Source organism: Callorhinus ursinus, unplaced genomic scaffold (assembly GCF_003265705.2).
Source record: "Callorhinus ursinus isolate GAN/ISIS: 27379988/994484 unplaced genomic scaffold, GSC_fseal_2.0 scaffold1, whole genome shotgun sequence".
Classification (NCBI taxonomy): domain Eukaryota; kingdom Metazoa; phylum Chordata; class Mammalia; order Carnivora; family Otariidae; genus Callorhinus; species Callorhinus ursinus.
Window position 1 is genome coordinate 137,194,507 of NW_027397063.1, and position 127,800 is coordinate 137,322,306.

Below are 127,800 nucleotides of genomic sequence, written 5' to 3' on the forward strand. Positions count from 1 at the left end.
GCTCATGGAACTTGACGGCCTGGGAGCTCGGGGCATTCCTGTGCTGAGTCCACCCATGTGTGTTTTCTAGCAGGCTTCCGCTGCTGCCCCTGCAGCCCATCATGGATGGGCTGCAGTGCAGCCAGAAGGACCTGGACGCAGCAGTGTAAGCCACACAAAGTGAGAAGCTGTCGCTGAGAAAGCAGGCGTGAGGCGCTCCACGTGAAAAACCTGGAGAAGGGAAGACCATAGGTTTAGGGGGATCCCGTATCAGATGATGGAAGAGGCTCAGAAATAGAAGAAACTTGAAAGAAAAGGACCAACTGACTGCAAACCTGAACACCACCTCTTCAAACGGTTTGAGAAATAGAAGTGATTGAAGAGTATCACCCAAATGAAGAATCGCTGAAGGAGAGTGTTGAGAATTACATGGTAAGACTTGAAAAGGAAGGCCAGAGGTACCAAACATTGAAGGCCAATGCAGAAGAGAAGTGAAAGCTGGCAAATGAAATTGCCCAGGCCTGGAGCAGAGCCCAGGCAGAGGCCTTGGTCTCCTAGGTGAGCCCAAGAAAGGAACATTGTGCATCTACTCGCTGGAGAAGACTATTGAGCAAAAGACCAAGAGAAATGATGAACTGACTGAATCTGTGAGGACCTCATTTTCAAGATGGAGAAGATAGGACTCTGAGGCCCCTGCCAAAGCCCATTCTGCCTCCTGTCTTTGTCTGTCTGGCTCTGTCTGTGGAAGCTTTCTCTTAACCTCAACTTGTTTTTAAACTAGATTGATTTAAAAGGAAGACTAAGGTTTGCCTTAAGTTGAAAGAAAGAAAGAAAGAAAGAAAGAAAGAAAGAAAGAAAGAAAGAAAGAAAGAAAGAAAGAAAGAAAGAAAGAGGAAGATGGCAGAGTAGCTGGATCCTGAGCTCACCTTGTCCCATAAACACACCAATATAACAGCCTCATCAGTGCAACTAACCCAGAAAACAACCTGAACACTGACAGAATAGACCTTCCACAGTTAATCATAGAGAGGAGGTCACATCAAGAAGGGTAGGAGAGGCAGAGCCGCAATTGGAAACCAAAACCCCAGGAGACTAACGGGGGGGGGGGGCACCACAAGCACGGAGAAACAGGAGGATCAGACCCCAATACTAGGCATTCCAGGCACAGGGTGGGGGTTGGGGGGGCACTGGGAAGATGAGTCCGCCTAACATTGGGCTTGGAGAAACAGTGAGGCTTAACTTCAGGAGCTTTTAAAATCAGAAGGACTTAATTCTGGGTACTTTAAACGTCAGTGGGTTTAACTCTGGGAAAGCTGAGGGCCATAGGAAACAGTCCCTGCCTTTAAGGAGCCACCATAATAAAAGACCTAAATGTGAGACCTGTAATCATAAAACTCCTAAAAGAAAACAGAGGCAGTAATCTTTCAGACAATGCCCTTTGCAAGATATTTATGGATATGTCTCCTCAGACAAGGGAAACAAAAACAAAAATAAACTATAGGGACTACAACAAAATGAAAAGCTTTTTTACAGCAAAGGAAACTCAACAAAATAAAAAGGCAAACTATTGAATGGGAGAAGATATTTGCAAATGACATATCAGATAAGAGATTAATATCCAAAATATATAAAGAATTATACAACTCAATACCAAAAAATCCAATTAAAAGTGGGGAGAGGACATAAAAAAGGATGAAATTTTGCCATTTGCTACAACATGGATGGAGCCAGAAAGTATAATGTTGTTTTTTAAAGATTTATTTATTTGTTTTGGGGGGGTGGGGCAGAGGGAGAGGGAGAAGGAGAAAGAAACTTTAGCAGACTCCTCACTGAGCATGAAGCCTGATGCAGGGCTTGATTTCATGACCCTGAGATCAGGACCTGAGGCTGAAACCAAGAATCAGTCACTTAACCAACTGTGCCACCCAGGCGCCCCTTGCTGAGATTTTCTATATCCTTGCTGCTTTCTGTCTAGTTTTTCCGTCAATTGTTGAGAGAGGGATGTGGAAGTCTCCACCTATCATTGCAGATTTGTCTATTTCTACGTTTACTTCTATCAGTATTTGACTCATTTACTTTAAGGCTCTGTTATTAGGTACATTCACATTTAGAATTATTGTGTCTTGTTGGCGAATTTATCCTTTTGTCATTACATAATATCCTTTTTTATCCTTAGTAATTTCCCTTGTTTTTGATTCTACTTTATCTGAAATTAATATAGCCATTCCAGCCTTTTATTATTATCACAAACCACACTGTTTAGCCTTTGCACTCATCCACAATTATGGGAATTTCTTGGTTAAAAGTCTGCTTGTTTTTAAAAAAGATTTTATTTATCTTTTTATTTTAGAGAGAGAGAGAGAGCATGAGAGAGCAAGTGGTGGGGGTGAGGGGTGAGGGTGGCGGGGGGGAGACCAAAGGGAGAGGTAGAGGGAGGGGGAAAGGACCTTAAGCTGAGTGTGGAGCCTCACACAGTGTTTGACCTTAAGACCCTGAGATCATGACCTGAGCCAAAACCAAGAGTCATACACTTAACTGAGCCACCCAGGCACCCCAAAAGTCTGCATGTTTTTAAAGGCTTTTGACTGTATTGTCAAATTGTCCTGCATAAACTTACTAAGTTTTACTGCCTCAACACTGGGCATTATCATTTAAAATAATTACAAATGAAAGGCAAGGTTTGACCAGTTTGATAGAAATGTTTCATAATCTATAAAACACTGATGAAAGAAATTGAAGATGACACAAAGAAATGGAAAAACATTCCATGTTCATGGATTAGAAGAACAAATGTTGTTAAAACATCTATGCTACCCAAAGCAGTCTACACATTTAATGCAATCCCTATCAAAATACAACCAGCATTTTTCAGAGCTGGAACAAACAACCCTAAAATTTATATGGAGCCAGGAAAGACCCTGAATAGCCAAAGAAATGTTGAAAAAGAAAACCAAAGCTGGAGGCATCACAATTCCAGACTTCAAGCTGTATTACAAAGCTGTAATCATTGAGACAGTATGGTACTAGCACAAAAACAGACACATAGATCAAGGGAGCAAAATAGAAAACCCAGAAACAAATCCTCAACTATATGGCCAACTAATCTTCAACTAAGCAGGAAAGACTACCCAATGGAAAAAAGACAGTCTTTTCAACAAATGGTGTTGGGAAAACTGGACAGCAACATGCAAAAGAATGAAACTGGACCACTTTCTTACACCATGCACAAAAATAAATTCAAAATGGATGAAAGACCTAAATGTCAGACAGGAAGCCATCAAAATCCTAGAGGAGAACACAAGCAGTAACCTTTTTGACATCAGCCATAGCAATTTCTTTCTAGATATGTCTCCTGAGGCAAGGGAAACAAAGGCAAAAATAAACTATTGGGATTTTATAAAAATAAAAAGCTTCTGCATAGCAAAAGAAACAAGAAAACTAAAAGGCAACCTATAGAATGGGAGAAGTTAGTTGTAAATGACATATCTGATAAAGGGTTAGTATCCAAAATATGTAAAGAAGTTATAAAACTCAACACCCAAAAACCAAATAATCCAGTTAAGAAAATGGACACAAGACATGACTAGACATTTTTCTTAGGGAGACATACAGATGGCTAAAAGGCACATGAAAAGATGCTCAACATCACTCATCATCAGGGAAATAAAAATCAACACTACGATGAGATATCGCCTAACACTAGTCAGAATGGCTAAAATTAACAACACAGAAAACAACAGGTGTTGGCAAGGATGAGGAGAAAGGGGAACCCTCTTACACTGTTGGTGGGAATGCAAACTGGTGCAGCCACTCTGGAAAACAGTGTGGAGTTTCCTCAAAAAGTTAAAAATGGAACTACCCTAGGATCCAGCAAATGCACCACTAGGTATTTACCCAAAGGATAAAAAAATACTGATTCGAAGGGATGCATACACACCAATGTTTATTTATAGCAACATTATCAACAATAGCCAAATTATGGAAAGAGCTCAAATGTCCATCAACTGATGAATGGATAAAAAACATGTGAGGGGTGCCTGGGTGGCTCAGATGGTTAAGCGTCTGCTTTCGGCTCAGGTCATGATCCCAGGGTCCTGGGATCGAGTCCCGCATCGGGCTCCCTGCTCCTTGGGAGCTTGCTTCTCCCTCTGCCTCTCTCTCTCTCTCTCTCTGTCTCTCATGAATAAATAAATAAAATCTTAAAAAAAACAAAACAAAACAAAAAAAACCATGTGAGATATATATATATGTGTGTGTGTGTGTGTGTGTGTATATACACACACACACACACACACACTGGAATGTTTCTCAGCCATAACAAAGAATGAAATCTTGCCATCTGCAGTGATGTGGATGGAACTAGAAAGTATTACACTAAGCGAAATAAGTCAGTCAAAGAAACACAAATACCAAATTTTTTCACTCATATGTGGAATTTAAGGGAAAAAACAGATGAACATGGAGGAAAAAAGAGAGGCAAACCAAGAAACAGACTCTTAACTGTAAAGAATAAACTGAGGGGTACTGGAGGGGTGTGGGTGGGGAGATGGGTTAAATAGGTGATGGGTATCAAGGAGGACACTTGTGATGAGCACTGGGTATTGTATGTAAGTGATGAATCACTAAATTCTACACCTGAAACTAATATTACACTGTATGTTAATTAACTGGAATTTAAATAAAAATTTGGAGAAAGAAAAAAAGAAATGTCTCATAACTCAAGGAGGGTGCTGGTAGTCATGGTTGGTGCATATATTTAAATAAGTTAAATTCTCATCTATCCTAGTAAAAAGCCAAGAGGTCTAAAATTCATAAATCAAGAAATAGGGGCATATGTATATTTTGAGACTGGGCAGTAAATTCCAGATGTAGCAGCCATAAGAGTTGGGAATGTTTGCCCTTTTAAGAGGGTCCAAATGGGATGGGATGGGATGGGGAACTAGATAGGGCTTTTGTATTTATTTGTATCTGTAGTAATAGATATTTTTAAAAACATGTGATGTATGAATTACTTTGATTTTATAAATGACATCTGATTGTTGATTTGACTTGAATTTATATTTATTATCAGGACTCCCATAATTGTAAAAATCTAACACCAAGTAAAACTGTCCCTCTCGATGATGGACTCTGAAAAACAAACTGAGGTTTCTGGAGGGGAGGAGGGTCGGGGGATGGGTTAGCCTGGTGATGGGTATTGAGGAGGGCACATTCTGCATGGAGCACTGGGTGTTATGAACAAACAATGAATCATGGAACAGTACACCAAAACAAATTATGTAATATATGGTGATTAACATAACAATAAAAATTAAAAAAAAACTGTCCCTCTCTCGGGAAGAAACTACAACTTCCAGGATTCCGCGGGTTGAAGGGGGTGGGCTGTTCTCGGAGGCAAACTACAATTCCCAGAATCCCGCTAGCCAAGGGGGTGGTTCTGGCCTAGGGTTGGGGCAGTTGAGTCCGCGAGCGTGCGCTCGTGGAAAGGCTACCGCTCCGGGCTCGCCAGCCGGGCAGGCGCACGGCGGGCACCCGCGAGCCCGGCGGCGGCGGACGACGGCGCCGCGGCATCTGCCCTCCATGCCTGGACCTCCCGGTCTTGTAGCGGGCGCGGGAGGCGGCAGCGGCGGCTGTTTTGGCCAAAGCCGGCTCCGCGGAGGGCCCATCTGGACGCTCCAGCCCCGCGGAGCCCGGCCTGCGGGCTGCAGGTGAGACGCGCGCGTTCGGGGCTGGCGAGGACTCCGCGACACCGCTGGGCGTGGAGTTGAGGGATCGGCCCCGGACCTCCCCCAGGAGGGAGCAACGGGAGCGCCGGGCCCTGGGGTGAAGAGGAGCCCAGGGAAGTTTGCAGAACCAAGAAGCGACCGGTGATGCGGACTGACGGAGGCGCGGGATGGGGGCGGCGGTGAGGAGAGGTGGGCCCTCAGGGTCCCGGTGCCGCGGAGCCCGGGCGGCGCGCCCCAGGCGCCCCCGTTGAATCCCTTAGCTCTTGGCTGGCACTGGCAGCGGGTCCTCACGCCCTTTTGCTTGGGAGACGATTAGCACGTTTGGCGGGGAGCCAGCGAGGTGAGCGGAGGGGCCTGGGCCTCCCGAGCTCCTTTGCAAGGCAGTACCTGGGCAGGCCTGCAGCTGATCCCTGGGCTCTTTGGGGCTCGATAGGATATCTACTGTGTGCGCGGTGGTAAGAGCCTGCCACGACGTGCTTGACAGTGCCAGGATAGCCTCTGCAGGGACCCACTGGACTCCTGACCCCTTCCATGTGTGTAGACCCCGTCTCCTGGTCACTGATGAGAATCCTCTGCTAAGATCTAGGGTTCTCAGGCCAGAGCCCTGCACCTGGTGGCGGGCGGCTAGGGTCTGCTTCCTTTATAACGAAACAACTCTCAGAGCCTACTCTTGGGGGAAGCAAGGCCCAGCACAGGAAAGGTTATGGGGTGAGCTTTGATAGGACTTAATGGCCAGGAGCACAGACAGAACAGAGTTCATTCATCAAATGTTACTGTTACATGTGCTGGGCATTCAAATCCCGGCTCTCGTTTACTAGCTGTGTGCCCTTGAGCTAGTCACTTAGCCTCTCTGAGCCTCTGTTTCTTCCTCTGCCAACTGGGGATAAAAGTACCTTCATCACAGGCTTGCTGTGAAAATTACATGAGATAATGCTGTGCAAGTCCTCAGTCCGTTGTTGGTACACAGTGGATGTGCAGCAGATGTTAGCACTTGGGGTTGCTAAGATAGAAAATGTTAGAGGTGAGATTGGAACCCAGGCCCATCTCTGTACTGGAACTAGCTGCTCTCTCAGGCTCTCACGGATCTTGGAGATCTTCCAGTTCATCCTTTCACATCACAGATGAGGAATCCGAGTCCCAGTTAGTGACAGAGCCAGAAAAGAATACAGGTCCCGTTTTCCCCAGGGATGGCCAGCACATCTGTTCCTGAGCCTTGGGCCCCAGGAGGGGGAGGAGCAGTAGAGAGTGGAGATCCTCAGCAAAGGGGAGGTTGGGGTGCTGGTGACTGAGTTCCCCCAGAACGGCACTGTGGCCACATGAGCATCCTGGTGGCCTTGATTTGTCAGTGACAGAGCAGCTGCAACAGTTCTCCAGCTGTCCTTCTGGTTGGTAAGTTCTTGCTCTGAGCCAGGCTTTAGAGAATATTGAGCAATAAACAAAGGCTTCTGGTGAATACGGAGCTAACTGGAAAATTAAATTACCAAATGTTCCATTCCCCAAGGGTGTGCGGCACTCTCAGTTTGGTTGTCAGTGGATACTCTCCCCCAGGACCTGCCTAACGCCTGACAGGTTTTTTTTAATTGGATAAAATAATGAACGTGAAAGGCGTAGCCCACAGATGTCAGCATAGGCTTTGGAGTTGGACTTGGGTTTGAATCCCAGCCGCACCACTTCATAGCTGTGTGACATTGGGCAATTCACTTAACAACTCTGAGCATACTTCTTCAAATGTGGGATGAAATTGATAGCACCTATTTTAGATTGTAGGAGGGAATGAATGAGGTTGTTCATCTAAAGCATTTAGCACTTTTTCTGGTATAGAGTAAGGGCCACTGAATGGGCGGTAGAGCATTATTATGATAATAATAATACTATAAGAATAATCGTCAGGCATTGTTTTGCCTGTGAAGTAGGTATAATTGTGTTAGTTTTTCAGACCAGGAAATGGAGGCTTGCAGCGGTTAAGAATTAGCCCAGGCAGACACAGAAGGACAGATACTAGACTCATAGAAGCAGAGGGTGGAATGGTGGTTGCCAGGGATTGGGATGAGGGGGAGCGGGGAGGCATTAGTCAAAGGGTATAAAGTTTCAGGTATACAAGATGACTAGGTCCCAGAGACTTAGTGCCTGTCGTTAACATGACTGTACTATATACTTTAAAATTTATTAAGATGGTAGATCTTATGTTAAATATTTTTATCACAAAAAATAAGAGGGCGGGAGGAAACTTTTGGAGGTGATGAATAGGTTTATGGCATAGATTATGGTGATAGTTTCACAGGTGTATACCTGTCTCTGAACATCAAGTTTTACACTTAATTATGTGCAACTTTTTGTCTGTCAAAAAAAAAAAAAAAGAATTGGTCTAGGGTCATGCAACTGCTAAGTGACAGGACAGAAGCTCATTTCTGGCATTTCAGCTCCAAAACCACTTCTATTTACTTCTACGGCCGGGGGGGGGGGCGGGGGGGGGGGGGGGGGGGGGGGGGGGCGGACAGCCTCCAGCATTGCAGCAGGGGGTCTTCAAAGCGGGACCTTACAGTCTGGCTGCTTGTGCTTCCTCTCCATGCCTGAGGCTGGATGATGCTGGAGGCAGCATCCATTGGGTGAGCCTGGGGGATGAGGTGTTAGGAAGAGGCAGCCCTCTGGCCCCTCGACCACAGGGCCAGGGAAGGGTGCCATCCCCATGAGGCCTAGAGAGCTTGATTATGAGAAGAAGTGAGCTTGTTTAGGGGCTGGGAAGAGTTCTTGTCTGGGCCTGATCTCTGCCTTTGGGAGGAGGGCCACCGGGGAGCCATGAGTGTGAGGAGAAGGCACTCTGGACTGAGAACACCTGCTGTTTTAATCTTGGCTGCCCTTGAGAGCTCAGGCAGCCCCTCTCGACCTCTTTTATAAAGTAGAGAGTTGGAGCAGATCATTTCTAAGGGCTCTTTTAGCTCTAAAAATAGATGGTTTTGTCATTTTAAATTGGTGTGTTAACCCTCCCAGCACAGCAGCAGGGCAGGGGGGATAATTATCACCCCCCTGTGCTACCCAGACTTTCCTTGGGGCAAGAGAATGGTCACAGCTCCCTTGAGCGGCCTGCCGCCACTGGGTGTCTCTGCCTGGCCCGGTGGGGAGTAATTACACAAGGGAAGCCATGCGTTGCTAAGTTACAGGGGAGGACCTGTGGGTCTGCGTTTCCGCAGCCATCCGAACCTGCTCTGCCCTTGAGTGATAAAAACTCCTTGCTCTGATGTCTGCCCTTCTTCTCTGTCACTGACTGTGCTGCCGAGTCTGAAGCACCGTGAATAAGACCCCCGGAGTCAGACATGGGTTTGTATCCTGGGGCCTCCGCTTGAGCTGTAAGGCCTAGAGCAAGCTTCTTAATCTCACTAAACTGTGGGTTTTTTCATATTAAAAGAAAACGGAGCTAATCCTAGTACCTACATTGGAGGGCTTTTGTGCGGCTTACGGGGAAAAGGGGCGGGGAAAGGGGCTTAGTTAGGATGGTGCCTGGCACACAGCAGGTGCTCAATAAAGTAAGCTGGTGGTGGTGTTAACCTCCACCCCCTGCCCAGAGGCCAGCATCCTCTTTGCCTGAGCTAGCCAGGACAGCGATTGATTCTTCCATTTTTGTCCGGCTTCCCCTGGCCTCACTGCTGCCTACACAGGGCCCGGCCTCTTCTCAGAGAATCAGACCTTTCACTCTGCCACTGGTAGACTACCGTTGGTACGGTCTTAATGCCAAGAGCCTTCCAGGCTGGACACTGGGTACTCGGCCACAAGCCAAGCATCAGGGAGAGGCTAGAGCCTCTGGTCTGCCGAATCGCCACTATTACCACTATTATTGCCATTATCAGGAAGGCCCTGTGTCAGGTTGTTTTCAAAAGAAAGGGAAAACATGAAATAAACAAGAGATTTAAAAAAAAAAAAAGGCTACAAAAAGCCCTTTAGAAACTGAGGCAGGTAGAAGGGTGCTGCCAGTTTGCCCCCTAAAACTGCTTCACTCAGCAGTCATTAAATAAGTTCCATGTCATGCCTGTCCATGTCTCACCCAAGCCTATTTTTAAGAGAATGAAGGAAGGAATCTTAAGAACCTTCGTCATGAATGACTCAAGGGCACAGCTTTCCACCATGGGCCAGGTATCCAGGCCTCAGCAGATGTTTTCAGGAGGGGTTTCCTTTGGGGATCTAGTCAGAGCTTGCCTCTTTGCTGGAAGGTGGGAGCTCAGGGCAAGTACCCTGTCCGTGTGTCGCAGCCTCAAAGCCGTGTTCGATGTGAGCATGCGCATCCTCCCCTGCCTTCTCTGGCTCCTTAACTCTGCTGGAGGGCCCGCTGCACCAGACCAGGCTTCGTCTGGGGCAAAGTGACTGACAGGTAATTTGAGACATGGGTGGTCTGGTCTTGTCTTATAGACCTTCGTGCCAGGGAGTAGGTGTGCTGAAAACAGCGTGATCCAAGCTGTTGATGCCGAACCTTCAAAGTCCAATAGGGACTGCCTTTTCCATGTAACAAATTTATTCCCAAAGAACACAGGTTTATAATCAGCCTCCGGCCCCACAAGCGGAGAAGTTGCCACTGGGGTCATTTCTGTTGAGGAGTAGAATCAAGGTTTGGGTCAGCCTTTGGTTTGTCTCCTTTCCCCCCAGCCAGGATGGCTCTTCATCTGCCTCCGTGACAGGACTTCACTGGAGGAAGCAGTGGGGCCTCTGCCCTCCCTTTTCCGGCAGCCTTGTGCCTTGTGTGGAAAAGGTGTATCCCCTCAGTCAGCCGACAGGACTTAGGAGAATCTGGGGCAGAAGAACAACCTGTCTCTTCTTCTAGGAAGATAAGTTGAAAGAGAAATTTGCTAAAGTTGGGTTACTGTCTAAATTCTGCAAAGTAAAAAAAAATGAGATGTGCCCATTTTGCGTGGGCAATGGATTTTGGTTTTGCGTGGTCTTGATTATATGTCTGGAGGTCAGAGTGGGTTTATATTTGATAGTTGGCAGTCATCTGGGGATCAGTTTCAAGTGCAGGCCATACCCTCAGTAGTGTGTTGGGACAGGAGGTATACCACGGGGTGTCTGGCTGGTGATCCCGAGGTGACGGAGAAACCTCATTGTGTCCACTTAGGGCAGGAGTGAGAGGGGTCGTGGGCAGAGGCAGTTTTTCCAAGTTTTGTTTCCTCTGCTTTCTAAAGGAAAAACAAGCAAACAAGGCCCGAGGTTGTTGGGTCCCCTGTGAAGCCCGTGTCCTTCAGGAGTTGCAACATCCAACATCGTTCTCACCCACCAGCATCCACTCCCTTCTCCCCTCCTGCAAGGCCCTCCTCCCTGCCGCAGAAACCCATGGCTCTCAGCTCCCCAGCAGTGCTACCTCTGCTCCTCGTCACTGGTCCAGGACGGGGTTGGGTGGGAATTAACCGTATCAGGTGAACTTTCTGCCTGTCACTAGATACAAATCAGGGAAGCGTGTTGCTCCATTTGAGGCTGATGGCCATGTCCTGACCATGAGGGGAGGCTGCCTAAGGGGAGAAGCAGCACCCCCAGGGAGGCAGAACAGAGAAGGCGAGTGCTCTCGGATGGAGTCCTTTAGCTACCGACTCCACCAGCCCTGGAGGGGGGTGGGGGGGTTGCGGCCTCTGAGCGAGGTGGGATCCGTGGGCCCGAGGTTGGACTTGCTCTTCCCTGATTGGAGTCCTTTGAATGCCTGGAGTGTTTCCTTTTCTTCTTCACCCCTTGTTCCACTTTAATTAAAACCAGATCTTCTGTGTCTTGATGGTTTTGAGCAGTCTTCAGAGTCAGAGAACACTGGGTTGATATCTAGACTTCACACTTGCATGTCCTTGGGCAAGTCCTTGAACCTCATTGACCTCGGGTTCCTCACAGGAGAATTGGGAATAATGGTGCTTCATGGGGTTGAGGTGAGCACCAAATGGGATGCCCTACGTAGAGGCCGTGGGAACCCCTGAAGGCAAGGCAGGCTTGGAGCCGGGGCCAGGCTGGAGGCCTCCGTTAGGACATCTGTCCTATCCTTGCCCCAGCAGGAAAAGGGTTTATCTGACTCTTCTTGTTCTCTGCGTGGAACAGCCCATGTCAGACACCCTCTGTCCTCTCCAGATCCCATCCCATTGGAGGCTCTTCCCAGAGGGAGTGGTGGTTTCCTTGGCTTCTCACTGAGCACCGGACCTTCATGCCCACCCACAGATCCTAGAGAGACAGGAAGGTTTTCGGTGCGGGGGGGGGGGGCACTGGGAGGAGACAAAAGATACTGTCCTGGGTGGCCTCTGCCTCGAGGGCCACCACCTCTCCCTTGTCCAAGGAGTCTTATGACAAGCCCTCATCTTTGAGAGGCAGCCCAGGTGGAAATGTGTGGGGTCAACTCCTGGCCTGTGGACATGTGGCCCAGCCTCTGAGAGTCTTTCTGGAGAGGAACAATGGGGACAAGGTGAAGCATCCGTGCTGAGTGCTGGTGAGGAAAGAGTACGTGGGGTCGTGCATGCATGTGAGCGACCCAGCACAGCACGGGGACAGAGCAGGAACTCAGTACGCATGTGGTGCTTTCTACATCTACCTGCAGACAAGGGTGGAGGCCACCCCACTGCTCAGAAGCTGCGTCATCCAGAGAGAGAGGATTAGAGACAGCAGATGAAGGATGGGCAAATTCCAGCTCTGTTTTTGAGCTCTTGAGGTCTCAGGAGAGTAAGTACACAGGAGGATGGACTGCCTAGGAGTGGGAGGGAACTCCCCATCACTGAGAGTAAGGTACCTCTGGGATTCTGGCCCCTCCGCCTGTTTCAGCAGAGCCAGGTGACAGGGAGGGGTATGGAGGCCTTCAGTCTGGACGAGTCCTCATTCCTCGATTGCTGTCATTCCGAAGAGGCTCTTGGTGCATGGAGTGGCACTGAACAGTGGGTCAGACCTCAGGACTGGACACAGCTGTCCTGCCAGCCAGGTGGGCCGCAGTCCTGCAGAAGTCAGAAGCTTGGCTGAGTGTCTCTTCTGGTCTCCCAGGCCAAGGATGGCGACCTGACTTCTCCCTCACCGCCCCCATCTCCCTACCACTGCCCGGCTGTCACCGAGACTGGTGGCCTCTCCAGGAGCACTGAAAATTGGCCTGGAGAAAGGGGACATCATGGGGTCCATTGTCCAGTAAGCAACTTGGCCCAATTATTCTTCACCATTTTGAACTTCCTCCTAGAGTTTATTATCCAGAAACATTTGGAACGGTGACGGAGAAAGGGCTCTTTTATCTTCTTTAGTGCTAGGGGTCTGATTAAATGAGCTCTTTGCCTCCAGCCGTATCTTCTGAAAATTCTTCTGAGCATTTTGCCTGATCCTTGAGTTCTACTGGCTTATGCAGCTGCTGCTGCAGTGCATTTGGGGGGCCCGGGGAAGGGGGAGTACGGGAGGCAGACTGAAAGGACTTTATAATAACCACCGGTTGCCCAACTACCTGTTGGCTTTTTCCTACTGCACTTTGGCTACTTCACGGCAGGTGAAAATGCAAGGTGGCTTTTCATCTGTCTCCACAGTGGCAAAATACAGAAATAACTATGTTAGTTAGTGTTCTCCCAGAAGTAGATCCTGAGACAAAGGTTCAAGTAGAAGTAGATGATTTTGAACTCCATCCCAATAAACATGAATAAGGGAATGAAGAACTGAAACAAGGAAGGGAAAGGAGGGGGAATGCATCAGGCCAGTGACCACTGCGGGCAACACCTCATCCGTTAGGGAACTCTGGAGTGTAGAATATGCCTCAGAACTCTCCGACCTGGGGAAGATGGGAGTGGGGTATTCGTTTGTTCATTCATTCATTCATTCATTCACTCACTTATATTTCAAATTCCAGTATAGTGAACATGCAGTGTTATATTAGTGATTCAACCCTTCCATGGGAGGGGGGTAATTATGCACCTGTTCCCATCAGATGTTGGTGCAGGCTGCCTGGCTTGTACATGGTACAGTTAGAAACCCAGGCAATCCCTCCTCTGGGCCCCATGCTTTAATCACCACACGATTTCTAGTGGAATGTTCTGCCCACCCCCAGCAAACCTCTCTTGCCATTTTCCCCCTCGGAAGGCAACTTGAGAGCCTGAAGGGCCCTGTGCGCCAGTCTGTATTTGTCCTGTCTTCTGTCAACATCCTTCTGGCTGGCCTGGGGAGGGGGTGGTAACTTAGCATCTAACTAGAAACAGTGCTTCCCCCGCCCCCCGCCCCCAGGCTCAAAGGCTGGCCCCTGCCTGGTTGCCTAGTTGCCCCACAATGCCCCAGCCCCATGTCTCCTGGTTCCCATAGGCTTGGCCTCAGGGCCCCGAGCTTAGGGCTTGCCTGGGATTGTCCACTGCACACGCAGTCCCTCAGGTCCAGAGGAGGGGCCCAGCCTCCTTCCTTCTGTGGCCCCACCCCACACCCTCACCTACCTGCTGCCAAGCTCGCATTCCCCCACAGGGAGGCCTGGGAGAGGGGCAGATGACAGAATGCTCACCGAGAGGTGCCCACTCAGGTTAGAGGTTGGTCTTTCCTCCCTTTTCCTCATTTCCCTGCAGGTCTTGCTCTCTGACGTCCCCTGGGTGTGTCTGTCCTCGCTTTAGCTGCTGCTGGAAGCATTCCTGTCTGTCATGGGGGCAGAACACACAGCAGCTCCTGCCCTGCCTGTCTGCCTCTCATCTCTCCAGGGAGGGCTGTTTATCTTATATTGTCTAAATATTATTACTCAGCCACTCTCTCGAATTCTGTCATTTGTAAATAGGGATTTATTTGATTCTTTATTGTTAACTTTTTGACTTTTTATTATGGAAAACGTTAAACAGACCCAAAAAAGGATCATAGAAAGGCCCCCATCACCATCTTTGACAGTGATCTATTTGCTACTGTCTTGTTCCATCTGTCTCCATACTTTTTTTGCTGAAGTATCTTTATTTTATTTTATTACTTTATTTATTCATTTATTTTAAAATAGGCTCCGTGCCTAACATAACGTGGGGCTTGAACCCACAATCCTGAGATCAGGAGTCACATGCTATACTGACTGCATCAGCCAGGAGCCCCTTTGCTGGAGTATTTTAGAACAAACCACGTACATGTCATTTTACCTAAAACCACTTATGTTCTCTTCTTTCTTAAGTTTTTTTTTTCATTTTTTTAAAAGATTTGATTTATTTATTTGACAGAGAGACACAGAGAGGGAACACAGGCAGGGGGAGTGGGAGAGGGAGAAGCAGGCTTCCCTCGAAGCAGGGAGCTTGATGTGGGGCTCGATCCCAGGACCCTGGGATCATGACCTGAGCTGAAGGCAGACGCTTAACGACTGAGCCACCCAGGCGCCCTAAGTTTTTTTTAAAGATTTTATTTATTTGAGGGGCGCCTGGGTGGCTCAGTTGGTTAAGCAACTGCCTTCGGCTCAGGTCATGGTTCTGGAGTCCCGGGATCGAGTCCCACATCGGGCTCCCTGCTCAGCAGGGAGTCTGCTTCTCCCTCTGACCCTCCCCCCTCTCATGTTCTCTCTCTCTCATTCCCTCTCTCAAATAAAGAAATAAAATCTTTAAAAAAAAAGATTTTATTTATTTGAGAGAGAGCCTGAGAGAGTACAAGCAGGGTTGGGGGGGAGAAGCAGAGGGAGAGGGAGAAGCAAACTCCCCACTAAGCAGGGAGCCCCACATGGGGCTCGATCCCAGGACCCTGAGATCATGACCTGAACCGAAGGCAGACACTTAACCAACTGAGCCACCCAGGCGCCACTTACCTAATTTTTTATGACTTTTTATTTTGAAATAATTTTAGACTTATAGAAAAGTCACCAAAAATGCTCACTCAGCTTCCCCTGATGTTAAATCTTACATAACCACAGTGCAATGATCAAAACCAGGAAATTAACACAGAACCATTACCTAAACCACAGAACTTCCTCAGATTCTGCCAATTGTGCACTAATGTCCATTGCCTGGCCCAAGATCCCACGTGATGTTCAGTTGTTGTGTCTCCTTAGACTCCTTCCATCTGGGCCAGTTTCTCAGTCGTTCCTGGTCTTCTGTGACCTTAACTCTTGAAGAGTCCTGGTCAGGTATTTTGTAGAATGTCCTTCAATTTGGGTTTAATGTTTTCCCTACTGACTTACCTATACACCAGATTCAGAGCTAACAGTGGAGCTAGACCACGTTTCCTCATACGGACATACAAATTGAGGTTGTTTTTTGGGTAAGAAGATGACAGGAATGAGGTGCCCTTCTCAGTGTCAGCAATAATGGAAATAGAAGGTTATCTAATTTTTTAAACAGATTTTATTTATTTGAGAGCAAGGGGTATCAAGGGGCACATGGTGTCAGGAAATTATTACCAGTGATGTTAACGTCGATTTGTTGATTCAGGGGCTGTCTGCCAGGCTTCTGTATTGTAAAGTTTCTTCCTTCCTTTCTTTCTTTTCTTTTTCTTTTGTACCATAAAGTTCCTATTTTTGCCTTTGTAATAGTATCTCACAGGGAGATTGTTCAAGATGATGCAAATATCCTATTTCTCATCATACCTCCACCCACTAATTTTAGCATCTAGCTGTGGATCTTGCCTGAGACCATTATTACTGATGTTTGCCAAATGGTGATTTTCTGTTTCCATCATTGCTTCTACATTTATTAATTGGAGTTCTACTGTAAGAAAGATATGTTCCTTCTTGCTTATTTATTCATACCAATATTGCATGCTTATGCATGGGCTGTGTATACTTATTCTATGGGTTATAATCCATTACTGTTGCTTTTTAATTTTGTTACATTGCCCCAGGTTTAGCCACCAGGAGCTCCTTCAGGTTAGCTCCTGCGCCGCCTTGTTATGTCCTCGTCATTTTTTGAGAACTTCCTGACATTCTGGTAGTACAAGATGTTCCAAACTCACCTTGTACTTTCCCTGCCCGAGCCGTGGAAACTGATTTTTCCACAGAGCCCTGGTTCCTTAGTAGGGGATGATATTAGGAACCAAGACCTGAGTGCCAGCTGTGCTGTCCCTGCTCCCAGGCCCTCCTGTGGGTCAGAACTAGGAGCTGTATGTATGTGGGTGCACCCCCCCACTCCCCCCACCCCCACAGCTGTTCCTCCTTCTCAGATTCCTCCTGTCTTGCGGGCCTGAGTCCTTCTTCAGTTCCCTGGCCCAGGTTCAGCTGAGGCCCCAGGGTAGCCTCCCCAGCTCCCCAGTGAGACACCCTGCCCTTCTGGCCTCTCCTGACCTTAAGGATGAATGAACTCTCCCTCCCTCCCCCTGGCTTCTTTCTGTGTCTTTTTTTCCCTCCTCTCACCTCCTAGAGAGATGTCAGAACCCGCAGCTATGGTCATGTCACGCTGAGGACGCAGGTGCTCTCTTCTGAGCAGCCTTGTGCTGTCCGTACCACAGTGGTGGTAAAGATAGTTGGTGCCCTTGGCAGAACCACGGGACACTGGTCAGAACTGGTCAAGTGTCAGCAGTTTACCGTGATTCAACCTGATAGCAAAGTAGTTCTTCGCCGGTGGGGCTGGGTGGAGAATTTCATGGGGTGAGGTGTGGGGGGCACATGTTTTTGAAAAAGTATATGCAGCAATATGATTTTATGTACGCAGATATAGATAAAAAATGCCAGCTTCAGAAGATAAAAGTTGATGAAATCTTTCAGTCTTGGGGGTGGATCCTGTAAGAAGAGAATCTCTTACGAATGAAGAATGCTTGGGGAAGGGGGTACTGGACTTTACATGTCAGTATGGAGCACGAAAGAGTTTCTCTTTTTTTATCAGTGGGCCCTTGGGTTTGAAAAGACAGGGAAACACTGACGTTTAAGCACATTTCTTGGCTGTAGGGTTCTGGGCTTGCAAAGCCCTTCCCCTGGAGATTAACAGGGCTGCCTGGAGCACTGACAAAACCAAGCCAAGAAGGCAGCCGCCTGCGTCTCCTCTTGTTCTGGGGCTGGACCAGAAGGTCTCTGCTCTTGTTCCGCAAAAGCCTTGAAGACCTGCATGAAGGACATGGGGTTCCTGGGCTCTCAGGAGAGCTGTGACTTTATCTTCTTCCCTACAGACCAAGAAGGCCCAATGGGACTGAGCAAGTGGGAGTTCTGTTAAAGGACCGGCTTTTAGTTCACATGGGAATATATTTCAAATAAGTCATCTGCAGACTTCGGGACTTGAATTGCCGTAAGGAACATGATCCTTGTACCCCTTCATGCAGAGCTCCCTCCCCTCTAGGCACCCCATTCTAACTCCCGCATGAGTGGAGAGACACTGAAGCTGGGAGCTTATCGTTGGGTTTTCTACCTCTGTTCTCCCCTATCTCCAGGCTACTCTGCTCAAAGACCTTCAGGAGCTCCCCATTGCCTAGAGGGTAGAGTTCAGATTTCTTGACCTATCATCAAGCTCGTTGACATTCTGTCCTTAGCTAATTTTTCTAAGTCTCTTCTCTGCTTTTCCTCTGTGTCAACCATCTACCTAACCAGACTGGGCTGTGTGGTCTCCTCCGTCTTTGGATGCCCCCCCCGCCCCCACACCGCCTTTCTTTCTACCCTGGAGATGACATTTCTGGTTCCTCTGAAAGCTCCAAGGAATGGCCAAACCAGAAGGACTCATTTCTTCCTCAGAGGAAGCCTGCAGGGCTCACCGGAGCCCCACCTACCACCTGTTATGACACTCAAGTTACCTTAGTCCACATTCCCTACCACATGGGACCTGTGTGGAAAGTTGTAGCTCCACTTGGGCCCACAATGAATATGCTTGTTTTCTAATTGCTAATACCAGAGTTTCACGGAGGGCTTTGTTTACCCGAGTTAGAAGGGTCATGGGGAAACTGATGCCGAATAGGTCCACTAGGTTAGAACACAGCTCAGAAGCAGAAGGCAGAGGCCAGACTCCCGTGCATCTGCTTCCTGCACAACAACCTATGAAGAGGTTCTCCTCAGTTAAATTTTTCTTGGCTTGGAGAAACCAAAACCCCAGCCGAAGCTGGCTTCGATGATCCGGAAAGTTCACAGCAGGAAGTCCAGGTATAGGGCTCCAAGATGTCAGTAGGGTCCTTTGTATCTCTCCTCCATCCCGCCATCCTTGGCATCCTGGCTTCGTTCTCCCACTGGGCAGCAGATGGCAGGCAGGTCCTTCTTTCCTCCCTGGTGGGTGCAAATATGGGCTGTGACTCCTTCCCCTTTGCTCTGCTTGGTTCTACTCTGGTAGCATCCTCCAATGGGCCAGTAACTGGCTCCAGAAGCTCACTGTCCGCTGGTCAGCTCTCTGGAGGTGGGAGGTAGATCCTGGCTTTGTTTGCGCCTCGTGGGTTCCTGGGGGAAGGGCTGGCTCTCTGGCCAGACCCGGGATTTTATTAAGCAGGGGGAGGGGGCGGGGACCCTGGGTGGAAACAGTGTCTGCCCTGGTACGTATTAATACATTCGACTTGGCAGCCCAAGGAGCAGAGCAGGTGACTGACTCCAGCCCAAGGTGCCAACAGGTGACGGCATGGCTCGTCTCGGTCTCCATTTTTGGGAGGAATCCTCTGCTTAGATTTAAAATCCTTTGTTTCAAATGACTGTAATGAAAAGTGACAGTTCCCACCTGAGCGCCGGTCAGCTTTTGCTTCAAGTCACACGAAGGCAGCCAAGTGTGTCCAGAAGGTTTCAAAACGCCAGACTTCATCGTGCATCCCTGTGGCCCTTTGTTAACCATCTGATGCCCCGATTTTTTTCCTTTGCCCCTCTGCTAGACACATTAGTTTGAACCTACTTGTGTGAAATTGCTGTTTTTGTACATCAGAAGCAGTAGGCTATCAGTATTCATGAGGTACAACTAATACATGATCTGACCTTCACCACCACCCTGGGAGGTGGGGGCTGCACCCTCACCTTTGCTGTTGGGGAAGCTGACTTCAGAAAGGCCACACAGTAAAGTCATGGAACTGGGGTTTGAACCCAAGTCTTCTGGCTTCTTATCCTTAAACTTCCCTAGACAGAACACATCCTCTTCTGGGAGCCATCGACCACCAGTAATGTAGTGGGAACTTAGAGCCAGGTTGGTTTAGGGTGTGGTGTGAGAACTACTGGTGATCAGGTGTCTCCAAAAGAGCTAACCAGTCCGTCAGACTTACTGGAGTAAGATGGAGTTGGTGCCCTAAGACCAAGGCGTGCGGACTGCCTTTCTCCCTGCTCTGCGGAGGGTTAGCAGAAGGTGTGGCAAGGGGAGAACTCCACAGGAGTTTCTTTGGGCAGAGGAGGCTGCAGGGGAGGGAATGGGTCTGCCCTCCCTAGTAGAGCTGTGCCCAAGGGGGTCCAGAGGGGCTCATCCACATCACACCTGGCCTGGCCCTAGAGGGAGGTGGCGGGATGAAGAAGTGGAGAGGCTGGGCTGTGCGAAGAGCCATCTTCGGTTCACCAGACCCTGAACTCAGAAGCTGCCCGGCCAGGCCTGCCCCTGCCCTGCTGCTCTCCCCAGCCTTCAGGAGGCAGCACTCACCCACACATTAGGACACCTCCATTTTTAATCCTGGCCATGTCACAGACTTGCTGGGTGATTTGGGGCAAATTCTTCACCTCTCTAAAATGAGGACGACTTGCTTCGTGATTGTTAAGCCTGACTAATAGTGAAATTCCCTGCCAAGAACAAAGAAGCCCATTTTTTAAATAAGTTTTATGGCACTTTATGAGTTTCCTAGGGTTGCTGCAACAGATTTAACCCTGGACACGGTGGCTTAAAATGCCAGAAATCTATGCTTGCACAGTTCTGGAGGCCAGAAGTCTAAAATGAAGACATTGACAGGGCCATGCTCCCTCTGAAAACTCTAGGAGAAAAATCCTTTCTTACGTCTTAGTGTTTGGTGGTTCCTGGTAATTCTGAGTGGTCTTTGGTTTATAGCTACATCATTCAAGTCTCTTGTCTTTGTCTTCACGTGGCCACCTTTTCTGTTCCTCTCTGTCCTTTTCTGCCTCTTATAGGGACACTTTCATTAGATTTAGGGCCCAACCTAATCCATTACAATCTCATCTCAAGATCCTTAACTAATTATATGCATAAAGACCCTCTTTCCAAATAATATCACATTCTGAGGTTCTGGGTAGACATGAATTTGGGGGGGACATTATTCGACCCACTATAGTACCCCTAAATATAAGAAATTGAAGGTGCTTGGTTTTGTTTGGAGGTAAATGGAGGCCCAAGACCCTGGCCTCATGTCCCTGTGGCCTGCCACCAGCCTTGGCAGCCCCCAAAGATCAGGTCTGCAAACCACTAGGTACCCCAGGTTCCAGGAAGCCCGAGTTCACCATATCCCATGGTGATGAGACTTTGGAGTTATAATTTTGAATGATGCTGGAATGAGTTAAGGAAGACTTTAGGGGCTATTGGGACTCATGGCCTGGTTCTTTGGTTAAGAGCCTCTTCTTGGTTTTTCTCAAACGTGGCTGTACCCCAGAATCACCTGGGAGCTTGGTAAAAAAGCAGATACCAATGAGACTTTGGGTTCTGGTCAAAATGGAGTGGACACGTGTATCCCTATCCATGCACCATGCACTAATACAGCTAACAACACAGGACGTTGGGTATAAAACATGAGAAGACTGAAAGGTGGAGAGAAGAATGTGGAACAACACAGTGGTGAGTTCCTTGGGTTTTCTTTTTGCCTCCTATGTATCCTAGACTGGGTGCTAAAAAAGCCAACCCAGAAATGTCAGTGAGCATAGACCAGAAAAAGCCCCAGGGAAAGCACGCTCTCTCTCATCAAAGGACTGGAAGAAGAGCAGTCTTGCAAAACCTTTTTGACCATTAACACCCTATTCTTATAAAACAACAGGGAAAACTGCTTCTCCCTTCCCTTCCAGTTTTAGTAAAGGCTCAGTGGACAGCTTAGACATCCATCCTTGCTTTGTGGTAACCAACCAGGTACCTCCCACCTTCAGCACCTCACCCCCATCCCCCCACCATGGGGCTGGATGAGAAGCCTGGACTTTTACTACCACCCAGAGGTAAAAAGATGTCCCCTCCTGTCTTACCACCATGGTCCCCTTGAGGTGTCAGTGGAGCCTAGACTTCGACCCCCACCCAGTGATGATGAGGCACCCCTGTTGAGGCCAACTGAGGAGCCTAGATTTCACCCCTACTCAGCGGTTGTGCCGCGTCTCTCACTCTCCCTGCCAGAGTGCTGTTGGTGGAGGCCGAGCAAGGAAGTGTGGATTTCCTCCCACCCAACGATAAAGAGTCGGTGCTCTCCCTTCCCCCACCAGCATGGTTCTTGCAAAGACCTGCTAAAACGGAAGACTTAATATAAGCTCCAGGATAAGTCTCAGCAAAGAAAGAAAAGATATAAAGAACTAAATGGAGATTTGAGAACTGAAGAATGTAGTAACCAAAAAAAAAAAAAAAAAATCAGTGGTGGCCCCAGTAGAAGAATGGATCTGGCAGAAGAAAGAATCGGTGAACATGGAAACAGACAGTAGAAATTATCCAATTTGAACAGCAGAGAGAAAGTAGACTGGGAAACAAATTGAACAGAGCCTCAGACACCTATAGGACAATACTTTTTTAAAATTTAGCATTCGTGGACCTGGAGGCTGAAAAAGTATTTAGAGAAACAATGGCTGAAAATTTCCCAAATTTGGTGAGAGGTATAAATCTACAGATTCAAGAGTGAATGAAACCCTCACAGGGTAAACACAGAGAAACCCACACCAGGACACCTGATGACCAGGCTTCTGAAAAGTAGACAAAGAAACAACTCTTCAGAGCCACATGAGAGAAGGGACGTACTACGGCCAAGGGAATGGCGCTTCGCATACAGCAGATTCCTCATCAGAAACATGGCGGCCGGAAGGAGGCTGCCCTGCCTAAGCGTTAGCGTGCCGAGAGAGAGCGAGCACTGTCACCCCAAAGATCTGTCCCAGTGAAAATATCCTGTAGGAAAGAAGGTGAAATCAAGACATTTTCTTTGCCTGAAGGAAAACCAGGAGAATTTGTTCTCAGCAAACTTCCCTAAAATGATGACCAAAGGAAGTTCTCTGGAGAAATAACAGAAGAAAACCTGGAACATCAGGGATGAAGAAAGAACAGGAAGAGTAAAAATATGGGTAAATATAATAGACTCTCCTTTCCCTCTTGAGGAGATTGCACCTGACAGTTGAAACAAAAATTATAATGCTGTCTGACGTGGATTTTAATGCATGTAGAGGAAATATTGAAGATAATTATAAGGGAGGAGGGTAAAAGAACCCAGATGGAGACAAGGTCTCTGTACTTACTCCAGAGTAGACTGTGCTAAGTTGCATATACATTGTATGGTGCCTAAAGCAAACACTAGAAAATCTGCACCAAGAAATACACTCAAAAACACTATAGAGAAATAAAAATGGAATTCAGATAATCTGCAAGAAGACGGGAAAATGAAACAGAGGAACAAAAGATGCAGATGCCTGAGCCATACTCCAGACCTACTACTGAATCAGAACCTCCAGGATTAGTGCCTGTGAATATACGGTTTTAGCAAGTGCCTCTGGGGATTTCAAGAACCAGCCAGGTTTGAGAATCTGTGGTCTAGACCAGTTTTTATTTTTATTTATTTATTTATTTTAGAGCTAGTGAGCATGTGGGGGGGGGGCTGCTGGGAGGGGCAGAAGGAGAGGGAGAATCTTAAGCAGGCTCCATGCTCACCTTGCAGCCCGATGTGGGGTTTGATCTCACGACCTGTCATGACCTGAGCTGAAATCAGGAGTCAGATGCTTAACTGACTAAGCCACCCAGGTGCCCCTAGACCTTTTTTTTAAACAGCAAATTGCCAACCCTGTTAGGTTGTAAAATTAAGATGAACATGCCCCTTTTTAGAACAAACTTAAAATATTGGACTAGAAAAAGAAACACTGGAGTACATTATAGCTGGTCAGGGTAATTCTTCGTGAAATTTTGGTGGGAAAATATAACGTGTGTTTGTATGAATGTGTGCATGCTCAACCCTTAGATGAGGGTAGCTGGAAGAGATGGTGACCCCAGGAATCGCCTTCAGCTAGTGCTGGAGAGGAATCGGAAGGCAAATGGCCCGGCGTCTTCAGGGTAGTGACCTGCTCATTAATGTGCCCTGTATTGGCTTCACTCCTCCTTCCTCTTAATTCCCCACTCTCCTACAGGGATTTCTTTGGATAATTTCTCAAACTATTTTGGCTCAAACCTTTGTCTCTGATTCTGCTTCTGAGGGAATCTAGCTTAAGCCACTGTCTCTTTCTGGGCAGGATTGCGCTTTGATTTTTATGATTGCAGGGAGAGAGAAGTTACAAGACCCCAAGAGTCCAAAGCTAGCCTTGAGGGAATAAAGGGGCGGCTCCAGTCCCTCCCCAGTGCAGTGCTGGCCAGGCACCAGGGGTTACCCGGGCTGCCTCTATGAGGGCGAAGGGTGAGACCCTTCAAATCTGAGCAGTCCTGGGCTTCAGAGCAAGGATTTTACCCTTCCTGCTAGTGCAGGAAAATGGAGCACACGCCCACAGCCCAGCCAGGTGACATGTCAGTGGTGACATCCAGATACAGTTCTTTTACTGGATCAGGGAGGGGGTGAATATCCACCCATCCTTTCATGGGAATCTCAAAAACCAGCAGGCGTGATTTCCAAACAGGAGCTTTAAGCAAGAGCAGACGACCCCCCCCCAATACCCCACAGGCACATGTGCCATGTGTCCAAAGAAAGGGACACTGGGGTCCTGGTGTATGGCCTGGTCTCTGTGCCCACATAAGGAAGAGTCCTTACCTTGCAGTACTAGGAATGCCAGGCCCCTGGAGGGGATTTTCCCTGTGGCCTCTCATCACAGATCCTCCGTGGGTTAGCTTTTGCTGTAGCGGCGCTTCATACCAAACAGCCACAGGGTTTCAGTGACATACGATAAGGAGCACTCACGAGCCCAGATGTCTGTGTGGGGGTCACTCCCAATCGAGGGTTCAGCTGGGCTAGACTGGGCTTGGCAGGAGCAGCTCCGCTCCACACACCTCTGGCTCCTCCTGGGACCGGGAAGTTAGGCTGCACACATTCTCCTCGTGGCACTGTCCTAGGTACGAAGAAGGCAAAGGTCGCACAAGACGCAAGCTCTTTTCCAAGCCTCTGCTCCTTTTCCCTGCTAACATTTCACCGGCCAAAGCAAGTGATGTGGCCACGCCCACAGTCAAGGTGCAGGGATGTATGCCACCCCGATGGGAGCAGTGGGGAAGGGAGGGCGCAAATACGCGCAGACGGAGCCAACGCCTTTCCCTTTTCCTTCTCTCCTGCAGGCTCCTGCCGGCGCGCGGGGTGCCCGCCGGGATGGGTAGAGCCCGCCGGGCCTGTGGCACTGCCCAGGGGCTGTGCTCTCACTAGGGCCCCACGGCGGCGTTAGGATGCACCTGTCGGCGGTGGTCAACGCGCTCCTGGTGTCGGTGCTGGCGGCCGTCCTGTGGAAGCACGTGCGGCTGCGCGAGCATGCGGCGTCTCTGGAGGCTGAGGTGGCGGGCAGTCGCCAGGCCCCGGAGCCCGCCCCCGCGCCGCGGATCGACTACCCGAAGGCCCTGCAGATCCTGATGGAGGGGGGCACGCATATGGTGTGCACGGGCCGCACGCACACCGACCGCGTCTGCCGCTTTAAGTGGCTCTGCTACTCCAACGAGGCCGAGGAATTCATCTTCTTCCACGGCAACGCCTCGGTCATGCTGCCCAACCTGGGCTCCCGGCGCTTCCAGCCGGCCCTGCTCGACCTGTCCACCGTGGAGGACCACAACACCCAGTACTTCAACTTCGTGGAGCTGCCGGCCGCCGCCCTGCGCTTCATGCCCAAGCCCGTGTTCGTGCCCGACGTGGCGCTCCTCGCCAACCGCTTCAACCCCGACAACCTGATGCACGTCTTCCACGATGACCTGCTGCCTCTCTTCTACACCCTGCGGCAGTTCCCTGGGCTGGCGCACGAGGCCCGGCTCTTCTTCATGGAGGGCTGGAGCGAGGGCGCCCACTTTGACCTGTACAAGCTGCTCAGTCCCAAGCAGCCGCTCCTGCGGGCGCAGCTGAAGACGCTGGGCCGCCTGCTGTGCTTCTCCCATGCTTTCGTGGGCCTCTCCAAGATCACCACCTGGTACCAGTACGGCTTCGTCCAGCCCCAGGGCCCCAAGGCTAACATCCTCGTCTCAGGCAACGAGATCCGGCAGTTTGCCCGGTTCATGATGGAAAAGCTGAACGTGAGCCACGCGGGGACTCCTGCCAGCGAAGAGTACATTTTGGTCTTCAGCCGCACCCAGAACAGACTCATCCTGAATGAGGCACAGCTGCTGCTGGCGCTGGCCCAGGAGTTCCAGATGAAGACAGTGACCGTGTCCCTGGAGGACCACGCCTTTGCCGATGTCGTGCGGCTGGTCAGCAATGCCTCCATGCTGGTCAGCATGCATGGGGCCCAGCTGGTCACTGCCCTCTTCCTGCCCCGCGGGGCCACCGTGGTCGAGCTCTTCCCGTATGCTGTCAATCCGGACCACTACACCCCTTATAAGACTCTGGCCACGCTGCCTGGCATGGACCTCCAGTATGTAGCCTGGCGCAACATGATGCCAGAGAACACGGTCACGCATCCTGAGCGGCCCTGGGACCAGGGGGGCATCACTCACCTAGACCGGGCTGAGCAGGCCCGTATCCTACAGAGCCGTGAGGTCCCGCGGCATCTGTGTTGCCGGAACCCTGAGTGGCTCTTCCGGATCTACCAGGACACCAAGGTGGACATCCCATCCCTCATCCAAACCATACGGCGAGTGGTAAAGGGCCGGCCAGGGCCACGGAAGCAGAAGTGGACCGTCGGCCTCTACCCAGGCAAGGTTCGGGAGGCGCGGTGCCAGGCGTCTGTGCAGGGCGCCTCTGAGGCCCGCCTCACTGTCTCCTGGCAGATCCCCTGGAACCTCAAGTACCTGAAGGTGAGGGAGGTGAAGTACGAGGTGTGGCTCCAGGAGCAGGGGGAGAACACCTACGTGCCTTACATCCTGGCCCTGCAGAACCATACTTTCACTGAGAACATCAAGCCTTTCACTACCTACTTGGTGTGGGTCCGCTGCATCTTCAACAAGATCCTCCTGGGACCCTTTGCAGATGTGCTGGTGTGCAACACGTAGTGAGCGTGCCATGGCCAGGCCTCAGGGGGGTGTGGGGGTTGGCTCCTCCAGCTCAGCATCCCTGGGTCCACTAGCACCCTGGGGTGGCTTCTGGGAATTATTTATTTATTGAGCAGGCCTGCCCCACCCAGGCTTGTGCCTCCGTGTCTTACTGCATCTGGAGTGTGGAGTTCCCAGCATTCTTTGCACTGGTACAATGAGACCCTCCTAGCCCCCTTCTCCCGTCCTGAGCATCCATACCCAGGAGAAGGTCCTTAGTGGGAGGAGGAAGTGGAGGAGGAAGAAGGAAAGTAAAAACCTAAGGAGCCTCTGGCTGAGTGATCGTGCTGTTCCCTATGAATCTTTCTGGTTGATAACCAGATGTCTGGAAACTGTGAGTATATCATGTGGTCGCTTGGGTGGGTGGTTCATCAGCTTCCATCATCATGAAATTCACCTGTAGCACAGTGAAGGTGTGTTTGGAAAATTCATTAAATGATTGTAAACATCTTGGTCAAGTCTTTTTTTTTTTTTAAGATTTTATTTATTTATTTGACAGCGAGAGAGAGCACGAGCAGGGGGGGTGGGAGAGGGAGAAGCAGGCTCCCCACTGACCAGGGAGCCCAAGTGGGGCTGCCTGACCTGGGGCTCGATCCCAGGACCACGGGATCATGACCTGAGCCTGAGCCAAAGGCAGACCACTTAACTGACTGAGCCACCCAGGCGCCCCTTGGTCAAGTCTTTTTATTAGGTAGGTGGAAGTGGGGCTGGTAGTCAGTACCCACGTGATCTTTCATCCCAGCTGTCAGCCGAGGAGATGTGGCAATGGGCAAGCGGCGAGGACCACGAAGTGAGGCAGGCTGGTTGGATTGCATCTTGCAACTTGCCCTTTGAATATCACATTGCCACCTAAGCGGGGTCCAAGTCTGGAAGCCTAGGGCCAGGGCTGCGGTGAGGAAGAGCAGTGTCCACCAGGGGGTGCTCTTAGGCTAAAGAGGCCATCAGGCACCCAAGACCACAACAGATCACACTTAGCCTCGGGTTCCCTTAGAAGGACATAGGGGCAGGGCATTCAGCAGGACAGTGTCGAGCACTTTCTTCTGCAGGAGGAGTCCTCACACCATCCCAGGGCCCATTCTCGCCCTGTTCTGGGAGTCGCTGCTCAAGGATGACAAGGTAAGACCCCTGTCCGTAGTTGGGGCCACCGGCTTAGAAGCCCCATAGGAACCCTTGTCTTTCAGTGGGGCCCAGGGCCCCTCCAGGACATTGCACTCAGCGGAGCCTACAGCTCTGGTACCCAACCAGACATTAAGTTCACGCGTAGCCCTTCGCACAGCTCATCCAAGGTTAGTTGTCCTGTCAGTTTTGCTGAATGGCACCCCTGACATTCTGCCGTTGTCTGGCTTCCATGGAAACAGAGCTAGATCAGATTTGCCCTTGGAGAAGGGACCCTGCTCCAAGTCTGACTCCTGGGAAGGAGAGCAGGAAAGGGGGTCCAGGAGGGAGAGCCTCAGGCTGTAGCTCCAAGTGGTCTGTTAGATGAGTAGCTGGTCCTCCCTGGCTAAGGGCAGCTGGGGGAGAATGACTTCGGTGCCTGTCGGTGGTGGATTCAGAGCAGGAGATCTGAGTGGCACGTTTTCATGATCACCGGGTACCTCTATGACCTTCCTTTTACCCAGAACATCTTTGTCCCTAACTGTATCCTCCATCGGCCAACTTCTCGGACTACCACATTGATGCACACATAAAGATTCAGTTGAGCTGAAAGTCTCCGACTCTGAGGGGCGAGGGTAAAACTACTTGGAAACCACTTGGTGGTTTCTGCTAAGGCTGAACACATAGCTACCCTGTCTCAGCAATTCCACTGCTAAATATAGACCCAAGAGAAAGGAGTACTAATGGTATCAAAAAGACATGTATAAAATACAGCTCTAGATGGCCAGAAACTAAACAACCCAAATTTCCACCAACAAGTGTATTCATGCAAAGGACACAATTTTTTAAAAAGATTGTATTTATTTAGAGAGCATGAATGGGGGGAGGGAGAAAGAATCCCAAGCAGACTCCATGCTGAGCACAGAGCCCGACTCAGGGCTGTCTCACTACCCTGAGATCACGACCTGAGCCGAAATCAGGAGTTGGATGCTTAACCGGCTGAGCCATCCAGGTGCCCCAGGACACAACAATTTTTTAAAAAAAGAATGAAATATGGGTACATAACAACAGTGTCAGTCTCACAGAGTGTTGAGTATATGCTGAGTGACAGAGTACATACTGTATGATTCCATTTCCATGAAGTGCTAGAACAAGAAAACCAATCTATGGTGGGAGAAGTCAGAATGGCTCCTGGGAAGGGTCGAGCCTGGGCGGGACACGAGGGAATCGGGAGGTTGGGAATGTCTTGATCTGGCTGGTGGTTGCACAGCAACCGTTTGAGATCAGGGCACTTGATAGACCTCACTCTATACTTCAATTAAACAGAAACTAAAGCTCGGCTCAAGGGGCAACTCTTCTGGAAAACAGTGTGTGCCTCCTCCAGCTCCCTGGTCATGAGGCCCGCCGCGTCCCCTAAACCCCAGCTCTGCCGCCCTGTCGTGTTCTGGAAGGTACTCTGCTCCCGCAAGGGGTCACCCACCAGCTAGAGGCCCAGGGTGGGTGTTTATGTGTGTGGATCATGATGCCGAGGCGCTCCGTGAATGGTTCATGTGTTCCACGAAACTGGATTTCTGCCTCTGTCCAAATTGCTTTTTGCAGATTTGTCATCCTGTGAAACTTTGTCCTGGTTCTTTTTGTTTGTTTTTTCCTCTTAACATTATAATAGGAACGCTTTACCGTGTCACTGAAAGTTATTCTTTGAAAACAAGATTCTGGTTGACTGTAGAGCATTCCACTGCATGGACTCACAGAGAAATTGATACCCTTTCCCCAGACCACAGCGTTTGTTAAGGGGCAGGAGGCTGGATCCGCATGCCCAGCAGCCCAGCCCAGGCCCTTTGACAGCACTGCGTGTTTCTTCTCTTGCTGCTGCTTTTTGTTGTCATCATGTTTCTTTTATTGATGTTTAGTTCATTTCTCATGAAGTGCACCATCTTCAGTGTAGATTCCGTGGGTTTCACTCATATATACTTCTTTGTACCCCACATCCCTGCAAGGTGTAGATTATTTCCATCATCCCCGTATTTGCAGTTTTTTAAGCTTTGGAAATTTAGCAGGCAAGAATTGTTTTTTTGTTATTATAGGGGAGTTATAAGAGCTGCTTTTAACATTAAGGGTATTCACATTTGTTGATACTGTTTGTTTTAAATTTGCGTCCTAATACAGCCCCATCAAAGAATCGGGGCGGGGCCAGGAGATGAGGGCAGGAGAGCCTGGGAGCCGGGATCTGGGGTGCCCGGAGTGGGGGGGGTCCTCCGACAGAAGCCCATCCCAAGAGCAAGTGGCTCCCTCTGCGCCCCATGAGTCAGTTCTGAGGTCACCTCACTGGCCGTAGGTGGGGTGGCAGCAGGCTCGTGCGAGGCCTGGAAATGGAGCACACGTGGACCCCCCCCAGCCCAAAGCAAACCCCTCAGAGCTGTTCCTCAGCCCCTGACTGTGTAGCCTCTGTCCGCCCTGCTCGGCCGTCCCCATGTGGTCAGGCCCTCCAGGTGCCAGGCGCTGCACAATAGCATGTACCCCAGAGCTGATGAAGGGCCCCTTCTTCTGGGTCCCCACCCTCCAGCACAGAAGGGCAGTGTCAGGTCTGCAAATAGTCCTCCTCAGACATGGGGGAAGGTAGGAGGGAGGAAGTGGCATGCCACTATTCCTCTCTGCAGGGGTCTGGCCCCGTGCTCTCCCAGCCCAGTCAGTGTTGAAGATGGTGACAGCCTGGCCAGGTCCCCCTGCTCAGTGCCAGAGGCAGAGCCCAGGGCTGCATCCACATGCGGAAGGGGACTGTTGGGGTTTCCCTTCAGGAGTCATGCTGGCTCTGCGACCCCAGGGCCCTTACAAAAAGGAGTTTCATTTCTCAGAGAAAACCTCACGAAGCCACACAGCTAATTTAGAATTTGAGACGATTCTGTTCTGTTTGGGGAATAAAAAACACAAAAAGATACAGTTGCTTTCTGGGAGCTTGCATCTAGGGAAATACTCCAGTACTCTCTTTTGGAATATTGTACTATCAGACTTCCCAGGTTCAGGTAGGTCAGCCTTTTTCTAGGATTGCTAGGGTTTAGCAAACAAAATACAAAACACTCAAACCTGAATTTCATGTAACACGTATTTGGCAATCTCATGCCATATTTGGCAACAACACCTTTTTCCAACTAACGGAAAATGTGAGGCAGGGTTTGTTGTATAACCACGAGGTTAATAATCCCCCCATACTCCCATTTTCCAAGTGGAAATGCAGAGGTGCTGGTGGGAGGAACACCTCACTCCTGCCTCAGCTACAATAAGAAATAAGAATGATACCAAATGCCTGAAAAGATGCAGGGAAACTGGATCTCTCGTATGCATTGCTGAGAAGAATGTAAAAGAGTAGCCTGGAAATAGTTTGGCAGTTTCTTAAGAAATTAAACATATTACCATGAAATTGCACTCCTGGGCATTTGCCCCAGAAAAAAAAGAATATATTCTGTTCACACAAAAACAAGTACGAGAATGTTCAGAGCGGCTTTAATTGTATTAGCCGAAAACGAGAAATGACCCAGATGTCCTTCAGGGGGTGACTTGTAAACAAACTGCGGTCTCTCTGTACCATGGGATGCTAACTAATAAAAAGGAACAGTAATAAAAAAGGAACAGACTATTGGTAAAAAGAACCATTTCGCTGGAGCTCAGAGGCTTTATGCTGAGTGAAGAAAGCCACTGTCAAAAGTTTACATGCTGTGCTATTCCATTTAGATACCATTCTCAAATGACAAAAAAATGTGGAGATGGAGACCAGATGTGCGGCTGCCGGGGATGAGGGTGGGAGAGAGTGGAGGGGTGGGTGTGGCAGGAGAGGGAGCAGGAGGGGGAATCTTTGCGGTGCTGGGGCAGTTCTGTATCTCGATTGCCGTGGTGGTTAATGAATCCACGGGTGCTAAAATGACACACAGTATGCCAGTGTCAAGTCCGTGGTTTTGGAACTGTACCGTAATTACGGAAGATGCAACCACTGGGGGAAACTGGATGAAGGGTACACAGGACCTCCGAGTACTGTCTTTGCAACTACTGTGAATACGGGGACGTTGCTCACCAACAGAACGCCAGGACACACGCTCTGATGGCCAGATGACGTGTCTCCAAACATCTGGGACATGTGGCCACCAAAGCATGCCACACACATGGATTGCTTCCAAATTCTATATTCTGCGTGGAAAATCTGAATGAGTGAATGAATGAAGGTAAGAAGGAAGGATGCTATAGCAGTGGGGGCAGGGGCTCTGGAGTTAAACGGGCCTGGGTTCAAATCCCAGCTCCAGCAGTTACCTGCACTGTGACCTTGGGCAAGTGACTCAACCTCTCTGTGCCTCCGTTCCTGTTCTGTCAAATGGGAGCAGTAATGCCCACCTCCTGGAGTTATTCCGGAGGTTTGCGACGAGGAACACGGTACAGCTCTTGGCATGGTGTGGGCCATTGTCTGTATTCACTTCATGCCAGGTGACGCTCCCCAGGTTCAGGGTCAGACCCTGCCACCCCACCTGTGCGGCCTCGGGCAATGCGCTCCCTCCCCAGCCAAGGTTCTTTATCTCTAGAGTGAGGATAGTGCAGCTGGGATTGTAAGGCATTCATGAGATCACCTGTATAAAGCCCTTAGCGCCATGCCTGGTTTGTATTAAGTTATTACAGGTCTGGAATCCCATAACCAAACCCTGGAAGCCAGAAGTCATTCCGAATTCTGAATTCTTCAGATATAGAAAGGTAATATGGTACCTCTACCGGGGGTAATGCTACACTCTCAGCGGGGTCTGAGGTTACACCCAATCACCGAACACATTGGCATTTCAGCAGTGAAACGTTTGAATATTCGAGCTGAGTGGGACATGAGTTTTGGCACCGAAGGTAGGAAAAGGCTTTTGATTTTCAGAGCTTGGGGACTGTTGCAGTTGCATCTAGAGAGCTGTGAACCTCTGTTACTATCACCAGCCGCTCCCCTTTGGAAGCACCATTATTTTCTTCGCAGCAGCCCTTTTGGAATGAAGTACAAAGAAACAGGGTCAGGCCTGGGGTGAGGCGAGTCAGGCAGCATGGTGGCTGGCGCCGGTGCTGGTCTTACCAGACCCTGTGGCCGGCCGGTTTCTTAAGGACTGGCACGCAGGTGAGCAGCCCCTGCACCGCAGACCTCTCACAGCTCTTGCCCCGCCCCTGCCTCCCTAAGCCTCTTTGGGTTGATGGTAAGGTCCTGATTCACCACCCCCAGCTGTTTGCTTCATTGGGCACATCCTTCTCATTCCAGAGGCAATGGCTGGGGGAGGCAGAGGGCAAGCAGTGCACCCTGTGGCTGAGAGTGTTCTTTGAAAAGGATAGAAAGTGGCTGAAGTTTCAAGTTCATAGGAAAGACCCAGTTCAGAGACTGAGCCAATTTTCACGAGCAAAGAGCAATGGGCAGGGAGCCTGATGCATGTGACTGTGTGTGGCTGGGTCGAAGTGTGCAGATCCACACTCCAGGGAATCGGCCCTGCCTCATCATCAGCTCTGAATCCAGAGGGACTAGAGGAGGAAAAGCTGTCCGAGTGACCAAGGAGGGCAGTGGGAGCCCTTTTGTGGGGGTCCCGGGCTCAAGACATGCTCAAGACAACTCCTGCCTGGGTTTGAATTCTGACCCCTCCGCCTACGGGCTGGATACCCTTGAACAAGTTACTTAACCCCTCTGTGCCTCATCTGTACAGTGGAGATGCTAATAATCACACATACCCATCGGGGTGTGGTGAGAGTACATGCTTTGATCCATGCAAACCACTGTCACAGTGCCTGGCGCACAGTTGTCGCTCAGGAAGTGTCATTACGGCGGGTGCTCAATAAACCTATGTCATCTGCTGACCATGCAGTGGCCCGGGCCACATCTGAACCCAGAGCTCCTTCGTTCAAGTCCAGTCCTCTGAAAACCAAAGTAGACAAAATCTTAAGGGTACCTACATTTCAAAAGGCCTTCTGAGGCAGAAGGGAGGGAGGGCAGGGATACCTGTTGAGGAACAGCCCCATGAGAGGCCTGCGCCCCCTGCTGGAGCAACTTGGGGCTGAGGAGCAGCCCAGGAAGGGGGGGCGATCAACCTGGGAGTTCTGAGGACATGCGAGGAGAGCTGGGCTTGCTGGAGACTGGTCTTTGCCGAGTGGGCTGAGCAGAGCGCTGGGCTCCGTCCTCCCGTGCCCTGGGTGGTCGACGTGCACTGGGCAAGCTGGATGGGGCCACACACTGTTGATGCGTCCACATTTCTGTGCTGAGCAGACCTGTTCACATCAGGACACACAAGAGCTTGCTGGAAGCTTGGGGGCTTGCTCACTGACAAGCTTCTGGCTTGGTGTCTTCAGGGGGAAACTTCACACACACACATACGCACACACACACACACACACACACACACATCCACTCTACATAGGCATGTGGGATGCACAACTTTATAGTATCTGGAGCGGTTCATAGAACATTGTTGAATATATTTATTGGTGGAAGGGAGTAAACAGCCAGAGCTGAAAAGGCAGAAAGGAGGGTGGTTAAGATGGAAAACCCACCACCCACCACCACCTTCACTATCCCAAGAAGGTGGGACATCTGGGACATCCACGGTATCCTCTGGTTTCTTCTGGCTTTTCCCCTTTGTCTTCAAGTTGGGGGAAACCCAAGAGACTGTGGCCACCAGGATGGGTGCTCATCCAGTCAGCTGGTGCTGGGAGCGCCCCGCCAGCGAGGCAGCTCATGAGGCCTCCTCCCTGAAGAGTGTGAGGTTGTGCTTGCGGATGTGCTCCAGCAGCACCCGGCCTCGCCGCTCCAGGGTCCGGAGCACCCGCTTCAGTCCCTGTTTCCCGCCCTGACTCTCCCAGAACACGGGGTCCATCCGCAGGGACTTGAGCAGCATGTTCTGCAGACACCCTGAGGCAAGAACCTGCACGGCAGACTCGGGAAACCTGGAGGCAGGTCCCCCGGGCCCCAGGACAGAAGGGAAAAGCAAAAGTGATCTCAGAAAATGTCCGGGACGGGTGAAGCCAGATGGCCAGAAGTTGCATGGCTGGCAAGCCTGGCACAGTCGTCCTGCAGAGTGCCCGGGGCCCGCTTGCTGACTCGTTATCAGAGAACCCTCCCACCTACTCTGCTGCGGAAGCAGGCAGGGGACGGGGCTTCTGGAGGGGTCCCCCTTCCCACAGAGAAGCTGCGGGAATCAGCTTCTGCTATCTCAGGGGAAATGCCAGGAAGAGCCCTAAGAAGGCCAAGCCGCCTGCCCTGACTGAGCAGGGCAGGCAGGCTCCCCAGGCTGGCTCCTCCTCTGGGGCAAGGGAAGGGCTAGCCTTACCAGACCCTAGCAGGCTGCCAGTGTTCTGCAGGGCCAGGAGGCCCTCTGGATATTGGGGGTGCCTGCTGGCTGCATTCCCCCAGCTCCCCACCTCCTCCCGGGGCTCAGATCCAGCAGCTTTTGTCTCAGGCTGCGGACTGCTCGGGAGCATGAGTCAAGGTCGCACAGTCTACAGCAGGGCTATCGGGCCTCAGTCTCCAAACCTCCATCCAATCCCGCTGACCCTCACCCAGCGATGCCCTCCAGCAGCCGGAAGTTCAGCTTGTCCTCACGATGCTGAAGGTTGCCGGCATTATCGATGTAGACCAGATGGGATGGATCACTGCTCCGGACCTCGGGGAAGAAGATGGCCAGGGACAGGGGTGGGGAAAGTTGCAGCCTAGCTGGCACCCACGGATTCTGTCAGGGTTAAGGGACTTGGCGGCGGGGGGGGCCCTGAGCTGACAGTCCCACGATGTGGTGTGGCTGGGAATGAGAGTCCGTGTCTTCTGCTCCCTACTCCCACCCCCGTGCACCCCGTTCTTATATATTCTCCAGGATTCCATGGTATTTTCCCATAATTCTCTCCATCACCCTGGCTTAACTTATGAACTTTTGCCTCCAGGACCCTAGCTTTCCCTCTCTCTGTCTCTCCCCGCTACCCCATATCAGGGATCATCTATTTCTTTTTTTTTTTTTTAAGATTTTATTTATTTATTTATTTGAGAGAGAGAGAGAGAGAGAGAAACAGCATGAGAGGGGAAAGGGTCAGAGGGAGAAGCAGGCTCCCCGCTGAGCCGGGAGCCCGATGTGGGACTCGATCCCAGGACTCCGGGATCATGACCTGAGCCGAAGGCAGTCGCTTAACCAACTGAGCCACCCAGGCACCCAGGGATCATCTATTTCTTGATGCCTACTGACTCCTCCCTCCAAAAACTGCTGTCCTAAGGGATCTGTGAAATGGCTGCCGCCCAGGGGTGAATGATAGATATAAAAGCCTTACCTCTTCCCGGGGTGACTGCCTTTTACCAGGGAAGAGGGGAGTGGGCTCTGAGGACAGGAGATGGAGATTTCCTACCACCCAGCGGCTTCACGAGGCAGCCCTGGCCTCCAGGCCGGTGTGGCCTGCCTGACGCTCAGCCCGGGGCACCATGCTACCCTCCACAAGCAACTGGCCAGGAGAAGGCGTCGAGGACATTAGGGTCACTGGGGGAGAAGATACAGTACAGTAGCCCTTCCCGAGGGTGGCCCCTCGTCACTGTCTCTGATGTCCTCGGCTCGTCACTTCCCAGCCTGGGCTCTACTTTGCACAGCCCAGTGTCCCTCGGATCAGCACCAGCCCGTGGGCTATCCTATAGGAGGGAGCCCTGTCACTGCCACCGCCCAGCCCGGTCCAAGCCACAGTCCCCACATTGGCTGGCAGGGTGGGGGCAGCTCCCCAGACACACAGATGTCACGCCTGCATCTGGGTGCCCTCGGGGTTCCCTGTAGACCTCTCAAGGGGACAGTGGAGTGGTCCCACCTCAACCACACTGGCAAAGCCCCACCGGGGTCAGTTTTATGTATGGTGGCTTCCTGGAAACATTATCCAGCCAAAGGCTCCTGCTGCTAAAAAGAGCAGGGCTGGGAACCGCCCGTGTCCCGTGATCTCTGCAACTCCGGCAGGAGGGCCGCAGTCTGGTGACAGGTGAGGGGTGACAGCGGACGTACCAGGATGTGGACCAGCCGCAGCTCGCTGGGGTTGCGGCATTTCTCTCGGAGCCTCTCTTCCACGCAGGGGTCCGACGGCTCGGGCTCGAAGCCACAGCAGGAGCGGTCTAGGCGGTCATGCACCTGCGAGGACACCCAGGCTGTGAGGGGTGCGGCTCCAGGCCTGCCTCCCCCAGGCCCAGCACTCAGGCGGCCTGGGCCCGGGCGGGGAGAGGGGGGCTCATGCTGGGGGCAGTCCTCCGTGGCTGTGGGTGCTGGTCAGCCCGTAGTGAGGGAGTTTCTGCTCTGCTCCTCCAGCCAGCTCACCCTGCACCCCTGGAGCTGCTGGCTCACGCCTCAGGCCAGCCTGGATTTCCACCGGTACCCACGGCTTCCCCTGTGGCCCTGCCCCGAACTCTGGCCTGAGGCCACTGGGCCTCCCAGTGCTGAGCATCTGTCTACCGGTGGGGGGGGGGATCCACACTGGACTCCATGTTTTCCTAAAGCAGCCAGTGCTACAGCAAGGATTCCTCCCCTCTTGGGAACCGAACCTGCTTTAATGACCCTCTAGATAGCTCTTCCAACCCTACAGCGAGGCCAGAGGCCAGACTCGAAGTCAGGGCGGGAGGAGGGCACTCCCCTCCTGGGCTCGGTTTCCACCGGAGGGGAATTCTCAAGCATGGTGTGGGGTCAATTCCGAGGAGCTCTGCCTCCCGCCCCCTCCATACACACATGTAGCTGACATACATGACATTTTAGAGGGTCACAGGGTTCTCATAATAATATATCTCACTCACCTGCTTCCAGTAGCTTTCTTGTGAAGGAAGGAGTTGCCGCCTGCAAGTCGGGAATTAAATAGAAACATGGATCCGCCCCAGCCCTGACCTACGTGAGGGGGCAGCAAGTGCAAAGAGATCCAGAACGGAGAGGCCTAAACACAGAAGTGGCAGAGTCCTCTGGGGTGGAAGAGGGAGGGTCTTGCTGTAGGGAGACAGGCAGGAGAGAGACAGGTGAAGGGGGAGGTGGTGTGGAAAAGGTTGGGATGTGCCAGGAAGTGGAGGAGAGATCGGGTGGGGTTGGGGGCGGCCGGCAGTGCCCGTCACGGGGTGGGCGAGCTGCAGGAGATGTACCCTTTTTCCTCGTAGGAAGGAAATTTGGTTCGATACGATACCTGGAGGAGTGCTAATGACAGAAGGTGAGATCTCCAGAGGTCTGGGTGTGGGAGGACTTGCTTTGCTTGGGACAACTTGCTTTGCTTGGGACAAGAGGAAAAGTCCGTTTGTTGCTGTGGGAGGGGGAGGAGAGAGAGGAGAGGAAGAGGGGAGTGAAGCAGGGAGCAGCAGGAGGCTGAGGGGGTGAGATGGGCCCTCCGTGACCCCTCCATCCTCCAGCAGAAGCGGCCACCCTGGTGAAATGCTTGCTGGCCCCGGGGGAAGGGGCTGAGCTTTGCGTTCAGGTTTGGTGTGGGGCAAATCGAGGCATGTGAAGCAGCTGTCAGCTGCTTGGGATCTGCCCAAATCCTAGGAAGGTTTCCAGATCCTCCTGGGTTGGGGGACCCGGGGTTTGAGTCATCTTAAATCCCCAGGTGGTGTCAGGGTCACAGGAGAGGGAGGACTCAGGGACACCCCCCCCCCCCCCCAGGATGATGAATCACACAGGTGCTAACTCTCAGGATGCAAAGGTAATTCACTTCCTGAAAAAGCCCGGTGTGTGGAAGACCCAGAATGGAGACCCAGACCCCACCTTTGCAGAATGGCTAGTCCAATTTAGGAAGCCTGGGAACAGCACTGGAGAGGCAGGTGCCAGCCTGGGAATCTAGAAATCAGCTCCAGGTAACATACTGTGGTTAGGCCAACTGCCCAGGGAACAGAGGGCAGAGAGTCAGGGTGGAGGTGAGTGAGAGTCAGGGAGAGGGAAGCAGGAAGCCAGATGGCACCAAGCTGGTGATGAACCCCACAGAAAGAAAGGGTCTGCTTCCTCTCTCAGTCCTCGGGAACCTTCTGGGATTCTGCTCTACCGCACGGTTCAGCTCTGGCAGGATTTGGGGCCCCTCCCTCCCCCGTGGTGGTGGTGGTGAGGATGCAGAAAAGCCACAGGCTTACAGCAGCGATCATTTTCATCTGATTTTAAAGCAACAACTGTCTCTCAGGGATACATGATGTGGTATGATGAGAAATATATTTGGTCTCTGTGCCCTGATCCTGGCGCAGAGCTCCCCAAACCTTTGGACTTTCCTGAGTGATTCCCAATGAGCCCTTTGGACCACATCTGTGTTCTGCTAATGAGATGATGCAGGGCAGCCTAGAAAACTTCCAAATGGGGGCTGGGCACCAGAAAGACAAGGGAAGAGAGGATAGGAACTTTCAGCCCCACCTTCCAACCTCCAGGGAGGGTAGGTGAGCTGGAGATTGGGTTATAAAAACTCAAACAATGAGATATGGAGCCCTTCTGGGTTGGTGAACACATCCATGCGTCAGGAGGGTAGCGTATCCCAGCTGCACAGGGACGTAAGCTCCTGTGCTTGGGGCCCTTCTGGACCTCACCCGATATACCTCTTCACCAGGACATTCATTCGTATCCTTTATAATAAACCTGTAAATGTAAGTAAAGTGTTTTCCTGAGTTCTGTTGAGCCATTCTAGCAAATTATCCAACCTGAGGAGGGGGCTGTGAGAATTTAGCCAGTTGGTCAGAAGTGTGCGTAGCCCAGGACTTTTGACTGGTATCTGAAGTGGGACAGTGTTGTAGGACTGAGCCCCTTAACCTGTGTGGGATCTGACACTGACTCCAGGTAGACAGTGTCAGAACTGAATTGAACTGTGGGAAACCCAGTTGGTGGTGGAGAATTGGTGCCAAAACAAAACATCGCTCAGATGACCACCACCATGACCACTGCCATCCTCCCTAGCTCATTCACTCCTCACTGCAGCTATGCAAGGGAGACACTATGATCCCATTTTACACGTGGGGACACTGACCCCAGACATACCCAAGGTCATACATGTAAAAGTAATACAGCTGGGATTCGAGCCAAGATCTGTCTGGCTCGAAGGCCAGCTCTCTGTGTTATCCTGCCCTGCCTCCCCGAAGACCAGGAAAGGGGAGCCAGTTACAGAGGTCAAAGGAGGTCTCCATCATTACTCTTCATGAGATTAATTAATTTGGTTTCACCCTTGCTACTTAAGGCTAGAGAAGAGCTTTCAAAACTATGAAGGAGGAAGGGGAAGAATGAGAAGAGACAGAGCCCGTCATCCTCCAGGACAACAATGCAGCAGCGGCCGAGGTGGTGTTTGGATTTTCCGTGTCTCTCTTCTGTGGCCACTGGGGTGACCAACCAGAGCCAGCACCACCATCCTGCCTCCCTCTGCCCATTGGCACAGCCACCCTTCTCCACAAATGGGGCGAGGGGGACGATCTGTCACCTCCAGGATGCAGTACTCATTAAAGCCACCCCCCCGTCCACTCAGCCCAGCTCAGCGCTGGCCAAAGGTCTTGCTCCATTTCCATATCCCTTTGTAGGAAAACTCACATATGTTCTGAAGAAATACAAAATTGATCTCCTCCAACACAAACCAGAAAATATGCTTCAATCAACGTCACAAAACTAGACATCCAGGAATGAGAGTGTTCAACAGTCCCCCCAACTACTGGCTCAAAACACATTCTGTTTTGCAATAGTTCAACACGGAGAAGTTGCACGTCGGGCATAGACCAATCGCCCCAAACAGGCTGAGGGCAATTCTGTGAGGCCACCTTAGGCAGTATTTCCAGCGGCGGTGGGCCAAAGACACCCACAGGCACTACTGAGACCAATGCACAAAGCCCAGAGGACCGGTCCAACTTGGCCAGGGTGGCAAAAAACCATCACCCCGTGCATGAAGTGAGCCCATTAACAAGACCCCTGACGTGGACCATCACTGCTTTGGCTGCCTAGGCTTTGGATAACAACAGTCACAAGTAACAGAAAAACCTGATTGAAAACGGCTTCAACCATAAGGAAAATTAAGATCCTCTGTGGCAGCAAGTCCCAAGATAGGGCAGGCCGGAGATTTAGCAGCTCCTTATTGTCATGGTAAGGACTCGGGTTTCTTTCTGCTCTCCACTCACCACTCACGATGTTAATATCCCAGAGTTGTCTCCAGAAGCCTGCAGGTGGCCGCTGTGGGTATGTTCAGGTCCAGAGAGAAGGAGAGGACTAATGAGAGAAATAGAGACAGAGAGACAGACAGAGGGGAAAGGAGTCTCTCCTCTAAGCACCTTCCCTTTAGCCTGACTGGACCAGTCAGGTCATACACATCCCTGGACCGGGAGTGGCCAGTGGAGGATGGCGGTGCGCTGATCCCTGGACCCAGGAATGGGCAGAAGGAGAATCAAATCAGGGCTCTGTGTGAAAGTCTACTTTAGCTGCAATGTCCTCACGCAGGCTACTAATAATAGCATTGGCCAGGGCAGGGCTGAGGACAGAGACCTGCAGCTTGCCTCCAGAGACCTCCCAGTCTTCCAACTGGTCTTACACCCACTTGGGCTTGTATCATGCCCCCCTCCGCTATGTCCCAACTATACGACCTGAGGAAGTTATTTAACCTCTATACCCCTCAGTTTTCTCATCAACAAAGTGGGGCAGCGATACTCCCCGCCCATGGGACTGCCCCGAGGCCCACATAGGGTAATGATACCTGTGAAGCAGGGAGTGGTTGTTGCAGAAGAGCCTTCTGTGGTGTCGGCCCTGGAAGCGACAGGCCCAAAGACCTCCAGGAATCTCAGGGGTTCCCCTACCCCCACACACACCAGGAAGCCCCAGCCTCACCCAGTGCTACAGGCCAGAGAACCAGAGTCTGAAATATGGGAAGTGTTACAACAGGGTAGCCACGCTCTTCTTGTGGGTACACCCAGTTTCTGGACAGATACGTGCAACAGACACCACCTGCTGGGTTCTCTTTGGCCGGGAGAGTAAATGCCAGGGCAGTTCCGGCAAGACTGACACAGCAACTGCTCTGGATTTCATGTTATGCCTGACACCCAGCCAGCCATGCCCCCTTCCTCCTGCCAAACCCTTCCCGACCCCCCGTCTCCCGGCCATTCTGTGCAGATCTCAATTTGTAGCAGCATCTATTTCCAGAGGAAGCCACAAGGAATACTGGCCCATCCAATATTCCTGGCTTCTCAGACTCTATACCCATTTGAATGTTTAACAGGAAGGGTCTGGCCAGGCCCGGTGGCCAGTTTGATTATTTTGCCACACCGTCTGGTTATTTTTCTTCCACCGAAGAGAAATTCAATTTCAACAGCAGCAGGCTAGCAGCCAAACAAGACCAAGATTAAGTTTCATTCCCACATTCCTTCAGGATTTGATTTTCCCCCCGCTTTTTGAAAAAATGAGCAGTTACCAAGAAAAAATGATAGACCTTTGCAGTTTTGCTTTTCTGACCCACCCAGCAACGTTGCATGCTCATGATGTGGACTGAGGTTTTTGTTCACTTTTACTTAAGCCATTGTAAAGCCCACTTGGTGTTTCACACACAACAACCCGTTTACTCCCTCCCAGTAGCCAAGAGGTAAATACCATTATTATCCCCACTTCAAAGATGTGGAAACTGAGTCCCAGGGGCTTCCTTCCCGTATGCTGAAGATCCCACGGCAAGGAAGCAGTGGTGCCAAGACTCAAAGCCGAACAGTCCGGCTCTGACCGGTAAGTGGGACGGTGTGGCCGGCACGTGCTGTGTGGCACCAGAGCTTCCAAGTTCCCTGCTGGCAAAGATGCAGACATGGTTCGGTCTGGTCCCCAGCACCCTGCACTTGCTTAGCACAACCAGAGACTGAGTTGAGGTTTTTCTGAGTGAAAGAATGAGTGAATCGAGTGCGTGGCTGGCTGATAGCACGGGGACTGTGATCATTTAACCCTACCTCCCTGCCCAAGATGCCAACACCGGAAGTATCCAGGAGGAGGCCTGGCTTTGGGGCCCCCACACAGGACATCTGGATGAGATAAGACACTGCAGTCTGCCAAGGAGGGACAGCAGGTCCAGCTGTGGGAGAGGGGAGGTCTGGGGGGAGCCAGCACAGGGTAGGAAGGGTGGCCAGAGTCCCCTCTGACCCATCAGGCTCCTGGGCCAAGACAGGTTCCTCAGCCAGTGCCTGATCTGGGTCTGGTGGATTCCAGGAGGGCCGCTTGCTGTCCCTGGTGGCCCATACCCCCTGTTCAGGGACCTTCTCCCAAGCTGGGAGCAATCACAAGCCTGGGTCTTTCTGGGTGTTAAAGGGTGGCTCTTGGCAGGGCCGACTCCCTGCCTGGTGATCAGACTGCCACAGGGTGGCAGCATCTCTCTCCATAGAGGGCAAGGGTCTGGTCCCACCCTGACCCAACTGGCGGTTAAAGAATTCTCGAGGCTTCTTTGGGGAGGTCAGAGTTGGGGGGAAGTGGGTTAACGGGCACTGCTCCCACTTTCTTCTGAGGACTCACCTTGGAGTGTTCCCCATGGGTCCTGATAAAGGGCGATCTTCCTGGAGGCTTTGGGGAGGAACATCTGGACGCTGCATCTGCCCCAAGCCTGGGCCCAGAAGCTGTGGCGCCAGCTTAGGATGCGGCTGAGTAGACTGGCTAATGGGCTTTGAGGAGATGCACTGAGAAGAACTAGATCTTATCTAAAAACACATCTGTAGATCGGTCTAAAATTTTAACATCAACACAAAAACCACAGCCATGAAAAGATAAATTCACCACAGCAAAAACGTTTCCAACCGAGAAAGCTAGGCTGAGTCACCGTTAGAACACCTTCCACAAGAGTCCCCACATACTACATTAGAGGGGAAATACTGCGACTTCTTCCGTGGATACTTGAAAGGAATTTGATAAAATTTGGCATCCATTCCTGACGATAGAAATTCTTAATACAGCAAGAATAATGAATAGTTCCTCATTATATCTTCCGTCAAAAACTAGTATGACATTTAATTGTGAAGCAGCAGAAACTGTCCCAAATCTGTAGCAACAACTCGTGTCCCTCAGCGCATTAATATTTCCCATTGCCTTGGAGCAGTCAGCAAATGTAATGAGGTGAGAAGCAATGAGAAGACCAAGTGCATTCATTACAGATGAAATGCTGGTATACTTGGAAAACCCAGAGGATAAACTGAGCAACTGTTAGAAGCAATACAAAGTTATTGTGTGGCCAGTAACCACATTAATACACAGAAATAATAGCCTTCATGCAGACGGGGGGCTACTGGACAGAACATATATTGGAAGAAAAGATCCCATTTTCAATGGCCACAGGAATATGAGCTGGACCCGGGCACTTGGAGGCCTCTTGCCCCCTCCCTGATCCTTGGAATGTGGGTTCCGCTTGCCTTTCCCGCTCCCAGAGGCTGTTCCGAGGACACAGCCCGGAGATGGGGATGTGGTGTTGAGAACATCTGCACAGTATACATGACTGAACCCAGTTAAGGCCTCTATATAAACTTCTAAGTTTGGAAGGTGGGTGCAGAGGCCCACTGTCCTGCGGCTGCCCAAGACAAGCCTCGTGTATAAGTTCTCTTTGTTTATTAAACCTGCCTCCTGCCCACCTGGAGTGGTCTGCCTCTTTCTGTGGTCTCTCACGGCTCTCCCCTTATGGGGGCCAGTTTCAGATTACACCTGGGGAGATCCAGAGTGGGTTGTGAACCAACAACATCCGATGCTTGGCTAGAATGACTTCATATTTTAGGATGTACATTCTCTCTAGAGTCCACACAAATTTAATCTGATCCCAATTAAAATCCCAAAAGGACTTGGGAAGGAGGAGGAGTGACAAGCTGACTCTAAATTTCTTATGAGAATAGTATGCAAGACTATCAGGAAAATTCTAAGAAAGAGCAACGAGGAAGACCCAGCCCTACTGGTTATCAACATAAAATATAAAGCACAGCAATTAAAACTGTGATTCTGGCATATAAATAGGCAAAACCTTTACTGGGACAGAAAAGAGTCCAGAAATAGACCTACATACATATGGAAACTGGCTATATGGTAAAGGCAACATTTCAGATTGGGGAAAAGGTTGATTATTCAACAAATGTGGTGAGACATGTGGGTTGCCATCTGAAAAAAAAAAATCGTTGTTTTGCATCTTATCTCTTGCTCCAAAACACCTTCCAGATGGATCAAAGATAGATGAAAACATATGGGAGATTTTTAAAAATAACCTTGAAGTGAGGATTGCCTTTTAAAACGTATACTAACCTAGAAGTCATAAAAGAAAAGCTTGATTATTTTAACAACGTAACATTTTTTAAATTTCTGCATAGCAGAAAAACTATAAACAAAGTTTAATGACAACCAAACATGAAATATTACAATACAGTCAAACGAAAAACTAATTGCCTTCACCTATAAAAAGCTCTTGAAATCATTAAGAAAAAGACCAACAACCTAAAAGAAAATGAGCAAAGACTATGGACAAAGAATAAACAAGTTTAAAAAATCTGAACCAGAGACAGGACTAGGGTGGTGCTGAAGAAACAGGGAGGTGCTCACTGTCCAAGTCATGCAGGACAGGCGCTACACCTCCTTAAAATGTCTGCACCTTGGGCTCATAAATTTGTTTTCTATTGCTGCATTGCAAACGACCAGTGGCTTAGTGGCTTCAAAGAACCCACCTATTATGTCACAGTTTCTGTGGGTCAGGAGTCCATCATATTTTCCCCGGTTCTCCACTCAGGGTCTCACCAGGTTGAACTCCAGGTGTTGGCCAGGGGCCACGTCTCATTGTAAGTCAGGGTCATCCCCTAAGCTCCTGCAGGTTGTTGGCAGAAACCATTCCTTGTGGTTGTATGACTAGGTCCCGGGGGATCTCAGGGTCCTCCTAGAGACCTCCCCTTTCACCAGGTAGTTCATAGCATGGCTGTTTGCTTTCTGAAGCCAGCAGGAAATTCTTTAGATACTTCATTTCTTTTGAAAGACTCTCCTGATTAGGTCAGACCCATCCAGGATAATCTTCCCTTTGATCACCTCAAAGTTAAATGATTGGTAACCTACTCCCTGGAGTACTAGCCCATCATATTCGCAGGTCTCACTCATACTCAAGGGCAGGGGTTAATTCCAGCAGGGTGGGAACTGTGGGGATCATCTTAGAAGTCTGTTCCTCATACCTCACCCTGATCAAGGTCCTGCTTTAACATATGTGTAAAGATACTCAATGTCACCCTTTAATCACCCTTGTCCGGGCATGTGTTTCATCCTCCATAGTTAGCTGCACCATCTGTGAAATGGGGAGGAACACAGCTCCCATCTCGTAGGCCTGTTGTAGGACTTAAATGAGTTCGTGTGTGTGTCTTGGGTCAGACGTTGCCGGACAGGTGTAGGCACTTCATAACTGTCTCTGGTTGGAAGCCTGAAAGGTCGGCAGTGATGACAGATCTGAGATCCTCTCTAACTGACAGAACACCTGATGTCCCAGGAAGACTAACCCAGAGGAGATACACCTGAATTGAAGCCATATATTTGGACTCAAAACAAGGAACGTATGCAGGATCACAAATAACTGAGAACAGGCTTCTTGCGAAGGAAATGGGCCAGTCCCACCCACAAGAGACTCAATAAATACTTTTTCTAGGGCCAGTTAAGTACAGCAAAGAGGGCAAGAGCATGCGCTCTGTGGCCAGACTGCACTGGATGAAACAAGGCTGTGACTGTGGGCAAGTTCCTTAGCTCTTTTTAAACCTCAGTTTCCCCACCTGTAGAATGAAGCTAAGAATATTTTCTTCCTCCAAGGGCTGTTAGGCATTAACATTTGCAAAGTGCTGAAACAGCGGTCAAGGACATTGTCATCTGTCCTGGAAGTGTAAGTTAATTGACAGCCAGAATGCAGGAGCAGGGCAAATGTTTTCTACCTCTATGATTCTATTCTGGACCCTATAAGAAAGGCCTATAGAAAGCCTTGGGATTCTTTTCAGTTGAGAGGAAGAAGTGGTGGTCGAGAAAGCAAAACACAGCAACATCTGGACAGGATATCATACAGAGACCCTGGAAGTTCATTCATTGCTCATACGTTCATTCATTCATTCAACAAGTGCTTATCTAGGACTGAACCAAGAGCTTGGCTCTGTGCTAGGTGCTGAGCATGTGGTGATGAACAAAACAGAGACGTACGATAAATACATAATAAAATATCATAGACTGTGCTGGGAATCAGAAAGGGACTAAACAGGATGCCATGAAAGAGAAAGAGAATAACAATGAGGGGTGGTCAGGAGAGCTAAAGCCTGGGGAGGAGGAGTCAGAAGCAAGTCCAAGCAAGAGGCCCTGCACTGGAAGCAGCCGGGTGTGTTTAGAAACTGACCAAGGCCAGGTGCCAAGAGATGGGGCTAGGGACAGATCCTTGAAGGTCTTAGAAGAACATGGGCCCTTAAAAAAAAAAAAAAAAAAAAGGAACATGGGCCCTTGAAGAACCTGATATTGAGGGCACTGGGAAGGCCTTACCTTATTTTAATGGGGAAGTGTGACATGATCTGATTTATGATCATAGAAGTATGCACTCTGTGTCTGAACAGTTCTGTATGACCTTCGGAGCTCACCCTCCAACTTCCAGTTGCTATATGGCTTTGTCTAGGGGCTTTCCAAATTCCAGGGGATCCATTCCTCCAGGAGCAGCCCTCAACCAAAGATTGATGGGATATTTGGCTACAAAATAGGCTAATTCTGAGCATGTATTTAATACCTTTTCTCAGAAATTTTCCTATGGAACTAAGCCCCAGTCAGCCACGTGGTGACCTGCCTTGATATCATGCCCTTTATTGGCTGCCTGCCCCCCATCTCACTTCCCACCTCCCTCCAGCTGTCTCCTGAGATCGTCCCCCAGATAAACAACCTCGCCGGAATCCTGGACTCAGGGTCTGCCTGGGGAAGTCTTCCGTAAGGAGACTGGATTGGAGGGGACAAAAGTGGAGGCAGGGAGACACATCAGGAGGCTGTTGTGTTAGTCCAGGTAAGAAAAGATGATGACCTGGACCAAGATGGTGGCAGGTGAGGCTTCCTGGGATCTCGACTCTTAGGGATGTGAAGGCCCTTCACAAGCAGAAGTTGCAGAAAGACTTTCATGAGCCAACATTACCAGCTCCCAGTCCGTCTGAATTCTCCACATCTCACCCACCATCTAGCCAGTCACACACCCTCTAAGAGGAAGCACAGTATGAGAAAAGAGGCCCCTTTAAAAGAGAAAAAAGAGCAACGTGCCCAACCCCTAGCACTTCCTGCCCTCACTCTGGCGTCTGGGTCGAAGGCCCCTTTGGGTCCCAGGCACAACTCCTCTCAGGTTGGATTTGGCTTACAGTGAATGTGATGGTCATTAGCTCTTCCTGACCATGGCTTGGCTGTGCCATCATCACCGTCCCAAGAGGAGAGGGACTTTCTACCTTTTACCAGAGTGAATGCAACTCTGGTTGCAGGTGGCCGCCGACATTGAGCAGAGTGTTGTGAGCCCCGCTCAACAAACACACATACACACTCACCTACCCATTTTGTCCACCTGAGTAGAACCAGCCTCTCACTGATCTATTCAGAAGTGGTGGGCCCTCTCTTGGTCCTACTTCTTCCTATGACGCAGCCTGGATTGGGTGGGATGGTACCTACTCACAATTAGTACTTTATCTTTTCGTAGAGAAACCAGTTTATTAACCGAGAGCACCATCCTGGTCCTACTGGCTCTTGACTTAATTCATTAGGAGTTGCAGATGCCGTTAGTATCCCACCCCTACTCCCTTGGCACCCACTATTCCTGTACATACCAATGGCTTTCCACAGCAAGTGCTGCAGGTCTCTGCCTTAGCCCCGCTCTGGCTGAAGGATCTGGTTCGGCTGGCCAGCCCACAGGCCAGGCTACAAGTGCCACGAGGTCAATGCTCTCACGAGCAGTCTCAGCCACTGACAGCTGGGAGCTAGTGGGCAAATAACCCAGCTTTGGTCCTCAGGTGAGACAACTCTGGTCTATGGTCTACACACTCCCTCAATGATCTCAGCAGGATTGAGCTCCTGCTTGCCCACAGCAGTGTTGGGGCATCATTTGGAGTCCGTGAGGGTGTAGGGTTCAGGGGCATGGTGTGCGTGTGTGGGTGGCTATGGCGCATGCGGGCACAGAAGGCTCACATGTAAGTGTGCAATGTGTGTGTTTGGGGGTATGTAAATGATTTTCACTATTGTCCAGCATATATATGCTCCTCTCCAGCCCTTCCAGTCTGAGCAGACTCTACTTCCCTTCCCTGACATTAACTTGCTTTAGTCAGTGGAATACAAGCAGAAGTGACATTGGTAGAGGCCTTAAATGTGCTTTAGCAGTTTGGTTGAGTTTTGGGGGCTTCTCCATTTCCCATGAGAAGAGTTTGCCCAGGTACTGCTGCCCCTTCAGCCTGAGTTCCAGAATGAGAAACCAAGCAGACCTAAACCCAAACCACAGCTTGGAGCTAAGCTCAGTTGAGTCCAACTGACCCCTAGACCCTGGAGCAAGAAATAACGAGTTGGCATTTTAAACCATTGAGTTTTGGAGAGGTTTGTTAACATTTCAGCAATCACTAACTAATACAAGGTGTTAGATGGGATTTGCAAAGCATAGGGTATGCTTTGTGGGGAGTACAAGGAATGTGTACGTGTGCGGTGCTTGTGTATTTTGTGTTGGGGAAATGATATTTGTGATACACAAACACGAAAAAGCAAGGGTTTCTATTGGATAATACAAAACAAACGAGCAAGCACACCACAGAGTGGGCTGTAGATGGAGTGTGTACTCAGTTCCCAGTCAGAAGGCACCTCGGGCTCCTATGCGGGGAAACCCACATCCTGAAACCTCGTCTCTCTCTGACTTGCTAGCAGCTTCTAGGAAGGCAGCATCAGCCAGACAGGGGTGTTTGACTTGACTGGTGTTCAGCAAACCAAGGAAGAGGTGGCACAAGGCCATGCCAAGTAGCATCTGACCACACACCCAACCTGTGTGTGCCTTGGCTGCTGCAGCTTCCGTCCCCACAACAGGGCTTGGTGTCCGAGGAAGGGTCCACACAGCAGCTCTGGGAGATGGACAGAGGGGCTCTGTGTAGAGCAGAAAACTGCTGTGTGCACATCAGCTGGACTGGGGCTTTGCAAGGAGGTGCCTCCAATCTCAAGGCTCCAAGGCATCCCTGCAAGAGTCCCCTTTTCCTGACTCAGTCATGACCAGCTGAATAGGAACTCTGTGATTAAGAGGGTGAGCTCTGGAGTCAGACCGTACAGGCTCTGTCTCCGGTCCAGCAGCCATGACCTTGGGCAAGTAATTTAACCTCTCTGGACTTTAATTTCTCAACTTTAAAATAAGGATAAATACATCATCTCACTTGTGAGGTTGCTATGAGGATTGGATGAGTTAATTCCTATAAAGTTTGAGGGACTGTGCCTGCTTATTATTGCACACGTGCTACTCTCCGGGCACTGTATGACACGAACAGTCTTGCATGCGGAAACCACACAAGGTCAGTGTTATCATCTGACATAGGCCAGGCTCCCCCAGAGACAGACCTTGAGACAAGGATTCAAGCAAAAGCAGTTTGTGTGTGTGTATGTGTGTGAGAGAGAGAGAGAGAGAGAGAGAGCGAGAGCTAATCCAAAAACACAAGCAGGAAGCAGAGATGTGAGGCGCAGAGGGTGAACAATGACCACTGTGAGTAATCAGGGCTCAGTCCTGGTAAGGGACTCTGCGAGACACGTAGAACACACAGAGCTACCCTAGCCAGGGTGCCGGGGCTTTTATACCCTGGCTCCCATCAGTCACTGGAGGCTGCTCCTGGAAGTAGATAAGCAGCCGTCCCTGTTTGCCCAGGACTATAGGTTCTGTGGTCTGAGAAACTCCTCCTTCCCAACCTGGATGGTTGGTCACACTTCCTGGATTAGTGTTAGCTCCCCAGCATCCAGCCTGTCACATGTCACCCAGAGCAAGCCCACAGATGCTGGTGCTGGCAATTAGAAGCTACCACACATTATAATGGTCAGACCCAAGGGGGTGAGGTCAGGATGTCCAGCCCCATTTTATTTTATTTTAAAGATTTTATTTATTTATTTGACAGAGAGAGACACAGCGAGAGAGGGAACACAGGCAGGGGAGTGGGAGAGGGAGAAGCAGGCTTCCCACCAAGCAGGGAGCCCGATGCGGGGCTCGATCCCAGGACCCTGAGATCACGACCTGAGCCAAAGGCAGCCACTTAACGACTGAGCCACCCAGGCGCCCCTGTCCAGCGCCATTTTAGATGAAAGAAAAGCGAATCTCCGAGAGGCAAAGTAATCTGCTCAGTGTCACCCTGCAGGAAGGGGTCTGGGAGTGGGGGGTTCAAGCCCAGGTCTGGCTGAGGCCAAAGCCCATGCCGACCACTAGGCTCCACACTCCTCTTTCCACAAAGCAGCCTTTGTGGACACAGACTAGAGGAGCCGGAAGTACCTCAGGAGACCAGCTCGCCCACTGACCGGAAACGAACACGCACTGGCTGACAGGTAGCATTCATGGTTCTGGGGCTGGGGCCGTGGCGGGGGCGGGGGGATGATAGAGAATAAAGAGGTAGGGCCTACGCCCAAAAGGTGGGCATGGTAGCCTCTGAAGCAGGCATCGCTACTCAGCCATGTGGGAATGGACGCCCAAGGTTTCTAAACCATCCAATGTTTCAAAGGAAGCTGGATTTTTATGGGAAATCTCCAGAGTATTACATGTTGTCTAAGAAGTTTCTAAAAACCACATTGTGAACCAACCGTGTGTGGACCAAATCCAGCATATCAGCCCGTGGCTGCCTGAATTCTGTCCTGTGGCTCATCCGCTCACCCCCGTCGCTGAATCTAAGGGCTCGGGTTGGGGTCTTGCCTCAGTGGGCACCCCTACAGAAATGGGGGCCGGCTCAGTCTGCACTTAGTACACAAATCCACCCATTTTGAGCTTTTTTTCTTTTTTTATGTTAATTTCTGGACACATTTCCACACCTGTGTCTCCACAGCTGACGTCCAGAGCACAGGCCCCAGCACAGCCACACTCTTTATAGTTAGTAAACAGTCAGTGCCTGCGGTCCCCCCGTTAACCCTGTGCCCTGACTGCCCCATCCTTCCCTAGGATCCCCAGAAACTCCAGGGTTCACTTGTGGCACAGCAGGGACCTCAGCTGGCCTCGTGGCTGGAGTTCTTTCTCACTCTTCAGTGCCCAAGGGTCGTCCCTGTATCCTCCTGTGTCTCTCCCTCTCCCCACGGTTACTTTCTTTTTTAAATTAGGTCACAATCTTGAATCCTTGTTGATTCAAGGATATAATGTTATCAACAGTGATGTGCTGATAAATGTTTAACAACTAGCTCTCGGAAATAGTGGGGAGTCCTGATTTGCAGCATTTGCTGACTCCCATGGTGTAAATACTCCCACCCCGGCCACTTTCAAGCTACCAACATGACTGAATATGCAGTTGACAGGAGATGTGCAGTAGCTCACCACTGTAGAATGCTTACTATATAGATGCAAATAACTTAACAAGTACAGATAACAGTAAAATATAGTGAAATCATTGGGAATTAATGAGTTCTGAGTGTTTATTACCTTTTTTCTAATATAACTTATTATATTATTAGTTGATATTATCTCATTTTTAATAATGCCTGTGTTTCTCCACCAGGTCACAAAATTCCTGAAAATTCTGGGAATTGGCTCTTATTAGCCCATATGAGCTGATTCCAGCACACCACTGGTTGAATAAACACAGAGGCAGAAAAATAACAAAAACGGGTGCTTGGTGGTCAAAAGACAAGGATTGGAGGGGGAGTCACCAACCATCCTCAGGAGGGCAATTCCAGGTGCTCAATTCATCCCAAATCCCACACTTGCCCTGTTCTCCACCCTCACCTTGTCCAACCCCACATACCTGCAGCAGGAAGTCGAAGAGCGCCAGGCGTGCCCACTCAGTGTGGTGGATGCCCAGGCAGGGGGCCTGGCTTGGCCAGCTACAGCCATGTGCCAACAAGGCCTGGTACTGCAGCCAGCCCAAGGACAGAGAGTTCTGGTCATCCTCTGGGTCTCCCAGGTGCTGCACATCAGGCGCCCACCAGATGACAGGCCTGGTGCTACCATCCGTGTATCGGTAGGGCAGCAGGGAGTTGTGGAAGTTCCGGGCCACAGCAGGTAGGCTCCGGCGCAGCCCCAGCACCCGGTCCACATGGAAGGACAGGACTTCCGGCAGGTCCCCAGGTCTCTTGATCAGGCCACAGAGCCCCTGGGAGCAGAGATGGCTGAGCCCGGAAGACATGTTCTGAAGGGCACCCTCACTGGAGAAGCCAACCTGCAGCACCTGCCCATGGCCAGGGACCCTGGCTTTGCCCACCACCTCCCCCTGGGCCAACAGCTGGAGCATTTGCACATCATGCTCTGTGAGCCATGGGGGAACCTGCCCGCCGGTCCTCAAGCTGGCCAACAGCTCAGGGGTCTCGGCATCACACCAGACAGATTCTTGCAGATCCCCAAAAGAGCCAGGCCACCGGCGAGCCCCTGTAGCTGGGGTGGGATGCCCTGCTTGTCGCCTACCAGTCAAGGCTCCGTTCCTAGCTCCTGGCAGACTCTTGCTTTCCACTGGGCGGGGCCGGAGGGTGGGTCCAGCAGCAGCTCTCCAAGCCTGTAAAGCTGTCATGCCACGTCCTGTGACGGGGTCAACCAGGGTGCCAGTCTTATTCTGTGCCTCTCCGATGCGATTGTCATGCCAGGGGGTACCCAAATCTTTGCTTCCTGGACCCCTGACCTCACCGTCTCTCAGGAGCACAAGACGCGAGGTACTGAGTCTCAAATTTCCTGGAGAGGCCAAAGTAATGTCCCTCCTGACCCTCCCTGGACGCTTGCTGTCCTCTCCCAGGGACTTCCTGCTTCTGTCCACTGTCCCCCTGTGGCCTTGCTCCTCAGCACACACCGGGATGGAATTCCTAGGCAAGGACCAGCCTTTCCAGAACCCTAGGTCTCTTGCCCGCTGCCTCCAGCTGGAGCTCAGAGCCTGCCGGCTGTGGGGGCCAGTGGCTCCAGTGACCCCTTGGGGCTCCATGGGACCTGGGTCTGGGCCAGTGGCTGGATGCTGTGGGGGGAAGCGGGTGACAGTCACCATAGACAGAGTCATCAAGAAGCAGAATGCCATCACCCACCGCCTCTTGCCACGCAGCTTTCTCCAGAGCCAAGATGCCTGGGGGACAGGATAGAAAAAGAAAGTTTGAGACCTGGGAAAACGTCAGACCCAATCCACAAAACAACGGGGACAGTGAACGAACATCTTAGGTGTATGAAGAGGGAAGAGACCTGGAGTACACCTCACAGCCTTCAAGGGAGGAACGGGCAACCACAGCCAGTTGCGCTCCTGCTTCAAAGCTGAGCTTGCTTTGCCTTCCAGGGTAGCCTTTGCTGATGCTTGCAGGCGGACCTGGGCTTCTCCCCCTCGGATAAACCGCCATTATGACACCAGTCACCAAGCGCCATGAGTATCTCTTTTCACATCTGTCCCTCACCCCTGAGGGCTGGCCCCTCTCTTCATCTCCATGTGAGACCTAGGGCCCACTCCCTAAATCTCTAATTGTCTCCCAGACATGGCTTTCCCTTTTCCCGGGCACAAGGCTGCCCAGCTGCAGATGACCTTGCCCAGCCTCTCTGTGGCCATGTGACTCAGTCCTTGCCTAGGCACGTTTGCACGCCCCACTTGCTCATGTGGAAGTCGGATGCCCTGGCCTTTCTTAGCACACAGATGCGGTAGCACCAGCTCCAGGTGTGCTGGCAAGGACATACTCTGGGGCAGTGACTTTTAAACATGCTGTTCCTGGACCAGTAGCTTCAGTATCACCTGGGAACCTGTCAGAAAGGCAAATTCTCAGGCCCCACCCCTCGCCACCTGACTCCAAGGTGCCTATGCCGCTGGGAGCCAGCAGGTGGGTCTACGTCCCAGGGCCGTGCTGCCCCGATCTTGAACACCCTGCTTGAGGCAGGGCAGGGTGAGGACCAGTATGCTGAATAGCAGTGGGCAGATCAGATGAAGGCAGGGTTCTGATTTCCTCCCTCTCCAGTCAAGGCCCCCAGGGCCACAGGGCAGGGAGACAAAGCCTAGAGAAGATCTTCCTCGGAAATGCGGGCTCTGAAAACTTGGATTTCATCTGGAATCCCTTGCCTGCTTGCTGGAGATGGGCTGGAACAATGGTTTTCAAATCCGCCCAGAGGGTTCCTTCATGGTCTACCATGGGGTAAAGGTTTAGGAGAGGACTTCTGTGCGCTCTGTATCTCCCTACACACACACACACACACACACACACACACACACACACACACACACACATTAAATAAATAGACACATACATGCACATGTACACACACTTCCACCAAAAGAGCTCTGTGTTCTTTCACTAGGTAGGTTTAGCCCATTTATGTTACGTGATATGCTATACGTCTTTAGTCTGTTTGTCATTAAATTTTATGGCATATTTTTTGTATTTATAATTTGGAATTCTTTCACTATGTTTTCAGTTACCTTTATTTTGTTTTATGGTGTATACCTTGATGCTTGTATGCCCTTAGTTGTCTAGCTCTTTAAATAGTCGTTCTGAATCCCTAGTAAGAACAGTCATAAAATGAGCACCCATCTTCTTTCCTGTCCCCTACCATTCTTCTGCTAGTCAATATTCATCACTCGCATTATCATTTTAATGTTTGCCTTCGTACAATTAAAGATGCCCACATTTCTACTATATCTGGCGGCTTTAAATGATATTCTTTGGTTCTCTGCTCTTATTAATGAATAGCATGTTTATTCTTTCTCCCACCCTTTCCCTGATACCCCTCCCAAATTTGTATATTTGTATCGTTTTTATATTATTCGAATATAAAACTTGTACATTCTATCCCTTTAGTCCAATACTCACATTGTTCAGGTCTTCGCCCTTCAGTGAAGTACCTTCTTTGCATACCTCCTGTCCCTCTTGCCCTGGTTTTTCATTATTTCTTGGTTGACTGCAGCCAAAAATCCATAATTTTCTCGAGACGTGCTCATGGGACAAGATTCCCTGAGTTCCTGCATGTTCAAAACTATTTTTCTACAGCATTCACGCCCGAAGGAAAGTTTGACTAGAAAGAAAATATTTTGGCACAGGTTCTTTCTCCGAATGGCTTGTGGGTCCTACTGCACCGAATAGAAGGGAACTTTTATCCTGCCTGCTTGTCGTAAGAACTCTTTCTTTTTCTTTACACTTTTCCCCCAGCTTTATTGAAGTATATTTGACAAATAAAAATTGTATATATTTAAAGTATATAATGTGATGATTTGATCTGTGTATACATTATGAAATGATCACCACAATCAAGTTATTTAGCACACTCATCACTTCACCTAGTTACCTTTGTGTGTGTGTGTGTGTGTGTGTGTGTTGAAAATGCTTAAGATCTACTCTCTGCAAATTTCAGGTGTACAATATGGTATTATTAACTACAGTCACCTACTGTACATTAGATCCTCAGAACTTACTTACCTAATAACTGGAAGTCTATATATTCTTTGACCAATGTCTCCCCATTGCCCCTGCCCCTTCCCAAGCCCTGGTAACCACCATTCTACTCTCTGTTTCTACGAGCCCAACATTTTTTTTAGATTCCACATACAAATGATAACCATAGAGTACCATATAGCATTTCTCTGTCTACTTTATTTCACTTAGCAAAATGCCCTCATGGTTCATCCATGTTGTCACGATTGGCAGGATTTCCTTCTCTTGTTTTATGGCTGAATAATATTGTGTTGTGTATGTATACATTTTCTTTATCCATTCATCTATCAGTGGACATGTAGGTTGTTTCCATATCCTGGCTATGTTGAATAAGGCTGCAATGAGCATAGAATTGCAGGTGTCTCCTTAAGATACCGATTTCATGCGCTTCAGATAAACACCCACAAGTGGGATTGCTGGATCATCTGATAGTTCCATCTTTTAGTTTTCTGAGGAACATCAGTGCACAAGGGTTCCCCCTTCTCCACATCCTCACCAACACTTGTTATCTCTTGTCTCTTTGACAGGAGCCATTCTGACAGGTGTGACGTGATCTTTTGTTTTCTTTGAAGTCCAGTGATGTTAATAGAATATACCTCAGGGTTGACTTTCCTGGGTCAATTTTTCTGGGTGTAATCTACCTTGTTAGAAAAGGTAGATTTAAATATTTTATTTCACCAAAGTTTTCTTAGACTAAATATTAAGTATGTTTTCCATTCCACTATTTTATTTTTATTTTTTCTTTGGGCTCTTTAATTATATATGTGTTGGATCTCCTCTGTCTGTCCTGTGCATATCTTTCATCCCCTAACCCTTTCTAACCATTTTCATTTCAGTTTGGTCATTTTTCTTATTTCTATATTCTATTTGGCTGATTGTGTTTTCCCCAATATTCACTCACCCTTGTGTACTTTCAAATTTCTACCAAATTCCTACGAATTTCTACTATTCCCTGTTTCTTTCCAGCTCGTATTTTACTTCTTCCTGCTATCTTACCATTTTTTTTTTCTTGAGTTCTTGCATTTCTCTTTCGTAGTGTTTCTTCAGAGAGGTATTTTCTCATTAAGCTTTAAAAATTCATAATGAAGCGATTGTTCAAAATTTTCACCTATTTCAGGGTGACTGACCTTAATCTGCTCATAAACTTTGCTGTTTATTGTTCCCTTTTTCTCTTACAGTGTCTCTGCATGGATGCTGAACTCCTTTTATGAGTTAGACAAGTCAGTTGAAAGAGGTTCCTATAAGAGGGGCCTGAGTTGAATTTGAAATCATGACCAGGCTGCTTCCTGCAAATCTGGCTTGTGAGCAGATCCTTCATATATCCTCTCCTCTGCCTCAAAAAAAGGAAAAAGGAATTTGCATTTTGTCTTCCGTTCTCTTTGTTGCTTTCAGATGGTTTCCAGGAGACGGTGGCAAGAATGCTGAGTTTATGTGGCCATGTTCATAGTAACAGGCCTTAGTGGCACATTTTTAAGAAGAAAGGAACATGCCCTTACAGAATGCAGTGACTTGGCCAGGCCACAGAACAACCGACTTTTTCCAACTTCTGTGGTCTGCAGCCACAGCACCCAAACAGCTCCGGGAAGTCCAAGAGCTTTGCTCCTTCTGTACATGTTCACAAGATCTATTCACTAGCTTTGTGGGAATTGAGTGCTGCCTCCAGGTATGCTGGCCACTTAACACCCCCAAGGGACCACCCTTCAAGAGTGTCATGGAGCAGGAAGAGAGGTGGCCCCCCTGTCACAGTGAGATTTCTAGGAGTCAGAGGGGAAGGTGTCACTAACAAGATGTTCTCTACTCTGTATGATTTCTCACCATCTCCACCACCTCTAAACATGCCCTTCCTGTTTCCAATCTGCTGAAAGGTAGCACCATCCACCCAGACATCCAAGCCAGAAATCTGGGCCAGATCTCCATTCCGCCCTTCCCTCTGCCCCATACATCCAAGTCTTGCAAATTTTTCCTCCTACACATCTCTGGAATCAGTTCATCTCTCATTGGCCACTCTGTGTCTACCCTCTTCTTTACTAGGATACCTAACTGGTCTCTCCCTCCACTCCTGCTCCTCCGCCATCCACTCGCCACACACTCGATCATATCCCTCAAAGCCTGTCTGGAGAAAGTCTAAATGCCTGGAGTGCTTGGCCATGCTGAACTTTTATTTCCTGGACAGTGCCAGACCCTCTCTATCTTCACTTCACACATGCTGTTCCCTCTGCCTGGAACATCGCTCTCCCCCTATTCTCATTCTTTAGGTCCTCCCCAGGAAGCCTTCTACAGAGGCCCCTCAGTGGGCTGGGTGCCCTAGCTATGAGCTCCCATAACACCCTGCTCCTCCCTGAGCACACCCTTTCACTCTTTACTATATTTGACCATTTGAAGTCTGTCAATCCACGTGGGCGGGACACTGGATCCCGTGCTGTTGTGTCTTGGGACTATCACAGTGCCCACCACACAGGAGGCTCCGTATGAGACGAGCCCTCAGATAAGAGGGGCTTTCGGAGGGGGACAGACACCGATCCCTGGCCTAGGGCACTGCAAGTCTGCTGGTGAGAAGGGGCTCCTCCAATTCTGCGCTTCTTCTTTGTTTGGGGCTCCAGGAGCTTTCTCTCTGTAGAAGATGCTTTTGGTGCCCCACGTTGTGGTCCTCTTGGCCCCCAACAGATTCCCACTGCCCCACAGTGGACAATCCCTTGCACACTGACAGCTTCCCACCTCAAGTGCCTGATGCACTCTCTGCTTTCTTGCCTGCTCTGCAGGGGGACACAGAGGAAGGTAATACCTTTGGCAACAACCCTCAGCCCAAAGGGGACAAAATCAGTGGATAAATGCTCAGTCACCATCCTTCAGAGGGACAATTCTGAAAGGCATGGAAATGAGCCTTTTTTCTATAAAACAGATGATTCTTGTCACCCCCTAAGATGTCTTTACCTGATAATCCTTCCGAAGTGAGATTCTAAATTTTGTCCTGATTAGATATATTTTTAATTTGGCCTTTATTACTATTTAAAATACACACACACACACACACACACACACACAATACATGCATTAATAAGCACAGTGAACAACCCAAATAATGTTAAGAAAATCAAATAAAATGTGAACATCTTTTCCTCTCCCCAGAGGGGGCCACAGTCAACAGTTTGGATGTACATCTTCCTAGGCCTGTTTCTTTTCTTTCCGTTAAGACATGCACGTCTGTCATGATGTATTAATTGCCTGTGACTGCCACAATACATATCCACAGACCTGATGGCTTAAAACAACAGAAATGTGTCCAATATCAGTTTCACTAAGCCAAAATCAAGGTACCAGCTCCCTGTGGAGGCTCTAGGGGAGAACCTTCCAGCTTTGGTGGCTGCTGACATTCCTTGGCTTGAGGCCCCATCATTCCAATCTGTGGTCACTGCGCCTCCTCCTTTTTTTTTTTTTTTAACTGTTTAGGGTAGGGAATTTTATTTATTTTTTATTTATTTTTTAAGATTTTATTTATTTATTTGAGAGAGAGAGAGCACGTGTGCACACACAGAGAGAGGGAGAAGCAGGCTTTCCTACTGAGCGGGGAGCCCCACATCGGGCTCCCTGCTCAGCGGGAGGCCTGCTTCTCCCTCTCCCACTCCCCCTGCTTGTGTTCCTGCTCTCGCTGTGTCTCTCTCTCTGTCAAATAAATAAATAAAATCTTTAAAAAAAACAAAACAACTGAGCTATCCAAGTGCCCCAATGTCTCCTCCTTTTCTATGTGCATTAGAAAACTCTCTTTCCCTCCCTCTTAACAAGGACACACGTGAGGGCATTTAGGGCTCACTTGGATAATCCAGGATAAGCTCCCCATCTCAAGATCCTTAACTTAGATATGCAAACACCATTTTTTCCAAATAAGGTAACATTCACAGATTTCAGGCATTAAGACATGGATGTCTTTTGGGGGATTACTTTTTCATCTACTATACATAGTAATTACTTTTACATAAAAGAGAGGATCATTCCACAACTTGCTCGTTGAACATAATTAAGATGTCTTGAAGCTTTTCCCGTATCTGTCTATATAAAGTTACTTAATTGCTGCTTAATAGTTCACAGCGGGAATATTCCATAGTTTCTTTAACCATTCCACTATAGGGAGACTATTTCGATCATTCCCGATTTTTATTATAGCAAATGGCGCTGCACTGAACACACAGCACATGCAGCTCTGGGGGGAACTGTGAGGATTTCTCTACAGGAGACACCCAGAGACGAAGTCGTTGGGTCCCACCGCTTACAGATATTAACTCTTCAACGTATATCAGTTATTATCTCATTAAATCCTCACGCATATGAGGGAAATGGGAATGCTTTCATTCCTATTTTACAGCTGAGAAAACTGAAAGGTCCAGAGTGCTAACATTTGCCCACGGTCCCACAGCTGGCAAGAATACCAATATTTTGAATTAAAACTAAAAGGAGAAATGGCCATAGAAAAAGAAATCTGTTTGGTTTTTTCTTTCCCTTCTAAAAAGGAAAATATGTTTTCATGTTGGGTTCATAATCTGTATTTTCAAACTTTTGGATACCCCTAGGGAAAAATTAGTCATCTTTTTAAAAGTGTTTGAAGAAGACAGACTGTTTTGATCCTCTTCTTGGCTTACTTGGCTTCAGGCAACCTGGAGAAAGTTGGTAATTGTGTGGTTGTGCAGAAAGAAAGGTTCAAAACGGCCATGAGCAGATGTCCCCACAGGGCCACCCAAGTAAAGCTTTGGGAAAAGAAAAGCAGCTTTGATCAAACTGAGAAAAACATCCTCTAAAGAGAAATATTCAGCTGAATAACAAAGAGGACATTAGAGAAGGGGAAAGGGGATTGATGCATGATATTCTAGAAAGTTTGCTGATGGGACCCAACAGACTCCATCACCGCCCACTTGCCAGCTGGACCCGCCCCCGATCTCCCCATCCAACACCTGCACACTACCTTTGCTGCCCTGGGATGATGCTGGTAGGCAGGAAAGTGGACGGGTGTGACCTTCACTGTCTATTCCTACGGCGGCTCCATTTCTCCTGCCCGCCTCTAACCCCCGCCACCCACGCTTTCTCCAAGCCTCTTTCCTTCCCCTTAATTCCTCAGAGAAGATGCCCACGGGCCTGTCAGTCACGTCCACCCACAGCTGCAGAGGACTGAAAGAGGGGGTGGCCAGAGAAAAAGGGGATTTGGGGAAAACACAGCTGAGTTCTAGATCAGCTTCTGCCCTTTCCACCTGTGTGACAACGGGCAAGCCACACAACCTCTCTGGCCCGTTTCCTCAGTCATAAAATGGGGAAGAATGAGATAGTTCCTCCCTCCAAGGATTGCCATGAGAAGTAAATGAGTCAAAATAGGTAAAGGGTCCGCCACATAGTTTGGTACGTTTAAATGAGTAGTGGGATCAATGTTTCTGCCTCCTCTTTCTAAACTCCCTTTACCTGGGACGCCTGGGTGGCTCAGTCAGTTAAGCGTCTGCCTTCGGCTCGGGTCATGAACCCAGGGCCCTGGGATCGAGTCCTGCATGGGGCTCCCCACTCCGCTGGGAGTTTGCCTCTCTCTCTTTCTCTCTGTCTCTCATGAATAAATAAATAAAAAATCTTCAAAAAAAATTAACTCCGTTTACCTTTCTGGGATCTGAAAAATACCCATTCCCTTTCTTGCATTTGGCATATTGTAATGTCAGAATAAAAAATGGGATATTTGGGAGCACAGCTCAAGGTAGAGACATAATGAGAAACTCCTTCATCATAAAACTACAAGTGTAAACTAAGAGGAGGCCACCTTGGCACTGGGAAAGGTCTTGTCCTACAGAGGTTCCATCCAAAGACATCAGGGATGGAACAGGAAGGAATTGCTTGGCTTAAAATCACGTTGGAAGGTGAAGAGTGGAGGGTAGGAGCCAGGAAGGAAGTATGTGCAGGGACTAAAGGAAAAGGCAGATTTTCACAAGAATGGGGTTTGGGCTCCCTAGCAACTGTGGGAAGGAAAGCCGAAAGAGTAGAAAAGAGCCCAGCCCACTGAGAACCTGGGAACCTGTGCTGGGCTGGGGACAGGAGCCACCACCAAACCCCCTATCATTGCCGCCATAGAGGGTGGGAGACCGCTCTTCAACATGAAGTGAAGGACAGCGTCATTGGTGGTATTATCTGTTCACTATTCTTCCTTCTTCCTCACCTTGGGGGTTTCACTGAAGATAGAGTCTACCTCCCACCCATTGTCTTTGACCTGGGCCACGTGACCTGCTTTTACCAATGGAATGTTAGTGGACATCACATATGCCACATCCTCCTAGAGGCTTTGAATGTACTTACATGGTTTGACTTGCCTCCTTACAAACTTGTCCTCCGCCACGAGAGGCGTATGCCCCAGGTGAGGCACCTGGAAGGGACCTGAATCCAATCCCCAGCCTGCAGCCAAACCAGCCACACCCACACATAGGCATAGGTGTATATTGTAAGCCATTGAGATTGGGAGGTTTTTTATTATGCAGCATTATCATAGCAGAAGTTAACTAACACAGTTAGTTTCGTGGTTTCTGTTGGGCTCAGTGTGGGCCCTCGGTCAGAGAACAGTAAGGCAGTTTAGTAATGAAATACAGTGCCTTCCCTTAACTAATAAGGGTATAGTGCTGTCACCACAGATGGGCTCAGGCTATGATGCATACAATAATAGTGCACCCTGGTCACAAATATGTCCCATGAATGGGTTACTTTCATAAGATGGGCAGATGGCATTGAGGGAGACTTCTGTTAAATGGAAACCAGAGAGGTCTTTTGAGAAGGGCTTTTTTGAAGAATTCCAACACAAACCTGGTGGCCTTTGCACTGAGACAATTTCAGAAACAAGGACACTTGGAGGAAAGGACTCGATTACAGTTTGTATTCTAACAGCCAGCAGGAGACTTTTTTTTTTTCCCCATTTCTAAAGGGTCGCAGGGAAAGGAATGCTCATCTACTTCGGGAAAATCCAGTCAGGATTGACTTTTGGGCCCTAGCTCTCCCTTCCCAGAAGGCCTTGCTCTGAACACTGACATCCCCCGTGCTTAACAACTATGATTCCCACTGGCTGCTGCATGGGACCAAGTGGCAGAGACAGAGGCAAAGCCATCTTTTCTCAATTCCCAGGTGTCAGAAAAAGATGACAGAACCCTGGACCTCCACTAAACTGCCATGGATGATGGGATAACATGCTGGGCAGGGAAGGTGGAGAGAAGACAGAGGTCACAGGTTCCTCTCCCCATCAAAACAGATAAAATTACAAAGCATTTGTAAAGTGTTTCTTGGTGGGAGTTTTCTGAGGGAAGCCATGTGATTGTGTGTGTGTGTGTGTGTGTGTGTGTGTGTGTGTGTGTGTGTGTGTAATAAAGCTCATGTTTGGCCTTGGTTCTAGAGTCATCACTAAAGATGTCAAAGACCCTTCCATTCTGCTCCCCGACCTCTGCTCTTTTAAACTAAACAATCCCCATTGGCTGATCACTGATTCATCACTACTCAGACCCTGAGTGAGACTGGCAGAGATTTTGAATTTGGAGTTTCTGTTCCATTTTTTAAAGATCAGTTAAATAATTTTCATAACAAAACCATGACTGGAGTGAAAGGGAATACATAAGCATATTTTCAGAGGGCTGGATTAAAACCACATGTCAGTCCTGTGAGTAACACTGCATGCTAGACCTGGTCAAACTCTGCTTTCCTTGGCTGAACCCAGAGTCAGGCTCCAGGCAGGGGAAATTGGCCTGACATATGCCTGGGGGCAAAGGCGAAAGGCACACCCCATTAGAACTTCCAGGCACACAGTGTCCCTCTCCCAGTAAGATCTGTTGGGTCCTGGGAGGCTGGAGCTGTTGTTCCACTGTGGGCAGGATCCCAGGCTGCCTGGCTCCTAAGCCACCACCTAGCCAGGCCCTCTTGCTCAGCTTCACTGGAGAGTTGTGACTTTTCCTTCCACATCAGCAACTTCAAGAAGAGAAAGGACTTTTGCCCCTGTAATTTCTAGCCCAGACAATTTCCAGGAAAAAGAAACACCTGAAACACACACACACAATAACTAACGATAACTAACACTTATTCAGTGTTCACTATGTACCTGGGACTGTTTGAAGAACTTTACTTCTCTTAATTCATTTAATCTAGATGCCAGTCTTATAAGATATGTATTAGTATTATTATTAAATTGTACAGGTAAGGGAAACAAGGCATAGAGAATGCTAGCAAGGGCAGCACCAAGACATGAACCCAGGCAGTGTGGCTCCAGAGCCAGTGACCTAATCGCTGTGCTACCCTGGAAATGGGCTGCCACCCAAAGCCCCTGCTCCGGCCCTGATTGCAAAAGACCGCACTTGGGTCTCAGGGATAGGCCCTGCCTTCAAAGGAGGCTTACCTCTTTCGGACTGGTCAGTTCATCTGGAAAATGAAGCTTGCATGAGGTCAAGGGTAGGTGGCAGTGTTTTTGCAATGGGGAAAATTGAGGGAAAATAAAAACGTTTTCGGGCTACATTTATTTTTCTTTCAAAATGAAAATAACTGTTTTCTCTCACGTCCTACTTTGTTAAATAAAAGAATATCAATGAGATAATGCTGACATTTGGCCCACTCAAATCTGGGCATGCTTGAGAGGTAACTTCAGAAGCAGTTTCTTATGATCTGCTACCATCAAGTCAGGTCTAGGGCTTGATCTCAACACCAGACAGGTGCTATGCCTCCTGATCCTTCCAGAACCAGATGGTCCCCAAGTTCATTTCAGCTCAAGCATTCTTAAAAGGGAAGCCAGGAACAGACTTGTGGTGAGCAAAGCATAAGGTATAAACCTGTTGAATCACAATGTTGTACACATGAACCTAATGTAACATTGTGTGTCAACTATACTTCAAGTAAAAAAGTAAAAGACTCTATCCAGGAAATTGAACATACCTGACTTAAGAGATGGACACGGCAGATCTCTATTAATAATAGCCATCTTACCAAGCACATAGCATGTGCTGGGCAGGCAGTCTCAAAATCCCACGATGTATGTACTAATACGACGATCCCTCTACAATTCTAGAAATTGTACAGCACTGTATAGAGGGGTTTAGAGAAGTACCTTACTCAAGGTCACAGCGCTGGTCAGTGGCAGGCGGGATTTAAATTTTTCCCAAGGCCCACGTACTTTCTCATTCTACCACAGAATGAGGAAGGAAGCCTTGGGAGACAGAGGTGAGTTTAGGGAGGGGCTAAACATGGCAAAGGAACCTGGGATTTTGCTGCCCCTTTCAACCACTTCCTATGGCTTCACATGGTTTTTACTTGCATCAATTCGGTGGGCGCTGTGTTCAAGAAGCCAGCTTAGCCTTGTAAGTGGTGGTCTACACAGTGGGTTCTTAAGGATGGAGAAGAGTCCTCCTTGAAAATGGAAATCTCTTTTCATCCCCGCCCCCACCCCTCCTTAACCTGCCCAAGTAAATGTTCTCCTTGGCACATTTGAAGGAAAGTATTTTGGACAGGTAAAAGCACTATAGATATTGACCTTGGGGGATTTATGGCAGAGATGGGGACTGAAGGGTCATGGCAGGGGGTAGTCTGAAGTTCTCCTGAGGCTCAGATTTAAATCTCATTTACCCCAAGCAAATGATTCCATGAATGTCTGGCCAGGTTCTGCTGCTTAGCTTCCATAGCATCACTTCAGGGATGTGGTCACATTGTGATGTGACAGAAACTTCTGGGTTGAACAAATAGCAATAGCTAGTGCTTGGGATGGGAATGAAGACCAAAGAAGTCTTAAAAAGTGATGGTTCTCAGTCTAGGAAAAGAACTGAAACAGGGAGAAGAGCCCCGGGAAATACAGGTTTTAAAAACAATAAAGAGAAGAACGTTAAAACTAAAGACAGCAGACATTTCTCCTCAGTGAAGACCCACTCAGTCCTAAAAGCTATGTTGGCAAGCCCAGGAAAAAAGGCCCCCATCACTCATTCTTCTACCCCCAAACACCTCAAAGCCTGCCAAAACTTCTTCCAGCCATGAGGTGGGCAGGAAAACAACAGATTCAGCCCAGAGGTCAGGTAAATGCCAGCAAAGCAATGGCCACCTAGTAGATCCTCAAGAATGAATGAATGAATGAATGAATGAATGAATGAATGAATTGCATAAATTCAAAAGAGTAACTAACACAGTGGTGGGAGTCAATTTACACTAGGAGAGAAAATTACCTTCTTTGGACCAGTAGTCTCAAAATCTTTTGATGACATACCCTTACTAGTAAAAATTTTGAGAGCATCCCTCTAATACTTACACATTATCTTTCCCAATATTTACAAATTATTGTAAATGAATATGTTCATTAGAAAGCATGAACAAGAAATGAAAAGTCAGAAAAGGATTGGGTAAAACAAATGTAAACAGAAGTTCTAAGGGTGACTGGGTGGTTCAGTCCATTAAGTGTCTGCCTTCGGCTCAGGTCATGATCCTGGAGTCCCAGGACCTAGTCCAGCATCTGGCTTCCCGCTCAGCAGGGAGTCTGCTTTCCCTTCTGATCCTCCCCCATCTTATACTCTCTCTCTCTCTAATAAATAAAATCTTTAAAAAAAAAGAAGTTCTATTATTTTTTATACTGTAACCCAGTGGATTGTCTAGTGTACCCCTGAGGCCAGTGAGCCTTGCTTTGGAGACCTTTAACCTAGAAACAGTCTGCTTCTTCATACACAAATAACTCTGGCAAGGAGTAGTCTAAGTTTGACTGTACTTATCTGTTATTTTTTAAAAATGCACTGTGGGTAACCACAATGTGCTAAAGATTATTTGAAGGGGATATAGGACCAAATAAAACAAATATTTTCTTGTGTAAATTAAAAGAATCATCAAGATTGAGGTCAACAGTCTAGAGACTCTTCTCAGAAATAAATGAATCAAATAAAGTCCAGGTACACTTGAATGAGAAAATCAGAGTCTAATGAAAACCTATAGTCCCCCAGTGTTCAGAAACAAAAATCAGAACAAAGGTCAGGAAACAAGAAATGGGAAACTATTAAGCTTGACTATTAAGAATAAAAGAACTAAAGAATGAGGTTCTGCTCTGAGCCAGTGTTTATCTAACTCAGCACTGACTAATAAGAATATAATGCTAACCACGTACGAAATTTTAAATTTCCTAGTAGCCACATTTTAAAAAGGGAAAAAAGCTAGGGGAAATTGACTTTAATAATATTTTTTATTTGGCCAAGTATCATTTCAACATGTCATTAATATAAAAATTATTGAGATATTTTACATTTTTTGTAATAAGTCTTTGAAATCCAATGTGTATGTCACACATATAGCACATCACAGCTCAGACCAGCCAGGTTTCAGTATGTGGCTGGTGGCTACCATCCTGAATGGCTCAGATCTAAACTGAGGCATAGATCCTTGGAACCTGAGGAGTCCACAGCGTTTGAGAAATGTTATACTAAAGGATAAACGGCACCAGATCACTTAGATCAATACAGCTGTAAATACAAACACAAAGGCAAGCATAACAATTATAGTATAGTGGGGCTCCAACTTACAGGAAGGTTAGATTCTAATAGAGCAAATTAGGCAAAAATTAAGTCTAGATCAAAATTACCCTTGAAAATCCCTTAAGAAGGAAACTGATACACATTAGGTTTTCCTCCAACCTTAGAACGGATGTTGTCTTTTGTCTCGAGTTGGAAAATTCTTCTAGCACACTCAGCCTCTGAAACTATCAGTCTTGAGAAACACATCAGACCATCTAACAAGGGATTTGGGGAGAGGAATGTTGAACACAGACCTACCTAACTCCATTAACACTTAGAAGGAGATCAGCAATAATTAACACCAGATTTCTAATCAGCAAAGTTTCTAGTGGTAAAAAGAATCCAAAAGGGAAAGGAAGGTGTGTGTAATGAGAGAAAAGGAGGTTAGGGACCTGCAGCAGGGGACTGGCAGCAAGTGCAGCAGGAAACATAATTCAGATGGGAAAGACGGTGGGCGAGGGGAGAAGCGGCAGGCCTGATCCCTGGAGCCTGCAGGGTAAGCGAAGAAGTGAGCCAAGGACCCAGCGAGCAGAAAGTCTCCTACTTCTCAGAAATTCCTTCTCCAAAGCGAGTTTGACTGCCCTCTCTTCATCACATGAAATTTTTAAAGTACATGTCTTCTTACCCCAGAGGTGTCCAATGTCAGTGCTCTAATTATACCCCTAGAAGCTCACCTGCCCCCACCTTCACCCCTACCTTCCTCGCCTCCTCTAATTCCTCACTGAAGCTCTTGGCAAAATTAGGTGTTCCTGGAAGTCAGTAGCTATAGCCCCCCCCCTTGAATCTCAGGTCTTCACTTTTGAAAGGGATCAAGTCATCAATATTTCCCCATCTGCAGCTTTGTGTTTACGAAATAAGCAAGCAAGCGCTGCATCCCGGTCCACATCCTTGCTAAGGGCTATGTGAGCCCTCTGAGCACAGAGCAGTATTTCATAACATCTGGCTCCCTTTCCTCTGTTCTGGCCTCCTGCCCTGGTCTGTCTGGGCCAAACCCATTTCAGGCTGCATGTGACCACATGCTGTTTGGATTAAGTTGCACTGAGTGTTAGAAGGAATGATCCCTTATCCTGGACTATGTATCACCAAGTTCCACCAAGAAAAGAAGCTGGAAAGGTTCTGCTCCTCTCCTGTGTCATGAAGTGTAACTTCTTTCCGCATATGACCCAGGGCAGGCTTTCTGGACTAGTCCCACAATGTCAGCGATCTAGAGTTAGACAGAGTTCTGCCAGGGTGAAGATCTGGTGCTGGGTGTTCCCAATACTGGGGGCATCTGGAATGGTGTATCTGGTCCACAGGAGAGGGGCCGAGGTGGAGGGGGAAGAAGAGCCAAGGAGAGAATTCACCCAGGCAGGGAAATGTGAGCTAAACTCCATTTGCCTCCTGTGATAGGCATCCACTGGGTACCTCTAGGGGTGCACTGTGGTGCTGTGGGGGTCCAAAGAATGAAAATGTAAAAAAGGCAAAACTAGGAAGTAGAAGAAAGTAGTCTTCTATGTGTCCTCTATTCCCCATCTTGCCCCCCCTACAACTAAAACTAAATAGTCCATAACCCCAGCCACTTGTTGGATGGGACAATGATACGGTTAATCTCATGGGAGGAGCAGTGTAAAACAACAAAAATAGGAAGAATAGAATTTACAAAGTATTAATGTGCTTTTCCTATTTGCACTCCTGAGAACCTGAGCTGAAGTTTATCCATCTACCTGGGAGTGTTACAGATGAATGTTACAAAAGAGACGCACAGGGTTAGACCAATGTTCGCCTTCTGACATGCAAAATAGAATTATGGAAATTCATGGACTTGTCTTCAACCATTGTAGAAACAAGTGAAGAGCAAGGATACCTGCCCATACAGCTGAACAGCCAGGATATGACCAGAACCACTTAAAGAACTTCAGAAGTGGTCAATAAACAGCACAGCAGTTCAGCACAGAGGCTCTGCAGACAGACTTCCTGGGTTCAAATCCCAGCAATACCATCTACTTGCTGGGCAAGTTACTTACCTTCTTTCCTTCTAACCAAATCCTGACTGCCACAGCTACGTCATTTAACCACTGGCCTTCAATCTTTCTTTTTACCAATATACACAGGAATGCATTTGACATTGTGACTCAGTGTGTGTGTGTGTAACTGAAATTAAAGTTTCATGAAATGATACCCTTAAGAGATGGAATGACTCATGTTTTCTCTCTCCCTTCTCTTTCCTTCTCTTACTTTCCCTTCTCTAAAAAGAATAATCTGGTAGTGACCCACTAATATGGAATGTGCCTCAATTTCCTCACCTGTAAATTGGGGGAAATAGACACACCTACCTATAGGAGGGTGCTATTTGTGCCTCACCCATATCTCCTCCCACAAGCCGCTTTGGCTCTTGGCCTTCAGGCTGCTTTGATGCTGGAGTATGTCTGCTGGGAAGTTAATGCCCACAGCATCCGCCCTGGACCTCAGACAGACAGGAACTGGTGGGTACAGGTTCCATCTGCTTTACCCCCCAGGTAGGCCAACTGTGAGGCATGTTCTACATAGTCCTCCTGAAGGCCCCAGCAGCAATGAGCTCCAGCCTGCAGTGGAAAGCTGCTCCTTCATGCACCCTGCCTGCATCAGCTGCCTTCCTGGTCTCACTTTCTATTCCACCAACCCCACCCCAGGCCCTCCCGCTGCTGTCTTATAGTGACATCTTCCAAGGAAATTACTCACACTGGAATCCTAGTCTCAAGGTCTGCTTTTGGGAAAAGCCAACCTAACAGCCTTATAAGGCAATGAGGCCAATTAAATGAGCCAAATATCAAATGCTTACAAGGATTCCAGTCTCCTAGTAGATGCTCAGTAAATGTCAGCTAGGAGGAGTTTTTCCCTGGGCGGTGTCACATGAGGTTCAGCTGGAGAGGGACGAGTCTGCACAGTCAGGGTCGGAGGGGCCCATGGACGAAAAGCCCAAGGGAGGTGTATTTTGGGAAAAGAATGTGACGTTTTTCAATCTGAAGATTCTCCCATCTCTGAAGCTCACACACAAAACAACCTTCCTGTCATTCTCCCAAGGGGAGTCGCAGGTGTCACCCAAGGTATGGATCTAGAGGGTGGAGGGAGTTTCCTTCCCTCACAGGAAGGAAAACTTCTGTGCCTCCTTCTCCAAGCAAGGAAGCCTGGCTCAGGGAGTTGCCCATCACAGGGCCCCTCAGCCCGGCCCCAGAGGGGACAGGATTCTAGCCCAAGTTCCAACCTCAGCTCCCACTCACTGCTCAGCAAACGAAGGGAGCGTGGAATGTGCAGTTCTGCACAGGGTTCCACACATGCAGCCGTCGGGTGTCTGCTCCAGGGTGTCTGCTCCAGGGACAGATGACCTCTCTGTCATCAGCAAGACAAACTATCTCTTGGGTTTGTGCACCTTCTCCAGGGAGGCCCCAACTCCTCAAGCTCAGTATGGATGGCCACAGCCCACAGGCATAGGCTAAGTAAGGGACTGAGCACCCCACATGCAAACAGGCCCTGAGAGCCCCATGCAGTCCCTGACCACAGGACCAACCCCCAGGACAAATTTGCTCACCAAAACCTTTCTCTAGTCCCTAAGCTGTTTGACAAGCTCCATCTCTGGGCTCAGAGGGAGGCAGCAACTTGCCAGGCTTGCCTGCCATCACTAGCCCATGAGTAACACATGGGCTCAGAGTCAGGCTGCCTGGATGTTGAGTCCAGCTCCACTGTGTCTTTGCTGTGGGAACTTGGGCCTCAACTTCTTCATCTGTGCAATGGCAATAAGAATAATACCTCCTTTATAAGGTGGAGTATTCATTGGCTCATTTAGCAGATATTCCTGAGCCAAGCACTCACTCCTCCAGACAGAAGAATGGTGAACAAAATAGACAAAAGTCACTACCCTAGTGGATGGTGACATTCTGGTGGGAAAAGAATGTGACTTGTCATTCATAAAAATAAAAACACTCCACTAAGTACGGCAAGAGTTATATGAGCCGTTGTAGGTAAAGCATTCGAAACAGAGCCTGACATACAGTTATGTTCAATGAGCATCAGTATTCTTACTATTTTTCTAGCAACACCCATGGGATTACCTCCACGGTAGGACTCCTGGAATCTGCATTGAGAATGCATGCCCTATAGGAAGGCATGTGAACCCTCTTCCTGCTCCTGAGATGGGAGGGGGTTAAACATACATCCTTTATCTCTCCCTCCCTGCTTGCTGCTTGTGCTGCTGCCATCTTTACACTGATTATTCGCTGGGGCTTTTGCAGTCCTGCTGGCCCCAGGAGCCCTCTCTATAGCCATAACTGAATTGCCATTTTGTTCCAGCTCACAAGAGCACCAGTGTGGGAACACCACAGGCCAGATGGAATTTTGGAGACCCTGTCATTTGTTGGAAATTTTCTCTGGCTACCCTTGTACTAACATCCATATATTTTGCTCTCAGGCCCAGGAATGGGGCTGTAGGAATTGCTGCTTAAAAAATAGAGCAAGTTTCCCTCTGGGCCATTCCATTCCAGCCTTCCAGAGTGCTCTGCTTCCTGGCTGCTCAGAGGACAGGACACAACCTCAGAGAAGAGAGGGAGAGGAAGAAGTCTGTCTTCCAGACACTTCTCCCCTCTTCTGATCAAACCCATGACAACAGGGGAAACTGAGACAATTAAGACATTAAAGGAAGAGTCCCCCTCTTGCCTTAAATCTATGCCAGTTATAGCAGGTTGTATGGACTTCTTTCCGATAAGGCCCAGAGGAGAGTTTGTAACCTGGGATCCTGGGCCAAATCTGGTGTACAGATGTGTCTTGCTTGGCCTGAAGTATTTTTAATAAATTCAAGCCAATGTTTAAAAACCAGGATATTTCACATAAAAAACCCAGATTTCTGGCTTCCCTTAAAAAAAGGAAGTTCTAGCCACAGCTTGGGCCCATGTTCTCACATAGCTGGAGCACGGCTCTTTCTCAACCACATGCTCTCTGCAGTTCATCGCAGGCCCCACCACTCCCTATTGTCTCCCAACGCCGAGGAGGAAAGACATTTGCCTTTGGGATCTCACTAGCATTATTGTTTTTCATAGAAGATAAACACTTCTTTGACCAAGGCTCATTAAGCCTCGAGAAAACAAAACATAGATTGATTTGTTTTTTTCACTATACCCAGCTTGCTCCACTCACTATGCCCATAGCCCAGGTTCCATCAACACTTCAGTTGATACTTTTTGACCCAGAGCTGTACCATCCAATATAAGCACCACTATCCACATGTGACTATTTACATTTAAATTAATTGCAATTTGAAATTTCCATTCCTGGTCCACTAGCCACAGTTCAAGTACTCAGGAACCTCCTGTGAGTAGTGGCTGCCATGATGGACAGCACAAAATAGAGTATTTTCATCATCTTGGAAAGTTACACTGGACAGCTCTGGAAAGATTTAAATATAAGATATGGGAAGCTACCAGCCAATTAAAATACCTGTTGAGCAGTTGAGCATGTCCTCTGCATCTACACCGGGCACTGCGGGGAAATTGCTGTCTTCCAGGGGTTCACGAACAAGGCAGAAAGCCATAGGCAAAGACAAGAGACAGTGGAAAGTGCCCAATATTGCCACAAGGACCCTCTCAGAGTCCAAGAACGGGAGCAGGTCTCTGTTTTCATGATACAAAGAAAATGCTCTGCTTGTCCATCACACTGAGCTCTTGGCCCAGTTCCAGGAAACTGAGACTTCCCGAAACAGGGACTCCTTGTTGCCTCATGGAGATGCTGCTTTAGATATCTGGGGCTCAACCCCATGTTTTTGAGGTTCCTCAAACAAAACACCCAAAGAGAGTCAGGTTGGGCTTAAGAGCTCTCCCTCCCTGACAGGGCTTCTCCCCTCAGCACTGGCCTCCCCTATGCCCCCACACCCTGCTCCAACACACCCCACCACCTACCTCTCCTGCCCCCATGCACCACTCCCCAAGGCTGTCCTCTCCCCAGGGCTTCCCAAATCCACAGCCAGCCCACTTCCAGGGCTCCCTGCTCCAGCTCTTTGCCCTTCCCTCTCCTATAACTGAACAGGATACACCTGGGACCCAGATCCTCAGGACAACACTCTACACAACGAACTAATTTCCAAGGATATTTACTTAAAAAAAAAAAAAAGACAAAGACTGTATTTATTTATTTGGATGGGGAGAGAAGCAGAGGGAGAGGGACAAGTAGACCCTGCACTGAGGGCAGAGCCCAATGTGGGGCTCCATCTCACCTGAGATCATGACCTGAGCCGAAATGAAGGGTTGGAGACTTAACCGACGGAGCCACCCAGGTGCCCCCAAGGATATTTACTTTTAACAGAAAATTTCCAAAGACTAGATATCAAAATAGAAGGGCTACATCTAAGTTGTGAAAATTTTCAGGCTGATTGGAAAGAGCATCACATTTGTGGTTGGAGGGCCCACCTGGAAGTCCTTCATATTTATAACTATGTGACCTGGCATTACTCAGCATCAGTAATCTCTAAATTACTCTATTACTGATCTCTAAGACGGATTTAATAACACCAGCCTTAACAGTTGAAGGATTAAGGACTCAATGAGATAATGGACAAGAAAGCCACAAAGCCCAATGCAAATACCTGTTGTTATTAGCATTAAGGAGAAATTATATTCTGACACCCAGCACAGTGCCTAGCACACACTAGAAGTTTGTTGAGAACTATTTTTAAATGATCCTGGAGTAGAGGCTGAGGAAAGACCCTTTAGACAAAGGGGGCTTTTAGCATACTCTCAAGATCAGACCACACAGATGAAGACCCACACAGAAGGAGGGGTTCTGAATCTTTTTAGTACCAAAGACTATTCTAGCCACCTAGTGAAGCCATGGACTCTTCTCGGGATGCTTTTTTTTTTTATATTTTAAGATTTTATTTATTTATTTGATAGAGAGAGACACAGTGAGAGTAGGAACACAAGCAGGGGGAGTGGCAGAGGGAGAAGCAGGCTTCCTGCCGAGCAGGGAGCCCGATGCGGGGCTCGATCCCAGGACCCCGGGATCAGGACCTGAGCGGAAGGCAGACGCTTAACTGACTGAGCCACCCAGGTGCCCCATCAGGATGCTTTTTTTAAAATGTATAAAATAAAAGATACACCATCCCAAAGACAACTAATTATATTGAATACATTGTATTGTATCGAATATATTGCATACTGAAATACAGTTATTAAAATATCCTAAAAAATAAATTTATAGTATAATAATACATATGTTTCTTTATTAACACATTAAATAATAAGATCTAACAGCACCTCTAATAACAAATACACTTGATTGTTCACAGTCAGTTACAAATACCTTTTCAAAGGAGTAAAGACTGTATTTCAAAATCTGTGCTTCCACTGTCATGATATAAAATACCTGTGATTCCTGGGGTGCCTGGGTGGCACAGTCGCTTAACGTCTTTGGTTTTGGCTCAGGTTGTGATCTCAGGGTCATGAAATCGAGCCCCGTGTCAAGTTCCTTGCTCAGCGTGGAGTCTGCTTAAGACTCTCTCTCCTTCTTCCTCTGTCCCTCCCCATCCACCCCCACTCTCTCTCTCTCTCTCTCTCTAAAATAAATAAATCTTTAAAAAAAAGAAATGAAATATCTATGATTCCTGCTGATGACAAAGTCACATGTCCTGCTAACACACTGTGGTTAGTGCCTACATCCATTATTAAAGAAACACTGCATTTCAGTGAGAGATGAGGGAAAATAAAGATGTAACTTTTCTTCAACCAAGCTGAGGGCTCCCCTGAATTTTACATATGGACTCCAGGCCAAGCACCCCTGGACTAGGTTCCCTTTTACCTCTACCATTTGATTCTGTTTTTCTCTAGTTCACCAGTGTAGGGATAGATCCACATGGCTGATACAACAGAAGCCCCTTTGTAACATATATTCCCCGATTCTAAAACCCCTTATGCATAGGAGCTAGGGTCCAAGGCTACCCCCCAACTCCTGTTCCCCTTGATGCACTGAAGGATCCTACTAATAATCTTAGAGGCTCAGGCCTTGCTGCATCTGCAGCCCTGTCTGTTGTCTGGGGACAGCTCCCATTAATTGCACTTAGTATATGCTGATGACCACTGTATGAGCTGTTTTATGCTCATTATAGTATCGAACACGCAACCTCACAAGGGGACAGTGTTATTTTCATGAGGAAACTGAGGCTGAGGGGTTAAATGTTCAGTGATTTGCCCAAAGTAGCAAGCAGGGTTTGAATTTAGTTCTGATTACCAATCGCCCTTCCTCACGCTTCATGCTTTAAAACCATACCAAGTAAGCTATTGTGACAATTACTCTTTAAACCCATTCACCCTGGGAGTGAGTGCTACTGTGGGGGAGATGAGTGCAGGTGAACAAGGAGGCAGGAGCCTTTCCTGACTCTCCGTGAGGTGACTGAACAGAGTGGCATTGCCCAGTCAGCCAGCCACACCTCCCCCCGCCCCGCACAAATGGGAAATGAAGGGATTCTAACTAGAGTTTCAAGAGAGAATGTTCTGAAAAAAAAAAAGGACTACAATAGCATCTTTGTAGTTGCAACAGGATCTCTAGAGTGCCAGGAGAAGTGAGGGTAGTTGGGGGGAGGAGGGGGAGACAGAACTCGGTGGCTGACTGGGCCCGGGGCCTGCAGACAGCGGCCGGGTGTACGGGGAGGCCGGGAGGGAGGGCTCGTGCTGTCCAGGAGGCCACCCCTGCCGCCAGCCAGGCCCTGAGCTGGGGTCCAGTTCCCCCAGGAGGTACACACTGAGCCTCTGTGTGGACAGACAACAGAGCCACTCTGTCCTAGAGAAAGAAGCCTGTGTGTCCTGCCCACCTTCCTCAGAGCACAGGGATGGACATCCAAATGGCCCATTCACGAGCCAGTCCAGCCTCTAGGCCTCACACTGCCTGCAGCCTCCACCTCCAGTGGGTTCAGGCATCCCACGCGGCACGGCCCGGAGCCCCATCCCAGCCTGGGCACAGCCTGAGCCTTTTACCCCTCCTGCTTCCTTCCATCTGGGTGGTCATGGGTTATCACATTATCCTTGGGGCTGCAGCTCAGGCATCCCCTTTGGGGAAAAAAGTGAAGGGGGTTGTGGGTCCCATACTTTTTGAAATCATGACCCTCTGATATTACAGGTTGGCTATATTTGGGTCTTCCATTCCCAGCTCAAGCATGGCACCAAGCATTTGTAAGTACTATAAAGCAGTTTTTTAAATCGTTGCCAGAACAAAGAAGAGAGGCATGGCCTCTGCCCTCAGTTTACAGTCCTGATGGGAAGATGGCCACAGACGACACCGCCCACCTAGGTACTTAGATGGATTGTAGAAATGAGTGAAGGGGTACATGCTGCTTGTTTATGTATATGAAGGAGTAGATTCACATGGATAATCCCCTTCTAGGAATTGTGGAAAATGAGGTAGAAGAGACAGAACGTCTGGACAATCCGCCAGTGCCTGGTGCATTGGAAGTGACCTCATAGCACTGGTGCAAAACCAGTCTGGACACAGGCAAGGCCAGTCACTGGATAAGCCAAGTCTGCTCTCCCGCCACTACCCCCCCTCCTCGCGGGAGCCCAGGGCTGATGCAGGGCATGTGCAGCACAGAGAGGCAGTGGCAGGGGAGACCATCACTGCTCTGCCAGAGGGCAACACATGCTGACACCAGCCCAGGACACTGGGCCCGCTACAGCCCCAGAGCCCCATGTCCCCCGAGCGCCGTGATCCCAGCGCTGGGAGGGGCTCCTGCCTGCTCCTTCGCCGGTGCCCGTGCGGGGATGGGGCCTCCACGGGGCCAGTCTTTTTTGTTCCTGAGCCTCAGTCCCCTCATCTCACATCCATACATCTCTGGCTCTGACTCTTGTTTTTCTCTCCCTCTCTCTCTCCCCTCTGATGTCTTCCACCAGGCTGATAACATTTCTGAAAAAAATCCCTCCTGGACCTGGTTCCTATACATGGAACCACGAGCCTGCTGCCTGAGCCAAGATGAAAGGATTTGAGTTCTCCAGGTGCTTCTGGAAGAGGCTGTCTGCTCCTTGCAAGCAAACATCCTTGAAAGCCAAACAAAAACTGCCCACAAGTAAACAAGCCTGTGACACAGCCCCTTCCTGTAGCCACTTAGCAGAAACCCAAACTGAAGCCCCTGGCAGGCGGGGAACTCGGGGGTGAAGATGGAGGAGCCACAGGTTGGCTGGCAGGGAGCACCAGGGACCACGGGCAAGGTGGCTAGGCTAACATAACCAACACTGTACTCACTTATTATTGCAATGATCCCTAACCTATTTTTTACGATAACAAGGGCAAAACCAATGTAGAAGATTAAGGGAGAAACGTCAAACACTTGACTCTTAAGGATATAACTGGGGCTCTTAAGAACACAACATAATAATCTATTTTATAGAATTAAAATGATTAGTTTCATTTTTAAATAAGTTACTGCTATATGACGATTACTTCTAAGTGTGACTAAAGGACACCAAAAGGTAAATAAAAATGAAGATGAAGAGAGAAGAGGAAGGCAGACAGAGGTCTGTATACCCACATGCCTGAACAAGAAACAAGTCACTCTTGACCTGCCCAGGCTCCCTGTCTGAGGTTACCAAGGACTAGAGGTTCTCTTGCCCAAATATACCCCTCCTACCTGCTCCCTCCAGCCAGGCCAGTCACCGGGCCCGTTTCCCCATCGCCATCCTTTCGCAGATGCTCCCCTCCACTCCATGCAGCCTCCTCCCCTCCCTCTGAAACTGCTCTCTAAAATGCAAACACATCCCACCTCCCCATGCTCAAAAGCCCTTCCATTGCCCCCACTGCCCTGAGGATAGTAACTCGAATCCACAGCTGGGTGGGGAGACCACCCATGCCCCAGAACCAGACTCTGCTTCCAGCCCCATTTCCAGGAGGCTCCCCCAACTCCCCTCCCAGCCACCTTTTGACAGCTCACTTTTGCCTCCAGGGCTTTGCACGTGCTGTTCCTTCCACAAGACTGCCTTTCCTCCTTCTTCTTGCTGTATTATTTTAACTCACATACAGTACAACTAAAATTTTTGCAGACAGTTCTAGTAGTTTTCATACACACTTATAGAACCACCACCCCCTGGTAACCATCACCTGTTCTTTGATGCCTATAGCTTCACCTTGCCCAGAATGTCATATAGATGGAATTGCACAGTAGGTAACCTTTTGAGATGGATTTGTTCCACTCAGCAAAATGCCTTCGAGACTCCTCCATGTTGTTGCGTGTATCAATAGATTGCTGTCTTTGTTGCACGGTATGGCCGGATCCCACTTTGTTAGTCCAGTCTACAGCTGAGGACATCTGGTTTGTTTCCAGTTTGGGGTGATTATGTATAAGGCTACTATAAACATTTGGATCCAGGTTTTTGCGTAGACATATGTTTTCACTCCTCTTGGGTAAAGACATAGGAATAGAATCGCTGGGTTCTATGGGAAGTGTAGGTTTAATTTCACAGGAAACTGACAAGCTGCTTTCCAGTGTGGCCCTATCACTGTACGTTTCTACTTTTAATGTATGAGCGTCCGGTTATTCTGCATTCTGGCCAGCACTTGATACTGTCAGAGTATTTTGTTTTTTAGCTACTTAATAGACATGTAGTGGCTTCTCTGTTCTTCAACTGACAAAAGCTAGGCCATCCTCTGACACTTCCTGTCATTAAGCATCCCCCACCACCACTGAATTCACCGGCTGCCATCATAAAGCACCTCCTGGCTTCCACTCAGTGAGAAGCTCCAGGGCCACCAGGCTGAGCCCTTGGGAATACAGCCAGATCCCAGGCCACTTCAAAGAATATGTGTCTGTACCTGTATGTGTGTGTGTTGGAGGTCCACACAGAGAAGGGCGGCCTAGAGATTACCCCACAAACCACTGTTCCATCCTCACTCTTGGGCCAGACGGTCCTTCAGAAGCAAACCCGAGTAGACACATCCAGACAATACAGGGATGGCATCCCAAACTCCCCAGATGGAAACACTTCCACAGTCACATCAAAAAGGGATCCAAGCAAAGATAGCACAGGTTGCTCACAGCACTTGGGCCTCAAGGAAACCTGATGTATGCACTCTGCTTCTAAATTGGAACCCTGGGTGGGGAGGGAGGGCTGGGTCCCCCGGGTCTATACTGAGGGCACTCTCAGTATCTTGGAGGCCCATCTGAAGCACATTTCTTTCACTAGCCCCCTGAAACAGCTAAGGAACTCATTTCTTTGTGAGGCCTGTTCTCCACCCTCACTCCCTACCTACTGCTTTTTGAACCAACCTCTGCTTGGGCTGGTTAGGGCCAAGAGATTATTTAAAACCCTCTGCTCCCTGGCCAGCCCTGTGCAGCACCTGGCTCAGGTATGCAGCAGGTCAAGGAGGTGCCCACAGGAGAAAGGGTATCAAATTCCCCATGGGCTCCAAGGGCTGGATGTCATGGTTCCCAGTTCTGATTTCAAAACCAGTTGAATCTCTTTTCTTCAGCTGAGCCTAAGAAACTTGGGCAAGGTGATTGGCTGGAGCACCCCAGCATTAGACCTCAGGGGCCTGTGACTGAGTGGGGGCTGCATTCTCATCCAGTGTTCAGCAAGGAGGGCCAGAGCACACAAACTGGGCAAACATCTCCCTCAGGGCCTTTCCCAGCTGGTGAGAAGAAAGATTTAAAGGAGCAAGACAAGAGTTTTAGAATAGAATCTGTCTGCATACGACCCATACTTAGAGGAGAGTCCCAGAAGCCCCCCCTCCCCCACAACCCCTTGACTGGTAGTGAATGAAAATGCATCAGTGACTTCCTTATGATTCGTTTTAGGTTCTGACAAAAAGAAAACCTATTTGGTGGGTCTTCTGTAAAGCCCCCATTCTTACAGCATCTTTGGGGCACCAAGTATTTTCACCTCCATGATTGCATTGTCTCCTTATAATAGTCCATTATTATAACCCCATGTTACAGAGGGTTCCAAAGCTTACCCAGAGCCATGTGGTAGCCTAGTCTCACACAAACCTTCTTCTGATTTCAAACCCCATGCCTTTCCTTCACCACTCCAAGCTACACCAAATGCCTCAAGTATATAAAGGGGCTATGGTGTCTGTGATGGGACGTGCATGCAGCGGTGGGGGGGGGAAGACTTAGGAGACCTGGGCTCTAACCCAGCTCTGAGTAACCTTGAGAAGGTCACATCCCTTCTCTGATTTCAGCTCCTTTTCCTGAAGATTCCCCTCTGTCTTAACCATCAGGGAGTTTAGCTCTTGGTTCTTTGGAGAATAACTGACCCATGAGTGGGTCCTCCTGCGATCCCCTTCCCTGCATGGCTGCCTGTCTGGTGGCATGCCCACAGCACAGAGTGGAGACCGACGAGAGGAAACCCCTCCCACACCCACACTCTGGGCCTTCAAAGGTAATTGCAGTAAAATCTTTTATAAAGAGGCTGAAGCAATTTGTTCTGGTGAGCTTGTCTGATTTCCACTTAGCCAGGCACTCAGATCCCCATTTCCATGGATAATCAGAAGCCGGCCACATGCCACTGCAAACAGCTCCCAAGTGGGAACCCCCTAAAGTCCACAAGCAGAGAAATGATTATCAAAATTATGGTACCGAGCATTAAAAAGTATGGCTATGAATATTTTTTGGACATGCAGACACGGAACATGCTTTGACAAAAAGTGAAGTAAAACAAATCAGACTATAAAACTGCATGTTCGGCATAATCTCAACTTTAAAATAATACTCAAAGACAGTAGGAAATATGCCAAAATGATACCCATGGTTACCTATAGAAGTTGGCAGTATGGCCAAATATAGGATCAGGAAGAAAACTTTTTTTTAAAGTTGGCAATAATAGTCTCAACTTCTTCTATCAATATTCTTTTTTTTAAAGATGTTTATTTATTTATTTGGGGGAGAGGGAGAATGAGGAGGAGGGGGGGACAGAGGCAGAGGGAGAAGCGGGCTCCCAGCTGAGCAAGGAGCCCCACGTAGGGCTCGATCCCAGGACCCTCGGATCATGATCCAAACCAAAGGCAGACACTTAACCGACTGAGCCACCCAGGTTCTTCATCTGAGTTCTGAGTCTTGGCACACACCAGGTCTCCTGCCATGATTGTAAGGAAAGGTGGCAAGTGTCCCAATCTTAACTTCAGAAATACACACACCAAGCCCCCGTCCGAACCCCCACCCCCGCCCAGGATGATAAAAATACCCTCACAGGTCCTGCAGCTCAGTGTTCACTTTTGCGAAAAGACATCTAAGGCTTCCGGACTTTTTAGCTTTATATTTCTAACCCCGGGTTTCTCATTTTATGTGCCTCAGATCGGGAATACGACAGTGTTAAGGCATTCCTAGATAAAGACCATATTCAAACAAGTTGGGGAAGTTCACATCTCAGTTTTAATGAATTAAGAGGGGTTGCTCTGCGAAATGATCCTGCCAGAGGGGCATATAAGATGTATCATTTGCAGATGAAGTTCATGGACACCTTCAATTTTAGGACTATCTAAGGGGATGGCAGCTCGACAGATTCCGGGGTGTCTGGGGAAGTGCAGTTCCTGTTCTCTCCACCTTCTAACCCTGTGGTTCTCAGTCTTGGCCGCACACTGTGGTCACCTGCACAGCCTGAAAAACAAATCCCTTGGTTTGGGTCTGGTCTGGATCTGGTCTGGGGAGCAGTGAGAACCACTAGGGCTGAGAACCCCTTCTTCCTCACACCATCAGAATGGTGTCCATGCTAAGAAGGCTAAGAAGTCAAGACCTGATTGGGCTCCAACCTCAGAATTATTCATGTATCATCCATTTTTGAAGTTAAATAGAACTTCAAAGGACATCTAGTTCAATCTCTCATGTTACAGAGGAAGAAACTGAAGCCCCCTGCCAAGGATTCCCAGCCCCCCACCTCCTCTTATACTGGTTCCAATCAGTGCCCGGTTGTACCTTGGGCCCCCAGACCTCTGGACCACAGACCCTTCATTCAAAGGGAGAAGCAAAGGAAGGCTTCAGATCTCCAAGGCCATTTTGCTGCGAGAGGTTCCTTATCAGGCTACCCCCGTCTCTCTGGCAAGTGGACCCTGACACAAGGGAAATTCTGACTCAAGTCCTCTTCCTAACGCCCCAGAACTAAGGATGAGGAGCCAGGAGCCTGCAGGCTGACAAGGACAGGAAGCCCACCCTGGCAGCAAAGCAAATACATCCCCACACCCTGAGGCCGCTAGAGCAGAAGGCAGGTACTTTCTCCCCCTGTGCACTCCATCTCCATCGCAGGAGGCCTGAGACGCTGTCAGAGACACTTTTAAAATCAAGAGTGAAAAGAGGGGGCACATGCACCCCAACGTTCATAGCAGCAATGTCCACAAGAGCCAAACTGCGGAAGGAGCCGAGATGCCCTTCAGCAGACGAATGGATAAAGAAGCTGTGGTCCATATATACATGGAATATTACTCAGCTATCAGAAAGGATGACTACCCACCATTTGCATCGACGTGGATGGAACTGGAGGGGATTATGCTGAGTGAAATAAGTCAAGCAGAGAAAGGAAATTATCACATGGTTTCACTCATATGTGAAACTTAAGGAATAGCACAACAGACTGTGGGGGAAGGGAGGGAAAACTGAATGGGGAGAAATCAGAGAGGGAGACGAACCATGAGAGACTCTGGACTCCGGCAAACAAACTGAGGGCTTCAGAGAGGAAGAGGGCAGGGGGAGGGGCTAACAGGGTGATGGGTATTGAGGAGGGCACGCGTTGGGACGAGCACTGGGTGTGATACTCCACTAATGAATCGCTGAACACTACAACAAAAACTTATGAGGTACTATATGCTGGCTAACTGAACATAATAAAAAAAATAAAAATAAATAAAAATAGAAAATAAAATCCAGAAACTCCTGCATACCATTAACAACCCTTTGGGTTGTTGGCTTTGGCCCCTACCCTCTTCTGGCAATAGTCTTGCTCCTGAACATGGAATTTGGTAGTAAAAAAAAAAACTCTGCACATTTTCAGTTTCACATCCTCTACCTCTGATCATCCCCCCTTTTTCAACCCTAAGATTCCATTATTTCTTTCTCTTTAGCAGCATTGAGAAAGACCCCTATGAGGACTGGAGAGAGGGTATTAGGGAAAGGGAGACACACATAGCCTCTTGGTACCCTTCCCTGAGCCCCCAGCTCTTATGGACCAGCTCATGGCCTCTGGTCCCCACAAGGCCAGAACTAGCACCTTTGCACCCAAGGAACTGTTCTCGCAGAGACCCTCCATCCTACAGGAGAAACTCTAGGCACCCTTCTAAACTCCAGGCCCACAGCTAAGCTCCCAGAGAAGTATCCCCAGGGAGCCCCAATCTGGCCTCTGTGAGCTTAAGAGTGGGGAGAGGGAGGGGGTCGTAGAAGCAGATGGAAGAGCCCTGTGGGTTTCTTCCGAGTTCAAACTCATTCTGGGTCTGACACCCTTCCCCCACTCCACCCACCCAGGGTAGGGCAGTGAACTGTAGGAACAGTGGGTGGGGGCGGCAGGTAGTTTCTACCTGGAAGCAGAGCTCATCAGCAGCCGGTCCTGAGAGAAGCCCCCTTCCTGAGGCTACACATGTAGCCTGGTTCATGCTCAAAGGGTCTGTCTTTCCTGCGTGTTGGTGTCTTTGAGTTTTATCAAAGGAAAGGCAACGGTTCACAAGCTCTCCAACTTCCTGAATAACATCCCAGACCAACCAGCGCGCGCACACCTGTCCGACGGTCCAGGAGATGGAGCCAGGCACTGGACCTTTACCAGGACCGATTTATTTCTACGTGGATTAAGGTTCAGCCAGGGTGTACGGGTCCGTAATGAAAGCGCCCTTGGTCATCCCCTCCAAGGGAAGCGGCAAAGCTGATTGCCCACCCCTCGCTCCCCACACTTCGTCCTAGGTGCAGAAATAAAAGCCGCTGCAGCCCCCAAGCAACCTTCCAGAACAATTCCGGCTCCCGGAGGCCGTGCAGGCTCCGCGCACCCAAAGCTGCGCGCGCTGTCCGCGGCCACCTGCCTGGGTGCCCACCCGATCCGCCCACCCGAGCGTCCCCCCTCGAGATTCCTACCATGTCCCCTGTGGTGGCTGGACCCGCTCCTCGGCGATCTCAGCCGGCTCTCCAGCTCATCCCACCGCCCCGGGGGCCGCCCCTCGCTCCGTAACTCTCCAAGTCTTCCCTGGACTCGGGTTTCCCGGACCGAAGGTCCACAGCTTCCCAGCGGCCAAGTGGCCCCACAATTCCTGGGTGTGCGATGCGCTCAGGGATGTTCTGCAGGTGAGGTTGTTAGAGGAGGTCTGGGATCTCCAGCCCACGGGGGATCTGCGTGTCTGAGGATCTGCGGTTCTACAGGAGCCTTCCCACAGGCGTGAGCCGCCGCGATCAGCCCAGGGACGTTTGCAGAGTTTGCGAAGTCCCTGCTGAGCGTCCCAGCCCAACCTCCCCACTTCCCCGAAAGCGAAGGAGGGGGAGCTCCTTTCACAATAAAAGCCCTTCCCCGGGCTCAGGCGGCTCTGGGGCCCAGGTGCTAGGAAGGAATGGGGCCGACCGCCGGGTGATGATCTGAGGCTGGGCGGCAAGCGCGGAGCAAGGTCTGGGCAGATCGCCCCGATCCCGCCTCCAAGGTGTGAGGGTGTTCCGTGAGCCCTGGGCAGTCATGGGCGGGAGGAGGGACGGAGAGCGAGAAGGAGGGGCCTGACCCGCCCGCTGAGGGTCGCCAAAACCGTTGCTCTCCCAAGCAAAGCCACGGAAAGAGAAGTCTTTCACTGGCATCTCGTAACCTTATTTGGGCTCAGTCTCCAGAGGCTGTTTGGAAGGAAATATGGTAGGAAAACCCTTTTACCACTTAAGGTCAATCACAATGGACATTTTTCCCCCCTTGAGAATTAACCAGTGTTTAAGTCGCTGGAGTAAGTGACTGATACCGACCCCTCTGCTATGGATGCATAGAGTGTTTGTGTCCCCTGGGTCACCTATAGTAGGCTATGACACGGTCGAAACAGGATCAAAGGATCTGCATGCTCCTTGCTGGAGAGAAGGCTGGGCTTGGAGTCCATAGTCCTGGAATTGGGGGCTGGCCCCTCTGTTAATAGCTGAGTGACATTTAACAGCTGAGTCACGTTCATCCAGTGCCTGTATGTCTTTGAGACCTATGTCCCTGAGTAGTCCAATGTTTGGACTTCAGGATTCTTAAGGGCCTATAGGCATGAAGGTAGGGGTGAGGGCAGTCAGCAGTAGGGTGCCCTGAGAGAATCTGGGAACCAGGCTGAAAAATTACCCTCTGAGGTTGAAATTAACAAGAATCATCACTAGATGGCCAGAAACCATCTTCCCAGGGGTCACCAGCTACAGAATGCTTTGAGGTTGTCACTGATGACAGTACTTCTAAAGGAGAACAAATATTCAGTGGTCCCCTTAAACTGTGTATGGGGATGGGGAGACAGATGGAAGAGAAAGTATTTCTTCAGTCCTTATTATGTTCTGGATGCTTTCCATAGCTTATTTCATTTCATTATTACAAACAATCTTAAGAAAGAAAATTTATTATCACCATTTTACAAATTAGGAAACTGAGGAATAGGGAGTTGAAGTGAGTTTCCTAAAGCCAGATAGTAAGGACAGGGCAGGCCGCGGGGAGTGGATCCTGCAAACTGTCTCATTCAGACATCTGAGGAAATAGTGTGGTCTTTTGAGTCTCCTTTTCTGACTGCGACCCACATAAGATGTACACTCTATGCCGTGACCCTTAACACAAACATATATGTCTAAATGTCCCTAAAACCAAGTTTTATAAAACATTATTACATGTGATGCACTCTGGTATTTTCTATTCTATTCCATTTTAATTATTTGTAATGGTGGTCTCAAATCATTAAATTTATTTCAATAATATCCACGAATAAGTACAGTTTGAAAAACACAACACTGGAGAGTGAAGCAGACTTTTTTTTTAAATTAACGTTTTTAAAGGGTTTTGTGGTATTCTGCAGAATGTATCTGTTATGTATAAAAAGAATTTAAGAGGCAGGGATTCTGTTGGCCAAATTTGAGAACACTGAACACAGGTAAACAGACTCTCTCCCCTCTCTCTTTTTTTTAGCAGTAGGACTAGTCAGAAATGTCAATGCTGATGTGCTTTGAGATTTCCCGAGAAAGTTGGAAAGTGCCCAGGTTTTTCCACATTTACCGGATGCTAACCTCTTTTTCTGAGGACTCATGGGACACACTTGGGAGAAGCTGCTCCAGGACCTGGCCCAGCCAGGTGAATTGTCAACCTAAGAACAGAGAGTCAAAATCCTGCATTCTGAAGCCAGACTCCCAAGCTCTGCATCATTCTGTTCACCTGAGACTCTGCTCAGCTAAGGAGATGCTGAGATGGTGAGTGTAGGAACTCCATCTGTCAGCGAACAACTGCCACTTTTGTAACCCAGACTGAATGTGAACAGTCAGTATTCCAGGAATGGCCACAGCTGGGTAAGCAGATAAAACTGAGCTCTGGAACTGCGGAACTGAGGACACACCTGGATCCGCAATGACTCCACCTGCCCTTCGCAGAGTCCTGCCTAGAGAAGGCAACTCCCCCTTCTTTATTACCTCCTACTTCCTTCCGGCTCTGCAGTGCTACAATTCAGACCACTGGTCCACAATATCTTAGATGTAATCATTGACTTCCCTGATAACGTCCTCCTGCGTAGGGCCATGACCACAGCTGTGGCTCCGTGACTCAACAGGTCCGCATGCCAACAATCTTTGACATGCACCTTTTTGTCCCGTCTCCCTGCTTTCTTACTCTCCATGCATTTTTTTGCCGCACACTCTATGACTGGTGTTAATGTCAAGAACAAGTAAGAGGTAGCACTGCATTAAAAAACTTCTGGCTATCTACTAAAGCTAAATATACATGTGCCCTGCGACCCAGCGGATCCTAGACCTTGACCCAACAGAAATGCCTACATATGTGCATCAAAAGCCATGTAGGTACAAGAAAGTTCATTAGCAGCAAATTATTTGCAATGGTCACAAACAAGAAACAACCCAAGTATTCATCAATAGGAGAAACAAAAAGTAGATTGTGGTGTATCCACACAATATAGTGTTTTACAGCAATGGCAATTCATGAACTACAGCCACACACAAACATTCTGTGGAGGGAGAGAAGCCAGCCACAAAAATAGGCCTACATATGCTTTCATTTATATGCAGCGCACAGTCAATGCTGATTTCTTCTGTTAGGAGTCAGGTGAGTGGTTACCCAGGGGAAAGTCATGACTGGGAAGAAGATTCAAAGAGGGCTTTTGTGGTGCTGCTAGTGTTTTGTTTGTCAATCTTGCTACTAATTTGAGTACCAATTAGAGATGAAAATAAATCAAGCTGTAATACTTAGGATATGTGCACCCTTCTATATGTATGTTAAACTTCAATAAAAAGCTACATGGAACAAAAATGAGCACATCCTGTCTCTAGCCTCAAAGGACTCATAATCTATCCTAGCAGGCTCCGAACTTTTTAAATTATTCAGTAGCAATAAGTTTTTGAGTATATTCTCCAATATGTGCATGACATATTTACAAGTTACTTAAGTGTACAACTTATTTTCTACCTATTATAAAATGTACAATAACAAAAACAAATTTTGAAGGGATGAAATTAATAGAGCAGAAATAGGAATTGAAATGTTTCTTTACTTACACACACACACACACACACACACACACACACACACACACACACTACCCATATGTATGTACCAATAGAGCTCTTTGTCACGCAGAGCTCTCTAATGAAAGGGAGATTTTATAAGGCTGTGTTTCCAAGAAGCTGGGTTATGGTAGCTGCTAGAGTTATTCACAAACATCTAGCACCCCATCTTTCAGACGATGAGTAGGATGTATGTCTCCCTGCCCTTTGAAGTTTGGTGTGGTCATGTTACCAGCTTTGGCCAATGAGATGTTAAGTAGAAGTGCCATCACTTTTGGGTGGAAGCTATAAAAGCCAGTGCATGATTGGCCATGCTCCTTCTCTTATTCAGTGACTGAAAAGCTTATGTCAGGATGGAGTCTCCATCAGCCTGGGTCTCTGGGGACTATGATGAGCAGAGCCTCCACAAGACCTCACTGGATATGAGAGTGAATGAGAAATAAATTTGTGTGTTTAACCATTATGATTCAAAAATTGTTCCAGTAGCATAACTTAATCCATCTTAATCACATGAATAAAATTACTTTTGAGAAGAGTTGCTTGAGAATAACCACAAATCAGATTTTGTCACTCCTTTGCTCAGAACCTCCCAAAGGCTTCACACCCCCATCAGAGTAAAAAATCCCAAATCTTACAGGAGCCTCACAAGACCTTCCACACTCTGCTTCTCTATCATTACCACCTGCATTCTCTCACTGCCTATGTTCCAGGAGAAACTCTCCTTCTTATTGTTTCTTGCATACTCCAGGCACTATATCACCTCAGGGTCTTTGCACTTACTATTCCCTTTGACTGAAATGCCCTGTATTTGCTCCTTCATCTCCTTCAGGTCTTTACTCAAGTGTCACCCCCTCAGTGAAGCCTTCCCTGACTGCTGTATTTAAGACTACATACTTCATCCCCCTTCAGTTTTACCTTGTGATTTTTTTTCTGAGCTAGACACTTGTTGGATGCAATGTTAAAAGAGTTTTTAAATTTAGATAACGAATAAACTCCTCCTGTCTAGAAAATAGCACTCCTGTATTACTTTCTTTCAGAATTTAAGTTGCTTGGCAGTTGGCTGCTCCCAGGGTGCTGGTAGGGCCTCGGATTACACAGTGGATTTTGCACGTGGTAAACATTCAGTTGAGACAGGTTGGTGCTAGTGGGGAATATTTTACTATTTCCACTGGAGGGCCCTTCCTACTTCATCAGGAGTGAGTCTATTTTTCCCTTCTCCAGTACTAAAGGGTCAGATTTCCAATTTGCCTTAATGATGTTTTAGGTTCCTTGTAAAGTTGTAACCCAGGCAGCTGCCCAACTGGTTCATTCTTTACTATGGTTCCTTGTCTGGCTCTATCCCAGACTTACTAAATCAAAATTTCCAAGGCTTGAGGATCTGTATTTTTTTTAAGCACCATACTTAATTCTAAAGCACAGTCAGGGCTGAGAACTGCTAACCTAAGCAATTCCTCTTCCTTGGTTCTCATGCCCAGATGGAATCTGGCATCTCTCTCCTTCTATCCATTCTCACTACCACTTCTTTGGCCCAAATGTTTGTCTCATTCACAATACTTTTGGAGGGACCCCTGAACTAGTGTCCCAGGCTCTACTTTTACTCCCTCCAATCTATCCTGCACATGATGGCTGAAATGTGGACTTGCCACTGGCCTCTTCCCCGTAACTGTCAGGATTAAAAGCAAATTCCTCAGCATGGCTTTCAAGGTCCTTCAAAGTTTGACTCCTAATTACCTCTATCATTTCTAAACCTTCTAAGTAGTTTCCTCCTCTCAAAGCCTTTTCTCGACCTGACATACCTCCACCTCAGACCCCTTCGCCCCCACCCCTACATCTTCTCTATCCTGAAGACCCAATACAGCATGATTCCTGAAGTTACTCTATTGCAAATATGATCTTGTTAGTCTCTTTCATGGACCCTGAGCTCCCTAGAGGAAGGGACCATTCTGGACCCTTCTGCCTCCATTTGCCTAGGAGCAAGTAGCTACTGAGTTATGCTTCTAAGTGAAAGAATAAGACAGAAGACCGGGGTTCAATGCTGAATCTACTGCTCACAAAGCATAGGTACTCAGGAAAGCAACTTCCCTCCTACTGGCTTCAAGGTTTCTCATCTGACAAATAAGGACCCTCATCCCTGTCCAGCCCCACTTCCTGGGCTCCTGCAACCATGTAACATCTTCATATAAGTTACATTATCTAAACATTACCTGTCTCATAGTAAACTTTGAAAAACATTTGTTTAATACATGAATGAATAAATGAGAGAGAAACTTCCTTTGCAGCAGAGAATGCTAGCATCCAATTTACCTTCTCTCTTTTCACTCACAGAACCCCCATCTTTTAGCGGGCAGCAGTGTACTCAGCCAAAAAAATTATATGTTTTACATCTTCCCTTGCGAAAAGGGGACAGCCACTGAGAAATAAGTGGAAGTCAGTGGGTGGGGCCCACAGAAAGCTCTTAAACGGGGTGGGGTCCTTTAGGTTATTGTTCAGCAAATGTTCTTTCCCCTTCCTTCTACTATGAGCAGAGCATGTAGTTTTGCTCCACTGTTGTTGGGCTTGGCCATGGACGCACTTTGACCACTAAAAGGTAAGCAAACAGAGGCACTGTATATACTATGCAGTATCAAATGGCTTTCATTCTGGTGATTCATGGTATAAAGAACAAGCCCTAGGTAGCCACTATCCTCCAGTCTGAGCCCCCAAACAAGACACGTGGGACAGACCTAAGGCTCAACTCACTGCCTGGAGCCAAGCCCAGTCAACCCACAGGCATGAGAACAAATGCTTATGGTTGGAAGCCACTGAATTTTGGAGAGGTTTGTTACAGAGCATTATTGTGATAAAAGTTGAGTGATACGGGTAGGATGGTTAAGCTTTTGGAGAGCCAACCCAGGACAAAAGGGTTGCCAGGCCAAAAAAAAAAAAAAGTGCCATATTATAGTCCCCAAATCCCATAATAATATAATATATAACAAGTTATTATAAATGTGTTATCACTTCAACATAAAAATATGGAAATTGGTGTTCTTTAAAAATTATGTATTATTCTGGGGCACCTGGGTGGCTCAGTCAGCTAAGCATCTGCCTTCGGCTCAGGTCATGATCCCAGGGTCCTGGGATCCAGCCCTGCATCGGGCTCCTTGCTCCGCAGGAAGTCTGCTGCCTCCTCTCCCACTCCCCCTGCTTGTGTTCCCTCTCTCGCTGTGCCTCTCTCTGTCAAATAAAAAAAAAAAATCTTTAAAAAAATTATGTATTATTCTGTATTATTTACTTTTGTTTCATAAATGCTATTTTTTCTGACATTTATTTAATATCTCACTTTTGCATATAATAATACAAAGAGATACCCCTATTTGCATAGCAAAAGCCAACCCCTGTCTGCAAGCTCTTGTAATCAAGAGAGAATTGGTGTTTTGTGAACTTCTTTTAGAATCTGCAGTCAATGTCTTTAACACGGTGAAGAATTTCTTTGCCAAATTCAGGCAGAATAAAAATCTTTGTACTGTGGGTTCAGACAGAGCAGCTGATGCTTGGCAACACATCTGGTTTTGCTGCTTTCATGAAGAACATGCTCCTCATCTCAACATGCAGTGGTGTCACCTGGTATCAATGACTCTGCCAGCTATCCTGAAAAAATTGTGTCTATTTCTACAAATGTTGTTGACCTCCTGAGGGTCAGGGCTGACACACTATTTCAAGAGGTTTGGTCAAGAAATGGAAGGGTAAGAGTAAGTTCATTGCTGCACTAGACATTAACTAGCTTTCCAGAGGACCTGTTTGAAATATTTGGTTGACTTTTGAATGAAAGTTCTTCCCAAAGAAAACAAAAACACTGATTGAAAAAGATATCTACGTTCCTATGTTTATTGCAGCATTATTTATAATAGCCATGGTATGGAAGGAACCCAAGTGTCTATCCATAGATGAATGGATAAGTAAGATATGTATATATATATATACACACACATACACACACACACACACAAATGGAATATTAGTCATACAAAAGAATGTGATCTTGCCATTTGCAACAACATGGATGGACCTAGAGGGTATTATGCTAAGTTAAACAAGTCAGACTGAGAAAGACAAATATCATATGATCCCAGATTACAAATATCGTATGATTTCACTCATATGTGGAATTTAAGAAACAAAACAAACAAAGAAAAACAGAGACAAATAAAAAAACAGACTCTTAAATACAAAGAACAAATTGGTGGTTGTCAAAGGGAACTTAGGTAGGGCATGGGTAAAATAGATAAAATGAATTAAAAATACACCTATCGTAAGGAGCACTTAATGTACAGACCTGCTGAATCATTACATTGTACACCTGAAACTAATATAACCCTGTCTGTTAATTATACTTTAATTAAAAAAATTAAATGGAAGACTTATCTAGACAATTTGGGAAGAATATCCATCAGGTAAAGCAAACTATGGATGGACTCTTTCTTGTTGGGTTATTCTAATAATTGAATTTCCTTTGCTTCAGAAATGCTATTATTTAAACAAAACAATAATAGGACTAGTTAGCAACAGTAATTTATGGTAATTAAAATTATGTGTGAGAAAAATATAACAATATTTTATAATATTTCTTTTTCTCTTTTGATATGGCTATTTAAAATCTTCATGGCTATTTACAGACTATATTATTATATATTCTTAAGCTACATAAATGTAAGACTTTAAGAGAACATAAATGCAATAGGACTACTTAAATAGATATTACATATATTTAATAAAAAATAACAGTACATTTCTTTCTGTCCATGATACAGTAGGATATTTTTTACTTTTCCAGTTTCTTTTCCCAATGGCATTTCTCTGAACTGCCTGCAACCTTTAAGGCATCCTTCTTTTTATTTTATGTAATAGTAAAACCACATACAGTCCACATGTAAACTTCACTTTGACCTATAACTCTGCTCTTATCAAATATACGTTTTGTTGATTGCTAGTGTCCAATGTGGTGACATGAAGCTAAATATCCTCTCAACAAAAGCATTTCAAAATGGGATACTGAGGATTTTATTTATTAGGTATATCTTCTACCTGTGACAACAGGCTTATAGATTTGTAGGAATTAGTTTCCAGCTCTCCAAAAATGTCCATCCACTTTGTATCTCCAGATTTGTTTGGTAGATGAGCTGTTCGTCAATCAGGTACTTTGCATCTATACATTCATCAGATGGGCTATATATGTCTGAAATGTCTATCATTTTAAAGTAATCTGAAGCAAGTGAGCTGTCATCATAAGTTAAACCTCTCTTTCTTATGGAAAATGGACTTAAAGCACACAAGTAATTTGAAGTTGTGAAATTAAATTCTAAATAAGTTACAGTCTTTGAAAAGGATATTGAGAAAGTCCTGTTTAATTTTGCTGCCCTTTCCTGGTGACACTTTTTGGAGTTTTAATGCAGTCTTACTTTCAAAAATCAAGTCATTTTTTTTTGTTGCTGTTGTTGTAGAAGTTTTTTGTTTGTTTGTTTGTTGAGAGAGAGAGTGAGCGGGGTGGGGGGAGACGGATAGGGAGAGAGAGAATGTTAAGCAAGCTCCATGCCCAGTGTGGAGCCCAGTGCGAGCTCGATCTCATGACCCCGAGATCATGGCCTGGGCTGAAATCAAGAGTCGGATGCTTAGCCAGCTGAGCCACCCAGGCGCCCCACTGTAGAAGTTTTTGATGCAACCTACCCACAACATCAAATGACTCAGATGTAGTCAGTTCATGCTTTTTCAGGCTCCTTGTGACCTCTTCAAAGATCACCAAACTGTTTCAGAGAAACAGCATATAAATTGTTTCACTGTAATCCTTTTCTCCACTCTCATCAATGTACTTCCAAATTGAGAAGGATATTGTTGTCAGCTAAATATTTTGTCCTCCCAAAATTCCTATGGTGAAGCTTTAACCCCTAGTGTGGCTGTATGTGGAGATGGAGCCTCTAAAAAGCAGCTAAGTTTAAGTGAGGTCATAGGTGGGGCCCTGATCCAATAGGATTAGTGCCTTATAAGAAGAGATACCAGAGAACTGGCTTTCTCTCTGCCCACATGCACACAAAGAAGAGATCATGTGCATACACAGAAGATGACTGTCTGCAACCTCCTGACATCTTGATCTTGAACTTATAGTCTCCAGAATTGTGAGAAAATTAATTTCTGTTGTTTAAGTCACCCAGGAGTCTACGGTATTATGACAACCCACGTGGACCAAAACAGACATCCTTCTTGTTCCATACTTTGAAAATATGATTTTATGGCAGGCCTTTTTATGCCCTGGCAAGAAGCTTCCTGGGATGCTCAACTTTCAGTGCTAAAACTGAGATAGCACTGAGCAAACCAGGGAGACAGTCACCCTTGCCTAAAGGAAGCTCAGATCTATATCAATTATATCCACTTCCAGAATGGAGGGATTCAATTAGCAATTAACTATAGTTACTGAGCATCCATGATGACCAGGTGCAGTGCAAGGCCTTTTCATGGACATTTAATTTAGTATATATATATTTACAATAGCCCCATGAAGTAGCTCTTATAGTCTTCATTTTACAGATGGAGAAAATGAGGCTTAAAATCTGGACCCCACCACTTACGGACTTAGAGAAAGTGGAAAACGGATTTTTGTCCTTGCCTTTGCTAGAGAGAAGCCATACCTGAGTAAACTAAGGGTCAGACACACTGGCAAAGAGGAGAGAACTAGGTAACTCTAATGGAAAGACAACAAATTATAGGGGGGATGAACAAATTATAGGGGGGATGAGTTAGGACCTGCCAGTCCTACTATTCTTCCCTACCATTGGGTGACTGCTTTTATTGCTGGAATATTAGGACCTTGTTTTATTAAGAGTTGTATACCTTATGCAGTAGTCCTTGAACTTTCTCCCTAATGGCAAACCAGAGAGAATTTATACCCAAGGCACATGACTGTGGATGAGGCCTTAAGCCTCCTCACAGGTAGCATGTGTTTGTTTTAATGTTAAAATAACTAAATAATTATTAAAATGTTTGAAATACCTTTCTGACATTGTGTTTCAAAATCTTTGTCTAAAATTACTGCTCCAGAAAGCAGTAGCTGTGGGCAAGCATTTCACATTTATAAGCCAGTATTTCTTATAAAAGCAAAAATGCAATGATGCCTTTCCTCTCCATTCCACAGTCTTTGTGAGAACTGAGGAAATAATTTTACATAAGACATATTCTTTGAGCTTATAACTATTTAGGTAGCCAAGGATCCATACTTAGTTTACCGCTCTGGATAAATGAACAGTGTCAATAATTATATTTATTTTTTAATTTTTTAAAATTCCAGCATAATTAACGTGTTATATTAGTTTCAGGTGTGTAATATAGTGATGCAACAATTCTATACATTACTCAGTGCTCATCGTGATAAGTGTGCTCTTTAATCCCCTTCACCTGTTTCACCCGTCCCTCCACCCACCTCCCCTCTGGTAACCACTAGTTTGTTCTCTACATTTAAAAAGAGTCTGGTTTTTTGTTTTTTGTTTTTTAATTTTATTTATTTATTTGACAGAGAGAGAGACAGTGAGAGAGGGAACACAAGCAGGGGGAGTGGGAGGGGGAGAAGCAGGCTTCCTGCTGAGCAGGGAGCCCGATGTGGGGCTCGATCCCAGGACCTTGGGATCATGACCTGAGCCGAAGACAGACGCTTAATGACTGAGCCACCCAGGCGCCCCTAAGAGTGTACCACACTCTTTTTGTTTGTTTCTATTTCTCTTTCTTTTTTTCCTAAGATTTTATTTATTTATTTTAGAGAGCAAGACAGAGCACAGGCAGGGGGAGGAACAGAAGGAGAGGGAGAAGAAGACTCCCCAGTGAGCAGGGAGCCTGACGTGGGGCTCGATTCCAGGACCCTGAGATCATGACCTGAGCCAAAGGCAGTTGCTCAACCAACTGAGCCACCCAGGTGCTATTGTCTCTATTTTTCTTTAGAAGATATTTGCAAATGAGATATCTGATAAAGGGTTAATATCCAAAATATATAAAGAACTTATACAACTCAACACATACACAAAAATAATCCAATTTAAAAAATAGGCAGAAGACATGAATAGACATTTCTCCAAAGAAGCCATACAGATGGCCAAGGGACACATGAAAAGATGCTCAACATCACTGATCATCAGGGAAATGTAAATCAAAACCACCATGAGAAGACATTAAAAGTAGAGCAACCCTACAACCCAGCAATTGCACTACTGGGTATTTACCCCAAAGATACAGATGTAGTGAAAAGAAGGGGCACGTGCACCCCACTGTTCATAGCAGCAATGTTCACAATAGCCAAACTGTGGAAGGAGCCAACATGTCCTTTAACAGATGAATGGTAAAAGAAGATGTGGTTCATATATACAATGGAATATTACTCAGCCATCAGAAAGGATGACTACCAGGGCACCTGGGTGGCTCAGCCAGTTAAGCATCTGCCTTCGGCTCAGGTCATGATGCCAGGGTCCTGGGATCGAGTCCCACATCGGGCTCCCTGCTCAGCGGAGTCTGCTTCTCCCTCTGCCTGCTTCTCCCTCTTGCCTGTGCTCTCTCTCCCCCTCTCTCTCTCTGACAAATAAATAAATAAAACCTTAAAAAAAAAAAGAAAGGATGAATACCTACCATTTGTATCAACATGGATAGAATTAGAGGGTATTATGCTAAGTGAAATAAGTTAATCAGAGAAAGACAATTATCGTGGTTTCACTCATATGTGGAATATGAGGAATAGCACAGAGGAGCACAGGGGAAGGGAGGGAAAACTGAAGGGGAAGAAATCAGAGAGGGAGACGAACCATGAGAGAGTCTTGACTCTGGGAAACAAACTGAGGGTTGCAGAAGGGAGGGGGGGTGGGGGCATGAGGTTGCTGGGTGATGGGCATTAATGAGGGCACGTGATCTGATGAGCACTGGGTGTTATGCAACTAATGAATTATTGAACACTACATCAAAAACTAATGATGTACTATGTGTTGGCTAATTGAACTTAATAAAAAAAACCCACAATGAGATACCACCTCACATCTATCAGAACGGCTAAAATCAAAAACACAAGAAACAAGTGTTGGTGAGTATCTGGAGAAAAAGGAACCCTCTTGTACTGTCATTGGGAATAAAAACTGGTGCAGCCACTGTGGAAAACTGTATGGAGTCTCCTCAAAAATGTAAAAATAGAATTATGATATGACCCAGTAATTCCAGTACTATTTACCCAAAGAACACAAAAACACTAATTTGAAAAGATATATGCATCTCTATGTTTATTGCAGCATTATTTACAATAGCCAAGATATGCAAGAAGCCCAAGTATTCACCCACTGATGAATGGATAAAGAAGATATATATATATAATGGAATATTACTCAGCCATAAAAAAGAATGTAATTGTGCTATTTGAAACAACATGGATGGATTTGAGAGTAAATGCTAAGTGAAATAAGTCAGTCAGAGAAAACAAATACCGTATGATTTCATTCATATGTGGATTTTAAGAAACAAAACAAAGAAAAAAAAACAATTGTATTTTTTTCTGGAATTCTACTTCTAGTTCTCACTCATAAAACAGTCACAGTACAGCCAAGCAAAACATAGTCACACTTAAATGCTAATTCTCTGGCCTAGACCAAAGAGTTAAAATCAAGAGTATCACATTTTCATACTGATTTATCTAGTGTTCCAAATGCATGCAACAGGCAAGTATTAATTATTTCAGTGAATATTAAGGTTTATGGTCTTCTCACCATTTCAGATCTTAGAGATATTGTAATAAAGAGTATCATTCCATTATTGATGTTTGATTGCTGACAGCTTTCTCTTCTCCAATTGCCCCACACCCAGACAGACCTGTAAGAAACCCTGCAGGCTTCCTTCTTGGTGCCAATGAGAAGTTCAAACTATGCAAGCCCCTGAGGCAGACTAGGTACCCTCACCCCAACTCTACTCCCCACACAAAAAAGAATATCCAAATGGCAGTAAGCATATGAAAATGGTACGCAACCTCATTAGTCATTAGGGAAATACAAATTAAAACCACTAAGCTACCTCTATACTGCCACCAGATGGCTACTATTTAAAACATTAAAGAGGAATCAGAGAAAGACATGTATCATATGACCTCACTGATATGAGGAATTCTTAATCTCAGGAAACAAACTGAGGGTTGCTGGAGTGGAGGGGGGTGGGAGGGATGGGGTGGCTGGGTGATAGACACTGGGGAGGGTATGTGCTATGGTGAGCGCCGTGAATTGTGTTAGTCTGATGAATCACAGACCTGTACCTCTGAAACAAATAATACATTATATATTTAAAAAAAAAAGAAGATAGTAGGAAGGGAAAAATGAAGGGGGGGACATCAGAGAGGGAGACAAACCATGAGAGACTATGAACTCTGAAAAAACAAACCAAGGGTTCTAGAGGGGAGGGGGGTGGGGGGATGGGTTAGCCTGGTGATGGGTATTAAGGAGGGCACGTATTGAATGGCGCACTGGGTGTTATGCACAAACAATGAATCATGGAACACTACATCAAAAACTAATGATGTAATATATGGTGATTAACATAACACAATAAAATTTTTAAAAATAAAAAAATAAAACACTAAGGAGGAAGAGAATGTAGAACAAAGACTCTCATACATTGCTGGAAACAGTATAAATAATTATGACCCTTTTGTAAACTTTTGGCAGCACCTACTAAAGCTAAACATATGCCCAACCTATAAGGCAACAATTCCACCCATATATTAATTAACTATTACAAATTTATGTAAATATCAATAGATAGATGATAGGTAGATGATTGATAGATGATAGATAGATAGATAGATAGATAGATAGATAGATAGATATTCAAGACACATGAGCAAATAGGGAAGCGAAAAACATATAAAACAATGTTCATAGTAGGTTTATTCACAATAGCACCAAATCCGAAACCATCTAAATATCCATCAACCAGTGGTATAGTCAGTTAATTGAATAGTACTCAGCAATTTTAAAAGCCTCTGCTATATACAACATGGATAAATCTCACAGACAAAATGTGATGAAGACATCTAAACATTAAAAAGTACACACTAAGTGATTTTATTTGTATGGAGAACAGATAACCCTAACTTACAGCAATAGAAATCATTAGAATGGTTAACCCTTGGGAGGAGGTTGACTAGTAAGAACCACAAGGAAGCCTCTGAGCCATCTGGATCTGGGTGGTGGGCACAATCCATCTCACTGTTTGCCTCCACTGAAGCCTACCTTGCTATTCTCAAGCCCACTTTTCCTCACTTAGCAATATATTATGAACATTTTGGTGTCAACAAAAGTAGCCCTGTTTTATCTATTTTAAGTTGCTGTCACCTTTTTGTAATTAAACATAGTTTTAGGAACCTTATCTAAGTAAATTATAAATGCTACAGCTTCAGCTTCATCTCACAAATCACTTGAAGAAAGAGAACTTGGAGCTGTGGAGATAGTCAAACCTAGGTTTAAAACTGAATTTTGTCACTGATGGCTTTGTTACCCTAGACCAAAAAATGTACCCATCTGGCCTCGGTTTCCCCATCTATAAAATGGGGATAACACCTTCCTTGTGAAGTTTGTTAGAAAGTCTTAAACAATGAATGGAAGGAGCTTAATCCTAATGAGTGCTCATCGAATGACAGATTTCTTCTTTTTTTTTTTTAGATTTATTTATTTATTTTAGAAAGAGAGAGAGCATGCAGGCAGGGGGAGGGGGCAAAGGGAGAGGGAGAGAGAGAATCTCAAGCAGACTCCCTGCTGAGAATGGAGCCCGAGGTGGGGCTTGACCCCAGGACACTGAAATCATGACCTGAGTAGAAACCAAGCGTTGGATGTTTAACTGATGGAGCCACCCAGGCGCCCCTCGAATGACAACTTTCTTCTCTTCCACACTCACCAAGGCCTTGCTCACAGAGCCCTCAATAAAACAATGATGATTCTCTTACCTCGTTCCTGTACCCAAGCAGCAATGTAGAGAATGAATGAAGGCCAGCATCAGCTCAACATGCTTCCTAATGCCGATCACTTCTTTCAAGTTCAGGAGATACTGTTCAGCTGACCACGCCATTTAAGATCTGAAGATGAATTCTGCGAATTCAGAGTAATGAGTATCCTGAATTTCTCTCACCAGTCGTGGACAGAAATCCCCTCACGATGCACTGAGCTTCAAGGCTGACTGGCAGGATTTGACACATCCAGGCTAGTCCCTGAATCAAAAGTAAGAGAGATGTGTTTTAAATAATGAGGACTTGAAGAAGTAAAATAGTTCTACTCTATGATCAATTTTCCCATATGGAAGCTGTTCTATTCAGTCTTGTTTTTTTCGTAGCTACTGTATAATATCCTGGTCTCACAAGGGTAGAGACAGAATCAGGCAAATTTAGGGCAGTGAGTACAGTTGATCCCATAATCTGTACCTCACTGAGAAGATCTGTGGCAGTGTGCTCATGGTGTCTTTAGGGCCTCCTATCTTCTAACAGCCTCTAACTCAACCAACCCCTGCCATGGGCATCTCATAAACCTTATCCTGAGCAAGCCCCACCCCACTGGTTTTCACTACCAGCTGATCTTCCAGTGTGAGATTCATGAAACTATATTTCTTACCAGAGTCCTTGCTTTCCCCCAGAGATGGTTGCCTGTCTTCTTGGGGTTTTCCTGAGCAACATGAGGACAGCTGCCATGACTAGCTTATTCACAGGTGTAATCCTGGGTGAAATAATGTTAAAGTGATTGAATTGTCCAATATACACCATATCTACTGATTGCTGAAATCACTTCACTCACTCACTTCTTGATTCAATATTTATTAAATACCTCCTATGTGCCAAGAACTGTGTAAGGGGCCAGGGTGACAAAGATAACACGGTCCTCTGCCCATGAGAATCTCCAGAAGAAAGAGAGAGTGTGTAGAAGTGAGTAATATGACTAGAGCTATCAGAAAGATATGAACATGCTGCTCTTGATACCTGGAGGAGGAAGAATTAAATCTGCTTGAATAGATGAGCTAATGCTTCCAGGACTTGTGGCCAGCTCAGTGTTTAGGATGAGTAGCAGTTCTCCAAGTGAGCAACGGGGGAAGGGGAGTCATTCTTGTCAAAGGGAACTGAATGATGTGCATGGGGTTGGATCTGGACTTCACAGAGCAAAAAAAAAATCGAGCTTGTGTTGGATCTGCAGGACACAAAAGGCCCATCTGCCCATGGGTACTGTTTGGAGGCATGGCAGGAAGTGATAGGGAAAAGCCTTCAAAACTTTCTCCCCAAAAGTAATTTCTTTCTTGGTAACTGGGAATATTTGAAAACACTGTCAAAATAACAGCCTCTTTTCTTCCTCCCTGGCAACCTTTTGGTAGCTGGGCCTTCCTGACCCCACCTCTGTTTCTCTGTCTCCTCTATTTTCTAACCACCTTGCAACTTTCCCTTCCTCAGTCTCAGAGTCCCTGTAAGAGTCAATAGGAAAGTGCTGCTGCCCCAGGTTAAGAGGGAAAAAAGAACCGGGAGCCCACTATTCAGGACCACAGTGGTGTGGGGCCTGCCCACCATTCACACATCAATAATGCCTATCCAGACCCTTGAGGCCCTATACAAACCTGGAAATATAGCCTCAAAGGTTAGTAAGCAAACAAGGAAAAATGGACACAGCCAGAAGCACAGTATGAAATTCTAAAATATGCCTCTCAATAATTGGCAAAACAGACCAATCGAAGTCAAGGTATACTCTACATCTGAAACTAATGATGTACTATATGTTGGCTAATTGAATTTAAATAAAATTTTAAAAAATAAATAAAATATTTGAAGAATATGAAAACAAAGTTGGCCTAATGGATCTATATATAATACTGCATCTAGTAATTACAAAAGTTTTACAAAAATTTAAAGTCTGGCACATTCCCAAAATTGAGTATCCATTGTGCAGTATCAACATATTTCAAAGGACTGAAATCATACAGACTATATTCTTTGACAACTATCCAACCAAGCTAGCAATCAGTAACAAAAGATAACTAAAAAATCCTCGTCTGTTTGGAAATTAAAGAGTATACTTTTAAATATTCACAAGTCAAAGAATATATCACAATATAAATTAGAAAAATATTTTGAGCTTAATAAAGTAGAAATGAGTAGTATCACTTCTCTGGAGGTTGAATAACAATGAGTTATTATATACTGCATTAAAATTCTTAAATTCTTAAGCAAAACATTAAGAGCTCAGTGGACTGAAAGGCATATGATATAAAAACAAATTTTTCACAGTAGGAATTAAAATTAACAAACGAATATAGAAATACATTCAGCCTTACTAATTATAGTAGCAAAATATAAAAAAATATAAATAAAAAAGAAATGTCACATTTTATGTCAATTAAATTTAAAGTATTTTTTAAATTATAATACCTACTGCTGATGAGATTGAAATCAAGTACTGTATTTATACATTTCTATTAGCAGAGTAAATTAGTACAATCTTTTAAGGCAATATGAAGGCATGTTTTTAAAACATAAAAATGATTATATCCTTTGATTTGGTTAATCTCATTCCTGAGAATTTATTCCAAGGAAATCATTCAAAAGAAGGGGGGGAAAAACCTATCCATGGCACTGTTGACAGTAACATCATTTACAAAGCTCACAAATAGAAATTTCCTAATGCTCATTAATGAACTTCCAGTAAAAATGAACTCCACCTACTGGATGGATGCTAGAGAGGAAAATATGATTAAGACATCGTCTCTACCCTAAAAGCATTCACAACTGGAGAGGGGGAATAAGAAGGTACTGAATGACAAATTGAATGACAAACAGTAATTATGAAGAGTATACAGACCTGGGGAAGAGGGAAAATGCTTAAGACAATAATAATGGAAGAAAAGCAGGGTATAATCTTTTATCTGTTATGGTTCAGTTATATATACATATGTACAAGGGCTAACATGGATAAATAAAAATGGGATTGGGAGGTACGTTTTTCTTCACATTTTACTTAAAATAGTTATAATTTATTTGGACAACAGTGTAATAACTTTTTAAACTGTCCTATGATAATATTCATAATGCATGAACAACCTTTGAATAATCAAATGAAAGTGAGACCCAAGTGTATTGCTTAAAATTAGTTCAATTTTTAGCAGGTCCAAGTAGCTATTATCTCCTTGGCACATTTGCCTATTTCAACACTTGGCTCTGCTACATACACAGTCAGATCTTCACATATATTTTCACTTATGTACCATTGGTTTCCAACCAACACAATTCTCTATAACCTTCTTCCTCATCCCCAGGCTGTGATCAAGACTGCAGCTGCTTTTCCCAGCCCTTCTTTCTCTTACTCCCATTATTTTTTTAAGTGTTCAGTTCTGCACTAGAAAGGCCCTTGAGCAAGATCTTCAGCTGCTCCCAGTCCTGAAGAGAAGGTAGACAGAGGCTGTGACTGGCTCTTCTGTGGGTTCCGTATGTGGGAGCTGGATCAAATGAGGTCTTTCAGTGGCATGGGTCTAGGAGTAGGGAAAAGAGAGGTTAGGATCCCTGACCTCAGAGCTCCTAGCTTGGGGCACAGAGCACCAATAGGGGTAGATGAATAAAGGAGGTGGTACAACTATGACCATATGCAAGGGTTCTGGAGTCACACTTTCTGGGTTTCAATTCCGACTTATCAATAAATCCCAATGTATTCATCTATGAAATGGTGGCAATAATAACCCTTTACCTCACAGAACAATTACAAGATTGAGATCAAGCATACAAATCCATAACACAGTACCTGGCTCATGGTAAGCACTCAATAAATGGTAGTATCACTATTGTTTTTTCAATTATTGCTGAGAAGAGGACTTCTTGCACAGGGCTGTTCTCCAGAAAAGGCCCTCTAGTCACATAAGGGAGACATCAGAACATCATATGGCTCTCAGTAGGAAAGGGTAGGCCATGCTAGCAATTTGTTCTGAACATTCTTCAAACATGCCCCCCCTTTGCCTGTTATGCACTACACCCCACAAGGATACTTAAGGCTACCAATGGCAGGCAGAGTTGCTGATTCCATCACAAATGGACAGCTGACATTTCAGCCACATAACCAAAGAGGCCACTCCCCGGGAGCTCCCAAACTTAACTTGAGTCTAGCCACCTCTGCTTTGACTCACTCTCTAAAGTAGCCCTATTGGGGCGCCTGGGTGGCTCAGTCATTGAGCGTCTGCCTTCGGCTCAGGTCGTGATCCCAGGGTCCTGGGATCGAGCCCCACATCGGGCTCCCTGCTCAGCAGGAGGCTTGCTTCTCCCTCTCCCACTCCCCTTGCTTGTGTTCCCTCTCTCGCTGTGTCTGTCTCTGTCAAATAAATAAATAAAATCTTAAAAAAAAAGTAGCCGTTCTTCATAGCACCCCTTCACAGCACATTCACAGTTCACTTAAGAGCATATCTTTACTGAAGTGTAACAATCTGGGAGATACGAATTACACAGTTCAAATAAAACACAATAACACAATCACAATCAGCCCAGGTGTTATGCAAGAAGAGCCCTTAATGGTTGCAATCATCCCTCCGAAAATTATACACTGCAGCCCAGCTTCTAACTCCTGACCCTCTGTCCAGTCACACTACTTCCTTCTCCAAGGTCTCATAGAGTCCCCTTTAGCCTCCAGGGTCCCAGGAAAAGTAATGACTTTCACTTAAGGTATTCTGACCACAGGACTGACCAATTTTCCTCAACAGCTTAGCCCACTAACCTGACAGGCTCCTGACTTCATCCATAAAGGTACAGTCTCATGCCCTGCAACCAAAAGGCAGTTTGTGGACTGGTGGCCAACTGTGAACTGTTTCACACAGGCCCACAAGTACAGAAATTGAGAATAAATGTTTCCAAAGAGAATATAGCAACTTGACAGAGCCAAGACACCCAGCATATGATCAGTCACCTCATACAGGATTTATACTAGATTTGAACTCATACAATGAATCGCATGTAGCATGAGTTGTATCATTAGTCACATGTCACTGCAGAAGCATTTATTTGTCACTGTAAGATTGGCAGAGGAACTGGAGAACTAATCCTTTACTACAGGTTGTCTGAGAAGCATTAGTTTAACCTCTGAGCTAAATTTTCCAGAAAAGCTTGTGCTACTGGTTAGCTATCTCTTTGACTTCACAAAAATAGTTTTAAAAACATGAATAGCCAGGAGAGAAGGCAGAAATACAGCACAACCATCTTTTTCATTTTTCAATAAAGAGCATTAAACAACAAAGCAGACCTATACCAAAAGTCTACAGTCTTCATAATTATTTCATAAAAGATCAAGCTAATGCCAAAAAGGAGAAAGGACAAGTTCTGTGTAAGCTACCAAGAACTGTGGGCCATCATGTGTGAACATATACAGCTCTGCCTATACACAGAGATTTCCACTACATTTTCCTCACTTCGCAGACTGGTAGAAATGTTGTCATGACTGGTCCACAGATTCCCATTTAGGAAGCACTGGTCTATCTAGCTTTCCTGGCTCCTATTTCACTGACCCTTAAGTCCTCCGATGCCTCAAGTGACCTTGCTTCCTCTGTCCAGGAAGTTCAGACTCCTTAGCATGGCATACCAGTTTCTCAATGATCTAGGGTGCTGTTCACCCCTCCAACATTAACTCTTAAGATAATTTCCAGCATTGTGCTAAACATTTTCAGTTCCCTAGCACATTCAAAGGACCCAATATGCCCCAGACACAAGGAGTGCCATGCAGGCTTATAATTACAAATACATGAAATTAACAGAACCCAGTGGGACTAGCTTGAGGTACAGGAATGATTAAGGTGAGAGCTTAAGTCTCCTTTATCGCCTCCTTAGCCTGGTTATTTCCCTCTCAATACATAGATATTAAGGATAAGCTCCCTTCTCATCAGAAATCCAAGAACGGTGCATAGATTAAATTACTTATCATCTATCACTTCCAATATAGTTACCAGATAATACACTCAGGCCACAGGTACCACATTCCAGGGAGCAGTCTGGCCCTCCAGAGATGAATCTGTGGATTAATGCTCCCTATCCTTTGACCAAACCCCTTCACTGCTTAAATAAACCTGGAAACTCCATTAGCAGGCTTTTTCTTTTCTTTCACAGTTTCTGTCCTCTCGGCCACTTCTCTAAGTGACATTACTGCTTTCAGCTACCAGACCGTGTTCTGAGTTCACACTCTCTACCCTTGGATAAAATGGTCTCTAAATAGGTTGTGACTATCCTGGCTCAATGTGATCAACATCTGGCTCACCTGTATTTTTCTAAACCACAGCTTCCAACCAAGCATAACCTTTGGTTACAATAAAAGAACGTATTATTTGCAAGATACAAATAAGGGTGAACAAGGGAAAGGGAGGTAACCTATCACACTACTTCCTAAAGATAGCATCTAGAAGCAGCCAACCTATAAAGGATTATGTTTTTTCATAATGAAGCTACTGTACTCTGTTATGGAAAGAGGGAGAGAGAGACAGACAGATGGAAATCAGTGAATAATCCTTTGGACCTAGAAAAGATGTACCACATAGAAAAACAACAAATTGACTTCTTGTTTATTAGATCAATCTCCTGTGAAATGTCCCATGAGGCAAGTGGCTAGTGTCCCACTGTATGGGGTAGCCCTGATAAAATCACCCCTTGAAGAAGTACAACTGAGGACCAGTTTCCATTTCCTACTAGGTTACAGCCTCCTACATGGTCCAGGCATAAACAGCTCTCTACAAGGTCCATTTCTCTCTCTTTTTTTTTTAAGATTTTATTTATTTGACAGAGAGAGACACAGTGAGAGAGGGAACACAAGCAGGGGGAGTGGGAGAGGGAGAAGCAGGCTTCCCACCAAGCAGGGAGCCCGATGTGGGGCTCAATCCCAGGACCCTGGGATCATGACCTGGGCCGAAGGCAGACGCTTAACGACTGAGCCACCCAGGCGCCCCAAACAAGGTCCATTTCTTAAAGCAACATCTTCAGTTTCTGTGGAAAGGTTTCCCTTCTTGAGTGGGATGAAATCACTCACTTCTACCATTCCTATAGCCTACACTCAAATGGTCATGCCATACTTTCATTTACAGTAGAAACATATCCAAACTTCCTGATCTTTTTTTCATCTATCCATGTGACTCCTGTCCTTGAGAAGTGACAACTTGGTTGCAATGGTTAAAAATAAAAATCTGAGTCCATTGGGGGTGGGGCTGGAACTCCTGTATATCATTGAGTAGTAAGTGATGTGGCCATCTACAGAAAAGGTAACAATTCAAGGTGGAGGAAGGTGCATGTAAGATAGTGCAAAAGGCAGTATCAAAGTTGCAAACTCAACGGGCCTATTAAAGTCCAGGGAAGATCAAGGGAAGGAGAGAGAAGTAGGCGGGCATCTGAGAAAGCAAAGAGCACGGGCTGTACGGCAGGAAGTGAGAGTGCTTGTGGTGTTGAGTGGGGAGAAAGAACTGTCTGGTACACACAGAGTCCTTTGGGGAGAGGCAAGAGGTAGGGCTGGATTGGTGTGACCTGGCCAAAAAGGGGAGTGCCTAATAACCTGTACATGGGGAAGAGGGAATAGAAAATGTATCAGTAAACTTTCTATCTTACTGGAATTAAGCTAGTATAAATCTGAAGTAAGTTCTGCTAAGATGTATATTGTAAGTCTTAGAGTAATCCACTAGAAAAATAACTCAAAAACATAGTTTAAAACAATCATAAAAGGAATTAAAATGACCTACCAGAAAATATTCATTTGCAAATATCTTCTCCCATTCTGAACTGTACACTTTAAATGGGTGAAGAGTATAGTTTGTGAGTTGTACCTCAATAAAGCTATTTTTTAAAAAAAGGACACGAGAGCCAGTTTTGTACATAATTTTAATGAATCAAAAAACCATTAAATCTGTGGAAATCCATGAGTCTATAGAAAAAGAAAATGTGCACTTAACAGCATTTAAGATGGCTCTTAAATCCTTATTTTGAAAACTAATGTTAAAAGTAAAGAATCAAGGCTTTCTCCTGTCTCCCCAGAATCGATGATTTTGAGGAATTTTAAATTTTATTGCCTGTAATAGTATTTTAGTGAAGTAGGAAAATATTCTCATTTTTGAGATGTGTCCTAAAGGCGGGGAAAACTGTAATATCTGTCAGCTACCTTAAAGTATGTCAATATAAAAAATTATTTTAAGTTAGTAATATGTTAATTATCATGAAAAGCCAAAATAATTTCTCTGTGTTCTGTTGGTTAATAGACAAGATAATACTGCACCGAGCTTATCAATTTTGTAAAACTGTGGGAAACTGGAAAAAGGTGATCACACATAACCAGTATTTAGAAAAAATTTTCCACGTATCCCCAGGGATGAAAGCATCCCAGTGTGTGCAAAACAAAAGTTGTTGTGTACAAATGGTTTAAAGCGGGGCACCTGGGTGGCTCAGTTGTTAAGCGTCTGCCTTCAGCTCAGGTCATGATCCCAGGGTCCTGGGATCGAGCCCCGCATCGGGCTCCCTGCTCGGCGGGAAGCCTGCTTCTCCCTCTCCCACTCCCCCTGCTTGTGTTCCCTCTCTCGCTGTGTCTCTCTCTGTCAAATAAATAAATAAATCTTTAAAAAAAATGGTTTAAAGGGATGGGAGGCAATGAATAACAGACCAGTCACAAAGAGTGTGATCAAGGGTCCCAATATACTCCCTGATGAGGCACAGAGAACACACATCTTTCATTTTGATGAAATGAAAGCAAAGGAAGAGAAAAAGTTATAAAGAGCATCCTTTGCTCAACTTACCTTTTAGGGCCAGCTCTCCTGCTCTTCTTGCTTAGGGCTCCCTGTGGCTGGGTGAAACACAGCTCTCTCCCTTGCTCCAGCTGAGAGACCAGACCTGGTTTGGAAGTCAGTGACACTACTTGAAGGAAAGAAGATGATGAGTAGGTAAATATTCTTATTTTTGAAATATATCCTATGATGAGCAGAGTCAGAGTAGCCAATCACAGCCTGTGGCTGCAAAATGAGGAGAGTGATTCCTGGGTGAATGGAGCAAGAGGGACCCTAAAGAGGTATAGGGAGGTGTCCTGGAGAGAAGCCTCTGAATAGTGCTCCCAAGGAAGCCTGAAACAAATGCTGAGAGACAAATTTCTATTAAAAGGGAAACAAAATTTCCTACCTTCTTAGTTAGAGAATAGAAAATTCCCACTCTGGGGAAACAGACACATGGTGGAGCAGCTCCCACAGGGAGACTAATAGGCTGAGTTCTCTCCAGATAACCTGGAGGTTCAATACTAGCGAGGAGGTACCAAGATTTGGCTCCAGCCCTACTGTATCCAGAGAATCACCTCTAAGACACATAGGGAGAGAGAGTAACTTTTATGATGTAAAAAGAAGGAAAACTTTCTTGGGGGTCAAATAGTCACGGAGGGCTCTCCTTGCCTGGCAACCCTTGGCATTGCCATTCAGGGTCAGCTAATAGTTATAAGAGAACCCTTTAGCCTCTAAGGGCCCAGGCAGACATGAGTAGCAAAGAGACCTTACGTAAGAAAGCCACAGTCCCATAGCTTTCCAGCATCAACCCCTGTTACACGGCCCTATAAGCAGGCACCAAGCTGGCCCATTCCTTCTCGGTGAAGTACTCGGTCATGTCTTCAAAAGTTACTGATCTCTGAAAGGACAAGTTCCTGCTCTCTCAGGCCTCAGGACTTTGGTGATGGTCAAAACCATTACTGAGAGGCATAGGAAGGGCATCTACAATGATGAGTATTTAGCATTGGGTCCCTCATGTGCCAGGGGGAATTTTGTGTGAAATTTGAAAGGTGTGGAGGCAGGGCACACATAATAAAAGGCAGACAGCCAGGCAGAGTTCAGCACACTTTTCCAGTTAGAACCAAATCCATCTCCATTATGAGCTTCCAAACATATGTGACCTCAAAATAGATTACTATCTACGAGCTGGGCTTGGGCCTGGGTCTGAAAGTGCATATACAAAAGGAGAACTAACATATAACTGGATGCGGCCGTCACCTTAGCTCTAAGTCCCTCCCCACCTTGTAATGTATTTGGATGATTATTTGGGCTGTCATTTTATGGCCATTTCCCAATTCTGCTTTTGTGCCAGTGCTTCCCTCATTCTTGTCTCCTGCCCCACCATCCTGGGCACAAAGCTCTCCGATCTGCCTATGACTCCCCACTGCCATGCAAAGATAGTGAGGATAGAGAGGCATAGGGAAATGCTGCTTACGTGGGATAGGCTAGAGAAAAATTGCTTTTCAAAGACACCATGGAGACCGTGAAAAAGCCACAGACCAGGAGAGGATATTTCATAATACATATACCTGACAAAGGACTCATATCCATAATAAAGGACCACAACATGAAGAAAAGAAAAGACACACGGTGTAATAAACAATGGGGAAAATATCTGAACAACGACTTCACATAAGAGGATATCCACGTAGCCAACAAACGTTATGAAATCGTGCTCCGTATCACTGCTTATTGGGGAAAAGGAAATTTTAAAACCTCTTGAGCTATCAAGAATGAATAACAAAAAGTGTTGGCAAGGATGTAGAACAACTGGAAATCTCATATACTGCTGGTGAAAGTATAAACCGGAACAACCATTTCAGAAAATCGTTGGGAAGCACCTATTAAAACTAATCAAATATGTATACCCTATGCCTTAGCAATCTGACTCCAAAAGGTAAAGCCGAGACAAATGAGTGCATGCATCCATCAAAAGGCATATACAAAAATGTTCACTGCATTCTTATTCACAGTAGTTAAAATCTGGAGACAACCAAAATGTCCAGCTACATTCTACGAATGAGTAAATAAAATGTGGTATAACCATATAATGGAAAACTATTCAGCAATGAAAAAGAACAAACTACTGCTATGTGTGAACAGGGGCAAAATTCAGGGACATATGTTGAACAAAAGAAGGTAGATATAAAAGAGTACATGTTGAATGTCTCCATTTATATGAATTTAAGAACAAATAAAACTTATCCATGATGATAGGTCAGAATAATGGTCAACTTCAGGGTGGTGCATGAGGTAGTCTTTTGAGATACCACTAACGTTCTATGTCTTAATATGAGTGATGGTAATACAAGGGTATATATTTCTAAAAAGTGAGCTATACAGTTCAGATTTGTGTCATAAATAAGTTATACCTCAATAGGAAAGTAAATTTATATATTTTATATATGCAAATATAAAAATATGTTACATATATTTTATATATGCATGTATACTTACATATGCATGTATATAACACATAAATGTATATTTATATTAAATGTACGTTTGTACATGCATACATGAAAGTATACATGCATATATAAATATACATATGTACATACACACATGTGTATGTGCAGAGGTAGAGGAAACACAGCTCACCTGGGGCCTGGCTTTTAAGGGTATTGCTGCCATCATCTGACCTCTTTTATTCTCATCTTGGAGAAAAGTAAGTCTCAGGAGCTGAAGGTAAAGAAAGAAGCATTAGTAACAGTAACCCTACTGACCAAAACTCCTGTACACAACATCTGACCCCCCCTGTTTGAGGCTACATGAATCACTACTATTCATCAGTTACTGCCTTGTATCATGGCAATTCTCATCTCAGTGATGAAATAGTGGGCATAGAGGGGAACACAGAAAGGAAACAAAAATCATCCCCAGAATGTGTGATGTGAAAGGTAGACTGAGAAATCTATAATTTTCGGTAATCCAGAGAAACATCATAAGAAAGAGGACAGAAAAGGAAACTAAGGTGGTTAGTGAATAGAATGTGATAGGCTGAAAAGAAAGCTGGGGCCCCAGTTAAGATCTCTAGAATCCACACAGTACAGTTAGGAATGAGTTATTTACAAGGAATCCATCAAACACCATAAGATCCCCCAGATCTGTTTTTCCTCTTATGTTCTTTAAAATATTAGGACAGTTTTATTACCTAAGTAATAAGTCAGAACAGAATTTGGAAAGAGTTTATTAGGAATATCCTTATGTCTCTCCATTACTATTTTTCCCTCTAAATACACAGACTGATTATAAGATCTTCATTCAGTTTTATAAGTGTTGGGGGTAGATGGTGAGAAGAAACATACTACCATATTAAATGATCCATCAACTTCATGACGTATCTCAAATACGCCAAGTTCTAAATATTATAGTATAAGAGAAGCAAAGCAATTTCATTTCTTTTTTCTTTTTTTAAATGTTTTATTTATTTATTCATGAGAGTCAGAGAGAGAGAGAGAGAGAGGCAGAGGCAGAGGAAGAGGGAGAAGCAGGCTCCCCACCTAGCAGGGAGCCCGATGCAGGACTTAATCCCAGGACCCTGGGATCATGACCTGAGCCGAAGGCAGACGCTTAACCATCTGAGCCACCCAGGCGCCCCAAAGCAATTTCATTTCTAATATCAGTTAATAGTGCATCATTAAGAAGTAAGCCTTCTGCCATTCAGTAGAGTGAATCAGCAAGGTTTACACATTAAAGGTAACACCTGAAATTCAAATAGCTGCTATCAGGTCAGAATTTTTCAACAAGCACAAAAGTGAATGCACTTATAGACCTTAAAAACAACTTACATTTCAACTCCATTTCTGCAGTTTGCTATAAGTCTCAGGTACTACAATAGCATCAGACAAAAGACTTTAGATACTCAGTACACTGCCCATTCCTCCACTGACCCTTCTTAGTGAATCCAGAAAGTCATCCAGGAAGGTAGACAAAGCTGAGGCTCTCACAGAAACAGAGCTGTTAGGAGAGGCTAAAAACCATATTTTGGCAATTATAGGGATTCCAATAAGGAAAAAGAGAAGATATAAGTGCAGGAGGTACAAGAAAACGCAGCGCAAACCCACACAAGTAATACTGCTAAATTCATGGATGGTTTTTGTCCCGGGGTAACAAAAGGAAGTGATTCATACTGAGTAAATAGGTTACCCCTTGTAGTTGTGTGCTCTAGTTCCCTTAAATCATGCTGCCATCCTCTCTTTGTAATAAATGTCCCTTACAATGGATACTTAATAATATTGGCATATGAAACAAAAGGATTGAAGCAGAAAGGTCTGATCTGCACAGGTGACAATCTGTGAAAAGAAAATGCTCTGGAAGTAGAACAACAGCAGAGACCACCTGACAAAACATTCCCTCCTACTTGCCTATGAGGAAAACCAAATCTATGGAGTTGAAGCATAGATAACAAGCTCGAGTTGAAAACAAATCACAACCCAACACACTTCACTAACAGCAGGGACCAAATATTTAATGTGATTGTTAGGAACCCTAACAATTAGATTACGACAATGACGGGAAAGTTAAGAGAATGTAATGAGAAGAGTGACAAAGGATGTGAAAAGGTCAAGAAATCTCTTGGTATCTTCAATACTGTATATATGAAACTGTACGCTAAACATTGGACACCTACTAGGTGCTTGGTGGATAGGACTCGTCATGAGATTTTTAGATTAAACATTCATATGGGACAATCCAAATCCAGGGCTCTACGTTCTCCCATTTGTGGACGAAGTAAATAGCCTCCATCCTGGAGTAAAAAGACTCAACTATTTCAATATTCTCAAAACTTGGCTCTACGGATAGTAATGAGCTTCCAGATTGTATTTACACCAGGCCAGGCAAGTAAAGTAAGTGAAGAACCAACAGAAAAGGCAGAAAGACCATTAAGATGTACACGGGCCGCGGGGCAGGGCTGAGGTCTCCACAGTTGGGACAAGAGGGGGCTGGAGTGACTGGGAAGTCGTGTTCTCTCTTGATAGTGTGTCCTGAAGCGAAGACATTTAAAACTTTTTGAGGACCTTGGTGTCAACACTCGAATCTGTGTCAGTACCAGAATCTGAACAGGCCACAGGCTGTCGTGGGGACGAGAAACCAGCGGGCAAGACCAGGGTCCCGGGGCTGTCAGCACCCCCTCTCCATGGAATCGAGTCGTGCTCAAGGGGTTGGGTGAGGAACCCTGTAGCAGCAGTAACCGTGCCCATTTCCCGTGGAGTCCTTCACCTCCTGCTCAGGCCAAGCCAGACCCGCTCACGGTGGGCTCCCGGCGGCCTCTACAGCTTTCTAGCTAACAGGTTTGGGGCACCACTCCTGGTCCTCACAAACCAAACCCTCACGGGTTAAAGAAAATAAGGGCTGCGTAGGAAGTACGTCATCACACTGTCCTACCAACCTATACCTTTTCTGAAATTCTCTCTAGTAAACTTGGAGGACCCCACATCTCGGGGGTTCCCCCCCCTTCCAGTTCCTGAGAGACACATCTGAGGAAAAGGGAGGGCAGGCGAAGAGGTAGCTAGCTTCCTTCCCTGCCTCCGGGAACCCAGACGAAGCTTGTACAACTGATCTCCAGAAGGAGGCGGAGCCTAAGACTAAAGCAAGAAGCAGGGTACTATTCCATTGGCTATCAGATGAGGGGGCGGGGCCCAGCCAGGCCAATGAGCAATAGATCCTGCATAGATCATCCTTCCCCGAGGTAGCAGCAGCCTGTTCCCGGTCCAGAGAGGCCCGGCCCCCACCTGGCAGATCTCCCACCTGGAGGTGAGTCTCTTCAGAGCCTGGAAGAGCAGTCGGTCTGATGGGGAGATCTGAACAAGGCTAAGGGCTGGCCTGGACGGGGTAGGGACTGCAGGACAGAGGAGCCTCCGAAACGTTTGCTGAATGAATGGAAGTCGAGAAATAGAGTAGTGATCTTGTTGTGCACCCAGAAGACCCTAAGGATGTCAAGAAGGCGGTGCTTTTTGGTCCTGCATAGTAGGGAGAACTACCTTGCATGAGGGAGGATCAGGAGCAAGACGAAGTGAGTGTAGGCCCCAGCTAGAAGCCTACACACCTGCATACCTTTCTTCGACTATCTTGATTGGTTTGGCTAGTTTCATTTGTCCACCACTACTGGATGTCCTCATTTGCCTAGTTCCTATCCAGGCTACTGTAATGTCCTACACGGGACTCAAAGTTTACAACTCTTTCGTCTCACACTCATGTTCAACCATTGTCTCCCACAAAACCACCACACAGCCAAGAAGGCTGGATCCAGAGGAACATGCAGCTCTCAGTCATGTCCTACTGAGGCCAACACTTCCCTAGAATTGATGAGAACCTTGTGTGGAGCCTAGATCATATCTCTTCAAGGTAATTTAATCTCAAGTCCTCAGTGGTTGACATAACCCCGGACCTTTATAAGAACTCCTCTGATCACTCCCAAAAGACCTTTAAATATGGGAGAGCATGGGTTAGGATCTCACTTCCTGTTCAGAAGTTCAGAAGTTCACAAGGTACATGGCTGGGTAGATATGCCAAGGCAAAATCAAAAGAACTTATACCATAGTGGTTAGTATAATATTCATTTTAGAAAAGCAATTTAGTTTCAGCAAAACATCACTGTCCCTAACATGAAATTAATTCAATTTGAATATTGAATTTGAATATTCAGTTGTAATTGTCTAAATAACCTATAAACATAAGGAATTTATATCAAGCTTTAAGACATGTGTTTACATGTCTAAATGCTTTTACACATTTTGCAAATTCTTAGCCATCCTATTGCCGTAAATATAAACCGAATGAGCATATTTTTAGCCATTTAGAGACTACCTGCTTTGCATAAACCATGAAACTGCACCTAACATCTGCTAGCCATAGATAAGACAAACCCTGTGGCCCTAAAAGATCCTAAACCACTGCTGCCCTTCAAAACTCTCTGACCCAGAGCCTCCCACCTTGCTGCTGAGTGACACTGCCGAGACAGGTAAGCCCCTTTCTAACGCCCCCACCTAAGCCCAGACCCCCCCCCCCCCCCCACCCACCCCCAGAATTTCCTTACCTTCTTTCCCTACTGGGCAGTCCCCTTCTGTAAGGATTTCCCCTCTTGTGCAATCCCAGGACAGGGGCTACCTAAGCCATCTCCTGGTCTTCTTGTCTCTTTCTTTCCTTTCTTTCTCTTGTCTTTTTCTTGATCAACCCTGAAATCCTTGAACTCACCATGGTATTGAAACAATATAGATCATTTTGCCTCTTCAGTTCTCTAATACCATTTATTTAACACTACATCATGACTAATGACATGGCAGCGTCATGCCACCCACAAATATTGGTTTCTAATGATACTCTCAAAGTTGGTTTTAATGACTACAAATACGAATCTTACAAAGAATATGGAGGAAATGTGAATTGTAATATGTTTTCTGGACATGTTAAATCTACCATGTGGAATGTTAAAGCGTAATCATTAAATAACATGTTTTACAACCATGACTTCTCTGGAACTGTTGTCTCAGTCTATTTGGATTGCTATAACAAAATACCAGAGGCTGAGTACTTATAAATAATTATATTTCTCACTATCTGGAGGCTGTGAAGTCCAAGATCAAGGGACCAGCATGGTTGAATTCTGGTGAGAGCCCTCTTCCTGGTTCATAGACAGGGTTTTCTTGCTGTTTCTTCAAATGGTGGAAAGGGAGCTACAGAAGTCTGTGGGGTCTCTTTTTATAAAAACACTAATCCCATTCATCAGAACTCCGTCCCCATGACCTGAGCACTTCCCAAAGGCCCTACCTCCTAATACCATCACAATAGGAATAGGATTTCAACATTTGAGTCTTGAGGGGACACAAACATTCAGACCACAGCAACTGCTATAATCACTGCATTCGTAAAACATGATGCCTTTCCATGTTGATCACACCTCTCCCTTCCACACACCGCCACCAGTGGGGAGGATAAGCAGTGGGCCCATGAGCAGAGTAGGGAGAGCAGTTCAATTTACCTAAGAAATGTCCATCCCCATCCAGCACAGCTTAAGACAGACCCAGGACAACATGGCAACACTACATCAATTTATTTTTTTAAATTTATTTATTTCAGAGAGAGAACATGAGCGGGGGCGGGGGAGACAAAGAGAGGGAGAAGCAGACTCCCCGCTGAGCAAGGAGCCCAACACGGGGCTCCATCCCAGGACCCAGGATCATGACCTGAGCCAAAGGCAGACGCTCAAGCAATTTAGCCACCCAGGTGCCCAACACTACATCAATTTAAAGATGAGAGGACATCAGAAAGCCTGTTGAAAGCCCTCAGAGGATATAGGAGAGGCTACTCCCAGAGGACTGCCTGACATGTGGTTCCAGAGCCTGTAGCAGGGGGAAAGTGACCACCCTCGATGCCAACAATGTTGGGACACAAGATAAAGGACATTTGTTGCTGCCTCCATTGTCTTGGGTGTTATAGACATAGGCAGTGTTGCAGTAGGAACACAGATGAACAAGAGCTGACACAAAGGCCCATGCAGCTCATACCCAAGGGCTAGCAGTGGATCCACAGTATACGAGCCCTGAATTCAACCTGTGAGTGACATGAGTGAGTCACTGTCAGCACCCAAAATCACTGTCACCATCATTCTGATGGCCCAGTCTCATGTGATCTTGTGAAAGAAAAACCATGCCAGCCACCATCCTAAAATTGAGGCCCAGCCATAGGACCCCAGGACAACCGTATGCATGTGCACCTAGTCAACTCCACACACAGGGTAAAAGTTCAGAGAGTGTCCCTAAGGGGAGAAACAGAGCCCAGGGCCTACGCATGTCAAAATCTACTCTTGGAGCATCCCATTTGACAGCACTATTGGACCCAGCACATTGGACACACATCAGTGACAAATATTAGTGTAACCTTTAGTGAGTCCAGATGGCCACATTCTTCTTTGCATATATGCCTGGTGATCATAACCACTTCTATGGGTATTAAATCCTAATCCCACATACTCATTAATACGCATGTCGATCTCCAGTAAACATCTTCACCCCAGTTTTGTCCCTAGTGACTCTCCCAATATTAATACGATGTGCTTTGGCCCACAATGGTGCCATCTACATACCTGTTCACTGACTATAGATTACCCATGCCCTCGAGGGTTCTTTGCTGCACCCCCAGCAACTACAAACCAGCTCTAGCCTGAGCAAACCAGACCATTTTCTGCCACCTAGTGGACTACAGCTATACCTTCTCCAACCAGGTTTGAACCTCAGCCTTGGGGAGAAACCTCCCTTCCAAATTTATGCTTCCTTTGGTATCTCCATCAGCCCTAAGGTACCATATCGCATTCTCTTACATCTTATAGGCTATTCTTTCATCATAGCTTAATAATTCTTTCCGTTGGGGCACCTGGGTGGCTCAGTCGGTTAAGCAGCTGACTCAGGTCATGATCTCAGGGTCGTGAGATCGGGCCCCTGCTTAAGATTCTCTCCCTCCTCCCTCTGCTCCTCCCCACTCACTGTCTCTCTTTCTCTAAAAAATAATAATTCTTTTTATTAAACTTCTCGTTTTTTTAAAAAAAGATTTTTATTTATTTGAGAGAGAGAGAGCAAGCAGGGGGAGGGGCAGAGGGAGAGGGAGAAGCAGACTCCCTACTGAGCAGGAAGCCCGATGTGGGACTTGATCCCAGGACCCAGAGATCATGCCCTGAGCCAAAGGCAGCTGCTTAACCAACTGAGCCACCCAGGCACCCCAAACTCCCCTTGTTTAAATCACTATTGGTTTCTAAAATCCTGGATGTTATCAACTGTACCACTCCATTTATTTATCTCCTTTGAGGACATTACGACTTCCTGACCTATCCTGCTCTGAAGAAGCTTACCACTGCAGAGCTGGAAATGATACTGAGCCAACTGGAGGGAAAATAAAAAAATAAAAATACAAAACAACAATAACAAAAACCCAGCATGTAAATTTTAAATGGAATAAGGCTTTCTTTAAGAAAACAGAGATGAAGGAGACTGTGGTGAGAAAGGCAGCATCAAACTGGTAAGTTTGAAAAGGTCTTAAGGCTGGCTAGGATCAAAGAAAGGGGAAGAGGTGGGTAGAGGTTACCTGGGGGAGCAGAAAAGGCAAGGGCTCAGAGGTAGACAGTGAGCAGAGAGGAATGGCTGGAGCTGAGTGAGCACTCTGGGGAGGGGCAGGAAGTACAGTTGGATTGGGATAATCAGGCCAAGAAGAGGAGGGCCTGCTAACTTGCACTCGGCAAATACATAGACCAACACTTAACATTTAAAACTTTCTCTCCAGGATGAATTCTCCAATGGTGAATAAAACTTGAGTTCCAAATGAAGACTTCCCACATTTCTGACATTCATAGTGTTTTTCTTCAACATGGAGTCTCTGGTCATGCCTCATCCTGAGCTCTTATGGCAGCTCTTCTCCCACTCATGGGGTTTTGCCTAAGGGTGGATCCATCGATGTGGATTTGAGCTGACTTACTGCTTGAAGGCTTTGCTGCAATCCTTCCCCTGATAAGCTTTCTCTGGTGCTGGAGGAGAGGTGCGTTCTGAGCGAAGCCTTTCCCACACTCCTTGCAAAGGAAGGATCTTTCCCCAGTGTGCAGTACTAGATGGTGAATGAGCTGTGAGTTCAAACTAAAATCTTTACCCCATGCATTACCTGCACAGGATTTTTCTCCAGTGTATGTCCTCTGATGTAGAACAGAGGTGATCTGACTGACGGCCTTGCTACAGTCCCTGTATCTGAAAGGCTTCTCTCCAGTGTGGGCTTGTTGGTGCTGAGCTGAAGCTAAAGCCTTTGCCACATTCTTTGCACACATAGGACTGCTCTCCTGTTGTGGGTCCTCTCAGGGGTCACCCTGTTGGTTACAGGTGGACGCATCTCCACCTTCAGACCCAGTTTCAGTGAAGTGCCTGAACAGAAGTAGAGTTGAAGGCAAAAGCTTTGCTACGATCCCTACTCATTGGACTCTTCTCCAGTGTGGATTCTCCGTGTTGAGAAAAGGCTGAACCACAATTGAAACGTTTGCCATACATATCACATTTATAGGAAATCTCTTCACCTGGAAATTGCAGATGTGTTACATGATAAAAACTGATTTTTTTCTGATTTCTTATGTGGATGAAATTTATTTTCCATAGGAATTTTCTTGTTATTTACTCCCTTCTTTGCTGAATCGCTCTTATTTTTTTTTTTATCCCATCCACTCTGAGATTTCCTGAATGCCTGTCTTATCCTCTGATTCATAAGTGACTTGAAAACTAAGTCCCTGAAAAGATCTCTTAGATGTTCTCCTGAAACTAAGCCACAGGACTTGTTTTTCTCAGAAATGTCTTCTTTGAGTCCAAAAGCTCAAATTCAGCTCTGATTTCACAAGCTGACCAAAGAAATAATAAATGTAAATGTCTTAGCAATGTTAGAAAGGGACGGGATCATCAAGGATATGACTATTTCCTGTAAATGCACAGCTTTTGTATATTTACAAATTGGTTTCAAAGAGTATAGAGGATGAAAAAAGCCAGGGAAAAGTCCTGGGACCAAAGAGGGAGGGGGGTGGGCTATGTCTGATCTTATGGTCAGAGATGCAAAGAACACAAGAAAATTATATTTGGTCTGAAAGGGTAACATTGTTGATAACAGAAATCTCAAAATGGGAATGGCCTGAGAAGACTAAAACAGAATGGGAAAGTGAAGAAGCTACTATGTTGGGCAAGCTGGGGGAGGGGGCAGTACAAATTGAATGTATTAATAAGGAGATTAACAATTAAGAGGAGAGAAAAGGGGCACCTGGCTGGCTTGGTCATAAGAACATATGACTCTTGATCTCGGGGTCATGAGTTTGAGCCCCATGTTTGGTATAGATATTACTTACATAAATAAAAAAAAACCTTTAAAATTTTTTTTAAAAAGAAGAAAGAAAAAATTAAGATAAAATTAAATGAGACTCCTATTATTTAATCAGATGTCAAACAAAAAAATCAAATAACTTGGCTATTCCAGGTTAGGGGTATATGAACAATGTGTAAACTCATTCATGCTATCAGGAAGCTTGCACATTATCTGGAAACATAAGTAGCATACAAAATTAGAGAAAACAACATCGGGCCAGGGGAACACAGGTCGAACCTGCCAGATATGCTAATTAATGGTCATTGTAAGGTAGCAACATTTTGCCATCACGGTTTAGCTTTAGGACAGACATAACAAAATACCACAGACTGGGTGATGTAACACATATTTATTTTCTTATGGTTCTGGAGGCCAGATGTCCAAGACCAAGGTGCCAGCAGGTTGGATTCCTCTGACGCCCCTTCTTGGCTTGTCGATGGCCACCCTCTTGTTGCCTCTTCACATGGTTGGCCCTCTGTGCATGTGCACTCCTGGTATCTGTGTCTTAATCTCCTCTTCTTATAAGGACACCCGTCAGATTTGATTAGTGCCCACTCTAACAGCCTCATTTTAACTTAATTCTCTGTTTAAAGACCTCATCTCCAAATATAGTCACATTCTGAGGTACTAGGGGGTTAGGGCTTCAACAGAGAAATTTGGGGAGGACACAAATCAGCCCCCCTCCCATACTCTGAGGCCACCCTACTCTTAAGCAATGCTGCCTCACTTTCTTCCTATTTACACACTCTAAGCATGTTCTCTCCTGCCTCAGGCCCTTCGTATATGCTGTTCCCTCTGCCTGAAATGCTATGCTCCTAAGTATCAGTGCATCTTTTTTTAAAATTTTTTTATTGTTATGTTAATCACCATACATTACATCATTAGTTCTTGATGTAGAATTCCATGATTCATTGTCTGCGTATAACACCCAGTGCTCCATGCAGTACGTGCCCTCTTTAATACCCATCACCAGGCTAACCCATTCCCCCACCCCTCTCCCCTCTAGAACCCTCAGTTTGTTTTTCAGAGTCCATCATCTCTCATGGTTCGTCTCCCCCTCCGACTTACTCCCTTTCATTCTTCCCCTCCTGCTATCTTTTTTTTTTTTTACATAGAATGTATTTGTTTCAGAGGTGCAGAACTGTGATTCATCAGTCTTGCACAATTCACAGCGCTCACCATAGCATATACCCTCCCCAATGCCTATCACCCGGCCACCCCCTCCCTCCCACCCCCCAGCACTCCAGCAACCCTCAGTTTGTTTCCTGAGATTAAGAATTCCTCATATCAGTGAGGTCATATGATACATGTCATTCTCTGATTGCCTTATTTCACTCAGCATAACACCCTCCAGTTCCATCCACGTCGTTGCAAATGGCAAGCTCTCATTCCTTTTGATGGTAAGTATCAGTGCATCTTGATCCCTATTTTGCTCTGGTCTCTTTGTTCAAATGTCCCCTCACTGGAGTCTGTCCCTGATCACTCTATCTATCCCTTTCTACACCCTTTCCCTGTTTTATTGTCCTTCATAGCATTTGCCATTGCTTGGCATAAAAATTTATATATTGTGGGGTTCATCCTGTGTTTAAAATATACTTGGGATTTTAAAATATCAGGTATGGTAAGGTGACAGGCAAGGAGATAACTGTATTTGAAAGAAGAATTTATTACTTATAATTCCTAAAAAGATGGGCTTTTTAGGAAGCCCATATAGGGCTACACAGGGAAGTACCAGGTCAGTCAGGAGAAAGAGGAGGGAGAGTAATAGGCAAAAAGCCTTTATTACTACAGTGGTGGGAAGCTGTCAGGTGGGGTGGTCTACTGGGCAGGAAGCAAAACACAGATGTTGGGGTCTGTAGTTGGGGCATTTGTGATATAATTTCGGCACACCCACGAAAGCAAGACAACAGGGGAGATGTAAACAACTCCGGCCGTTAGTTTGGCCTTGTGATTAATGGATGCCAAACATCAATTACACAATCTATAAATGTTGGTTAAAATACTCCCACAGGTTTGGTGTTAATGCCAGTATATTCAAATGTCGGCTCATAGGATAGTAGAATAGAATAAGGGAATGAGTTTCCATAACTAGTTTATGCCTGCACTTGAAGTCCAGTTGACCCTTGAACAACAGGGATTTGAACTGCATGGAACCACTTATACATGGATTTTTTTTGGATAAATAGAGTACAGTACTGTAAATGTATTTTCTCTTCCTTGTGATTCTCTCTCTTTTTTTTTAAAGATTTTATTTATTTGAGAGAGAGAGAATGAGAGATAGAGAGCACAAGAGGGAAGAGGGTCAGAGGGAGAAGCAGACTCCCTGCTGAGCAGGGAGCCTGATGTGGGACTCGATCCCGGGACTCCAGGATCATGACCTGAGCCGAAGGCAGTCGCTTAACCAGCTGAGCCACCCAGGCGCCCCTCCATGTGATTTTCTTAGTGACGTTTTCCTTTCTCTAGCTTACTTTGTTGAAAGAATACCGCATAGAAAATGTATAACATACAAAATATGTGTTAATAGACTATTGATGTTATCAGTAAGGCTTCTGGTAAACAATAGGCTATTAGTAACTAAATTTTGGGAGAGTCAAAAGTTATACCTGGTTTTTGACTGCAGGGACCAGTGCCCTTAACCCCTGCATTGTTCGTGGGCTAACTGTATTTCCATGTCCTAAGGGTAATTCTTGCTGCCACCACCCAGCTCCCAGGATTCATCCTGTCCTCCCAGGCCAGGTGTACCTCTTCTCCTATCTTATCTTATCTGAGACCTCTGAGAGGTCCCCCTGCTGGTAAATACAGATGGATGGATCTTTACTTTCAGACTCAGTTTCAGTGAAGTGCCTGCATTGGTTTATCTCACAACTCCAGTGGACAGAAGGCAAAGAAACCAAAGCTCACCTGAGGCCAAGTGATTAGGGACATACTTGTCATCTTCTAGCTTCTTTAATTCCTCTTACGGAGAAAAGCTCTCAGGAGCTTAAGGCACACAAAAGATGCCTCAGCAAGATGGGACTGACCACAACTCCTTGTATAGAACTTCTACCCCAGGTCCTGCGTTCATATTTAACATTGTTTATACTGGGCGGCATGATTCTCTGCTCACAAGAGGAAGATAACAGGCACAGATCAAAATGCTGAGACAAAGCAGACATCATTCTAGGAAGGAGCCTCAGAAAACTATAGGTTCCAGGAATCCAGATCCATAACCAGAGGATCACAGGAAAGCAGCCAGGAGAGGAGATGGGGAGGGGAGTGGGCTATGGATAGAGGATTTATACACCAAAAAGAAACATGGAGCCCCAAACTGTGAATAAAGTTCCCTAGAATCCCTATACCAGAGATTGGAAAATGTTTACTACATATGCACACAAACACTGGAAGACCTTGAAGAAGTCCTTAACTCTCAAACTCTGCTTTTTTGCTGTATAGAAATAAGACAGTTGGATTAGGCAACTTCAAAATTCCTTTTCAGACAATAAAAGCCAATGATTCAAATGAACTAAATCAAAACAAGACTTGGAGATAGTTTACCAATAAGATTTTGATGACTCCCTAATACTATTTTTTTCTAAGACATATAGATTGATTTTCAAGATGCTTCATTAATTGTATAGCTCTGGCAAGGGTGGGAAGAAGGTAAGTTGGAAAAAAAATGAGTAGCAGCCATGTTAAAATTACATGCCACGTTACAAGGCATATCCCAAATATTATAGTGTTATATTTGTAAACTATTTCCAAATCCCACTCTGTGTCAGCTACTTAGTTCATCATTGGAAAACAGTAGGTTGATTCTGCCAGGTATACCCATTAAGGACAATGCCTGTAACACAGCAGGTACCACTGGTTAGACCAGAGATTCCATACATACCAAAACTGTATGTGTTGGTAGATCTTTACACTTTAACTGGTCTGGTTTGAGACAAAATGGTTGCTATCACTATACCCAGTTCTCCCTCTGCTCACACATCATGCATGAATAGACAAGACAAATCCCACAACCTAATCTCAGTTCTGTTTTCCCACATCTATGGCGTTCTGATGCTACAGCCCTTCAGGAAGGTAAAGGAAGCCAGGCATGTGGGTCATGGGAAAAGTTGTCAGATGATACTAGATACTGCATCTTTGTGAGTATAAAGACTTTAATAAGGACAGAGTAGTCAAAAGCATCAATTGAAGTGCATAAAAGAAAAGACAATGTAAATCCTCACAGGCAAAGCTAATCTCAAAGAAGGTTTCTATCCAATATTAACACAAGTAGTGATTCCTTGCAAATTGAGTAATTAGGTACTCCTTGGACATGGGTGTTCTATTTCTCTTAAATCAATGTGTTGTTGGGTCTTTGTACCTATTCGTCCAATATAGGAGGTATTTCATAGAGATTGGGACTTCAAACAAGAAGCCTTCAAAAAGGTCAGATCAGGTAATCGGCTGTTGAAAAACATATGCTTCAAAAATATCAAAGCCCTATGTAAGTTATCTGAAATGTTGCAGACCTAGAGGTTCCCTTAAATAACCCAAAACATTTTCTAGAATCTGATGTCAGCCATAAAAAAAAAAATCTCAAACATTGATATGAGGACCAAATAAGTCTTTTGCAACCCAAGTTATTTCATGAACAGAGACTGATCGTAAACCCCAGTCAAGTCTGAATCCTCAGAATTTTAATGTTATGACACAAGGTTAAAGAGGATGCAATGAAAAGGGTGAACAGACAGACGTGAAAAATAAGAATTCTTTACCGTCATCCCAATAATTTGGAAGTAAGTTCCATCTTGGAGTAAAACTCCCAAACTGCAATGTACTAGACCCTTTGGCTGTTCCATGGACAGTTAAAGGCTTCCGGTCTGGGCTAAAAGCCATGTCTATCAAGTTAAGTGTTTACAAACCATTTTCTAGGTCCAGCTGAAAAAGAAGGGGGTTCTGGGGTTGGGCATCCTAAGAGCAAAGGGTTGGGTGTTCCTAGAGCCCAGAAGCAGGTGAGGAGAGAGGGGAGAAGGGTGTCCACCGCGGCCAGACTGGCCCAGAAGGCGGATGGTGATATCCATGTGGGGCTGTTGGTATCGCTCCCTGTCTTGCAACCTTTCGGGAAAATGGACGAGAGTGGTGGAAAAGTTGGAAGTGGGGTGGGGTGGGGAAGGGGGAGGAAGCCTGGCCAGCACTCCAGGCCTGGCTACACCTCCTCTAGTCGCGACCAAAGCCACTACCAGAGTAGGACTCTGGACCTCTGGACCTGGCTCTGTCCGGGGTCCTTCCAGTCTTTCCAGGGCCAAACCGGACCCGTTCGCCACGGGCTCCGTTCGGCCCCTGCAGATTTTCTCTCGACGTAAGTTGTGATCAGCAACAGTCAATATTCAAACGGTACCCTCACAATTCAGAACAAACAAAACTACTCCCCCGCCCTACCCCAAAGAAAAACACGCTGTGCCAGAAGTGCAGTCACCATGACCTGCCGGCCCATAACCTCCCTCGGGTTCTCTCTTAGGAACCGTGGAGACCTCACACCTCAGTGTGATTCCGGGAGACTAACGGCAGGAAAAGAGACAGCGGGTGCTCTCTACTCCTCCCATCTTCCTACCTGTCTCCCACTTCTGATTCGAGGAACCCAGACCCAGCTGTTTCTCCGACTTTCCTAGAGAGGCAGCAGCAGTCTAGAACAAGAGTAAGAGGTGGGGCTATGCATTCTATTGGATACCGCGTGGGGGGGGGCGGGGCCCACCTAGGCCAATGAGCAGCGGGGTCCACATGCTGAACCCAACCCCAAACCCCACCACGTCCAGTTCCTTTCCAACCAATTTCCTTCTGCGCCTAGAAGAAAATTCATGGTCATGACAGGGAAATTTTAATGGGGCTAATGGGTTTGCCTAGGCAGTTAGCCAAATATTTCAGGATAACGATCAATATTTAAAATTCCATTTTATTTCTATATTCTGCAAAGAGGAAATTGAAAATTAAGTATTATTTACAATGGCGTCTAAATATATATTTAGAGATAAATTTGGCCAAATGTGTGCCACACCTGTACAGAAAAACTACAAAATTAAAATACATAGATATACAGTGTTCATGGATCAAAATCTTCTATATTTTTAAGATGTCAATTACTGCCTATTTGACCTATAGATTCAACCAAAATCCCTGCAGGTGTTTTTGTAGAAATTGTCAAATTGCTTCTAAAAGGTATACGGAAATGCAAAGGAATGAGAAAAGCCAAAACAACCTTGGGGGGAAAAAATTGGAAGACTTACACTGCCTGATTTCAAGTTATAAAATAATGGTAATGAAGATGATGTATTGGAATCAAAATAGACAAAGAAATCAATGAGTCCAGAGATAGACTCACATATTGAATTCTGACCCTGCAGTTCAATGGGGAAAAATAATCTGCTCAACAAGCGGTTCTAGAAAAATTGGATAGCTATATCCAAAATTTAATCTTAACCCAGTCCTCACTCCATATACAAAAATTGCCTTGAAATGGATGATAGACTTAAATGTGAGTTAAAACCCTAAAACATGTAGAAGAAACCAAAAAACAAAACAAAACAAAAAAAAACATGACCTTGGTTATGGCAAAGATTCCTTAAATGATACACACAAAAACACAAACTATAAATGAAA

General features: G+C 46.6%; 2 protein-coding genes and 1 pseudogene across 4 annotated transcripts; 2 read left to right on the plus strand and 1 right to left on the minus strand.

Moving 5' to 3' along the window:
* LOC141372660 (transforming acidic coiled-coil-containing protein 3 pseudogene) overlaps window positions 1-667 on the plus strand; it is a 1,276-nt pseudogene extending 609 nt beyond the window's left edge.
* Window positions 668-5,446: 4,779 nt separating this feature from the next.
* Window positions 5,447-27,229, plus strand: POMGNT2 (protein O-linked mannose N-acetylglucosaminyltransferase 2 (beta 1,4-)). The gene is made up of 2 exons (XM_025870682.2): window positions 5,447-5,687; window positions 24,893-27,229. The coding sequence occupies exon 2, from the start codon at window positions 24,998-25,000 to the stop codon at window positions 26,738-26,740; it is 1,743 nt and encodes a 580-aa protein (XP_025726467.1). The 5' UTR covers window positions 5,447-5,687; window positions 24,893-24,997; the 3' UTR covers window positions 26,741-27,229.
* Window positions 27,230-34,324: 7,095 nt separating this feature from the next.
* GASK1A (golgi associated kinase 1A) lies at window positions 34,325-85,256 on the minus strand. 3 transcript variants are annotated; one of them, XM_073901389.1, is made up of 5 exons: window positions 84,889-85,256; window positions 52,731-54,026; window positions 36,877-36,999; window positions 35,417-35,520; window positions 34,325-34,804 (listed from the first exon to the last, which is right to left on the minus strand). In XM_073901389.1, the coding sequence occupies exons 1-5, from the start codon at window positions 84,889-84,891 to the stop codon at window positions 34,594-34,596; spliced, it is 1,737 nt and encodes a 578-aa protein (XP_073757490.1). In that variant the 5' UTR covers window positions 84,892-85,256; the 3' UTR covers window positions 34,325-34,593. The 3 variants fall into 3 exon arrangements, with proteins under 3 accessions (XP_073757490.1, XP_073757501.1, XP_073757508.1); XM_073901400.1 differs by lacking the exon at window positions 84,889-85,256 and adding an exon at window positions 68,416-68,574; XM_073901407.1 differs by lacking the exons at window positions 34,325-34,804; window positions 35,417-35,520 and adding an exon at window positions 36,062-36,518.
* Window positions 85,257-127,800: the final 42,544 nt, after the last annotated feature.

What these genes read in the sequence shown, in the direction of transcription:
- POMGNT2 (XM_025870682.2), top strand. Translation starts at nt 24,998, where the DNA reads ATGCACCTGTCGGCGGTGGTCAACGCGCTCCTGGTGTCGGTGCTGGCG.
- GASK1A (XM_073901389.1), bottom strand. An exon ending in TCTTCGACTTCCTGCTGCAG is followed by an intron (nt 37,000 to 52,730) that starts GTATGTGGGGTT and finishes GTGTCCTCGCAG; the next exon opens with GTGCATGACCGCCTAGACCG. An exon ending in CTGCTGGAGGGCATCGCTGG is followed by an intron (nt 34,805 to 35,416) that starts GTGAGGGTCAGC and finishes ACCTGCCTCCAG; the next exon opens with GTTTCCCGAGTCTGCCGTGC.